The following is a 121,020-nucleotide window of genomic DNA, read 5'->3' as shown; positions in this document are numbered from 1 at the left end:
TTGCTTGGACCGCCCAAAACCGGATTGGGTTGGCCCAAAAGCAGTGGTTCCTAATGATACTCGTCCGATTCTCGATTCCAATTTCCTGGAATTGATAAATACCGAATCGGTGATACATAATATTTATAATTCTATAATTTTTTCAAAAACAATGAAAAATCCTAAATCCCTAGTCTGACACTTGCTCATCTTGTCTCAAACTCCCACTTTCATATCGGTCTCTATTTTCTTTCGTCTCAAACCCTCGGTGTCTCAATCTCACCTCGGTCTTTTCGTCTCGTCTCCATCTTCATTTCTTGACTCTCACCAACTCACGGCTACGCCTATAGCTGCCTCTATCGCTTACGATTGCTCCATTTGCTATAAGTTCAAATCCCTAATCTTCAATCTACTCACCAAATCTCTAATTTTCAATCTTCATTTGGTTAAACAAGCTTGGTGGGACAAGTTCTATGGACCCACCCGCAAACCGAACTGGGACCATGCTCACCCCTATGCTACCCGACTCATATTCCTAACAAATTTCACATTTAATATAATTTAGGAAAATCCATAGCCAAAATGAGGTAATTGAGTGCGAGAGAGAACAAAGAGAGAGTCACAAAGGTGGGTTGGGTCTAAGTAAGTTATAAACATATTTACGACACATTCAACACTCATATTATGTTTTCAACCAAAAAAAAAAAAATACTCATATTATATTTAAAAATATTTATGACCCGGATATGGGTGAGGACACCGCAATCACGGCGAGGTTGAGGAGACCTTCGCTGGCCGGGAGAACAGTAAGAAAAAACAAAGGAGAAAAAGTTCATAAAAATTACAAAAAACAATAATATACTATAAAAATTATCCAAATCAACATAGATCGTACCACGTAAAACGATCGTCATCCACGTCGGTGATTTTTTGGCTAATACGACTCAATTGGCAATAAGTAAAAAGATTTAGAACTGAATTGACAAAATTAAAAAATTTAGGACTGTATTGACAAATGTACAATAAGTTAGGACTTTGGACAATATTCCCCCCATTTATTGTAATGCAAATCTAAAGATTAATACCAACACATATGCGACCCAACTCATATTCATATAAACTTCATATTTAATACAATGTACATGTTCACTAGAAATGTTAAAACTTGTTACCAAAGTGAAATTGAGCTCTAAAACTTTTAAAAAGTACAATCAAGTCCTAAAATTTAACAAATTGGTACAATCGAGTCCTTCCATTAACTTCGTCCAATTCGGTTAATGAAAAATACTTAGCGCCGACGTAGCCGAAACAATAACGATAAGTCCAAAACAATGTCATTTTGGTCCAAATTTATTTTTTCAATTTAAATAAAATAAAATAAATTTTTTAGAAAAAGGGAAAAACTAGCAAAACCAAAGAAAGGCCCCGCTGGCCCTCACTGCTGCCGTCCCCCACCATCACTGGAAGGACCGGTTTCTAGTGATGGTGTACTAAGGGTTGGCCGGGATTACCGTCAACCCCGGCCAATGGCAAGCGAGGGCTTGTAGGCCCTTGCCCAGCCCCTCCCCAACTAGCGGTGGCCCTTGGCTAGGTTTGGGCGATGGCTAGCGACCCTTGCCTACCATCGGGCGGGGTAGCCGGCCGCCGAGGCCCAACCGATCCTCGCCTCACCATTGCCAACCCTTTCGACTTTGGCGGCAAGGGCTAGTAAGAGCCTTCACTAGTTTTACCTTTTTTATTTAATTAATTTAATTAATATTTATATTAAAAATCAAATCTGGACCAAAAGATGCCGATTTGGACTTATTGTTCTTATTTCGGCTATGTCAGCGCCAAGTAAGAGAAAGAAAAAAAAATGCAATATTGGCATTTTCCATTAGTTGAATAGGACGGAGTTAACGGATTGCACAGATTTGTCAAGTTTTAGGACTTGTTTGTGCTTTTTGAAAGTTTTAGGACTTAATTGCACTTTCATAACAAGTTTTAAAATTTCTAATGAACATATCCCTTAATACATTTTAGGAAAACTCATAACCAAACTAAGATGAGTGAACGCGTGATTGGTTGAGGGTGAGATGACATAAAGAGAGAGTCATAAAGGTGCATTGGGTCTAAATAAGTCAGTAAACTCATTTCGGCACATTTAGCATCCACATTATGTTTAAACCTATTTATGACCGAAATATGGATGAGGCCATTGCGGTGAGGGCGAGGTCAAGCAAGGGCAAGGCGACCTTTGCTGTTTGACCTTGCCTAGAGGCCAGCGAGGGCCAGGCAACCCTTATTGGCCGTGAGAATAGTAAAGAAAAAACAAAGGAGGAAAGGAGAAACATTAATAAAATTTTCAAAATAAATACATAAAAGATTATTAAAAATTATCCACATCAACGTCGATCATGCGACATAGGATGATGTTCACGTCATCGATTTCCCGGCTAATAGGACTCAATTGGCAAATATGAAAAATTTTAAGACCGTATTGACAAAATTAAAAGGCTTAGGACAGAATAGGCAAAAAGTACAATAGGTTTTGGACTTTTTGGACAATATTCCTCATTTATTTATTGCAATGCAAATCTAGCGACTAATGCCAACACATATGCGACCCACTCATTTTCCTAAAAACTTTCATATTTAATACAACTTAGGAAAACCCATATCCAAATTGAGGTGAGTGAGTGTGAGATCGAGAGAGCAAAAGCACACGAAGAGAGAGTTATAAAGGTGAGTTAGGTCTAACTAAGCTATGAACCCATTTATAATAGGTATAACATTCATAATAGGTTTAAACCTATTTATAACCCATATATGGGTGAGGCCATCGCGGTCGCGAGGCAACCCTCGTTGATTGCGAGCACCGTAAAGAAAAAACAATGGAAAAAGGATGACAGGAGAAAAAATTAATAATAATTTCAAAAAAAATATTAACATATTATTAAAAATTATTCACATCAACGACGGCTGTACCACGTAGGACGGTCGGCATCGACGTCGATAAATTTTTGGCTAATAGGACTCAATTAGTAACATGTGAAACGGTTTAAGACTGAATTGATAAAATTAAAAGGTTTATGACTGAATTGACAAAAATACAATATGTTTAGGACTTTTTGGATAATATTTCTCCTATTTATTGCAATGCAATTCTAGTGACTAACGCCAACGCATATGTGACCCGACTCATATTCCTAAAAACTTTCATATTTAATACAATTGAGGACAATCCATCGAGATCGAGTGACGGCGAGAGGACACAAAGAAATAGTCACTGGTTGGGCTTGAGTAAGTTATAAACCATTTATGACACATTTAACGTTCGTATTAGTTTTAAACCCATTTATGACCCGGATATGGGCGATGCCATCGCAGCCATCAGCCAGGGCGAGGCAACCCTCGCCCGGCGGCTCGGCCAGCAAGGACCCAGTGGCCACAAGAACAGTAAAGAAAAAACAAAGGAAAAAAAAGAGAGAAAAAATTAATAAAATATTTAATAAAATATAATTAAAAATTATCCATGTTAACGTCGATCGTACCACATAGGATGATCGACATCCACGTAAATGATTTTCCGGCTAATGCGACTCAATTGACAACAAGTAAAATGGTTTAGGACTGAATTGACAAAAGTAAAAGATTTATGAATGAATTGACAAAAGTGCAATAGGTTTAAAAATTTTTGGACAATATTCATCTATTTATTGCAATGCAAATCTAGTGACTCGGACCAATCCATATATGATCCAACTCATATTCCTAAAAACTTTCATATTTAATACAACTTAGGAAAACTCATACCCAAATTGAGGTAAGTAAGGGCGAGAGAGAACGAAGTGGAAGTTATTGAGTTGGGTTGGATCCGAATAAGTTGTAAACCTATTTGTAATCCATTGAACACTCATAATATGTTTAAACCCATTTAGTGAATATAATTAACCCATATAACAACTCAATCCATCACATATTGATTAAAAAATGGATTTTGAACCCATATCTAGACATGTGAGACTTCATGTGGTGTGGAATATCTATCCGGGTTTATGTACGAGTCGTGTTTGGGTTTCCCTATCTCGCTGTAATGCCAAATCAGGTAAAAAAAAATAAAAGATGAAGATGGTCCATTGACACAACTTGGGGACATTAAGCACGAGTATCGCAAGTGTTGAAACATGTCTAATCATATCGTGGTCGAAAAATGACGCATCAACACGTTTAACTTAAACATGCCTAGTCGCATCTGTTCGGATTTAAATAGACAAATCCTTATAGGATCACCGATATTGTTGTTTTTGATTGGAGAATTGACGGGAAAGCAAATGTTTTCGTCTTCTTTTACAGTAGTGCAATTTTGTTTTGCTGATTAAGAATTGCATTATGTTTCTGATCAGATCAGGTGTTACTATTCGAGGGAGAGAGAGAGAGAGAGAGAGCAGCCCAAGCCCAGTTTTTTCATGCATACAAAGAGGAGGACATCTTTAGGCCCATAAAAGCAACTTCCCACGAACTCATTTCTGAATTTGAACCATACTTGGCATTCCTTTCAGTGATCACATTGCAGCCTTGAAATCATCAAGATCTTGCATATGGCCTTACCCTATCGCTAATGTGTTGGCAGATCCAACAGCACTCATTAAAAAAAAAAAATTCGGACTTGTTGTTTCATTTAATCTTATCAGCGCAAAAGTTCGTTTACGTGTAGGGGCACTAATTGATCGTCACGTGCGCAAATAGGTTCGATTTCAGGCACTTTAAGAAACTCTCGAATGGACCCAAGCTATATGGATCTCACGTGATCAACAACTATGATAGATCCGGTCCAAGCCCGAAAAAAATAAAAAAAGAAAATTGCCCACTCACTTCATGCTTCTCTGTCAACACTCAGTTCAAGGGGAGAATTTTCCTAGAAATGGAAAATTTCCGAGTTGTTTCCTCGGAGACTGATTAGTCCTCTTCAGAGAAATGGGTCGAACCCTCTGAAGAACCAGGACAGCAGGCAGACACTGTCAAAAAGGTCACCTTTGTTTCCAAGTTCGGAAACAGGTCGCCTTCTTCTGGAAGCAATTTTACTCATACCTACGTGTCAAACACCTTGCAAATTTAAAGACTCCAGCTTTTGTTTTTTTTTTTGGCTAAGTATAGGTTGTTTAGTGCCCGTTTATTTCGCAGAAAATAAATGATTTAAAAAATATTTCCTAAAAATGAATGAATTTTTCATCAGAATTTCCCTCGTTGCGCTAAATATAAATTAATCATAATTGATTGAATCGGGTAGGTTTATTCTATTTAGCATTCTCTTGTCTATTTTCAGAGCACCTCATCACTACACGAATCATTTTACCGGCTCGAATGAGTGAGCACGTAGGAGCTCCTTCGTGATTGATGCCTCGACTCGTTAGGTTACGCGATTTAATCATCATCGACCTAGGATTCACCTACTCTTTCAATGAGTTTCGGTGTTGGTCCAGTCTAACCAAGTCTCATTTGATATCCCATCTCGGTCATTCCCAAGACAAAACATTCACATTCAATCAGAATCTGTACACATTATTATTTGACTCCCACTCAATCTAGGGTTTTGTGGTCCTTTTAATGAAAAGTTTGACATTTCATCCTACTTCAATCATGATGAACGTGTTGGTCAAGCAGATCTTCCAAGTTTGTGTTCTCTGTCGAAAATCTGACACGAAGCTCAACTAATTCGTGCTATATTCTTGTATTCATAGAGGGGTTTCACTTACTTGTCATAGGGTGCGTAGACTTGGAAAATTTTTATTAAATCTCCCAAATGAAGGTGTGTTGTAGCTTCGTGGTAGCATCCGAACTGTCGCATTTGGTCAACTCTACAGATAAGCTTTTGCAGCTAACGTCACGAATTTTATGCCTGCATTTTTTTTTTACCTTCGAGCATCCATTCTTGGACAGAAAACGAGGAAAGGGTGATGGATGATCATTTCTCGACGCGATGTTCTTATTGGGGACTTGAAAACTAAAGATAACCCATTAAAAGTAAACGTCACCATCGCCATTATTGAAGGACACAGGCAAAGTTGGTAGCTGGAAATCCGCAGTAGACCAGTACACGGTGTATCTTCGCAGAAAAGAACCGAGTCCAAGGCTGGCGGTTGGTAATAGAAAAGACCAGAGGAAAAGGAAGAGACCGACTGGCGTCACAGCTGAGATAGGTTAGGAGTGAGGACTTTCAAGGCCAGAGAGACGTGCGGCACAACGATTTTAGGAGATCTCGTGCTCCAAAAAGAGTGCCTCTTTGCCCTGAACCTGCGTCTGGTTTTTCTTGGATGCTTCCCATTTTCATACTTTGGTCTGTTGAAGAGGTGTGCAGTGTACTTTTCCATACGTTCCCATGAATTGATCATGGAAATGTTGCATCTGGATTTCTGAAATCTTAAGGTGGATTAACAACGCGTGGTTTCGAGTAAAACAAGGGTCTGTAGGGGGGTTTTGCTAGTTTGAGAGAGAGAGAGAGAGAGAGAGAGAGAGAGTTGAGTTGACTAAATGAAATCATGGAAAGTACCAATTTAGTTAATTTTAACCAAACGAGGTTCAAAAGTTTCACAGAGGTTTCATTGGCAACCTAATGGACTTAACAACCTATTACAATTAACGAAATACCGAGGGCACCAGTGTTGAAGGTATGGTTCATACTCCCTATCGATAGGAAAGTATATGATTCATGCTCTTTTTTGCTTGTAATTGAGTCTATAATTTATCATTAATAGTTTGGGCTTGTGTCCATAAATAGCTACCGTTATATATTCTCTTTTCCGTCCATAATTGAATGATGCAACGAGAAATGCGAGGCGCTAATTATAATGGAATCATCTATCGGATGTAATCCTAGTTAAAAGATGAAATATGATAAAAATATCGTGTCTTGATTTTATCTTTCTCGCTACGCTTTACTTCGTTGTGATTGTGCACCGAATCTTAATAACAAGCACAGGAACTCGACAAAAGTAACTTTTGGATGGGCGTGTTTTCGTCCAATGAATCATGATTTTGATTAGAGGGTCATAAAGATCAAAGACCACCGATATTTATATTCAGTTAAATTTGCATGTAAATAATGTCCATAACTTGTTTTTTCAATTACGTTAAATTCGCATCGGATATATATGATTGGAGGAAGTTTTCCCTAACTAGGAATAAGAGAAAATATATCACTTTTTCCAATTACATTTACTCACTGCTAAAAATGTTGTCAAATAAAGTTCAGGACGATTAATTACGTGAGCACTCTTTAAAGATGGCTGCATAATATTAGCGATCCCGACATATTTAATACCATGTTTCATAGTAAATAATACAACAGATTTGCATTTGCACATGGACAGGTATGCAAAAGATTGTCCATCAATGCCAACTTGCTTTGTGAGGGATTTATTAATAAGGGAACTTATTTGCATATAAACTATATTTAAAATGTTTCTTGGGTAGTTGTTCTTAAGGCTTCCTACATCAATTTTTCAAATCTAAGTTTCCAAAGCTATTCAAGAACATCAATACGAGGTCTTCGAATACTGAACATGGGACAAACAAAAGTATTTTATGCAATGATTATGTCATTAATTATGCTATTGATGTCGAGAAGTGAGCCATTAAAAGAATCACATTTTTTATCCTCCCCCTCATGCATGATGGGGTATGGAGAAAAGATAAATGCAAATTGCGCTCCATCTAATCATTGCAACATTTCCCATTCACTAGTGATGGCATTTCCCAACCATGAGGAAGCCCTTAATTACTTCTTAATTAGCTAACACAATCCCATTCCCTGCTTCTACACAACGTGTTTCCTTTTTCCTTTTTAGATGTTAAAAACGAGATATTCATCACCTTAATCAATCTTAGGATATTCAAATATGAAACTAAGCTTTCACATAAGAACTTAAATTTTTAGAACGGTCAATAGCTATTCCACGAATGAAATATAACACCATAGTAGGAAGTCCTGAGTTTAAATATTTACCTCTTATTTGCGGCGGAATCACCAAAAAAAGTGTTAAACCTATTTTAATTGTGCCAATTAAATCATAATTTTTTTTTATCAATTGAGTCCAACTTTTGCATTTGTGGCGATTCAGTCCATCCGGCTAATTTTTAGCCGAAAATCATTGTCGTGGATGATTTGTATAATATTTTAATAATTTTTTTGATTTTTTTTCTTTATTTTTCTTTTCTTTTCTTTCTATAGAGGAAGAAGGAAAGGAAGAAAAAAGGAAAAAATAAATAAAAATTGAAAAATATTAAAATATTATTTAAAATCGTTGAAGGCAGCGTTGGCTGCACCAAGTCAACGATTTTCGGCCGAATGGAGTAAATAGGCATAAATGCAAAAGGTTCAAGAGTCAATTGACAAAAAATTGTTTAACTGAATTAACACAATTGCAATAGGTTTAAGATTTTTTTGGTAAATTTCCCTCTAATTTGCCTCTATATGTATGTGCATACATACGTACGTATGTACGTCGTCGTGTTTGTATGTATGTGTATCCATACTTTAATGTTGGGCATCATGCAGAGTATTTGTACATTTATAAAATTAAACAAAGTTCATATCTAAAAGCTTAAATTTTTAGGATAGTTGATAGCGGTCCCGCTTTTTCCAATTGGAAACCAATACACAAAGCGGTCGATCTCATGTGTTGTTGTTATCAATTATCATTATTAATCCATTTCTTTAACTCAAGAGTGTAAGGTTGTGTGTAAGTGTTTCATTTAGATGTATGGGGTTGCCAACATCCGACTACAATAAATGAGGATATATATATGTGAATACCGGTGAAGACACAAGACTATCGGACTGAAGTTCACGCAAAACACGTATGATTATAGAGCCAAGGGCTCCCGTTGCCTAACATGTCAATCCCCCCTACAAGGGCCCAAGGAGATGTGATCACTTGAGCATTGACCACGTGCTATGAGAATCCAATTGCCAGTTAAATAACTTCAATATTTTATGCCACTATAATTTAAACGTTAGATTAATCTTAACGTAATTATAATTAGGGTGAAATCGGCCACTTTGCGGTAAAATTTACAACAATCAAGAATATGGCCCAGTGGACTTTCTCAAGTCAATGCCCAGGCCCCAGCACAAAGTTAGGCGATAACCTGTTCACTCCGTCCAATGACCGCGTTTGTCAGAGTTAATTTTGCTATCGCTTTCCCAGAATTATTATTTCCAATTAGTTATTTTATGGGTGACAACAAACATTATTGTGGTACGTATTCCAACAGAACAGCTGGAGTGTTTAAAGCGTAGGAATATTAGCATTTAAAGTCAGCCAAAGTCATGGCAAAAATCTTCATAATCTGCTTATAGACGGAAAACAACAATAAAGAAATTGAGACGAGTCAAACGAAATCCGCTTGAGAACCAATCTAGTTTTACAAAATCTATTTCTAGAATAGGACCCTATTAGGAAAGATACACATATACATTAGGTACCCCCAACTGCAAGATTTTTTGCAGTGTCCATACTAAGCTAATTCGTTTGACCATACCTACAAAATGATAGGACTTTCACATGAATTATTTTACTTCAAGTTGCCACAACAAGAAGATAACGCTCATATAAGAATTTTCCTTGCATGGTACGTGCAAATTACATAAATTGTATATGCCACATCATATAGTACCCTCCATATATACAATTTGAATCTCTAATTTAATCGAGTTCCCAAGGGGTAAAATTGGATTTCTAGTAAGGCTTTGAAGGCAAAATAGGCAGCTGACTAATTTTCATTAATTGGGGCCTTCAGTATTTCGAAAATGCTGAAAGCTCACCAGCATTGAGCTTTCGGTCTTCCCAAAGGCGGCTTTCACCCTCAAAGTCCTTTTAGAATGGTTGCCGAACACTCCAAATTTTCCTTAAAGGGCTTTCAAAATGCTAAATCAAACGCACCCAATACCCTCCGTATATATAATTGAAAATCAAATTTCATCGGTCTCCTCAAGGCCTCGGCTATAGCAAGAGAACTAGTCAATCGGTGCACTGCTACTTCAAAATTGCATTTGAAGCAAGACGGTGATTCAATTACAATGCAACTTCCTCTTCAAGCTCCTCCAGCCTTTTGGAAGGAAAAAAAACCAAAAAGGAACTGAGAAAATTCAATCACGAGGAACGAAACTTCCTCATCAAGACGGACCAACTTCGCATACACTCACTAAAGAATAAGCCCCCCTCCCCCGTAATCCTTTTACTAATTTTTTATTGTCGGTCAACACAACCTTTCTATTATTCTAAGCATATGTACTCAACCCTTCACAAACATCTCTCTCTCTCTCTCTCTCTCTCTAAAAGCCCATTTCACGTGCATTTCTTTTGCACCACCCTCATGCAAAAAGCCTATAAATACCACCCATGTCTCTTCATCTTTGGACACAAATTGAGCAGCTACACAAGAAAACCATCGTTCCATTGTTCTTTCCCGTTCCATTCGAGGAAAACCCTAATCTTAGCCAAATTTCGAGCTACCCCATTATGGCTAGTGATGAAAGAAACGTCAAAATCTCGAAAGTCGGCGTAATTGGGGCCGGTGTGAGCGGTTTAGCTGCCGCGAAACAACTGGCCCCTCATGAGCCGATCGTTTTCGAGGCCACGGACTCGATCGGAGGTGTTTGGAAACATTGCTCTTATAGTTCGACTAAACTTCAGTCGCTTCGTTGCGATTACGAGTTCTCTGACTTCCCGTGGCCCGATAGAAATAATTCAAGCTTCCCTTCTCATGCCGAGATCGTGGACTACTTGGAAGCTTATGCCAAACACTTTGATGTGTTGAGGTGTGTGAGGTTTAACTCCAAGGTGGTGGAAGTTCGCTTCATCGGTGACCAGAAGATCACCGATAATGGGGGCGCGTATGGGAGTTTGTTGCCGGGTCAATCGGTTTGGGAGGTTGCCGTGCAAACCGGTTCAGACACTATTCAGGTATACCAACCTCATATACAATATACGAGCCTTAGTTCTCTTTATCTCCTTCTAGGGTTTCATGAAAGGCAAAATAAACACCAGACATGTCAGTTGACTTTGTATTGCATGATGTTGTGTCATTATAAACGGTCGAAAAATGCACCTTTGTTGTCTTAGACACTAGTTACAAACTAGCCTCCACTATCCTTTTCATCCACAACTTAGGTTTTTTGGTTTATTCTTCCATGTATTTTCATGAATCAAGAAATTCCTCAACCATTTCAGCAGGGATTCTAGGAAAAATCCCTAGAGATAATCAACCCAAGAAACTTCCTATTTTTAACAAGTATTGCGCACAGCGAATTTGCTTAAGAAGGTTTAAACTCTAGGGAAACCAGTCGATCTACGATCTATATTCCCACAAAAAAAAAAAAAAAAAGGCTACATATACTCTTCTTGGTGTTCTCATGTTCTTTGCTTCGACATAATCTAGCAAAGGTCTTAGTTATCAATCGACTCATCATGAAGGATTATGATAAGGCAATATGTCTGATAATTCGAAATCGCCGATACAGTGGTATGCTTTTGAGTTTCTGGTGATGTGCATCGGGAAATATGGGGACATACCCAAGATACCGGTCTTCCCAAAAGGTAAAGGGCCAGATGTGTTCCAAGGCCAAGTCATGCACTCCATGGATTACTCGAAGCTGGACCAGGAAGCTGCCACTCAACTTCTCCGAGGAAAGAAGGTTGTGGTCGTTGGCTACAAAAAGTCCGCCATCGATCTGGCCATGGAGTGTGCCGAGGCCAACCAAGGTATATACACACATACGTACATATCCATATACCCATCATTTGATGTTCTAACATCATCATATTTTCATTTTCTTCTTTTGTGGATCGCACTCGAAAAATAATTAGAAACCGATGAGCGAAATTCTTGAGAAAATTCAAGAAAGACGTGTCGGGTTCAGACTGAAGTTACCTTGAAGCATTCTTTTATCTCGACATTTTAAACACTAGGTTATGTCTCGATTGTGAATAAAAATAGCCTTACAAAGCCTTCTTCTATAAAAAGTGCAAAGTAAAATAAACATAAACCATCCGAAAAAGAATGTTCCCGCAGCCGGCACCTAATTATATTTTTCCATTTTCGCCATTAAATTTAGGCTTCTTTGATTTGTATTTCTTTTTTTTTCAAAAGTAGCGGGCATGACAAGATGGAAAATGCATGGAATGGACGCTTCAACATGCGCACGTATATCATATCACCAAAAGAAAGTCAAACGCGGGTCGTTGGTCCCGAATCGGGTCAAACGGAACCGCATGAACTAATCATGAATTGTCTTCTACTTGTCCACGTTGACTGCAAAAGACGACCAAAAAAAAAAAAAGAAAGGAAAATCGATAATTAAATTGTCAAATTTTCGTTTTTCTTTCTCGACCACACGAGTGGAAACCCGAACAGTCAGCCTTGACTTTCCACTTTTAGAAGGCGGGAGATGACAAGGACGTGTCCCCACTAGAACAGCATAAATCACACGGTCCTCTGCTGCTCTTTTGATCCTTTCCTTCTGCCCCTTTCGATTTTGCCAGACCATGTCTGGTCTTTTGCACGTGGAAGATTTGTCGGAATGGTCCCCGGGGTCTATCGGGTCGACCGGTGATCGTGACCAACTGGGCCAACCCGACTATGATCACGAGACTCGTTGATCCGGTTCGACCGGGTTTCGAAAGCTCTGATGCTTTTAAGAGATTCTCGATTTATTTCTTTGATTCTCTGAGATTGTTTTCTCCTCATTGAACTCTGGAACATTGCAGTTTCTCCCACTCGAACCCGATCCGACCGGAATGTTTTCTCATTGGCTTATGCATAATCTTTTTGTTGGACGTGTGAATGTTGACTTTCTCTGGTTTTTTGTTTGGACTGGAAAAAGGACCGGAAGGGCAACCGTGCACGATGATAGTGAGGACACGGCATTGGATAGTGCCGCATTACTGGGTCTGGGGTTTGCCGTTCTTCCTGTTCTACTCCACGAGATTCTCTCAGTTCCTCCATGAGAGGCCCAGCCAATCTCTCCTCAAGGCCCTCCTTTGCATCCTCTTTACCCCTTTGGTGAGTTCAAAGTCCCTTTCTTTTCCTAGTTTATTTCCAACTGAAGTTCAATTCTCGCCGGACATTTTCGATATAGATGCATATCGCTTCGTACTGCTATAGGCTGAGCATTATTGACAATCTCTGTGTGTGTGTGTGTTTTTTTTTGTGATGTGTAACAGAGGCGTGGAGTTTCCAAGTTCATCGAGTCCTATCTGCTGTGGAAAATGCCCTTGGAGAAGTACGGCCTGAAGCCGGAACACCCCTTTGAGGAAGACTACGCCTCCTGCCAAATGGCGATCGTGCCCGAGAATTTCTTCGGCGAAGCAGAGAAGGGCAAGATCGTGTTCAAGAGGCCGTCCAAGTGGTGGTTCTGGGAAGGAGGGGTCGAGTTCGATGACAAGACACGGGTCGAGGCCGACTTGGTGGTGCTGGCCACCGGTTTCGAGGGCAAGCAGAAGATCAAATCCATCTTGCCCGAGCCCTTCCGCAGCGTGGTGGAGTTCCCTTCCGGCATCATGCCCTTGTACAGGTATAATTCACGCGCCCTCTCTCAGATTAGAGCGCTAGCGTTGTCGACACACACACACACACACACACACACACACACACACACACGGGGGAAATTCATTAACCAATGCTGTTGCCGCCTTCTCGGGCAGGGGGATGATCCATCCGCTGATCCCGAACATGGCGTTCGTGGGGTACCTGGAGAGCGTGTCGAACCTGCACTCGGCGGAGCTGGGGTGCAAGTGGCTGAGCCGGCTGGCGGAGGGGGAGTTCAAGGTGCCGAGCGTGGAGGGGATGCTGGAGCAGACGGGGAGGGAGGTGGAGGTGAGCAAGAGGACGACCAGGTTCTACCGGAGGCACTGCATCTCCACCTACAGCATCAACCACGACGACGACATCTGCGAGGAGATGGGATGGAGGGCTTGGAGGAAGAACAACTGGTTCTTCGAGGCGTTCAGCCCCTACACCAGCCAGGACTACGAAAAGGAGAAATAGAAAATACCAAATAATAATAATAATAATTGGCGTTGCTGGTGTGGATACATATAGCGAAATTGAATTCATAGAAAATAGACGAGAAAATAATAAAGTATGTTGACACGAAATAGTGGTAAGCGTTGCTTACCAGAAAATTCAGTTCTTGTACCAAATATTTTCTAATTCCAATTACATTATTCTCAATTTCCTTTTCTCTCACTCTCTCTCTCCGAGAAAAGCAAAAAAAAAAAAAAAAAAAACCAATTGGAGATGCGGGGTATCGAACCCCGTACCTCTCGCATGCAAAGCGAGCGCTCTACCGTTTGAGCTACATCCCCACGCACGACTCGACGTCGTGAAGAATTTCACATAAAGCGTTGTTGTCCTTTGCCTCTTCCACCGGTCTTTTGGCCAAAGCTACTAAAGCGATCGACTCATATTTTGGACAGGTATTATCTAACGGTCCGCTGTCGGAACAGCGGACCCTCTTGTCTTTATTTGTTTATATTTTTTATTTATTTAATCCACCTGAATGGCCATTTAATATGGAAAATAACACGCCAAAAAGGTTGCACGCGTCATTTGCTCTTTATTCCCTAGGGCGCACCAAGGGGCAGTTGCTTTGTTAACGTCTTCTTCCTACTCCTCCTCCATCGTGGCCTTGAGGACAACGCTAACGTGTAAGGCTCGAGCGACCTGATACTTTTTAAGGTACCGCGAAAAGGTTGCGGAATTCCAACTCCGAGCACGCCTTAGCCTTTATAGCGAATTGAACAGCCTGTCGAGCTCTCGCTCTCTGAGCTTCGTCCCGCGTAAAGCGCGCGATGCTTAGGTCGATCGTCTCACGGCTCGAGGTTTTCGCCAGTTGAGCGTTTCGCGAGTCGAGGTTTTCGCCGGTCGACCGTTCCATGACTGAGAGGAATTGTCTAAAAATTTCTAAATCTATTGCATTTTTATTAATTCGGTCCTAGATCTTTGTATTTTGTCAATTGAATGGTAAACATTTTCACGTTTGGCAATTAAGTCCAAATGGTTAATTTTTGTCGCAATTTTGCTAAAGTGGACGTTGAGCCTCGCTTGTGGCGAGCGAGGGCGACCCTTGCCCGGGCGAGGCCAACTCACCAAGCCATGGTCGATGGCCGCCACCGGCAAAAGAAAAAAGAAAGGGACAAAAAAGGAAAGAAAAAAAAAATTAGAAGAATAATATAAAAATTAAAAATTAAAATTAAAATATTATGAAAAATTATCTACATTTGCGCGAGCCATGCCAAGTGAGACGATCGGCGTCCACGTTATTAATTTTTTGTCAAACTTGGCTAGTTAGACTCAACTGGTAAAGTGTGAAAATGTTTCGGACTCAATTGGCAAAATCGAAAAGTTTAAGACTAAATTTGAAAGCAATAGATGTAGGATTGGGACAATTTTCCTCCTCTTCCTCCTTCTTCGAGGCCTATAGGACCACGCCAACATGTAAACCTCATGAAACACGATACTTTAAGGTACTGCAAGAATATTACGAAATTTCGAGCACGTTGAGCCTTTACAGCGTACGGTCCGTCGAGCTTGCTCTCCGAGGTTCGTCCCGCATAGATCGCACCATGCTTAGGTCGATCGTTTCACGACTCGAGGTTTTTCGCCGATTGCAAAGTCCCACGGGCTTTTTCGAAGTTTGTGTCATGCAAAGCCCATTTCTTTGTTGAACGCCCTAATTCACCACCGACTATATATAGTCGCATAGAATGTCAATATTTAGGAATTTTCATTTTTGAGACCGATGTGGCCAATTCAAGCTCTTTTTTGAAACAATGGTCACTTCAACCCTTACTTGGAACAAATGTCCACTTTAGGAATAAGGGCATGAAGTGGCCATTTTTTCAAATAATGACATGAAGTGGTCATATCAATCTCAAAAAAGGGCCTAAGTCATTGCTTGGTCAGGGGCACTTTCATTATTTTTTTCTATTTTGTAAAAAAAAAAAAAAAAAAAAACCTCCCCAGCCTATGGCCATCGTCCCACCAGCCTCCCAAGTAGCACCGATACTAATACGCAACATGACACGACACGACATGCCAACACATTATTATAAAAAAAAAATAGAGAATTCCGTCATGTTGGAACACGTTATATATTAAATATGTATATATATATATGATAAATTATGATTTTTATGATTCTTTCAATTAAATTGAGAATTAATTGAGAATTACCTGGTAGAAAGAGCCAAGAGGTGCATCACACGTTTTCAAACGGATCTCAAGTAATTGTGCGTGCAAGTTATAAACATTCAGAAAAAAGGCAACCATTTGTCAACAGTTGATGCATAGACATGGCAAGATACATGGGAAGAGTATATACACAACCATCCTCTTTTTCGTGCCACTTGTTCATCTTCCATGTCCTCTCTGGAATGTAGCAGAACAATTACAACCCGAACCCTCTTCCTTCGACCAAATCACGTTCCCTGAAGCTCCCTCAGGGGCTGCTATGGTGAGCCAATCTGGCTCCTCTCCTAATCTACGCCGCAAGTCATTGGATCTTCGGGGTTTAGTCAAAGATTCAGTGTGCAGGGAAGCTCTGAGGTCGACCAGTTAAAACTACGGCTAGAGAGGAAGTCACCGGACGCAGAGGGATACAGAGACTCGCTGAAACCATCACAGCCACTGAAACCCGCTGAAGGTTCTTCTGAAGATGGGTTCCGAGGCGAAGCAGACTGTGCCTGCAGATCCTAACGAATCCCTGAAGGTTCTTACAAAACTCCGAGAAGCACCGTGGTACTTCAGCGATGTTCGGGGACCTTTCGAGACCAACGTAGGAAGCAAGAGAAGGGGCTGCGCATCTGATATCGAAGGATGCACCTCGATTTTCTTATGATGGAAGATAGCTAAGCCGCTTGTCCTTTGAATCACGGGAGACCATTAAATCCATCCCGAAGCAGAAAGAGCTACCCAGACTTTCACTAGACAGAAGGGAGAGTTCAATCCTGAGCTCTAACTGTAATTCATAAAACCAATCTTCTGAGGAGTGTGTCGAAGGGTGGCGGCAGCAGCTCAGAATGAGAAGTTGGTTGATCCGATGCGGAATGACGGAAGCCAACAAAGATGGCATTCAAGTCACAGCCAAAGTGAAAGAGAAGAAGAGATAAACAGGGGATTCATGAGTCCCACATTGGTGGTGAGGCAAAAAGAAAAATATGAAGTCTCTTTAAGAAGCCGGGTCTCCTCGTGATTCAAATGCTTGCAAGATGAAGGAAAGAGTCCCACATCGGTCATACAGTGAGGATAGCATGTATGATGATTTTTTAAAATGCCGAGGACGAGACTTAGATACCTACTTTTATTGCTTGTCTCGCTTATTTAACCACAGAATGGATAATTTGTTTTGACGGAAAGCCCTCCATCCATTGAGCGTTTCAAAGTTGGTTTTTTATTTTCAAGTAGACGTCGGACACGCGAGCCAAAGGCGTGTCTCCGGCGTTGAATACGTTCGGATTCCCGGCATGCACACCCTTTGTGTGTGTGTCGGTGCTTCGTGCGAAGCACCGGCCTCTCATATTTTCATTGTTTTTACTTCTAGTTTTGTAAATTGTAATTAAATTTACCTAAAGATTAGGTTAAATTTGTACGATCAGACAAAAATATTAAGCCGACGTCGACCGGTTAGGCGATGAGATCAGATTTTTATTTGAGATAATCATGATTTATTCAGTTCTTTTTTAAAATTATCGTGCCACTTCAAATTTTTATTTAAAATAATTTATACTTTTAATATCTTTATTTTAAGGGTATTTCGAGATTTTATTCGAATATGTCTTTCATATTCTAACGTGTCTTTAAGATTAATCAAAGTAAAACTGGGGTCGGTAACCACAAGTTGCCCATTGGATGGTATCGGGGAACTTCGTACAAAAAGATCAAAGCATTCAGTAAAAGCTGGACGCCGTTCTCACCGTCATCACGTGACACCAGAACCCAACCTGGTGCTCATCCAACGGTTCAGAGTAGACACTGCATTCAACATCTTCTCTAGCGCATGTATGATCAGAAGAATGAGTTTCGAGAAATATATATAAAACCGATTCGTTTGCATCACTTTTTTGTTGCCCATGAAAATATTAGGCATAAGATATTGTCGATAATAATAACATTTTTAGCTAATCAATTATTTCAAGCGATACACGCGATTACTTTTAGGAATGAATTTTCGAAATTATTCATTTTTTATGAAAAAACGGAATCATAATTATAAAAAAAATCGACTAGGCGTGCCATTACTCCAAGAAACACAAGAACATGATAGATAATCTCCGGCCACATATACTCTTAGTCTCGTCGGATGTTTGACATAACCTACTAAACCCCCATTAGAGATACATCATCAAATGATGAGACGATGCGGTTCGAGAAATGCGTGACCTTGAGCCCAATCTTTGCTGGATCCAACGACTTTCGGCTCAATCACCTAGAAGCCATTCCTTTCGGACCGCTCTCACACTAGCTTGTTTGGTATGCAATTATGCATATAAACCGAGTCATGAATGAAAGTTCAGTCCGATGTATCGGAGTCGATGAGACATGGATTTCTACGAAGGACAATAACAGGGATGATCCCTGCTCCCTACACAGACGCAAGTGAGATCGAGAAATATATCGATTTCCTCGTCAAATAACCATATGTTGAAATAGAGCTCGACTCTCCAAAGAAGAAATTTATTCATTTTCGGGAACAAAATTAGAGCATGAGAGAATTAGAATCATTTGCGTTACCAAACAAATTCCCAAACCGTCTCTTACATTATAAGAATCGAATAAACTATGATTAAAAGAACTTATTCATTTATCCACTTACAGCCTGTCCCATTTCCTAATATGACATCTTTCGTGGAGAGATTACGATACATTGTATCTGGATGGAATTACACCAATTAATTAAATCTTGCTATAATTAAATGGATTTATTTCCTTAATTATGAAATCCTCATCCCCCTTTGCGCCAAACCACATTGAAAGCCGTTGCCTTCTTTGGCGCACAAAGAACAGAAAAAACCAACAAATACAAAAAGGACAGAGACAACTCTCTCTCTCTCTCTCTGCGCAGAAATCTCTGCGACTCCCAATCCACCGTATAAATTCGGTAGCCCGACATTCATTCGCCAATTTCGCTTCGGGATTTGATCCGCATTCAATCCGTTCTGGGTGTCTGTGCCTCTCTCTCTCTCTCTCTCTGTTCGTCTGCGTTCTTTTCGTTCTTTGGGGGGTGAGAGAGCTCGCTTCTGGGGAAGGAGATCCAGCTCCCGAGGCTCCGTTATGGCGTTCCAGCTTCTCCGCTCATGATCTCTCCTCGTCCTCCTACCCAGGTACTTCGATTACGCGCGTTTTGGGTCCCTTTCTTTGATTCGGTTTGGGGGCATTTGATGCGATTGCTCCTCCTCGGCGCAATCGGGTGTCTTTGCTTCGCACTGCGTACTCGAGGGTTTCAATCGGTTCCGACTGCCTGTTTTTCGTGAATTTTCTCGGATTTGGTTCCTTAGTTTATGCCTGCGTTCGCGAAACGAAGGAATGGCGCGTTGATTTCTGTACGCTGATCTCTCGCTTGCGAAAGAATCTTGTTGGCTTGTGGCGTACGTGTTGAAAGGTGTATTCGTAGTTTAAAACTGATTGTGATCAGATGGTTAAAGCTGACATTTTGAACGATTCGATGGATGGGGAAGGGAATTCACGTTTTCTTCAATGTAATGCCGCCCGATTGTCTTGCAAATGTGACGATTTGGTTATAGTGGGTTTGATCAAAAGCCGAGATGAAGAATTAGATCTAAAAGTGGAGGTACGTATGGAGAGGAGAAACAGCTTGTTTCAAATTCAGTAGGTTTTGTTTTTTCGTTCTTTTTTCCTTTCTGTTTTCTGAGTTTTGAGATCTTGACATTGATAGCTCTGGTTTCATTAAATCTATCCTCCATGTGAGTTTTGCCGGCCACATGATCCATTCTACTTGACTACATTATCAATCATGAGAGAAGGAGAGACGGATTGGTACTTGTTTTTTTTATTTTTTTTACATTTTTGGTCGAAAGGATTGCTACTTGTTAGATGAGAGGGTTTTTATGGTAAGATGAGGAAGGAAATACAAGACTAGACTGGACCTCGAACTTTCTCTAACAACATATAGACACATGATTTATAGATTTCTCGGAAGGTGATTCTCCAATAGTTTGGGCCTGATGGATTGGTTCTTAGGGCCATCTTCAGATATATTGTTGGTAGACATTTCCGCTATAGGGCGACCGGGAAAAATGGAACACTTTCGAGGAAAATAAAACAAAATCCTTATCCGATAGGTATTTTATTCAATTTTTGTTGTGTGCTCATTTGTTGTGCCTTATTGTCATATCTAATTCCAGATAACTATTCAAAATCTTATTTTACCTTTGTCAGACAATTCTCTGTTTTTTGTGGAGGATTATGAATGATTTCCTTTCAGAAACTTCATTTTTACTTATCTCAAACAATCGTGCAGTGGGAGAAGATGCTGTGAGATTAGTGATCTGAAGGTGGACACTGTGAATTCATTCCAATATTTTTCTTTTGCTGTTGCTTCAGAGTTTCTATGATGGATGATAACGGTGGTGCCAAGTTGACTGGGATCAGGCAGATTGTCAGACTTAAGGAACTCCTCCACAAGTGGCAGTCTGTCACGCTAAGCTCAAAGGCAGACAACCCTGATCCTGAAGAAGGCCAAGGGAACATCTCACCTTTGATTAATAAGAGGATTGCCAATTTGCAGTGTTGTGACTCGGATGAAGACAGCTGCCCTAGCCCTGAACCACCAGCAGATGTTCCAAAAGGATATTTGGCAGTTTACGTTGGACAGGAGCTTCGGAGGTTCATCATTCCTACTAGCTATCTTAGTCATCCGCTTTTCAAGGTGTTGCTGGAAAAGGTCGAGGAGGAATTCGGTTTTGATCACAGTGGCGGGCTCACAATCCCATGCGAAATTGAGACCTTCAAGTTTCTACTGAAATACCTGGAGAATCATCAAAATGCAGAACCTGACCCTGATGAAAGCTCCGGTAATTTTCTTGTTACAATTTCACGAGATGAACTCACTTTCCTGTGTTTGAGAGTAATGAACAATCTTTGAATAATCCTGATGACATGTAACAGTAGATCCCCATTGAACAAGCCACAAAGCATACCGAACTTTTTAATTTAAAAGTGCCTATACAAGAGTTTGGTTCTGCCCAATCAAGCTAGCTTTAGAGTGGCAACATGGACTAAATGGCTTTTGCACCTATTCCTCATGCATATAACGAAAAGACTCACAATCATCCTTTTTCTGTTGCACTTCCTTATGTTTTCTCGACATTGCACTGCTCTGTCAGTCGGTGCATCTTTACAAAGGGGTTTACTGAACTTGAGGTTCCTTATTGGTTATGCAGCTGAAAATTCAGAAACTGCTGAAGAGTGACGACAGCGCTGTCGGTAGATTGCTCAGATCCTAGGACAGACTGTGGTGCCGAGCAAGGTCTCTCGTAACGCAGACATCTTGTTTTTCCATTTTTAACAAATTTCTCTTCTGGAAAATATGAGGAACTGTAGGAACTCTTTAGTTTAGCTTTTTTAAAGTGTGCTGGCGGAGTTCAATGGTAGAGTTCATAACAGATCTTTTGCATCTGTATGTTCTCTCTGGTACTTGCATGAGACCTCTTTTCTAATGTCAAATTGACCTCATTCACAAAGAACGATGAAATCAACTGACACCCTGTATATGAGATTGAAACTTCTTACATATGCTCACATTGCTTTCCAGCTACACCTTCACAATCTATAGTGCAAGGCGTGTTATTTTCTGTTATGTACCCTGTTTCTGTTGCTTTGCGATCTCTCCGCTAAATTGGTCTGACGCGAAAGCTTAGAAAATGGGCAAGCGGTGTTCCATGTGCTTTTCTGAGAAATGATCCCTGTACGCAGAATGGTTGATCATCAGCACCGCCTGACAGATAAGACAACCTATATTTTAAGCAGACAGTTTCCTTGTTTTGAAATGGAAGTACTTCAGATTCCTGAACACGGCAGACTTCATGTGCCTTGTGATAGTTACTTGGGATCACATCCTAGGAATGTTCGTTTTTTTAATGGTTTGTTGGTCGGTCGTGTCTCCCTTTTAAGTATTAAAAAGAACTCCTCTCCAAGAACTATCCTGTCCACTCCTTTTCTTTTCTTTTCTTTTTCTTTTAATCACACTTTTCTTTTCTTTTCTTTTCAACAATTCCATTTTAGCTCTTTTTCTTTTTCTTTTCAATTTCATTTTATTTTCCTTGCCCATTCTTACCCTTTTCTTTTTTATTTTTCCTCTTTTCAAATTCGTGCTATTTATGCAATTTTATCAAATATGTTGATGACAGTAAGCTCAAATAAATTTATAATACGATAAAAAGAAAAAAGTTTGGATGCATAGTTAAGAGTGTTGAAACATATGTCAAAGCTCGCGAGAAAATTTATTAGTATGTAGTTTTATTAGTTTAGCATATGTTACTCGAGAAACTCAAAAAATTAATATGATTATGGACTTAAATAGCCACCATTCTAAATTAAACCTCTTTCCCAATTAACTTGAGGTTAAAAAAAAATGGAAAAAGATAAAGGAAAAATAGGATCCCGACTAAAATTTGAATAAGTTAGATGGACTACATGATCGGATCAATCAGACTAAGCTAAAGCCCTCATTTCTCATTCGACGAGCTTCCTCCATGATTCAAAAACACAAATTCTTCTATTTCGCCGTACCGAAATCATGAAGACAGAGTAGAGAAAATATATCAACTGGGTGAAGCGAGGACTTGCGTATCTGAGGCGCTTGCGGCTTCTCTTCGCTGCGAGAGTTATGACACCGAAGCATGCATGCCGCTGGCTTGAGAGAGTCGACGGAGAAGACGCCGCAAGAGCGCTGGCATGTTCCAAACACTGAGCGCAAGTTCAAGAAAGGTGAAGTTACGCCATGAAAATTCTTCACCTAAGTTTGGACTGCAATTAGAGAGAGAGAGAGATGGGACTTCATATCGTCTTCGCAAATAAGATATCAGATTCTAAAGATAGGAAGATCATTTTGTATTAGATTAGTTTCCCAACAATAATGCTCCTCTTTGTTTACAAAAAGCTTTGCAATCATACTTTTTTAAGTTTTTAACTCTCCACGCACTTCGGACATCTCCATGTAAAAAGTTGATGATTAATTTCAGTGTCTAGTAAGCACGGCATCAAGTACGTAAACCACATGTTGTGATTCACTAAACTTTCACGCAAATTCCTGAGAAATTTTGTTCGAAAAGTCCTAAACCTATTGCATTTCTACCACTTCAGTCCTAAACATTTTTAATTTTGTCAATTGAGTCTTAAACCTTTTCTCTTTTTTTTCCAGTTGAGTCCTATTGGCCGGAATTCACTAACGCGGACGTTGGCCGTCCGGATTATGACCTTTTTGGGATAATTTTTCCTATATTTCTTGACGTTTCCAATAATTCGTCTGCCAATTATTCAGATTCCACAAGGTCCTTGACACTACCAAGGAAAATTTAGGTAGTTTAATTGGCCATCGATCAATACCTTAACCACTAATTGTGACCATTGACCTTCCGGCAACCACAACTTTGCAAAAAAAACAAAAAACAAAAATGCACGTGGCCACAAGCCAGAAATTCTTTGTAGCCTTATTACCAACCATCACATGATTGATCAATCTTAAAATTTTGTATAGTCAAATTTTGGGGATTCACGAACATGCAAGGAGTGATCACCTCAAGGGAACATAGTACGTGACACTGTTCTTCCATGAGTGGGGCACGTCTTATTTATTGCAAGAAAAATCCAAATTCGGATTACGCAAACAAACCAATTTCCTCATAGTAACATGGGCCTAGCCGAAACCTGGGCCCACCGGGGGCCGAACAGGATCCGATCTCGTGATCCGACGCCACGTGGCGGACGATTAGCGGCAGGTGGTTCTTAAATGAGTAGCGCCGCGAAAAGCGGGTGTCCTCTTGTTCTTGGTCGCGTCGTTTTGGTCGACGGCCAAGGATTGAGCAAAATCTTGCGTCCCTTCCCACCTGGTTGGGCTGAGGTTGCAAGATTGAAATATTGTATGGATACCACTTAATGAAGTAATGCGACGAACGAAATGAATCGCAGGGTCGCAAAATCAGTGGAAATTTCGACTTTGATCCGGCAACATCGGTTTTTTTTTTGTATTCAGATTCTTAAAATATATGATAAATTTCATCTTATCAAAATCTTTGCTCGATCCGTACCATGTCACAAATAAGTCGATCGATGAAACAACAGTGCTAATCGGTTTCATGGTACGAGTTCGATCTCTCACATCCATCAAATGCAAACAAGATTGCGGACGGGTCCCCTCGAATGTCGACTTAGTTTTTATCTTGTTGGTACACATTTGTGAGGTGCTAGACTGAAGTATTGCTTACTAAAACTCGTTACGTAAAGCGTCGGTTCATGAAATAACCTACTAACCTTGTGGACCAAATAAGAGATAGACTCAGCGAAGTTTGGTCGAGCTAAAACTCAAGTATCGGGTCAGTTTCTTGAGACCCTGTTTTGATCTACCGTCTTGCAGACGGTTCTTATTCTCTTCATACGTAATTCATCTGTGATCAAGTAAGCACGTACCGTGTGCCTCGACACAAGTGTGTGCATTGAGGCGGTTTCTATTAACAAAATATGAGATAATTAGAGGGGAAGAACACATAAAATGTCATTGAAAATCCAAACGCATAGTTCATATTTGAACATGACTGCAGCAACGTCCCTCCGTGAGGAATCTCTCTCCTCCATATTTAAGATTAGAATAGAATAAACGAAGTTATTACAGCTTATAAATGGCCTCCAATCTCTTGACCAAATCGAATGTTATCCCTTTCGACATCGCCATGCATGCATCTTCGTCTCCCTCAGTAAGCGTAGAACTCGACCAACTCATCCAGCGGTTCGGGCCGCGACTCGGCGTTCTCGAGCATCCACAGCAAGTGCTCGAACAGGACCACCTCGCACGCGATGCTGAGGGACGAGTCTTCGCCGGGGGAGGGGGAGGGGAGGGGGAGGGAGGGGGAGGAGTCAGGTGATGGCACGCCGTTGCTGGAACGTGCGGCGAGCTCGCGGAACAGAGGGTGGCGGGCGACAGCGGAGCCCACGAGGTAGCGCCGCCGCGACTGGCCGACGTAGACGGGGCAGAGGTCTGTGGAGGAGGACGACAAAGACGAAGAGTCGCCGTTGTCCGATGAAGCGAATGCGGGCGCTGAGTTAATGGCGTGGCGTCTGTTTTGGTGGCCAAAGGAGTTGAGCTTCTTGAGGACCGACTTAAGTTTGGCAAGCTTCTCGCCACCTCTTCCCATGGCTGTTTTAGAGAGAGAGAGAGAGAGAGAGAGAGAGAGAGAGATTGGGGGATGAGAAAATGGAAGGAAGGTTCCTCTTTTATAGGAGAAAATTGAGGACGATTACGATTGCTGGAGGTTACACAATTCAGTGGGTGTGGTAGCGGCGCCACAAAAGGGAAAATTAAGAAAGAAGTCTATAATTGTACTACTTTAGTCCTAAATTTTTTTTCTTTTTTTCTTACCAATTCAGTCCTAAACCTTTTGCGATTATGTCAATTCAGTCTATCCGGCGAATTTTGGCCAGCCGGCACTAATGTAGATGCCGGCCAATAGGTGACATAATATTTTAAGTTTTTTTTTTTAACTTTTTCCTTTTTTTTTTCTTTTCTTTTTTTCAACCTTCCCTCTCCTTCCTCAAGCCGGTCACCGAGGTCCGGCAAGGGTCGACCTCGCCATGGTGGGGCGAGGTTTGGCCTCGGCAACCCGTAGCAAGGCCCGCATCCATTCATCGTTGGCCGGCGAAAATTCGCCACAAAGACTAAATTGGTACAATTGCAAAAAGATTTAGGACTTCCGATAAAAAAAAAATTTAGTAATGAACTGGCCAACAAAAAAAAAAGTTGAGGACTGAATTTGGTACAGCTGCAATAAATTCAAGACTTTCTTGACAATTTTTTAGGCCACACTCATAAAGGATATGTTATTTTCAAAAGTGAATATTGTATATGAAATTGTTTGGACTTGATTATATAAAGTATCATATATACATACAAGCCTCTAACATATATTTGCCCCTACCTTATCTTACTTATTGTTCATTTATTGGGATAAGTGCACTGAAAATTTTAAAACTTGTCACGAAGGTGCAATTGAGTCCTAAAATTTATTTTAAAAAATGTAATTAAGTCTAAAAACTTGTCAAATTGGTGCATCAAATCCTTTCGTTAACTCCATCCAACTTGATTTCCTTCTCTTTTTTTTTTTATCTAATCGAAGAAGTATTTAGATTAAAAAATTATGATTGAATCAAGCCGAAGTCGTTTTAATCTTATTCTTCTCATTCTAGCCACATAAGAGAGGGAAAAAAAATGGTCACATTAGCATTTTCCTATAGCCAAATTGGACGTAGTTAACGGAATGATTTGACTACTAATTTGACAAATTTTAAGACTTGATTGCACTTTTTGTAATTTTTAGGACTTAAGTGCTCTTATTGTAAGTTTTAGAACTTAATTATATTTATTTTTTCAATTTTTTTTTTTCATGTTTATATAGCACGAAACTAGGAGCTTGATAGTCATCCCGAAAATAAGTACAACCATCACTAGCATGTGCATAATGTGCGCACGAATTGCAATTGTTTATTTCGTAAACAAAGGCGCTCCGAAATACTCATTTCTACCTTCCGAGCAAAATTAGAGGTGGCGAAGCCAAGCTCGGCTAGCCGGTGACCTTCCATGACCTTGAGACGGCGGAGGCAACCATCGGGGCAGAAGCGGAAACCAGCTCGGCACGTGCTTTCGCGGGCTTAAAACGGTCAATACATCGCTCGGGTTAGCAAGCTTGAATCATGCCGACCAAGTCTATCTCGAAAAATCTCTGCAAGCAATGGCTCGACACAGACATATGCCATGCCGAAATTAAATGGCCTTCCTTTTTGCTTTTTATTTATTATTTCTAGTTAAGGGCTGAAAAATAAAATATAGTATGCCCCATACTATTTTATTTTGTTTTACGCCGCATAACTCTTCCTACAAAAAAAAAAAAAAAGAAAAACTCCAAATATTTGATATATTTCTCTTTAAATGAGATATCAATTCCAATGACGGTTTAATTAGATATCTTACAGCTAGAATCCCTCTTTTTTCCAACCATTAAAAGAACCTGCAGGATTATTAACAGTACCTTTTTTTTTTTTTGACAATCTGAATAAATTTCAAAAATCGATTTCATCGTCCCATAACAACAAGACAAGTGTCTTTTTGATTGGTACCGCACTGGCCCTTTGGTTAGACTATTTGTATCTATATGCATTAAGAAGAGAATACCATATTGCGCTATCTACAACCCCCTCTTTAAGACGTAGCATTTAATTATATCTGTTTAGTAAATTCATTCAAAGGAAAGAAATCGACAAAGGAATCTTTGGTACGATGTTCAACAGTTCCCAAACAATTGTCATAGGCTTTGTCTTGTCATCATATGGCTAGTGCCCAATATGTTTCAGAGCAAACATTATGAAACATATGATATTAGTCAATAATCAATTAATTGACGTTCTGTTTGTCGGCGAAATTACGCCGATTCGAGGGAGAATTTCTATTTCTTATTAGACAGCTACTGGGCAACAAACCCATGTGATTAAGGGACACAATAATTTTGATTTTGGGCCTAGGTCGTCTCATTGGGTACTTGACACGTGTCGCACCGCAGCTCAGTAGCTTAGTATGTAGTAGATCAACTTAAAGAAAATTATCGAAAAAGCCGTAAACCTTTAGCACTCCATGTGTACTTCAACTAGGGCAAACTTACTTTAAGAGATGTCACAATTCGATTAGAGATCTAAAATTTTCGGTCTGAAAGTATAAAGCGGGATGGAAGACGTTTAAGAAAAGGAATTGAGTAGCTTATCCGAATCCATTTGATCCATCAATGGTTGATCTTCTAGCTGAAAGACCTAAAGGAGAGGCATCTCGTAGTCCTTTATGACCACAGAGTTTGATCAATTCCAAAGTGTAATCGACTTCTGGCTCACCTGGCCCCCAACTTAAGAATCCAAAGGTTGCCTTTGGATGTTGTTGTGACGCTCTGGTTACGAAGGTTACCGGGGTCTAGTCCTTATCATTTTAAATTTTTCAATTCAGTCTTAAACATTTTTACCTTTTGCCGATTCGGTTATATTAGATGGAAATCGCTAACATGGACGTCGGCCATCCTACGTGGCACCGCTAGCGCTAACGTAAATAATTTTTAATAAATTTTTTATATTCGACGGTGCCATGTTTTTTCGGCCCATTTTTCTAATTGATAAGAATGATTAAAATTAGGAAAATATGTTTCGAATAGAGAGCCTTCAATAAAGGGAGAGAGAACTAAAGGGCCAGAAACTTTTGGGCTCTACTTGCTCTTGAGAATGAACAATGTTTAAGCCTGAAACCAAGCCCAATAAGTCCCTTTTCCTACTTTTTCTCTTTATTTCCATATTTTTTTTCGGGGTCGAATCTTTATTTTTATATCGACAGAGTTAGAAAACTACGTCAAAAATTTCTTTATTTCGCGAAAGATAAATAATTTTTAAAAAAATAATTTTTAAAATAATTATTTATACTACGTGAAATAACTGGCGAATCGAATGTATTTTAACTATTGACAACAATTTTATGTCTAAATATTCCAGAAAACGATGGGTTCATTTTTGTGAGCTACATAAACTATGATTTTTAGAAAAATATTTTCAAAATTATTCACGTCGAGCGAAACAAACCTAGCCAATCTAATAACTCTAGCGATTTCCCAACATTTCATCAAATCCGAACCGTTTTGAAAACGAAAGTTTTCGAAACGAGCGGACAGGTCGAAAAAGGAAACAGGTTTCTCGCGTGGGAAAACCTCTCCATAATCAAATGGGGATGGTCTCCCCAAAAAGTTTGAAACTTTCCTCGGGTTTTCGCAAAGAGTCCTCATCTTTTCAATTTTACCACAGAAAGGCCCTCGTCTTTTGAGTTTGTTTCGATTTCGGCCAGCCATAGTCGCTATTCTTTTGGCCGGGAGACGCGAATCCAACGTGTCATTTGGAATGGGATTTTCAGCAGAAGAAACGGCTCCATTTTGCACTTCAGGACGTGCACGACAATACTTTTGAAGTAGAATTTCTATTTTAAAAATGCTTCGGAAGCAGAAATCCGTTTAATTAAGCAATTTCATATTTATACTTTCGGAGCTTTTTTTTTTTTTTTTGCTCCGGAAGTAGTTTTAAAGTCACTTTTTTTTAAGCCACTTGAAAAAACTAAAATAATTTGTTTCTCTCCAAAAATGGAAAAATCGATTGAAGTAAAAAAATTAACTTATGCTCATAAGTAAAAAAAAAAATTAATTTCTGATCAAAAATTAATTTGTTGAGCAGAAATGATGGCCAAAAGTTCCTAAACCCTGTCGTTTCTTTTTTTAGTAACATCATCGGCTGAACTTTGCGGTCTTTACAAAAGAAAAGATGGGCATCGTCTCTTCCATTGAGATGACATTTCAGGTGACGTGAGGAATGAAAAATGACAGGTTACTACACTGGACATATGTAGTAACATATGTAGTAAGCAGATTTAAACTGTAAATGGCCTTTCTCTCGAGATCGCACGGTGTATTTGAATCGGGGATACGTCGCTAACAAGTCGGTTTAAACACACTGTGCGAAGCCCAAGTCGATGACACAAGAGTCAAAGCTCCGATGATTTATTCCAGGCACGGGACATTACTATACGACCTTACCTGACAGTAGCCATCCAAATATGATGTGGAGTCTACCTTCCTCACTACCACCTTCCTAAGTTGAGAGAAAATATTTTTCTTCCCTTCATCCCAGAGAATAATCCTGAATTTTACATCCCAGAGTTCAGATGAAGCAATTTAAGGACTTTACTCGGGTCCAAAGCTGTCTTTCCTTCTTCTTCTTCTTCTTTTTTGTTGGTATCTTAGGCCCCCACCCGGAGCAATCCATTGATGAAGAGTGGTCCTTGGATCCTTACCTAATAAGGTCCATGTAGTTATGGTTGAACTTGAAAGGTCCAGCTTTTTTCAGCCGCTCGGTATAGCCATTACCGAACTGTAATTGTGCGGCGTCGCAGTTTCATAAAAAAAAACTGTTGCATTTGTGTGTTTCGGTAAATATCTGCTTTGAACTTACGGCAATTTGATCCCGGGCGGAACATTTTCCTTAACAGTTGCTGCGAAACACTTAGGAAACTGTCCGAATTGTGGGAATACTTGCTGAATAGCCGAACACCTTGCGAATGTTGTTTCATCTTTTCATGCTACATGAAACGACCTCGCTTTAGGGACCACGTTTCGAATTATCTTTGATTTCTTTTATGGGAGTCTTATCACGAGAATTTGCGATATAGACGAATTAACGGTCCCATAAATCCTCATTATCCACGTTGATAAAACTCTTAAGGAAGCTCTGCTCTTTAATAATTAATCAGACTGGGATGACATCTGGGGCAATCATCAAGTAAAACAGTTGCATGGCACATGGTTGTGGCATGCGGGACACATGACAGATTGGAAATTTGTCCTGTCCAAATCAATCCAATAACTCGCTGCCATGGTCACAGCACAAGTAGGTCCAATCTTTCCGCAGATGTCAGAAAAGATGACGGATTACATGGCTGGAGACACGTTGGAAAACTTTGAATAATGTGATGAGGTGGGCTCACAAATTGAATGGGTGATGAGAAGGGAAGTTAGAGGACATGAAGAAGCAGCAGCAGCAGCAGAAGAGAAAGGTACAGAAGCACAGCACATCAGGATTACAGTTGGCATCTTTCCTTCGGCAACCAACAATTTTCATTCTTACTTCCATCCCATGAGCTCACCCCCAGAGCTCCAACCACCATCCATTCCAATGTCTGTAGGTGCCAATTTGACCCCTTCTCTTCGTCTTCAGCTATCAGCGAGAGCTGCTCCTGTATTGTAACGTAGCTGGGGAATCTGCCGTTAAGAACACTACTGGAATCAGGGGAAACAGAGGGTTAAAACAAAACATTGCTTGTCCCTGCCCATCAAGTGGCTTGGGTTGGATTGGGACAGGCAGACTAAGGTCAGTGGTCTGAAACGTTCAAGAATGCTTGTAGCAAGTAGGGAAGTAATTAGATATAGAACCGTGATCTTGATTTTAAACTTCTCTCAGTTGGTGGTGTCTCGGCAGAACTGGAACTGCATAAACCAACCCTGCATACTCGATCCGTCTCAACTCAGTTCGAGTTTTGAACTAGTGACCATTCTGTGCCAAAAGAATAAGAAACCTGATCTATTTGCTTGGATTGTGCGCATCTCCGAGCATTTTTAAACGTGAGATTCGTTACAAGTTCGGCGAAAAGATTGTTGTGATGATGTGCCTGTGGGCCATGAGAAAGCAGCCGAAGCACAAGGCTTGTCTTTATCTCGCATTTTAGTCGCACAGTTGCCGACATTGGTGCCCATCTTTTACCTGATCTCACGAAGGATTAAAGACCAAATCACATGAAGGTCGGACGAGAACGTGTGCCATTCATCATACAATCAAAAGCTGTCTCCACATTTTGTTGGTTGAAGCATAGTTTGAAGTTGTGGGACTGATCCACAACAGCTCGCATGTCGCTAGCAGTTATATCAAGTTGGATTGTTAGGTACGCATGACCGTCTTGAACAAACAGATCACCGGACCATGCCGGACAGACAGTGTTAGGTGAACAATGAAGGATGAAACATGGAGTGGAATCGACAAGGTGAAAAGAAAATGAACCTTCCACTGAATTGCTTGGTTCAAAACCCGAAATGCAAACATTCTCAGAATGAAAACAAAGAGAAAAAAAAAGGAGCAACAAAAAGGGAAATGAAAGAGCTTGCTCTTGGCAATCACAAATTCAAACAATTGGAAAATGTTTATTCCTTGAAAACTCCAAAAGTCCGATGCTTCCGCCTTCCGATAACAATCTGCCGTCTCTTTGTTTACTCGACAGCGGGGGGAACCGACTGAGCCTGCGAGACAGAGCAACAACACGGCATGAGTTGATTGCGAGAAAATACTCCATATGCCGAGGAAGGAGGCACCAATTGAATGAAGAATGCGGAACCGGATCAGGTTCAAGCAGGAACTTACCAGCGGGCGATATTTGAGGGCATAGAACATTTCGAGGTAGCGGCGGCTCTCACGCCTATCAAGGTTAGACACATGCTTCCAGAAGCCATACACAGCAGTCAGGTTCAACAGCCTCTCAGAGTATATTTTCCATGTATACCTTATCAATAGCCAAAGAAGTGAATTAGATTAGAAAGATTGATTCCCGAAATATGAACATCATTTAAATTTGGTAATCCATGTTTTATATGCTTACTTCTCTTCAATTCTCTGCATGGCACCCTTTGAGATTTCGTCCCAGTAGCTCTGGTCGATCTTGCACTTCTCGAAGAACTCTACAAGCAGCTCAGCCGCCTGGTCACCATGGTAAGGATCAATGTGGAAGCCCGATTTGCCATGCACAATGATCTCAGCCGGCCCACCATTGCAAGTGGCAAAGGTCGGCAATCCACAAGTCATGGCCTCAACCACAGTCAACCCGAAAGCTTCATAAATAGCCGGTTGAACAAAGACTCCCTTCGTGTCGCAGATGAAGCGGTAGAGCTCTCCATTCCTCACCCGATTCATCTGGGAGGAAATCCACCTGAACTGGCCATTCAGCTTGTACTTCTCGATGAGGTCATACATTTTCTTCATCTCGGCCTGCTCTTCCAAGTCCTTTGAATCCTTCCTCCTGTCGCCTCCGACCACGACCAAGTTGGCCAGTTCCCTCAACTTGGAGTTCTTGCCATACCACTCGACAAGCCCTGACAAGTTCTTGACACGGTCCAGCCTCGCCATGGTGAAAATAATGGGCTTTTTCTTATCTTTCAACACGCATCTGTTTAACGTAAGAGACAATGTTATTTAACAAAAGTGAACTTCAATTCCCAAGAATGCCATAACATATGCCAGGACAAGGTTTAAGTTGGGTACGAAGGAAGGACCAAAACACTCACAAGTGTTCCTTGTTCTCAACATTGCTGAAGAGGAGTTCCTCGATCTCAGGGTGGAACGACTTCAACCGACGCTTCTCGTCAGTGTAGTTGAAATAGATGCTCATGTCGGCCCCTGGTGAGACAATGTTGAACTTCGGGTCGAAGACGTCAATCCCGTGGACAACTCGGTAGAGTCCAGGAAGAGTGAAGTTCATGTGACTCTCATACTGCCCCACTGTATCCTTGCTGAATGAGAGACAAGGAAATATTAGGACTCTTGAGGAAACTTCAAGAGATCGAATTTGAGATGAACAATCGAGTTGAATCACCTTCCAGCAATTTCTTGGAAGGTGCTGGTGATGATGAAGTCAGTGTGGTTCATGGCGATGAGATCGGCAGTGAACTGGCAAGAGAAGTGGTACTTCTCCTCGAATTTCTTCCAGTATATGTCTGACTCTGGGTACTTTGTCTTCTCAAGGGCATGAGCTATGGTACACTGTAGAAAGAAGTAAAAGATTAGAAATTTAGCATCAGTTGCTACAAGAAACAAGATCATGTAAACGAGAACAAACCTGTGTAACACCTAATTTATGGGCCAACAAGGAAGCAACAATGTTTCCATCGCTGTAGTTTCCGATGATCAGATCGGGCTTGCCCTGCAACTCTCCAGCGAGTTCATTCGCGACATCCTGATGAAAATTACCAAACAGAAACCATTAGAGTCTCAAACCAGAAACTAACTAAATTCAACAGGTAAGATGACCGGAAGTATATGATTGAATTGGTCAATACCTCAGTGTATCTTTCCAAATAGGGCCACACCTCGAACCGGGAAATCCACTTGCGGACGACCCCCTTCTCGTTCCTGAAGGGGACGCGAAGAATGTGGGAGTGCTCAGTCCCGAAAACTTTCTCGAGGCGCTGGCCGCAGGTGGTTCCAACCGCATCTGGGAGAAGCCGAGTGATCTAGGAAGCCAGTCGACACAATAAGCATCCAAAGCTGGATAATTCATCTAAGCACTGCATTAAAGTCGCAACATAAAGCTCGTGAAACTTACAATGAGAATCCGAGGAGTAATATCCAGTCCTTGTTGCTTAATGCGCATAAGCATTTCTTCCTCTAGGGCACGAACTTGATCAAGGATGTAAACAACCTAAACAGACAGAATTATTGCAAATGAACAAGGTAAGAGGAAAATTACAACACGTGTATTTCCTCGAAATCAAGAGATGCTAACTCGAAATAACACAAGTACCTGGCCACCGGTATCTGGATAACCTAGGACATTGTCCTGAGCAAAGTACCCATGGGGAGACATGATCACGACGTTGAAGACCATCGGAATCCTATCCAAGAACTTCTCAAGAGTGCACGGGTCGGGAGCCTCAAGGAGATCCAACAGGAGCTGGATCATCACGAGGACGCGCTGAGCCGTGTCACCCCACCCCCGCTCCAGCCCGATCTCCTGGAACTTGTGCTCGAACTGGGAGTACGGGGTCTCGGGTTTGAGGGCGGTCAGATACTCCTCCGCCTTCCTCAGGACATGTTGGAGTGAAAACACATTCTGGATCCTGGCATTCACCATCATGTTCTGCAGAATCACCCAATTTTTCATGAGCCATAAACAGATCGCAAATGTTTTTCCAATGCGCAACACATTCAGCACTCTAAATTGGCATCCAGTCCTCAGAAATCTCACTTTGTAAACTTGAAATTCATTTTTAGGATGCCGAATGAATGAGAATCATCGACAGTTTTACATACCTTCCCCTTGTAGCAGTGGACTTGGAGGAATTCAAGCAGAGGGTGCAAGCTTTCCTTGTCATGGAAGAGCTTGGCGGAGAGATGGCGATTGAGAAACTCGACGCCATTGCCGATAGATTTGGAAAGAGTTGGCCGCGGAAAAGAGGCAGTGAATGGCTCAAAGTCAAGCTCAAGCACGAAGTTACCATTCAAGCTGAAACACAAGACAAATAACTCTCCTTAACACCCAAAAAAAAAGAAATGTCCCAGAATTCTGTGATCACCAAGAAAAAGAAGGGAAAAGCAAATAGACAATGAAGATTCTGACCTTCCATCAACAAGCTCTTCTTTGAAGTGCAGATACTCAGCAACCTCCAATTGCTCAAGAACAAGCGCATGGACGTTCACACGGATGTATTCCCACACACCTGGCCTTGGACGAACAGCCAGAGCAACCCATGGAGGCGACACTATTGCTTCCTAAACCCGAAATTTTACAGAAAAAGAAATTCCTTAAGAATTCAAACCGACGAAGGTCAAAGAAAAGCAAAATCAACCCACTATAACCATAGAGGAGTAGATTTCAAGAGCGTAAAGAGCCGAAAAACATTGGCATCGAGAAGATCATGACACCTGAGTGGATTTGAGGACTTCACCGAAAGCCCCATCAAGAAGCTTTGCTCTGCTCTCCTCAGAGATCGCCTCAAACTCAGCAAAAATTTCGTGGCGCTGCAAGATGCCCTTGCCCTTGGCTTCAACCCTTTAACATGAAAAACAAAAAGGATCAAAACATTTTCTGAAGCTCACTTTCACCAACTTCATGGCTAAAACCCCCCATCAAGATGTTCTGCTTGAAGATGAATCCTAGAACATATTGCTTTTACCTTGACAGGAAGGCCACAATATCGTTGCGGTGAGCAGAGAGGGTCTCATCCAAACGCTCGCGAAGGCTGTGGCTTCGAGTCAACACACGGTCGGCCATGGCTAAATTCTTCTCTCAGAAAAAAAAAAACTGCACAAACGCACCAAAGTGAAACACGCTGTCTGTTAGAAGCGTAACCCGAGTTCCATTAATAAAGGGGTTTTGGATAATCTCAAGAATGAGAGAGAAGAAAAGTCAGATCCTTGGAAAAATCGATCTTCTCTAGAGTGGCCAGGTTTTTCAAACCTTACCAACTCCAGACGTACGAAATATAAAATTTCTGAATGTTGTTGAACAAATAGGTCTGCTGATGCACGAATAGGTGATGGTCTCAGTGGAATACTACCGGGGGCAAAACTTTCTTGCATTATTAATTGTTTAGGACCCTTGAAAGAAGCTTGAAAGCCAGAAAGATCTGGAGATCACAAGCTTTGAAGCTTGTAGCCCTTGCCTCTAACTTGGCAACTACATGAAATAAGCAGATCTAGCCGAGCCCCTGTATTTTATGTTCATAAGGCACAAGGATTATCTTCTCTCTTACGCAAGAAAATGTTTTCGACGGAGAGATAGAGAGAGGAAACTGCCTGGAAAGTCCAAGAATTTGCGCAGAGTTTCATGTTTTGACCGAGAAGAATTCTGTCGCACCAGCACAACACGAAAAAGAAAACGAAAAAGGGCAGTTCAAAATGAGTTTTGCTTGTGTAACGCGAATGATTTGCAGGGTTTTTGGGACTAAGACGACGCGAAACAGAGACCCTCGACGGACAAGTCAGAGAAGCATGAACACTCGAAATGCGATGACCCTCGAAGAACTTGCTAACCGAGAAGAAGAAGAAAAGGAAGAAGAAGAAGAAGAAGAAGACGAAGAAGAAGACGAACAGATCACCAACTTCACAACAGAGAAAGCGATCGAAAGAAAGAGAAAATACCCGGAAACAAAAAGGGTAGTGAACGCAACAGAGAACGCAGAGGAGTGCTTTGGTCGAGCCGAACTCGTACATATTTATAGGAAAACAGCGCGACAATAAATAAAGAAACTAACGAGAAAATTGAGGTAGGAAATAAATAAATAAATAAAAAGAGGAATTCGGAAATTAAGACAAGGAACAGAGGTCTACCTTCCTCCCTTAACCCCTGAACCCCTGCCCAAGAAAACACTTCATGTCCGAACGTAGTCCCAAAGAACAATTCATGTCCAAATGGAGATTTGGATAAGAGAGAGAGAGAGAGAGAGAGAGAGAGATCACATTAGAAGAGAGAAGGGAGATTTCATGTGGGAAGAGAAAAGGGCGCTTCAATCTTATGTGATCTTACCGACAAGTTATAGAAAGATCGCTTCTTTATCGAAGATCATTCTTTGGAAATCACCGGTCGAATTTGCCTTTTACGATCGATCAAATTATATTTCATATCAAATATGGAATAAAAGTCTCGACGGGTGATATTAAATTCAAAATATCCTCTCTTTTTTATCTTGTGTCGTTTTCGTATCGCAATATCATAAAACGCCGGCCGTCAAAAGATCTCGATTAATTCACGGGCGTTACTCCTAAAATTAATGAGATATTTGTATGCTCGGGAGGGCAAATGATTCTGTACTTTCGCTAAAGTGGGAAATTTTCTTGCCGTGTCCGCCCAGCCCTAACACCGTTCTCGGTCGTCAAGCAACCTAACGATAGAAAGAATATATAAAATAAAAATAAAAAGGTGCTAAATGGCCTGCTTAATCTCAGCCCTTGATTGGTGTTTCTTGGTAGGGACAGGGTGCGGCACACACTAACGGTGGGCCCCTCCCTCTTTTGCCCCCTGGTGGGGTTCAACGGTCGTGAAAGCCCGGGAGAAGACTTTTGACGTTATCCTCCATCGGATTTGCCTTGTAATTTCCGTTGAATTAAATCGAGCACGTTAAAGAAAATTTTCACTACCCTTTTCTTTTCCTTTTTAAAAACAAAATTCCCATTTTATCCTTCTTGGATTAAAAATAAAGATAAAGGGGGAGTCGCTACGGATCTTTCGAGAATATGCTCTGCGCACGCGATGCAAACCGCAAGAGGAAATTAAATTATCCACTAACCTAGTATTTTTCAGAAGTTTCGGCTTGGTCGGGGCATGGCTTAAGGAGGCAGAGCGAACGTCGTTTAGCAAAACTAGATATCCCATGTGAGGAAGCTTCGATTCGCATGGTTACGCTAATTTTGGCCTCTAAGGAGTGAGTAGAAACTTCGTCATCAAGCAAAAGAAAACACCGATCCAAAACGCGCGATCATGCGCGACCGGAGCGTCGCGAACAAATCCATCATGAACTCGCTCAGCAGGTCAAAAGCGACCCATTTTTTTCTCCCCGCCTAATTTGGTCGTGGAGCACGTGTCCAGACACTTGCGTTCGCTCGAAATATTCCAAGATCGGCGAGCTCAGGCGACAGAGAATTTTTTACCTTCGAACGCGCGCCGGAAGAGGGAGGAGATCCGAAACGAGGAGGAGATCTTCGAGAGGCGCCGCCGGACGAAACGCAGGGAAACGGGGCTTAAACGCAAAGAACGGAAGGGGAAACGGAGGAAATGAACGGAGGATGGAGAAAATGGGGAATGAGGAAGGCCCTTTTATAACCCAAAAGCAAAGAGGCTCGCCTCCGTCCTCCCACCGTCTTCGAGATCTCGAGAGAGAGAGCGCAACATGTTTGATTGTTTATGCTTGGGCTTTGGAGAAACAAAGGCTCCGCATTAATTTCATAAATGATTATTAAAAGCAAAATTTCACCATCATTACTGCCTTCACCTTCCTGTAGTTTCAGCGTTCCCATCAGAAAACCACCTCTTCACTTTTCCAAATTAAATAATCTCATTAATTCGCCGTCGTCCATTTCTTTGGATAACGACACAAATGGTACTTGAATTTTAACTCGATATGCGATGTGATCCCTAAACTTTTAATTTGATCAATATGGTCCCCGAACGTTAGCTCGTTGTGCAATATGATTCATGAATTTTTAATTTGATCGGTATGGTCTATGAACTTTTGGAACATGTCCAACTTAGTCCATGAATTATATGAAGATATTCAATGTAGTCATTTCATTAATTCAAACTCGGGGACGACATTAGATACTTTCTTATAGTTCAAGGTGACTAAGTTGAACATGTTCCAAAAATTCGGGGACCACGTTGGACGAATTGAAAGTTCAAGGGTCGCGTTGCATCTTTGGCCAAAATTCAAGGACCATTTGCGTCATTTAACCTTTCCTTATCCGAGACATCATCTCCGATGCGTACAATTAGTAAGAAATATTTCAATTTTAAAATATTAATCACACAATTCGCAAAAAAAAAAAATAAACAATAAACTCCCTTTGAAATACTACTTTACGAATATCAATTAACAAATATCACGAGACGCCTTTTTGGAAAAAAAAAAAATTCCCGAAGAACGACCCGATTTTGGTATTTTTAACAAGTGCTGGTTTTTCTTGGGTTTGAGTGGTGTGGTCATTTCTTGAGGAGCACTTTGATGTTTCTGTGGATGCTCTCCTCTCTTGTTTGACTCCAAGGGATCGTTCCACCTTTTGATTGGCTTTATTTTAGCGGCCGGCTCTCGATCACCACCTTCCTCGGATGTTCTTCACTTGTCTAGTCTCTCATGTCATCCACCGGAAAAAAAAGGTGATGGAGGAGAGTAATTACTTGCGCATGCCCTAACCAAACGTCGATTCCACAGTGCTTCGACCGAATCGGAAAGGTGAATTCGGTTTGGTGCATGCCAATCGACCTCGGCAACCGATGTAATTCTCCGATTCTTATGAGTAGTTTGAAATATGGAAGAAGGCAAAAGCTGAGAAAATGTTACGGGAATTTATTTTGAGGCGAATGAAAGGGAGTAGCAAAATTAATTATCGGTTGTCTCTCCAGAGGGTTGTGCTTTTTTTGAGGGAATGTTAGATGGTTATCGTGCACAACTTTGGGTTGTGATTATTATCGGCTATTCAACAACTTGTGGGTAAATCGGGAGAGGGGACGAAGCGGTGATAGTGACGGGTCACGATATAATTTCTTCCCCAATCATGTGAGCTTAAAAGCGAGGCTTTATCATATGGCGATGAAAAGTAATAAATCCAAAAAGAACGATATAATTGATGTATGTGTGTGGAGTAGCGTTAAGATATTTGTCATTGGAGCAGTCGTATAATATCATGTTGCTCGAAATCTTTGAAGGCGAGCCGGTTTTCCATGCACGAAAATGCCAAAGAGTCGATACTACTGCATTTTTTATGACCAAAATTAGCTATTGTTCTATATTGTTCTATTGCGAATAATTTGTACATCTTCCTCAAAGCTTCGAAAACGCCCAAGTTAAAATGACAAATCACGAACAAATTTTCGGAGTGAAATTAAACTCTAAAGGCCGGAGGCTGACCTGGAATTTCGACTATATCCAATTCTAGCACGAGCTGAGATCTCAGCTCGTGACGGGGGGTTGTGCGCGTGCATGCCGCGTCATCCGGAAAACGACGAGGTGTCAGATTCTGATTGGATAATTTTTTTCCCCCCTCATTCGTGTGGGGCCGCCATGCCTTGTGGGCGAAACAAGAACAAACCCCACTCCACCTAATGTGGCATCATTCGATTGGAGCTACTCGAACCCGAGACGTCAATTGGATGAGATTGGTTGGTGGGAGAGCTCCAAGCCCAACCAATGGGAATGATGTCACACGTGTCTCGTGGTCCCCGAGGTGGGCCCCAAAAGTGCAAGCGAAGCAAGCTCCTAGTCCTGAGAAAATATTGTATGCAGATCTGGTAAGTCTGACGTGGTCCAGCTCACCACTCCTTGCGTGACACTTGGTGATTGGGCCCCACTTGCCAAAAACGCCTTTTTTTCTCTTTCTGTCTTACCCCGCCTCTCCTCCGCCCGACTCCGAAGACTGGCGCACTGCTCGGGATGAGCGGCTGAAGGCTCATGCATCGCCGTCGTCAGCGTCGTTCGGGCAGATCAGATTGGCTCGGTTAGCGATGCCGGCAAGGGAGGACTGCTCGAGTCCTTGATGAAGTTGAGGGCGACGACAAGGGGAGGGACGAGGACTCTCAAGTTTGCAGGTGCCATGGCCTCTCGCGCTCGAGCTTTAGCTTTGGGTTCGCCAGCCACCGGCAAAGCTGTCTCGGCCATGGCTGCTCGAGCTCGACTCGCGGCCATCGCAGCCATGGCCGCTCGAGCTCGACTCGCGGCCATCACAGCCATGGCTGCTCCAGCTCGGCTTCGGGCATCTTCGTGAGGCGCACGAAGGGATAGGGATAAATCGGCGGCGAGCCCGTTGCCGGAGACTCCGAATCATGCTTTCCGCCGCAGCCGGTAATGGCGATGGCTCGAGCTCGAGGTCGGAGAAGGGAAAAGGGATCAGGCGGAAGAGAGAGGAGGTAGGAGGTCGGAGAGGTCACGCGGAGGAGAGACGGGGGAGAGAGAGGAAAGTTTCTTTGTCTGAAAAGTGGGCCCGTGCAACACGCGTCGCACGATGGATGGAGTGGGTATTTGCTGATGTGGTTCCCCGACGGTACCTAATATTTTCTCGTCAGTCCTGGTCGCGGGATCTGATTGGCCGCGACGTCGTCCTCTGACGTGGCATCACCGACGATTTTTTTTATTATGTTGAGTCATAATATACTAATTCTAGTTTAGAAGCTTATCCACCATGGATTAAATTGAAACAAGCTTTAAAATAATTCGCGTGCTAAGGTGCACGAGATCCGACGGGGAAGGGCAGCTGGTTGCAAATCCATTGGCCGTGTTGGACCGTGGTTTTAGTGGGTCAGACACTGGTTTACGAATCTCCGATTCAATTTCACTTGGTCAAGACCACTTGATTAGGAGATTAAATTAACACCAGTGGGACTTGATTTCTTGAAAAACGAGTAGGAGACAAGAGGATGGTTTACCAACTTAACGCATAACGATAAACATGTGGCGATGCGACATGCATGCGTATAATTTATTTGGAGGAACGTCAAGACATTTTGGTTTCCGTCATCCAGCACGTCCTTATGCTTTGATACTGAATCTGCGGTTGATTTTTAGAGTTTGGAAGATCTTTACTCTTACCGGTGGGTCTTTGACTTTCCATGTAGGCACGCTGCATACCTTTTCTCACCTAATTTTCCGGGGGGAGCCGCTCGTCGATACTCGCTAGGCTCCGATTCTTCCATTGCCTTGCTCGTCGGCCTCTGGTTGGCGCTTGTCGGATCTAGTAACCCCCCCACCCTCTATTTTTTTTCTCGTCTTTTTCATGAATCGTGCTTCATTATAAAGACGCTTTACGAAAATGTACCATAAAACCAATTATCCAAATTCTATCTACTTTTCGACCCAAAAAAAAAAAATTCTATCTGCGAAGTCATTCCCTCAAAGCTCTTTTAAATGCAACATATGTATAGATTTTTTTTTTGGGCCAGGTCGAGTTATAAGATGAATTCGCCCAAGCAAAGATTTTATGTTACACACCAATAGCACACGAACAAGGTTCGACGTAGAATCAACCGTGGATATTCTATTGGCACATAAGAAAACAAGAGAGGAAGCAGTGGATATTCTTAAAACAATACCTTGAACTGGTGGAGGTTTCTAAGTGCACATCACCAAAGACAATCTCAAACTATGTACCTAGAGAGAGTTAACCGAGATAAGCTCGAAAACGACGGGGTTCGGGCGGGATTACTTCGAAACGATCGTCGCGACTAACAATGCGATTCGAAGAACATCCGGCAAAGCAGATTACAAAATTAAAAAAAAAAAAAAATTGTGAATGCAGAAAGCTACATAAACAAACTGCATTTGCAGGTTTTTCCCGTGGGGGAAAACTTGAACCAGAAGACAATAAGTGGCCTCGGTTGGAAAGTTAGGTCAGATTTCGGAATTGCAGAATTGCAGTAATGCCTCAAAAGTCCGTACAGTTTTTGCTACTGTAGTCAGGATATATAATGGATAAGGTCTTTTTGTACGAATGGATAAGTTGCCCCGTCGATCTTACGTGTAAAGTACGGGAAAAATCAGCAAAAAAGTCATGAACCCGTTATAATTGTGATAATTCATTAATTTTAATCGGAAATTACTGACATGAATAACGACTGTACTGCATAGCGCCATGTTAAAATGAACAATTTTTAATAACATTTTAATATTTTTTTTTAAATTTTCTTTTATTTTCGTTTCTTTTTCCTTTAAAGTGGCCGGTGAGATCCTTTAAAGTTGCCGGTGAGGTTCATGGCCCTCGCCTAAATCTGAGCAAGACCATCGCAACCTTGACCATGGGCTACGACTGCAATGATTTGGGCGAGTCTGGTCTCACCCCGGCTCTCACTCTTGGATGAATTGAATTGTCACAGATATAAAAAGTTTAAGACTTAATTGTCAAAAAAAAAAATTATGTAATAGGGGCTCCGTTTGTTTCACGGAAAATATTTTTCCGGAAAATATTTTCCTCAATTTCCGGTGTTTGGGGGGCGGAAAATGAGCGGTCAACGGAAAACATTTTCCGGTCAACAAAAAAAACCTTCTAAAACTAAGGAAAATGATTTCCTCATTTTGAGAAGAGGAAAACATTTTCCACACTTTTCATTCCTCCTCTCTTTCAACTATTTTTTCTTTTTAATTATTTTTTTGCTTTCTTTTCGTTTTTTATTTATTTTTTTAAAATTCGAAAATTTTATTTTTTATTTTTCTGATAAAATTTATTTTTTTATTTTTTCATCTTTTTTTTTTAGTATTCCTTCTTCTCCCTCGGTTGGTTGCTGGCCACGACCGCAGCCGATGGCTTCGGCCTCAAGCAAGGAAAGCTATTGCGAGGAACAGAGCCATGACGTCCGTCCCGAACTCCTTTTGCTCCACCCGAAGCTCGGCGGTGGACTCGACGCGCAGGACAACGGCGGCCTTCCTGGTCCTAAGGCTCACCGCCCCGACGTAGTTGACGTCGACGAGTGGGTCGGCAAGGCATTCGACGGCCGATTCGGGTCGCCGCCGAGGGTGGCCTCTAGGAGGCTTTGCGAGACCTCCGCGGCGCAATCAACGGGGACCACCTCCGTCCCCGATGAACGCCGATAGCATCGCGGGCCGGGGCGGCACCCGAGCTCCGAGCACCGTCGCCTCATGCTTTCTTTGCGCAACGCCTCTCTCCTTCGGGGTTTCTCTCTCTATCTCTAGAAACGCGAGCTAAGAGAGAGGGGACTTCAAAAGAAGTGAGCGCCAGAGTTTGTTTTGAAGAAAAAAATAAGACGAATTTTCCTTATCAAACGGCGAAAAATATTTTCTAGAACTTTTTCAAGTTTTTGCCAAACATCAGAAAAGGAAGTCACTTTCCTGGAAAATGACTTCCCGGAAAACATTCTCCGAGAAGGTCATATTTTCCGCGAAACAAACGGAGCATAGGTTTATGATTTTTTTTTTCCTTTGATAATTTTCCGGTAAAATGTTCATTGCGAATTGCCAAAGCTCCACATAAATGGAGAAAGGTTATGAAGTTCTAGGTGACGGGTGGGAGCCCAGTAATCAATTCCCGATGGGCATGCCCTAACTTGCTTTTTCCATGAAAACGATCTACTTTTGGTGGGTGCATCCACTTTAATGCAACAAACACCTAAGTTCGATTTGAGGTGTTCACACGAAAACAACGTGGTTAATGCGAGACAATTGATTTCGAGGGGCATCAACCATGAACAATTGCTGGCGAGTGCTTCCTTCTGTAAATACTTATACGTAGATGTGCGGGATCCGTTAAAATATCACGATTCATTTCATAAATGGAGTTTATATATTCTTTATATACACGTGTTCTCTATTTTCTATCAGGTTAAGTTTTTAGTTTGGATTTTCTAACATGGTATCCGAGCCTGATTATTCGACAGTATTGGTCGTACTTTCTGACAAGGTCCATGCAATGTTACTATTTAGGGCATTCTGGATCGGCGACTTTCTATGGTTTATCCATTAGGCCGACTCTATGAATTCTCACAAAGTCATAACCACATCCACAAATTCGAGCTATCTAGGGAAAAGGCAAGTGTGCCGTCGTTTTCCCCTCACGAAAGATTTCATTTACGTATGAAATATAAGAAGAAAGCAGGCCGCTGAAGTTAGGACAATGATGTATTTGGTAGGCCCTTTGTATTTACTGGCTAAAGCAAGCGAAGGGGGGAGTTTGGTCCGCCTAACTCCTCCGAACCTAAAGTCAAGACGTGAAAATGGGTGAGTGAAAAAGACTTCTCCTCCCCCTAGGTTGGAATTGCAGATCGGGTCTTGAGTTCTCTTTGTTTTTCTGTGTCTTTTTCATGCGTAACATGATTTCCCGATATGCGTTATCACGTTGTTAGGGCATATACTCGTTTATCTAAATATATGATAAGTGCATTGGAAGTCCTAAAACTTATCACGAAAGTGTAATTGAATCATAAAACATTCGGAAGGTGCAGTGAACTCTTACAAATTGTCACAAAAATATAATCAAGTCCTAAAACTTTCAAAAGGTGCAACCGAGTCCTCAAATTTGTCAAGAAACTGAAATTGAATCTTAAAACTTCCAAAAAGTGCAACCAATGGAAGGACTTGATTTCACCAATTTGACATATCTAATGACTTGGTTGCATATTTTGAAGGATTTATGACTCAATTACACTTTCCGACAAGTTTTACTACTTAATTGGACTTTTTGAAAGTTTTATGACCCGGTCGTTCTTTCGTGACGAGTTTTATGACCCACTTCCAAAAAGTGCAACCAATAGAAGGACTTGATTTCATCAATTTGATATATCCGATGACTTGATTGCACATTTTGAAGGCTTTATGACTCAATTACATTTTCTGACAAGTTTTACTACTTAATTGGACTTTTTGAAAGTTTTATGACCCAGCCGTTCTTTCGTGACGAGTTTTACGACTTCCAACGCACTTATCCCTGTTAATTTTTGTTTGCACATGTACTCGCCAATGGTATAAATCTTTCCACGAGCAAGATGGCTGTCAAGACATGGAAGATTCCCTAATTACCTAACTCTATCGATAAAATTTACGTGTATGTTCCTCTTGAGGTTACATGTAGGCCGTATTGGTGAGAGCTCCCATTCTGGCGGAAACCTAGTCGTTCTCGAGCTAATTCCAAAGTCATGATAGGTAGATAAACTGACCATTCTATCTTCATTAATGCAATTGATAGTAGCGAGAGTACATAACGCACGTGTGTTCTTCTTGTGAAGTTTAATGCTAGCTCCAAAGTTAGGTTAATTAGACCTGTCTTTCTGTCTCATAATCTCACTTGAATAATCCTATCTTAGAAACGAAGATATCATTCCTCACTTGATATTGGAAATTATGGCCAGCGATCGCCCTCAAATATATTATTAATTTTTTTTTTCCGAAAAGATGTTCAGACAAGAATCGTACGGACATTTGGTGGCCACCAAAGATGAAGTGCTTGGGGAACCCCACAATGGCACCTACACCTATTATTTCATTCATATTAATTTTGCATGCATTCCAATATAACTAGTGGACCCTATACACGTGGAAAATGAACTTATACGGCAGCTCGAGAATTGTGATGACTGAGAGAAATATGTAATGTTCTTTACTTCGTCAAATTAAGAGTGTATGAGTCTATTTATAGGTTTTATAAGAAGACTAGCAAAAGTAGCGAAACATCAATTACAACCAATTAGGACCAACAAAGAGAAATATATAAAATCTCCTAAATGTATCTCTCACATTCGTATCCAACTTAAGATGAATTGAAAAATGTTGACTTGAGTTTGGAGAAAAGATCTGCAGAACACCAGGTGGATGTGTCTTGGTGAAGACATCGACAGTTTGTTCAAGAAATAGAATAGAAACAAGTCAAACAAGGCCATGAAGAACATGATACCGAATGAAATGGTAGTCTATTTCAATATGCTCCGATGCGTTCATGAAAGGCATCATTATATGCTATTTGGATAGCGGTTTGACCGTCTCAATGAATGATTGTTTAGCCATAATGACACACTCCCATGTTAGTAACCATCGCAACCATAGTAACTCTAATGTCGTATCGACAAGAGCTCAATATTCCGCTTATGTACTAGAGCAAACAGCAATAGTCTGTTTCTTGCTACGCCATGAGATAAATGAGTTGCCCAAAAAGAAACAAGATCTGTAGTGCGGGGACGATCTCAAGGGTTGCCAATCTGGTTAGTATCGTAGTAAGTCGTCAACCCATGATAGAATGAGCAAAAAAAGTGAAGACCATGATATAATGTACATTTGACATAGCGAAGAATTAGAAGGACCGCAACAAAATGAGATATACGGGGTGCGGTCATGTACCGACTAACAATTTCAACAGCATAGGTAATGTTAATCAGAGAAAGAGTCTAGAATTCGAAAGAAGAGTCTCATCTTTGGCATCACATTTGACATTGATGTCAAGAGAAGTTGGAGTGATCTTGTTGTCAGAGAGTCCAATTCAAGAAATAAGATCAGTATCATATTTTCCTTGTGAAAGATAAGAACTAGAGTAATCTCAATTAACCTCAAAGCCCATAAAGTAGCTAAGTCGTCTAACATCTTTCATTCTAAACCGTTAATTGATATATTGCTAGTAATAACCATATCGTCCACATATAAGAGCATCATAATATATCCACGAAATGTGTATCGAACAAAAAGAACATGGGCGTAAAAACTAGATTTTAAGCCATTCCATGATTAAGCTAAACTTGGAATACTATGCCCGAGGAGCCTAATTTAGGCCATAATGCTCAACATAATCGACACAATTTGTTAGAAGAATGAGCATATCCTAGAGGAGGCATCATTTAAACTTCCTTAGTGAGATCGCCATTCAGGAAAGCATTTTTCACATCCATGTGGAACATAGACCAGCGCTCAACCGCGACAACAAAAAAAAAAAAAAAAATGGATAGAAGTAAGAGTTCAACATAAGCAAAAGTCTCTTCATAGTCAATTCCATATTCCCGAGTTAAACCTTTTGCCACTTGCTTATGTTTGTAATGATCGGTGGTATCATCTGTCTTTATTTTTATCTTATATACTCGTTTACAGGCTATAGTGGACTTGCCATGAGATAAATCAACCAAATCTCGCATATGAGATTTGCCTAAGGTCTGCAACTCATCTATTATCGTTTGCTACCAGAGAGGATTAATACTAGCTTTTCTATACAGACGAGGTTGGGAAAGAGAAATAACAGTAAAGTAACGATGGTAATTACGAAGTCAACTCGAAGGTTGACTTACTCTCATGGAGTGATGGACAGAAGATGATGGAATGTTGGTCGATAGAGAATCCATGAATGGAGTAAATTCGTGCTTGATTTTGTAAATCATGACCCGCGATTATCACTTTCAAACATTATTAATCTTCAAAAAGTTCATCCTACAAGCATTGTAAGAACATTTGGTGAACTCGTTATTGGCACCTATTATTTCAACAATTTAAGTTTTTAGAATAATTACCGTATATCTTAAACCGTTACGTGCAATTTCATCCAATTTCAATAGTAAGATTTGGGGCAAGTTATTACTTAATATTGAGTTGATATTTATAATTGAGCACAAAGAGAGTGGTTTATTCCATCTTAGCAAGCGTGCTGCTATGATCATATGTGGCTACATTGATAATCGACGATGCACCACATTATCGGTGACAACATATTTAGTAACACACGGCACTTATGATCTCCGATTGCTGTCGGTCCCCAACCTAATTCGAAGCGGACATGGTCTTATACAAGTTAGCTTCGATCTGTCTCATAAGAGGATCCTAATTTCCCAAATTGCATTGTATATTAGGCAAATCAACCTTGAAGCGTGGTTGAGAATGTTCTTAATTTAATGTTTCTTAGAGAATTTCGGCTGGGCATGACCGGTTTTGTGCGTACTGTTGACGCAAGACGTCTTTCAGACATCATTAGCTTTATAATTCCAAATAAAATTCTGCTTCAGTGGACGATAAAGTGTTTTTGACTTCTCATTTAGGCATAAAATAACCCGTCAAGAAAAATTAGTGGGTCTTACTTTAATATTTTTTCTAACTCTTTTTTTTCCCAGATTGGTGGCTTTTCAGATTGGTTACTAGATAACGTTTGTTCTACTCAAAGGGCCACCTAAGAAATTATCTGTATATGAAGTATCACTACAGAAGAGAGGGTGGGTGGTTCACTTTGTATTGGCGGATTGGATCATGACATAATGACAATGTTGAGGAAAATTGTTAGATTGTGCATGAGCATAGACCTCTTGCCATGCCTTCTCCTAACAATGAGGACTGTGGAATTGATGGGCAAACCTACGTGTACCTGTCCTAGTTAGATTTAATTCGAGCCAAATTGAAATTATATATATAGTTGCTTTTCCTCTTAATCCTATTGTATGAGTGTCAATTCAATCATAAACTTTTAAATTTTGTCGATTTTGTCCTAAAATTTCTTGCTAAATCTCAATGTAGTCCTTCCGCCTGGAAATTCTTGATATGGGTATCATCGGCCGTCCTATATGGCACATTGCCATGTTAGTGATTTCCGGTGAAAATTGGCCGAAATGGCTACGTTGGGATTTTATGGAAAGGTTTAGGATTCAATTAGCAAAATTGAAAAGTTCGTGACCGAATTGGAATCTATTTAAGATTGAGTGGACATCTGAGATCAATTGATTGTTATTTTGAAATTCATCGCTATTTTAAAGTATTTGAAACAACAACTTTTGATGAAGTACGGAAATTTTTTGACGGGCCCAACCTTGTCCGATCGACGACGACGACGACGACACCGGGTTCAAATTTAACAAGTAACTCAACGATTGCTACTGAGCTCACAACCTCGATTCCAGAGTTGTAACGGTCAATTTTACATCATATATTGGGCTTCTTAAAAAACGATCTGTTTATTCCAATCTTGCCACTGACTACAATTCACTACTGCATTATGCACGCATGCCCATGTTGTCGGGCCCCACTATCTTGTCTTAGTGAATGGTATATTTCGTTTTCCGACAAAAAAAAAAAAAAAGAAGGTCTAGAGGGAATGGTTGTAGGTAAGATGAAACAAACGATCAAACCTCGCTCTCTTCGTTCTTACCAAACCTTCACGTGGGTGGGGGTGGAAATTGGCGTCCTAGAGCTCCGATTGAACCAATCCTTTTAATTAGGGTGGGACTTTAGATGGGACATGGACACTGTGTAAGCTAAGCCTAAAGCGAATGCAAATTTAGCTAAATGAGAGGAATACGCATGATTTCGAGTGGGAACTTGAAAGCTTTTTCGCTCATGTAATCACATCAATCTCTCCACATCAAGTGTCCGAGATTCTTCGATTGGCAAGGATTTTCTGAAGGATGAAGGTTCAAACGACACAAATAATCTCTGAACTTTAACCCAATATATAACGTCGTTCTTGAACTTTTAATTTACTCAACACGATCTCTCAATGTTGTCATTTCATTAATTTTAAGTTCAATGACAATAGTGAACACCTTCATAAAGTTTATGGGATCAGAGATTTGAGTTAAAGTTTAGGGATCGGAACGTACAAATTTGAAAATTTGTAATCGTACTGTGTATTAAATTAAAGTTGAGAGATCAACCGCATCATTATTATGCCAAGGATTAACAGGGTGAGTGGGTCAAGTGGGGGGACAGCCCTGCGGGTCGAGGTCTTGCGTTTTCATTCCTCGTCTGCATCAAAGCACACATCCTGATAGATTCTCCCCTCATGTCTCTTGACTTTTATCCTTTTTACCGGTCATTTTAGGCGTGTAATAATCTGTCGGAAAACTTTGGCTGCTTTCGCTTTTGCGACTTTTGCCCCTCGCGAACTCACTGAGCCGCTCGTTTTCCAGGGCGGAGTCCACCGCCACATTGGTTGGTTTTGGGATCCGAATCCGAGGCAGGATTTGACGTGATTTGACCCGATTGGCTGTTCTAATGTCTCTCGTTTTCACAAGCATTGTCAACTCCATTTAATTTACGGCAACGGCCGTAAGAAAAGAGAAAAAACGAAAACTCCCATCTTGTTTGGTGGACCCAAATTCATGAAAAAAAAAATTTAACATCACGAAAAAGTAGTAAATTGACATATTTATGATAAATTTCTTCAAATTAATTTTTTGATCACAAAAAATTTTAAATTAATATACTTGTGATGAAGTTTTTTCAAAATAATTTTTTGATCACGAAAAATTCCGTATTGGCAAACATATAATAAATTTGCTCTTCATTAGGTTTTGTTAAATGTTGCGGTCAATTTACTAAGTTGGATAGCATATGGCAGTTGACGGGTGTACTAATTTAGAATTTTCACCCTTCATTTGTCACAAGCACACCAATTTAGAATTATTTGTGATATTGACTAAATAGATATTGACGGAGATTAAATTTGTCACAACCGTACTAGTTTGAAAATTTTTGTGATCGAAAAATTAGTTTGAGATAAATTTGTTAGAAATGTACCAATTTATGATTTTTCGTGATACTAACTCAAAACAAAGAAAGTGAAGCAACCCTCCTTAAACTTTTTTAATATGCATGCCTCGACAAATTCGGGAATAATTTCAAGGGTTAGGCCATTTTCAGCTAATAGATTTCAGAAAAATTGAAAAGACACATGCATTCAGGGCCCGTCCATGTCTACTGACTATGCTTCTAAGCAAAGATCTCCTTTTGGTCCCCTCTCGAATTTCGAAAAAGAAAAATTTGTTCGTTGACAATTCTTTTAAAAGCCGCGGGCGGGAAAAATGTATTTACTTTTAATTCACAGTAAAACTACACGATATTGACAAAAGAATTTGTCAAGATACTTTGTAAAACGCATGTGATGTGCGTAATGTGCGCCGATTCTAATGTGGTAAAAAATGTTAGGTCTACCAAGAAGAGTCTATAAAACTTATATTACATGCTGACTTATATCGTATGTACATGGCAAGCATTTCAATAAATAGTATGTCACTTCATAAGCATACGAGTTTTCGTAATCAATATTTAGATACCATGTCACCTCGAATATCGCAAATTATATTTCATGTCACTCCCATTAATCTAATTATACGCAGACATGATGCCGACGCCCACCAAACATTCCAACAGAAGGATTAACTTGAATAAAAGTAAATGTGTGGCATGACGATTCGATTGCACAAAATTGAAGTTGATCGAACGTTTCGCAACCGTTCAAAAAAAACACTCGGTTTCTATAAAAGCGGAAAAGAAGTCGACATGCTTTTTACCATATAAAACTAAGTGGAGTGTGCATCTGAAAATAAGATGGAGTTGGGCCACATTTGCCATCGGGCTTAATGCCTAATGACTCGACATAGTAGGCCCATCTTCAATAGACACATGGCGCCCTCCTTCGTGACAAACGAATTTTCATTTGGTATCTACACGGTGTAGATTCTAGAGATTTTTAATGTGATTTGGCTAACCGAACCGAAACAAACCGAACCGAACCGCACCCAATCGAAATAACCAAACTGGAGAAAAAGAATGTCTATTTTTCAATTATCTAAACCAAAAATCTAACCGAAGTGAAATGCATGAAATTTTCGGTTCGGTTGAGTTCAGTTAGCGGTACGGTTCGATTTTGACGCCTCTATTTACACTTGGCTAATCAAAGCCTTCACAAGGACGAAATCGAGTTGACCTCTAGTCAATTCGAATTTTGAGCGGGATATACCAAAGAAGATTATCCAAAAGTGTATGGTATGCTTCTTAGCATAATAAATCTTAAAGATCCATTCATTCTTACACACTGAGAACATCAATTATTGAGTCCCAAAGTATTGTCCGAAGCATATTGTATCCAAAGATCGAGATGCCAAGGTTTTAACACATACAAAAGGGTACATGGAAGGCCTATTTCCTATTTGTAGGCTTTACAAGATGACTATATGCAGTAACTACATAATCAATTATAATAAATTAAAATGATATCCGAAATATTATAGATACTCAGAATATCATAATATATAGTATTCATAATATTATAGATACTCAGAACATCATAATGTATCTAACATGATCTAAACATATTTAACATCCCTTCAAACTCAAGGTGAAGTAGAAGAAGTCATCTGGAGTTTGGATGAAAGATCCGAAAGCCCCCAAGTAGATATGCCTTTGTGAAGATATAAGTAGTTTGATCAGAAGATGATGTGGAAACAAGTGAGATAATGCCACGAGTCACATGATATCGTATGAAATGACAGTCAATTTCAATGTGCTTGGTACGCTCATGAAAAATATCATTATAGGCTATTTAAATAGCACTCCGGTTGTATTTGTAAATGACTATTTTACCATTATGATGGGACTCTCATGTCTTCTAATAACCATTGTAACCATAATAATTCTGTTGTTGTGTTAGCAATAGCACGATATTCCACTTCGATGCTATATCGAGTGATGACGGTTTACTTTTTGCTCGGCCATGATTTGAGTGAGGTACCAATAAAGAAGTAGTAACCTATAGTGAAGCAACGATCAAGAAGGTTACCAACCCAATCAACATCCGAATAACCTTTCAACTTTAAAGTAGAGTCGGTAGAAAAATGAAGACCATGAAATAAGGACCCTCAACATATCGAACAATAGGAAGGACAACAGCAAAGTGAGTCGTACTCGGTGCGGTCATAAATTGTAACATTTTTAAAAAATACTATATGAAAAGTCATTTTCCGGAAAAATAACAATATTTTCCGGTGTTTGGTTAAAACTTGAAAATGAACTGGAAAATATTTTTTGTCTTTCCATAAGGAAAATTGAACCTCATTTTTTCGTCGTTGGTTGGCCGAAAATTGACGAAGTGGACATCGCCCGTCCTACGCAATACGTCCGTCGATGTCATGATCAATTTTTGGAAATATTTATGAAAAATCAATTTTTTATTTTTCTTCTTTTCTTTGTTTTCTTTCTTTTTCTTTTTCTTTTTCCTTCTTCCTTAGCGATAACTAGCTAGCGATAGCCACAAATGAGCCTCGAGGTTGCCGACCCACGAATGTAGAAAAGGACAAGAATGAACAAAGAAAAGAAAAAATAAAAAAAATTAGAATTAAAATTTTAAAAAACTTTTAAAAAATCTATTATTTTTATTTTTATTTTTATTTTGGCCTTGATGGATTCGTGCACGAGCGCTGAGGACCTTGGGCTCGACCTCGATAGTACTAGGCATGGCATCCCGAGCATGGGCACGGGTGTCTTGGGCCTAGCCTTAATGGACCCTTACATGGCCTAGATGGACTCAGGCCAGGGTTCCAATGTCCTAGGCCTGACCTTAATGGACCCGGGCACGGGCACCGGGGATCTAACCTCACTATAAAGGGTCCGAGAACGAGTGTTGGGGTTTTCGTGCTCAAGCGCAAAGTTTTTGGTCCAAGCCTGAAAGGTGACTTTCGATTTTTTAAAGAGGAAATCGTTTTCCTGAATGTAATTTTTGATGAGAAAATATTTTCCGTTTGACTCAATTTTAATGCCGAAAAATGAACAAAATGTTTTTCCAAAGAAATGTTCTCCGCGCGACCCAGGAGGGCCTACTTCATCCGCGAGCGCACGAGGGATTCGATTTGGGTGCCCCCACATCAAACGCGGGGTCCGGCCCGTGACCCGTCCCGGCGCAGCGATCGATCGAATCGAATGGCTCCAATTCAAAATAAGGGCAACAAATTCTCTTTCTTCCTATATAAAACAACAATAATAATTTCCTTCAGGTGCGCGTGAGCGCGCACGACGCGCCCCGAACTCGAAAAAAAAAAAAATAACAGAAACCGAAATAAATAAAAATGGAAGCAAAAATAGCCGTTATTCCGTAACTCATTTCTCTCTCTCTCTCCCTCCCAGACTCTTATCTCTCGTTCGCGACGCACTCAGTCCCGTTCGCTAACTACACTCCGCTGGAAACTCTCTCTTCGTCCGATCTCCGATCGTGCTTTCGTCGTGATTTGAAGAGCCGATTCGGCGGCCGGAACCATCGCCGGTGAGTGATCGGTCCTCATTTGCATTTTTTCGTCGTGAATCCGTCGGGACCGTTGCGTCGCGTTTCCATTTCCGTCGCGTTTTCAGGTGGTTTTTTGTTGTTGCATGCTGATGATGATTGGAGAATGTAGACGCAGACCGCAGTGATCGATCGTTTCTCTCTTTTTATTTTCCCTTTTTTTTTTGCCCTTTTCGATTGGTTGAGATAAACCGAGGAGACAGCTGCTTTATTGCTGTTTGTCTTCGATTCCTCTGGATTAGCAGGCTTGGTTTGAGGTGAATCTGCTGAAAACTTGAGGAATGTGAGGAAGACTTTCTGTTCTTCTAACGTGTCGATGGATTTAGACCTATAATCGCTGCCGAGAGTTGTGACGAGGTCTGTGGTTTTTTGGTACTAGGTGTGCCTGGTTACTTCTTCGGATAGTTGTTTGAATGTCAAATGGGGAGGCGTTGGCTATGGTGATTGATCTATCCTGTGTCGAATTCGGAGCATTCTGCCAAATTTGGCATTGTTTGTGCTTCCGGTTGAAGTGGTTTTAGTGCTAACAACATGCTTGGTATAGTAAAAATGTAATTTCAACTATTCCCTGGACTGAATAGAACGAAGAGCCTACGAAGGGGATGTCGGTTACTGTAAAATTATTGTTATTCGCTATCCGGTAGAAGAAACAAATACTGCACGAGAACCTTGATTAATATAAAACGGTCTTTTCAGAGTCTGACTTCACTTACTATACTCCATGACTGCCCTTTTAGAACATAGAATTTGCCGTAAAAGCGACACTTATGGTGAACCACTGGCGATTCTTATTTCCTGTGACACAAATGCCTTTGTTACCATAGAGTTTGAGCTGTCCATTAGCCTAACCGATTTTCAGTTTTTCAGTGTGGATTGCAGTGGGCGATATGATTGACAGGCTACCAGCTACACCATCCTCTAAGATGCGAAGAGCCCCTTCATCTACACCTGGGGTCCCACGTCAAGAGGAGAAGATATTTGTCACTGTGCGTCTAAGGCCTTTAAGTCGGAGAGAACAAGCATTGTATGACCTGATTGCATGGGAATGCACTGATGACAACACTATCGTTTACAAGAATCCCAATCAAGAACGTGGTGCAGCTTCCTATGTATTTGGTACTGTTGAAGTGTCTATTTACGTTTGTGGAGTATACATTGCCAAAATTTAGTTATTAAGACCTTTCTTGTTAAGGAATTACCATAATTGCGAAAGAGAGTTATATTTCCAGGTAGAAATGTTGATTAATATACCAATGTGATATGAGACAATCTGGGAATTATCTGATTTCTGATCCTGATGCTGGTTTACAATGCAGATAAGGTATTTGGTCCCACAAGTTCGACTTACATGGTGTATGAAGAAGGGACCAAAGATGTTGCCCTCTCAGTTCTCAAAGGAATTAATTGTAAGGAACTAGTTAGTAGTTAATACATTGACATGAAAATCTCATGCAAATTGTTTTGTTTCTAGAACTAGACATTTCCCCATTGTTGCAGCAACTATTTTTGCTTACGGGCAAACCAGTAGTGGGAAAACATACACCATGAGAGGAATCACTGAGAATGCTATCAAGGACATCTATGAGCACATCAAAGAGGTACTTCTCATTGTAACAACAGAAATTTTTTTAGTGATTTTCCTCCAGAAGAAATATTTTCCTGCCTAGCAGGAGGCTAACTTACTCTGAAATCAAACTTTCAGAACCCGGAGAGAGATTTTGTTCTGAAGGTTTCAGCATTGGAGATATACAATGAAACTGTTGCTGACCTTCTGAATCATGATTCTGGTCCTCTTCGGCTCCTTGATGATCCTGAGGTGCACAAATATTTCTCTCATGTCAGCAAGGAACCTTCTCAAAACAATATATTGCATTAGTACCTATGTCTCAGTCATAATTTGCTTCTCTGTCCTTCTCTTTGTTTTGCAATACAGAAAGGGACCATTGTGGAAAAATTAGTTGAAGTAGTTGTTAAGGACAGTCAACACTTGCAGCACTTGATCAGTCTTTGTGAAGGTAAGCAGCTTTTCTAAAGTCAAGGCCACTTTGAATTCACGGAGGAGAGAAAAGTGTCGAACCCTTATGCCCCTATCATTTTGATAAAGATCTATCAAACAAATTATTCATCTATTTGTACTTTTTCATCCCCATATATAATCAATTATTTTGAGCCTACATATGCACTGCATGATATTGTGCATTGGACAATGTTGATGATTCTCTTTTTCAATTGGCTCAATGTATTGATGCATTATTTTCCTCAGCCCAAAGGCAAATTGGAGAAACTTCTCTAAATGATAAAAGCTCGAGATCTCATCAGATAATTAGGCTGGTATGAGTTCATACATTTGTGATTTCATCTTAATTTATCAGCTGTTCAAGATCATATTGCCCGAAAGACTTTTACTGCTATAGATTTCCACTTCTTGAATAGACTTCTTTCTCTCACACTAGTTGTAATCATGGATTCTACCTGCTACAGACACTGGCAAATTCATTCTTTTTGAACTGCTGGAGAAATCTTAGCCTGAATTGAACTTTCCACGTAGCACTTACTTTCTTCTTGTCGTGGTTTTTTAATTGGATTCAGATGGTTGAGAGCAGTCTCAGAGAGAACTCAGAGTGTGTGAAGTCATTCATTGCAAGTTTGGTATGTCTTATCCGCTTCAGTAATTATGTTTTTCTGATATGACAGAAAATTAGTTGAACAGACAAGAGCTTATTTACTTTCAGAATCTTGTGGACCTTGCTGGAAGTGAGCGTGCATGTCAAACAAATGCAGGTGGCACAAGGCTTAAGGAAGGCAGTCATATCAACCGCAGTTTGCTTACATTGACTAACGTCATTAGAAAGCTAAGGTAGATGATAAAAGCTTGATATCGTACATCATCATTCATCAAAGCACTCCAAAGCTACAGTTTGGCATTTTATTCGTAGATTTACCGTTTTCTTCTTTTCAGTAACTGTCGGTGGTGAAACCTAAAAGTAATGGCTGTCTTAGGGAACTTGTTACTTTGAAGTACCAGTTACTGTGATAGTAACTATATTTCATCCCCCCCTTTTTAATTGAAGAGGTAACTCTAGTTCGCTTGTCAATGCTTAAACTTAATTAAGCTAAAAAATGAGGAAAAGTCAATTTATACCCTCTTGAGCACTAGGTGCATGTTACATGACCAAACTAATGGTTAAAATGCCACTTAAATGGCTGTTCCAGAATCCAGCTATTAAAAGCATCGTGTTGGATTTTTAATTTGAGGATGACTATTAACTTGCTAACCTCCCTAGAAATGAATCACAGTATTGGACAGTGAAAGTAATAATGCATGTGGTTCCAACTAAGTCCTATCTTCTGAGAGGTGCAAAGGGCGGTTTCACTCTGCTTGTGAAGATGGAAGTGGGAAATTGTACCAGCTGTCTATTTTCTTGGGAAAAAACAATCCTGGAATAAAATTATACTAGATCATAATCTAGATAGATGTGGTGATGTGATGTTCTCATATTCAAATCATTTTTGCAGTCCGCCATTGTGCCAAAGTAACTCTGATTGGACTTTATCTCTCACTAATATATCCATGCAGTGTTGGAAGAAGGAGCGGCCATATACCATACAGAGATTCTAAGCTTACAAGAATACTGCAGCCCTCCCTCGGTGGAAATGCTCGAACAGCAATAATTTGTACCATGAGTCCAGCTCTGAGTCACATAGAGCAGTCAAAAAACACGCTTTCTTTTGCAACAAGTGCTAAGGAAGTCACCAACACAGCCCAAGTAAACATGGTAAGACAAATAGCGTGGAAGATCATTCAAGATCTGTCAGTTTCTTCTGAGATTTTTCCTTTGCTGGACTTTCTGTTCCAGTGTAGAGTTAAGAACGCAATATTCATCATCACTGCTCCTGTGAAAGTATGTCACTGTTTTGGTAGAAATAGTATAAAGGGTAGTCATTTTGCAGGTAGTAAGGTTATACAAGCTTTTTACACCCTTTAACTTGATGGACCGATAGAAAACCTGCAACTTCAGGATTTCTTGATAACCCAAGAGATAACAGATTTTACACTCTGAGATATGTCCATCAACCTGTTTGGACATTTTTTTTTGCTGAAAACTTCACAAAGAATGCTCAACTGGACCTCTCATCACACGACACTTACTCATTCTGTAGGAGTTCAATGAAGCTTGCCAAGGAGAGTAAAAACATTTTGTGTGACATGTATAGTCAGATTACTTGCGTGATTGGGGGTTAGGTCCTTTCTCTGCTGCTAATAGGCAAATTTTTTTATTCAGTTTATATCTGAGAAAAAGTTGGTGAAGCGTCTTCAGAAGGAAGTGGCCAGACTTGAAGCAGAGCTCAGGAGTCCAGATCTTTCGTCCTCTTCACGTTTAACAACCCTACTAAGGGAGAAGGAGATGAAAATCCAGGAGGTAGGTGCTTTCATACAAGTATGATGCAAAACTTCTCATGCTAACGATGCAGCTGCGTGGTGAGCAAAAAGCAAACTTCGCTTTCAAACAATGTGCATGACTTTCTTCCTAGTAGCTGGTTTTATGCTCATACCACCAAAGTTGGAACAGAAATTAAGTTTACCTGAACCGATTTTTAATATGCAGATGGAGAGGGAAATGAGAGAGCTCAAGCGCCAGAGAGATCTAGCACAGTCCCAGCTTGAAGTAGAAAGAACACAGCACAAGGAACTCAAGGTACTCCGCTGACTATAAACGTACAGAATCTTGTTCTGCAATCAGGAATCGTTAAAAAGTGAACCATAATCAGACAGTAAGAATTAGTGGAGGAACATCATAACAGAGGTGTAAGTGGGGAAAAACTCCTCTATAAATTGGACTTATTTATGGGACCACATGACTGTGACTTAAACTGTATTAAGCAAAGCCCTTCTTTCCATCTCTTGCTGATTCAGGGCCTCAATCAAGATGGACCTTCAAGTCAGGTAGTAAGGTGTCTTTCTTTTCCGGTGGAGATGGAAGCAAGGCCTGGAAGTTCTACTCCTGTAACTCGACCACGAAATGCATTTGGGGGGCATTCAACACTGAGGCAGTCAGTTACCTCAACTGACCCTTCCATGCTCGTGCATGAAATTCGAAAAATAGAAGAGCGCCAAAGGCAGCTTGGGGAGGAGGCTAACCGAGCAATTGAGATACTCCACAAAGAGATCGCGTCCCACAGATTAGGAAGTCAAGAGGCTGCAGAAAACATAGCAAAGCTACTTTCTGAAATCAAAGACATGAAAGTAGTCAACTCTATTCCCGAAGGTATCAAGATCGGAGAGACAGCCAATCTTCAGGAAGAGATCCTTCGATTAAACTCTCAAGAGAACAGCATCGCATTGCTGGAAAGGAAGCTGGAATGTGTTCAGGAATCAATAGACAAGCTTGTTTCATCTTTTCAGGCTAGTGCTGAGTCCCCAGATGACAAGACCCAATTGAAGAAGAAGAGATCTCATCCTTTCTCCTTGAGCAACAGTCCAAACATACAACAAATTATTAGGTCACCATGTTCACCAATGTCCTCCTCTAGGAAGGTGATGGATTTTGAGACTGAGAACAAGGCTCCCGACGGAAATGTTTATGTTCCTAGCAGCGAAAAAAATAATGGAAGTAAGAAATATGTCTCGTCAAGGGAGGGAACTCCAACCCTGGGAAAATCAGGATCAGTTAATGTGAAGAAAATGCAGAAAATGTTCAAAAATGCTGCTGAGGAGAACATCCGGAGCATTAAAGCTTATGTCACTGAATTAAAAGAGAGGGTGGCCAAGCTTCAGTATCAAAAGCAGCTTCTAGTTTGTCAGGTGAGCTACATTTAGATATAGAGTTTTGTTATTTCAAAGCTGATTATACAATATTTCCCGTAGTTCACATTGAGCATAAGGAACTTTGAGAAGTTATGTCTGACAGCAAACAGTTAGTATCAGACAGAGTTATAGTATCTGAATGTCTGTTTAATTATATTTTCAATGAACAGTTGTAGAGTGAATTGCATTTTTGTCCTTCTATCTTGGTGTATATGTTATGCTTGCACCTGCGTCTGTGTGAGCTGCATTGTGATTTGGGCAATGCTAATTGAGGTAGGCAAATGAATGACAATGACACAAAAAGGCATGAGGAGGTGCGTCAGCAAGACTAGCTTTTCTACTGTGATGTCTTTTTTGTTTCTTTTCTTTTACTTTCTTTTTGGAAGGCAATTAATACAGATTTTAGCAGGCAGATTATTCGTGTAGTTTATCTTTACGGCATATGAACAATTCTTTTTTAATGGAAGGTGTTGGAATTGGAAACAAATGGGACAACTATGGATGGGGCGGATATAGTAGAGCAGTCTCCCCAGCCATGGCCTTTGATATTCGAGGAGCAGAGAAAGCAGATCATCATGTTTTGGCATTTGTGCCATGTTTCGATCGTGCACCGCACACAATTCTATTTGCTCTTTAGAGGAGACCCGTCAGATCAGATATACTTGGAGGTTGAGCTCAGAAGGTTGACATGGTTGGAGCAACATTTAGCAGAGCTTGGCAATGCGAGCCCGGCCTTGTTGGGTGATGAACCAGCCGGTTCTGTTACGTCAAGGTACGTTTTCAAGTATCTGAATCAGTCCTTCTAAATGCATATGATACAGCATTAACTTCTTTTTACCGAAAAATTATAACGATACTCCGAAAGAAAGTACTACATACCAAGCTAAGGGACTTGCATTAGCAAATCTGTTGCACAAATGCCAATAGTCACAACATGTTATGGCATGATATGTCTAGTCGCTGAACACGTATCTCGGGTTATATTCTTGTTACACAGCATAAAGGCTCTTAAGCAGGAGAGGGAGTACTTGGCAAAGAGGGTCAGCTCGAAGCTGAGTGCGGAGGAGAGAGACATGCTGTACGTGAAATGGGAAATCCCGCCGGTGGGAAAGCAGAGGAGGCTGCAGCTGGTGAACCGGTTGTGGACGGACCCTTACAACCTGCAGCACGTGGAGGAGAGCGCAGAGATCGTCGCGAAGCTCGTCGGGTTCTGCGAGTCGGGTGAGCACGTCAGCAAGGAGATGTTCCAGCTGAACTTCGTCTCCCCGAATGACAAGAAGTCGTGGTTGGGCTGGAACTTGATATCAAACCTCTTGCATCTATAAGCCAACCATTCATGTAGGGATGATGATTGCAGGAGATCGTTTGAGGTTTGTTCCATGAGGTGAAGATCGAGCTCGTGTTTAGAGAAGCCCAAAAGCGTGCCAACGCTTAAGGATTAGCGGCAAGAATTTGTAAATTTCTGATGCTGCTCCTAGTTGGTTAACTGATCTTTTGATTTCTGATGTTAGCCTTAACGAGATTACCTGACACTGTAAAACTGATGTTTTGATAACTGATGTGGAACGGGGCATTTGCCTCCTGAAAATGATGATGTCATAAATGTAGGGAGCTATTGTTTCGATTTTTTGATCAAGTTCTTTTTCTATAAAAAAATTAAAAGGGTAATTCAAGACTGAAATAATTTTGGTCACAAGATGGTGAAATGACTTGGTATCAACGTGGCAGGTACCACGTTGGCTGCGTAATAGATATATAAATTAGGCAAAAATTTGAATAAGGACTTAAAATATATCTTCATTTTCTTAGATAAGCACCTGAAGTGCTCAAATTATTTTAAAGAAGAGCCCGATCAAATGACATTTTTTTTCCTTTTTTTTTGTTTTTCTCTTTACTTTTCTTTTTTTTTTTCTTATTCTTTTCCCCTCCCCCTCCCCCTTAGGCCATCGCCGGCCTCGGGCTCGGGCGGCCCTCACTTGGGCGACACTTGGTCGGGCAAGGGCAACCCTCACCAAGCAAGGGCAACCCTCGCCCGACGCTTGGCCCGGCGTTCCTCGCCGGTGTCGGTCGAGGGTGGCCCTCGCCTGGGCGAGAGGTAGGCGGAGGATTGGTTGATGTTTTTTCTTGTGTTTCTTCGTGATTCACAATCTAGGTTGGCGTTTTTCTCGGGTTGTTATCTCGAGCCTTTTTTTGTCTGTTATTGAAACGTAGGCCATGTCACTTTTGCTTTGCTTTGTTTTACAAGTGTAGTCTAGAACTTTTGTTCCGAAGAATGTGTGTTTTGGTTTCACCAGTTACTGTATTTATCTTTGTCATTATCGGTCTAGGGAAGGAAGTGAGCTTTGTTGAAAAGTAAGGGCCTGCATGGCAATCATTCTGATATGAAAAAGTGATTCCGATTAAAATAACTTTTTCCGATTTTGTTCCCTGGATGAGTTTTAGAAAATTAGAACGCGTTTGGTAACTATCTAAAATTTCTGTTTCTAGAATATAAAAGCGTTTGATAACCGCACAAAATTTCCGTTTCCTAGAATAATTACTTTTCCCAATTTTTGTCATTTAAATCAAATAATTACATAGTTACTTTGTGAAATTTCATCCTACATTTCGAATTAATCGAAAATTAATCCATATTGATTCTTGTATATGACATATTGCATATTAAAATATATAAATTAATATCAAGAACCATCACAAGTCATTTTCGTCATTTATTGTGGGTTTCATCGAACACTTTTAAGCGAGCAGACAACCGACGCGAGCGATTCCTTCATTTTTACAAGAAAAATGTACTGCACTACCTTGCATTGCGTGCATTTTTTGTTCTAGAAAATTAAATCTCAGTTTTAATTCATTGAAAACTTAAGAACAAGAGCTTGCTAAGTGTTCACGATAGTTATTTTTGTCTTTTTTTTCAAAATTTTCTAAAACTAGACTAAGTCTAAAGTATATAAACCTAGGCAAATCACAACCAACGAAATTAAGTGTGCAATCAATGAATCATGACATTGATAAATCACATCATAAAATCCTACTAAAACCTTAAGGGCTTAAAGAAATGTGCTTCGAGTTTAATTGCAATGGTGTTTATGATTTTTCTAAAAAAAATAAAATCTATCAAATCTAGGCCAAAATTTATGAAAATGAGGTCAAACTAGCCTAATATAAACTTCTTCTATTTTTAGGGATTTTCTAAAAAAGATCTTATATTTTATAATTTTTTTCATTTATTATCTTATTATTTTTCTTTGAAAATGAGACCTCATTCTGTTTTAAGTGGAGGAAAAATTGAGAGAACCGAAAAGGAAAAGTGAGAAATATGGGACTTTATTCTGTTTTGTGATTCTCAAAAGTCATTCTTTTTTCCGGAATCAACTTTTTTTTTTCTTGTTTTTGTTCTAAAACTATTTCCAAGAACATAATCAAAATCAGAATCATTTACGTTATCAAATAGGATTTTCATCCTTTTTTTTTTTTTTTATTTTGGGGAACATAATTATAGAACTAGAATAGTTACCATGCGGGTCCTAAATTACTAGGATTTCGTGTACCATTCATAAAAAAAATTGGCTTGGGTCTTGCGAGGGTCGCCCTTGCCCAACCAAGTGCCACCCAGGTGGGGGGAGTTGTCGCCCGATGCAATCCCAAGCGAGGGTCACCCAACACCGATCAAGGTGAGGGCTATCCAACGTAAGGTTGGCGTTGGCCGGAGGGGGAGGGGAAAAGACCTGTCGGAGGGGGGAGAGGAAAAGAAGAAGGGAAAAAAAAAAAGAACAAAGAAAGGAAAAGGTACATGGAAAAATAGAAAAGTGCAAAAAATGCAAAAAATTAAAAGATCGAAATGCCCTTTAGTCGGGTCATACTTTGACTTGAGATCATTATTTGAAATAGGTCCATTTTAAACCTTTATTTGAGAAAATGAAGATAATTTAAACCATTATTTGAAATTTTCCCAATAAACTATATTAGTCTGGAGAGAAATTTACTCTTACTTAAGATTAGAATGGGAAAAAGAATAACAAAGATGTCTTTATAATCTTCAATTTATTAAAATATAGACCATTAACCTTATTGGTGATGACCGAAAATTTTACTCGAGAATAAATTGGAACAAAGGATAACGAGGGCCGTTTACAATCCTTAATTTACTAAACAAAAATAATTAATTTAAACCAAAACTAATTTAAGTTTATTCTGCTCATCATGCTCAAGGTTTTCTAAAATTTTCGGACAAGAAAAATATTGAAAAGAGAAAAGCGGGGGACAAACACGTCAAATCACACCACGTAAACTGAAGGAGACCCTAAACCCTTCGCCCTTTCCTCTGCGTTCAGTCTCTCTGGTGAGCGACGACGAAGACGACGAACGACTGAATCGATTCGAAGATTCCTTCCAAGTAACGGTTCCGGTCTGATTGAAGAGTTCGCAATCGACAGTGATTCGTGGTGGGCGCGTTGGTGAGAGGATATGGGGAAGGAACAGGTCTCGTACACGGTGGAGCAGCTCGTCGCTCTCAATCCCTACAACCCGGACATCCTTCCGGATCTCGAGAATCACATCAACGAGCAGGTATGCCGTCGATGATCGTCTTGCGATTTTGCTGGTGTGTTTTGTGTGGCGGTGGTCGATTGGGTTGAACTTCTTTGTGAAATAAAAGGCGTGAGAGTTGGTAAAGGCTTGGGCTTTGTGGAGGTTAGATGGAATTGGAACGACGGTGTTAGGAAAATCCATTGGATTCTACGTAGTGTTGGAAATTGCGCCGCGGGAAGCTGTTGTTTTGAGTTGCAGAGAACACTAGTGAATGCTGATTGGTGTTGCATTTGGCAGGTTTCTTCGCAAACCTACAGCTTGGATGCAAATCTCTGCCTCCTTCGCCTTTATCAGGTAATGCCAAGGTTACTACCATGATAAGTGCTGATTCTTTTTTCCAGGGAGAATTCATGCTCATGGTGCTGTGATTTTAGCTTTGAACTTTTAGGCCAATGATTTGATTAGCTATCTTGTCCTGATTTGCTTCTTGTAGTTTTATATCGTTATTGGACATCTGATGTTGGCCTATCTTTGCAGTTTGAACCTGAGAAGATGAGCTCCCAAATCGTTGCTCGCATCTTATTGAAGGTTCAACTTGCTAAGACATTGATACATTCTTGTATTATGCTTTGCAATGCCATTCATGTCCAATGATCTCTCTGTTTGTTTGCATATATGAATCAGGCGCTCATGGCAATGCCAGCTCCAGATTTCAGCCTTTGTCTCTTTTTGATTCCAGAGCGAGTGGTATTGATTTTCTTTTCCTTTTCCTCATGGTGTAATTGATCTTTGGGACTATGTCAATTGATTGTAGGGTCAGATGGTTTGCAGTGATAAATTTATCTTAAAAGCTCGTTTCTCTTTATGTTGGAAGGGTTTCACTTTTCCTGAATCTTCCCTTGGCAAAGTTTTATTCTGTTCTTAGTCTGGATTACCCTACTGTATCCTAGGGCGGTATAGTGAATCATTCCTCTTTTTATGTCTTGTTGATTTATCAGCAAATGGAAGAACCATTCAAGACTTTGATTGTCCTCTCACATTATTTGGAGGTACGTCTATAATTAGTTTGTTTTCTCATGAATTCCATGAGAGGTCGACTTTTACTCAATGCTTATCTCCTTATTCACAGACAGGAAGATTCCGTCAGTTCTGGGAGGAGGCAGCTAAGAGTCGTCATCTAGTGGAAGTTGTGCCAGGTAATTGACTTGAGGTGCCGCATTCGAGTGTTGTGTTCTCTATATAGCGGTCAACTTCCTTTGTTTATGACTGTTACTATTACTGTCTTTGTCTATGTTCTTGTTCAGGCATTGTAATTGATTATTGATAGAATTAGAGAACCTAAATGGGCAAGAGTCATACATAGTGCATATTTGATGATTTCACTATGCATGCTGAAATCATGGAACAGAAATGAATTATACCATCTATGGCATTCGTCTGCTGCAATTTGGCTGAGGATACTAGCACTGTCTTGGGTAAAAGTCTCAGCTCTCCGTTAAGAAGCAGGAATAGTATTTGCAAAGAGATGACTTATATATTAATAGAAGAAATACATCTAATTCATAGCCTAGACAAGTTATCACAATTTTCTTTTACGGTTGGTTTAGGCATCTGTCTCTGGTATGACTGTCCATAACTTTGGTATTGGCTTTATGCGAAGGTTTGTTCATGCTCGGAACTATTTCATGTGGCCAATACTCCTAGTGATCTGAGAGTATCTCTTGTCTAGAATTTAATTATGTAATTGAGCTTTTCATATATTTCTGTGTAGAAATTCAGACCACATCTGCAGTCAGAAACTAAAGTGATGGCAGATTTGGATCTTTTCTTGGTTAGAAGACATTGCTTTTTTCCTTTTGCATTTTTCTTTTCTTCTAGCTTTCATATTGATTCTTGGCTATTAGAAGCTCCTTAGTTTTTGCTTCTGTGGGCTTTGTTGCCAGTGGACTTTCTGCTCTACCATGCCGGGAGAACTTGTATTTTGTTTGCTGGTTTGATCAATTACTTTCTTCATTTCCTATCAATTTCACAATGCACAAATAGATTACAAATCTTTAATGCAGGTTTTGAACAAGCAATCCAAGCCTATGCTGTTCATGTATTGTCATTGACTTACCAAAAGGTTCCCAGAACAGTGCTCGCAGAGGTACTTGTCTGCTGTGTAGCTTTACTACCCCTCTAAATTATTAAGTCGTGGGAAGTAGGTCGAGCCACTTAATAGCAGCATACATTTAGCGAAGCTCATGATTTGGTGCATTACATTGCAGGCTATCAACATAGAAGGTCTATCGCTAGACAAGTTCCTCGAGCACCATGTTGCCAACTCTGGCTGGGCCTTGGAGAAGGGACAGGGCAAAGGTCAACTGATCCTCATACCCCAGAACGAGTTCAATCACCCTGAACTGAAGAAAAATGCCGCAGAGAGCATTCCATTAGAGCACATCACCCGCATCTTCCCCATCCTCAGTTGATTCATCCGATTGAAAGCTGGAATTTTTTGTGCTTGCAGAAGGTTTGACGTGAATCTGTGCCCAGGCTTCACGTACTCATTTCTGCCCTGAAATATTAAATTTTGGAGATGTGCAACTTTTTTTTTTCCCTGGCTATGCTTACGGTGTATTTTTTTTTGGATGACTTTTTCAGAGAAGTGACAGGCAAGATACTTTCTTGTGCTTTGTGAGTACGAAGTTTGTGCCCTAATCTCTAAGACGAGAAAGCCTGTCCGTATATCGGCGGGTTAACCCATTGGGCCCGCCGAGGCCGGGCCCTGCTTCTACGGAAATGGATTTAGTTGGGCGGGCTGGGAAAATGGGCCTCATAAAGATCTGTCGTCTGACCCAATCTGACTTAGTTTGCCCAAAGCATATTCAGGAAAGGGCCAATGTTCTTCATGTGTTGAATGATAGTTTCTCTCTTTAGCTGGACGCCCTTGAGCTCGGTGCCTTGAATCCCAGCTTGATCCAAGTATTTTGGACGTCGGGTTTTCCATGAGTCCTACGAGCCCGCTTTAGCTAGTCGTCAGCATACCTGATCATGGCTCTATGACGAAGTTCCAACCATTAGATCATATGAACCCCATGAGAAATCCGACGCAGTTTAGTGTGTGCTGATTTGGGAGAGGCTCAAAATGGCCTGGGTACACGCAAGACTTGCTTGTCAAAGCCGGGCCCAAACTTGGCCCGGGACTGATAATTAGCTTCACTAGTCCGAATTAACCGGTAAAAAGCAGCAATTCTTTTGTGGATGGACGGAGGATACCAGTCAAGGTGCCAGCCGTCTACGGTCTATCCTAGCGTGCTCGGCCGATGGTTTGCCTTTGTTCTGAAACTACTAAATTTGCGACCTCTATTCTGGATCCTCAAAGCCGTTGTGGGAGTGTCACGGGTTCTCACTTATCTAGAAAATGGAACATCAAAAGCAGCCCTGCTATCACGGGGTGAGCTGTTAAAATGGATTTAGTCGGAGGATTGCAGGATACCCGTGAGACTCGTCTAAATGACGTTCTCTGCAAGGTCCACGATTGCCCTCCCTTTAGTGGCCTTGGGTTTATTTTGAATCCGTTTAAACTGTCGCCCCTCATTCCCACTTTGTTGTGGTGATTGAAGAAACAAGGCTTTCTACGGTCTGATTCCAACAGGTTCATCTGCCATCGGCGACGAGAACTGAGTAATGTAACAAAGGTAACGCCTTCTTATACCCTCAGTACGAACAAAAGCATCAGCTTTAGGTATCCATAACTCAGTGCCATTCGTCAGGTAGACGCATGAGTGTTGACCTCAATAGTTAGCTTACAGTGTAAGAGCGGCGATTCGCTAATGCAGATGACCATCAGTACTCTAGATCGAGACATTATGGCTCGTAATAGTTTTGGCCAACTTCACGGTAGACCAAATAGTAAGATTAGCTCAGCTAATTTTTTTTCCTTCAACCCTATATCTTTGCATCAGACTTGAGACACATCCAGGGATTGACTAGTCAACTGGTAAAAACGCAACTGGAGTTTCTCAGCGATTGCATGATCGATCCCGATGGTGGCTATAATAATCGGACATGTTAATGAAGAGGGACTGCTATTGACATGCATATACCTCAAACCAGAGGAGTATTTACAACCGTCAAGGCTTTCTAGTACCTCTTGACGGATATAATTTTGCAAAGCAAGGCACGCGTAGCTGCAAGTAGGCTCATCAAGGAATAAAGAATCAATTATCTGCGGCTTAAAAGAAGCCGAGCTCACAGAGTGAAAGCAGATAGATATTTACAAGCTCGACCTACTGAGTCCCTGGATGAAATTGTTAAGTAGACGAAAATGAAGAGCTCCAGAAAGAATTCTAACCGTTGCTATTTACTCTTTTGTACTAATCAATCAGGTCACTCAACCAGGACTAACGAAAATACTGAAGCCGATCCGTTTTTTTCTCCCTCCAAGTCCTCGTGTTAGGTATACAGTCCTATATCATCCATTTGATGCATTACCTCTGTAATAGATCGGAACAAGTTCAAAAAACGGGAACACGAGAAGAACCTTGAGGGAATCGGCTGGGCTTCAGTGGCAGAGTGCCTCCCCGTTGGTTACCCATTGTACAAAGCCATCTGGAAATTCCTCCAACACATCAGAAGTATGGGAGGAGTTACGATACGATAGCTCAGTTGCAGCATGCTCCCTTCCCTGGAGAGAGAAGTAATACCTATGCTTACTCAGAACAAAGTCGAATAGTTTCTCGTTATGGAATGGCACGATGAATTTTTAAAAGCAATGGTCACTGGCTCAAAAAGGGTTCTCTTCCCAGACAATAGGATTAGAATGAAATAAAACAAAAAACATCCCTTGTCTGAAAGGACAAGCAGATTTTAAGAGAAAAGCAAATCCTCCCTTACCCTTTTCAACCAGACATTACTGATAACTCCTGGTCACACATATTGCATGCTAAAGAGGTTCCAAGGACCATCACAGTTGATTGGCAAGAATAAGTACTTGACAAGACACCGACCAAACAATATCACCTACTGTTTGGATTGGTTCGATAGAATCAGCATTGGAACAATTTTAAGGTGAAAAGAGTCCAACCAAACACTAGCATTTCCAAAGAATATAGAACTTCTGTTTACCAAATGATCATATCTTTAACAGGTACAGCATATGCTCCAAGCGCATCCATGCCCCTACATGCTGTCCGTTGATCAGACCATTTCGCAACATTTCAATTATTAGATTTACTGTCAAGCTCCATTGACATGATTGGGGTTGCTCCAAATAAAAACATCACAATTAACTCTAGATGGCTCTTGGTGCTACCATGCTGGTAGTTTCAACTCTCAGGGGAATTGAAATAATTAGGTCAACCGGAGCATACTACGAGCCATTAATTGAGCCATTACACTAGACAAGAACATACCAATTTTATCGTATGGATAATTCAACACAATCTATACAATAAAAAAGAATGAACTGAACCCCATAAAGTTATCTAAAATGATATTTTCTTGTTCCAGAAGGTTCACAACTATTACAAAGTGCCAGTAAACTATTTTACATTGAAGTTGTGAGCTTTAATTTGAAAACTCACAATTCGACCCCCAATTTTTGTAAGAACAAACCATTCTCATCTGTCTTCAAGGCATAATAAATGAGGCAAAAGAGGCCGATATATAAAAAATATAAGGATCATTGTAATCTCAGTAGACTTTCAACGATTGGACGGGCACAGTGTAACAAGAGCCACTCATTGGAGGGCTGAGGAAATTTTCCATTTCAGATGAAGATCACATCCCTGAGCACATCTATCAACTCTACATTGTAGTAAAGACCATATCTGGACAAAAGATTAGCTAAACATATGCCCATTATTCTAAGCTAAGGTACATAAAGCAGGTTGAGTCCTGCAAGCAGAAGTCATTTGTGCCCTACTACTGGAATGCTTCAGAATTGAAATTCGCATTTAAATGGTGTCTCACCGGTACGAGTCAACACGAGTTGATTTCTGTAAAGTTGTTGCTAGAATCTTGAGGAAGGGCACTGACCTTCATGCTGGAATCACTTGTAGATGGGGTCGCCCCAATTCCATACATGACATTCTCAGATGACAATCCGGCAACAGGAGAGCTTGTGAGAATTGATGACCTATATAGATAACTTTGTTAACAAACAGTTCTTCCATACTGGATCTATATACTCAGATCACATCCAACTTAAAAAGTAAACTGACCAAGAGTCGTAGATGGTCATCTGTAATAACAAGAGTGCATATACATCCTTACATTCGGCGTGTAGGAGTAAATATTTATGTAGCTACACTGTCTGATGCCAAGAACAACGAAATAGAAATAACTCTTCAAAAGACAACAGAAGTTAGCGAAAGAGAGATGTGTAAGAAGTCCTTGCTGTGAAATTTTAACATATTGACAATTTGTGACACTACTTTGGCACAAGCACATAGGCTGCTGTCGCTAATATCATGTGGCTAATATCATCCAAAATAACCCTTTCTTAGGTGAGGAACTTGTCAAGAATCCACTGATCAATTAATCTTTTTCACACTTACAAGTTAGTGTCCTAACATTTCAACCTTGAATCTCCAAGAACATGAAATTACCTTTCGTAAGGCTCCTCCTCACATGAGTTTCCTGATGATGAGAGCCAATCTAGATCAAGGAAGTTGGAGAAATTCGTTGCATCTCCATACTCAGAGTAGTAGATATGATTGTTTTCTCGCTGTACATCTCCAAATAGCTGTGTCCGAGGCATTGAAGGAGTGTACCTAAACAAAGATGCATTTAAGTATGGATAAAGGTTCTGCCACTTGTCATTTGGCAACTAGCACAGAATCACACATGAAGTGCAAGCCACAATAGCCATGTGGAAGTGGGACAGTTAATGTGTGAACACATCAAGATAGTAGGGAGGATCATTATGACACATAAAGCTTCTAATTCCATTTAGATCATGTAGACACGCATCTATATAGCAATACAAGGGACTACTTGCATAAACTATCTTTTCTAAAATCCATTATGTCCAATGTTAAGTACAACGAGAATGTGCCATAGTAGTCTATTTGGTTGGAATACTCAGCTCTCAACCGAGACCCAGGTTTGAGTCCCAGTAAAAGAATTTCATTTTATCTATTTAAAAAAAAAAAGTTAACTAAGGCTCATTTGTTTAACAGAAAATGAATAACTTGGAAAATATTTTTCTACAAATGATCGCTCGTATTGCTTACAAAAATGAATTAACTAAATATATTTTTATTGTCCATGAAAATATTTAGATACAAATTATTCAACATCAACATCACCTTTATCCCAAACTAGTTGGGGTCGGCGATTTAGATATAAATTATTGTAAAATGAAAAATATTTTCCATTTGATCAATTACAAAATCATTTTTAGGAAAATATTTTCCAAATCATTCGTTCCCAAATAAACAAACGAAGTCTAAAGCATAAGACCTAAGAAAGGGCCTTCTTTGTTAGTTTTCTAATTTTGTATCTGAAACCAAATGAAAACCTCGACAAGAGAGATTCACTAAAGCAGCTCCCCACCTCATCATTTTTAATGTCCCAGCATCAATCCCAAAATAAAACGTCACAAATGTAGTGCTCTTGAAAAAGCCCAGGTGAAAAATCCTCAAAGAACTACCCTAGGGCACAGATAAAAAGATGGAAACAATCTTCAGATGCCCTAACTTGACACAATAGATGAAGTCAAACAGATGGCATATGGCAATGCACTATGTTGTACCATAGATTTTGTATAATCCACCAGAGAACACCCCTTACTTCACAACACAACTCCGTCAATCAAAACGAATTCATTCTAGCATCCACAGCCAGCAGAATACAAATTCAAATTGACTTCTCCTTAGCTGTTGTGCATAAGTCGTATCCTAAGCAACTGAACAATTTAGATGGAAATGTAAGACGTGCGAGGAAAAGATGAAATAGCCAAACCTCGTAAAAGTTATTTCACTCTCTGAGGTTGAAATGTCAGGTGACGACTCGCTGAGTGCTCTCCTAGCTTCCTCTGATCGATCAGGTAAAACTGAACCACAAATCTTTTCCGGCTCGATCTTCGTAGTTGACATTAACGGGCTTGTTTCTCGAAGAATATTTCCATCTGACATGCATCTCTTGAAAATTGACCTAGAAACATTATAGTCCTTAACAATCAAATCAAACTCATAATCATCGTTATCAAATTACCTGATAACAAAAGTCAGAACTGTGAGAACAATTATCCACCAAATTTAACTGAAAATACATCACAGACTTCCTCAACCCCCTCTATTTACCCATTCTCTCACAATGACAATTAGATTCCAGTAAGCATTTATTTTCCTCAAGAACCAGAGCTGGTGCATAGAAATTAAGCCCATTATTTGATCTATCCCCCCCCCCAAAACCCCCCGCTGCTGCCGCCGCCAACAAACCCCCCCTAAAAATAATAATAATAATAATAATAATACATAAAGAGAACAAGAAGCAAAGGGAGAGAAGGTCCAAATTTTGGCAGTTCAATTCTAAAGAGAGAATATGCAACCAAATCGACCCAGTTAACAACTATAATATAGCAGAAGATAAAACTAGAATAATATAGACAATCCCCTACCCAGATTAAAGTTGCAAATTCTAGAAAAGTAGTAATTATTTTCACCACTGCCGCCACTGTCGCTACTAGTGTTACTATAAAAGTATCACTGGTCGCTCTACTCCAGCTATAGAGAGTCAGTTAATTTGATATTACTGAATTGATAATAGCATGGGACAATCTAGAAAATATGTAGACAACGGATATTTCAATTCTAAATAATTGTTGAAAATAAAGCTCTAAGAATTGTACAAGGGTTAATACAATACATGTAACTTAACCCACAGCAGAAGAAAAGCCTTTCAATCATACCATTATCCGAAATAGTAAACCAACTAATTGCATCACCCACATCCTATGTGATCAACTATACAGCAAAATGATCTTATCCCATGCTTTAACTGCCATGATGCAACACCACATTATTTGTCTAATAGTTCTAACGCAATAAAATGCCAAGGTGCCACAAACATGGAATTTTGTGGAACTAAGATTCTTTAACTTCTAATAGGGAATCCGTTAGCAAGACACATGCCCCACTCGTATTATCTACGCGTGAACTACATGGCTGTAAAACATTACATTTTAGTAACTTTAGATATTTCTCCTCGTGATGAAAAATAGTAAGTCATTACCAAAGCACTATGTCTAGTGCAATATAGATTCATGAATTTAAGATATGTAGCTATCTGATCTACAACGCTTAAGAACCCCAAAAAAAAAAAAAACAGATTCAAAATCCCAGTAATACACATTGCACTAAAGCTGCCAACTATAAGCTCAGTTGTGTTAGGCCAGCAAAACACAAGTACCTTTCATCTTTGTCGACATCCGCCTCTCCATTCCTCCCAGAACCAGAGGGCTGGTCAGAATCCAGCTCCCAGACTGCAGGCTTATCAATATCTGGCTGGAAATTCCCCAAAAATCTGGCAAAATTGTTGAGATATAAACTTAAGACAAAACATCCCACCGATTGAATTTCTTCCGGAAGACCAAAAAATCATTTATGTGCATAAATAATGGTAAAAAAGGAAGCTACATTAAGTACACCCACAACCTAAGTATAACTGACAACGACACGTGACACACGACACAACTTGCCGACACGTCATTTCTCAAAAAATAAAGAATTCCAATATGTTGGGACACATTGCATATTAAATACATAATTTTATGTATGCATGATAAATTATCTCATATATATAAATATTAGTGATGAGTTTTTTTTTTTTTTTCTTCTTCTTCTTCTTCTTCAGTTAGGGATTCATGATCAGATTTTTTTTTTTCTCTAGCTGGGTATATTAATCATGGGGTGGCTGAGTATATAACTTAAATATATATTATTGATAAATTTACTTTTTATCCCTAATTTATTGAAAATATTTAAAATTGATCCCGTGCATATTGAAATGGCTTGTCGTGATGTTGGGACTCCCGTGTTGTTAGCATGTTTGGAGCACCGACCACATGTCAATCGCATGTCCGAGAGTGTCGGGAGAGTGTCAGAGAGCGGCGGAATGTTTGAGAGTGTAGGACACGACACAAAGGCCTCCGAAGAGTGTCGGTGCTTCCTAGCCCACAACATATCAAACTTACTATTGAGAACAATCTTAAAAGTAAATTATCATTGAGCCCAGGAACAGCGCCAAGGCATCAATAGTAGGGGCAGCTGCCCCCACACCTTAACTTTCACATTTTTTATAGTTCTGATACGTTCTTCCAGACAAATATTGAACGTCTTTGTGAGTTGTTTATGTTTAGCCCCACTAAATTTCAACCCAGTAACATTGACCCATAAAAACTCATATCATGCTTCGAGTTTGTGTCTAGAATTTGGAATTTTTCTGAGAGTTTAGGCGGATTTCTGAAGTGTGATGCATTTCCTAGAGACAAATATAGTACATTAATCTTAATTAATGTGAAATCAATTTTCATAACGTTCTAGCTCCATCCCTGCTTGAGGTATGAGGAATCCAGGTTTTGACAAGGAAAGCATAATTCAATTGGCATACCATACTAAAAACGATCATCCTTGTAATGCAGTAGCATTAGAGATTAAAAGTCTAACCAAACTCATCCAGGCTGTTAATAGAGCAAAAAGAAAGCGAAATACTCATGTTAAAAGAAGCTTACACATCTATTGCATCCTGTTTCATAGCATCCATGTAAGCATTGTTGTAATATCGTTGCAAAGTTCTGAAGAACTCTTGCGATTGAGTGGCTGCTTTCCACTGACCCCGTCTCTCAGAGAATATCTGCATAGCCAAAGTTGGACAAGTAAACTTCACAAACATTTCACAGATGAAAGCAGCAGCAATTACCCAGTGCTAAAAGCTAAATCCTTCACAAATTTTAAGTAAAACATTCTGAATAGTTGAAATTTCTGGAATAATTTGTAACCAAAGAATACTAGGATGAAAGTTGAAGAAAAACGAGTAGAGAGCATTCAATACCATAAACATGACTTAATGAAAACCCTGAGCGACCATGAATTACCACAATACATAAAATGGCAGTTGTCTCTGTTCCCCTTGAATTCAAGAATTTCACGATAAGGCTATCTAAAAAGTTTTAAAATGTTTAAACTTTAGTGTTAGCAATTTTAAAGGGAACAAAAAAGGATTCTGATGGAGAAAAGGCAAAGACAATTCATATTTGCTTGAGTTCATTGTTAATTTAAGATGTCCATGGGTTATTTCTCCACCTCCCTTACACAAGTGAGCGATGGCCTAATGCATATAACTTAGTTTCGTTCATCTCAGCATTGGACTAAGTTCCAGAATCAAAAGAATGATAAAGGGCATTTGAAAGGGAAATTCCTCTAAAAATCTCAGCAATGCCTGAATACAGTCAAGCAGACATTATGCATACAAATCCTCGGATGAACCACCTTATTAAGGTTTGAACCATATGCTAGGGAAGCAACTTTTAGATTATTGTACCTTGTTATGAGCCGCTGAGCCACCATATTGATGAGCTAGTGTGTCCCCCATGCTCTCGTAGAACCCCATCAATTCATCAGCTAAAGGAGCACCAAGGTCTATTTTGGGGCAGTCTATACCTCCAAGGGCATGAAGTTGGTGACCTAGAGCAGTCAATCCGTATGCATATTGCGCAACATTTGTTCGATCCAGACAATCGATGCAATTGGTTCTTAGTACCCCTCTTTGGAACATAGGAGGCTTTCCAGAATGATCTCCATTTATTAAGTTGTCACCTTCACTAGGTTTTCTCTCTAAAAGATCTCCCAAGTCATTTTCATTCTCACCAAGATCCCTTGAAGTCAAGCCGCCATTATTAACTTTCCTGCATCATATTTGCACCAATTACATGCCAAGAGGAAATCAGAACTGCTGGAAAAACACAACAGAGAATGACACTGAAGATGCATCTTACCCATCCATGGATTATTAGATTTACATGGAATAAGTAATGAGGAATTAACAAATTTAGCACATAAGGTGACGAACACCCAAACAGAAAAATCATGCTTGCATATTCATTGTGATATCATAAAATGACATGATGAGAAAACTCCGCAAGGCATGTCTATGTTTTGGCAAAGGAATAGGTCTTTAGTGAGAGGTTAAAAGTTCCAGAACCAAGCAAAGAAAAGGAGTGCAAAGCAACATCCTTCATCTCTATATATCTCCCAAGAGAGCCAGAAATATAGAAGATCGCATCTCAAATAATAAGGTATTAGATGAGAAACACTAATTCACAAAAATACTACTAAGTAAAAGCTTTGGCATTAAAAAAAAAAAAAAGTTGATGCCAAAGTTTCACAGTATGACTGTCTTCATGATGGTTTCAGTAATATCATTCACATATTTAAGCAACTTCGACGGTTCCTTCACTTACTCTAAAGAAGACCGTTTTAGACAATCATCAGGTCTCCAGGCTGGGGATACTTGACAATAGAAGAAACCTGTTAACGTTAATGCATAAGTGGCCACTCTGCCCAAAAGTAACAGTGCATTTGTAGCTTTGCTGTGACGAAACAGGAGAAGAAAAACAACTTTAGAATAGATCAGATTTCACAAGAAAGAACATTAATATAAGAAAGTGGCCACGACTCAAGCTTATAAAATGTTCACCTCCGAGATTGCTTGTGTAGGTCCCAGTGAAGAAACCTCAGACAATTTTCCTCAGGCAAGTCTTTATTAATAAAATCAATTGCATTGGCAAACTCTGCACGAAGAATGGATTCTCGAGGCTTCTTCTCTTCCGTCTGTCAGCAATGGGAATTAATAGGGAGTTGTATGAAGGGAAAATGATTGAGTCAAAGCACTCCATTTGTTATATAAACAAAAGTAAAAGGCAAGCTACTTGACCATATTTAAGTCCCCCACTTTCCAATACTGACAGCATGTTTAGAAAGAATAAAAGGAAGAGAGTACACACACATGATGGCATGTCAAAAAAAAGAATGAAACAACGACAACATTAAGAAGTATCATCGACAAAAATTAAACCCTTTATACACAGAAACGGGCACAGTTACCTTAATCAGGTTTAAAATAATTATAGGATTTCCATATCTGCTGACAAGATTTTCAAAATGAAGTCGGGTGGCTTCATAAGTCTGGTCCTTCTTTGACACTGAATGCAGGAAAAGTAAACATAAATATACAGTATATAAGCATCATCACTTAAACCAAATTACGTACAAGAGCGTACCTATTATATCTGGTTTAAGGTTCAAACGGGAAGTTTCCTGTGACCAGAAAAGAGGGATTGACCCACGATTCTGGACAATAGAAGTTATTTGCACGGGAAGGCCTTCAGGGACACCCTCATACACTATCTGTTCTGTCTCCACATCGTTAGCTACTTTGCCCTTTTCATTTACCCCTCGTTTCAGGTACCTAATGAGTTAAGTAGAAGGAGCACTTAGAGAGATAAAATAGATGCCAGATCCCACACATTCTGGCGAAAAGTTATTCGCTATGAGGAGGAAAGGGTGCCAAATTTGGCTGAAGGTATCTTAAAGAATTTGGAACAAAAATCGAAATAGCATCAGTATATAGTTCCCACCTCATGCCAGCATAATGTCGTGAACGTCTTGCAATAAGAGTCAATGTGAAGTCTCTTCCTGCAACAGAAAGTGTAGCCTAGAATCAAAATACCACGATTCATCAGTATGATTTGAATAAGAAAATGAAATAACAATATTTTAAAAGCATGGAAAAGGTAGAGGGTGCCAACAATTGCAACCAAAGTCTACACAATAATTGTAAAACCAGCATCTTTTAACCGTGTTGGTACAAATGAAAGTCAAAAAAGAAGACCAATAATGGCGCTTTTAAACAACAAAAGAAAAATTTTGAATGACAACACTTGGAAAGCTCATCAATTCTTAGAATAAAATATCATCTTAACAATATTTATTCCTCACCTGTTTAAAGAAACCATACACTAGAGCAACCGTCCACATCGTGTTTTTGAGGTGATTCCGAATTTCCCGAGTTAAGAATTCGTTCCAGACGAACATGGTCTCGTAGAGAACGTGCCCAGCCTCATTATCACAAAAGTTCTTTTGTAGGCTACGCATAACATGGAATGAGTAGCTAAAAAAGAAGTCCTTTGTGAGGTCAATTGTGCATAGGAGCCTCTTGTATCTAATACATGAAAGGAAGAAACACAAACAGAAAATTAGGTGGCCAAAGTTTCCAGAAGAAGACATTATAGTAGCAGAGGAGATGGTAGTTTGAACAATAGCAGCAGCTGAAGTGCAACAAAACATTGAACAATAGCAGCAGCCGAAGTGCAACAAAACAGCACATTTCACCCACAGCACCACCTGTCGAGCCTCCGGCAACCAAGTTCAGGTAGAAGATAGAATAATGCAGGCGTATCTACTTGTATATATATGTAGCAAACATAGCATAAACATTGCATACACTTCATAACAGAAATTTAAGGAAATTCTCTTTTCAATTGCCGTCAAAAGAACCATGAGATCTACACGTGCACACAGCGCAGAAATTGACCTGTCTTCATCCCTCGAATTAGGTAAATTGGAACGAACAGTGGAATTTGGAAGGGGAATCATCTCGCTCTTCGAGATGGCATACACAGTATGACCACAGATGGCACCTATCTCTCTTCGCTTTGTTATAAGCAGCATGTAGTACGGTCCTAAGAATTTAATGAACCCTGTAACAAGATGACAATGAGTTGTCTTGTGATAATTATAGACTAAGAGTAATGCAGCTATAACAAGAAAGATTTCACATACCAACTATCCCGTAGCAAGTCGTCACAAATTTCAATCCTCCAGTAGATATGTTACCCTCGTGTATTCTCCTTAACAGGTCAGAACATTCAAGCTCAGTATAAGTGGTAGAATCTTCTAGAATGTTTAGCTCGGATGGATCCAGTCTATCAATCTTAAGGACTCTCCAATATGTCCTACTCTTGTCCCTCCCTATCATGTAGAACATCTGTAGCATTAAAAATTCCAGAAATAGTAAGTTAGCTGCCCAACTTCCAGATCAGAATTGAGGGGGTAAATGAGCATATCAGTTCACAGAAGCTAAGTAGCGCCGGAAACAAGTATTTGAACACTGTTTGATACTTGCAAATAGAAAAACCAAAGAGCTATTCCTAGTTTTGCAGAAAATTATTCCTAGTCAGGGCTAAAGCAACAGAGTATGCATTCCACATGCAATCATGTAATGCATCTGAATTGGATGAATTCACATGCAAGCACGTACATCAGCATCACAATACTTCAAGAAGCTGCTTATAATAATGGAGACTGAATTGCCATTGTCAAGAGCAAAATGCTATCCAAATCGCAATTCTCATGATGACAGAGGAAAAGGGAGGGGGGGGAATCACTGATTTAATTCAGGTTCTTCCTGACAACCTTGTATCTCAACTCCCATGAAGCAATCAGGAGAAGCTAAGAATGAATGTATTTTCAACTTAATGAGCTCAATCATATTCCTCGTTAGTGTCCTGTTAAATAACTGAAGCCGATAGCATCCCATTAACCCATTGCTATATCAACTAAACAACTTTGAAACGAAGTTCATTCAATTTCCTCAAAGCTTATTAACTAATCTAACCAACTTAACACCCGCCTCCCTCAACTAAAGGCTGACCCAATCAATATAACCATCAGCAACTCAAACTAAACTGAGCTGAAACGAACTGACACGATTAAGAACAAGTCACTGTGAACGACAACTACCGAGGAAACATCACAAAAGCTAAGAACATAACGTCAAACTGAGAAGATCTCAGTTAAAAGCAAATTAGCTGAACCACACGCGAGAAGATAAATTACCGATCGAGTCTCGTAGAGCCTGAATTTCTGCATACAGGCTTCGTGAGAGCGAAAAGAGCTCTCAATCTCGGCACACAGAGCCATTCTTCGCAAACACCTCTCCCTGACCTCCGTTCAGGTCCTTCCCCGAGCCACAGGCTCAGGGAAATTATCAGAAAAGCATGCACCAGACGCGGAATCGAGGACCTCGCCCTTTTCACCCTACAACCAATCCACACAACGAAGAACAACAACGGAAACGACAGCTATCGCTACTCCCCATGCACAACACCGAGCTCGGCTGCTTCAGGTAGAGCATCTTCCAATCAAGCTCCGTAATCAACCAATCTCCAATTCACCTCCGACCTCGAGACGCCGCCGCCGCCGCCGCTACTCCTCCGCTTCCATTCACCGACGCGCGGAACGAGGGCGAACCGCCGGAAAGCCTCGCGCCAGACCGCAGGCGATCCTCCTGACTCGAGAGCGCAATGGCCGAGATCGGAGAACGCCCGATTCCTCTTTCCACCAGCAGATTCCGCGTTGGAGAGAAGATCGAGCCTCGAGATCGATCGAGAGAGAGAGAGAGAGAAGAGGCTCGGGAAGGAGAGGACGGAGATGGGAGGTTCGAGAAAAGAGGCGAGTGTCCAAAGGAGAGAGAAAGAAGAGAGAGAGAGAGAGGGGGAGGGAGTTATGATTGATGATGATGGTGGTGATGATGGTGTCTGGTCCTGGCTTTTATACCGGAGAGATGGTGCGGCAGCGATCAGGTCAGATCTCACAACGAGCGAGCGAACGAAAGCCACAACTTCGGTGGATCGCTCCCACCCGCATGTGATACGTATTATGGCAAATTTCAATAATTAAATGAAAATGGATTTTCGGCAAATTGTTGTTGTTTTTTTTTTTTTTGGGCGGATTTTTCTGATTTTATGCTGACGATGATCATGTTTTTTCTCCTTTTCATTTTTTAAATTGGTTAGAGGTGGTCATCCTTTTGAGGAGTACAACGTATGGATCGTTTGTTAAGGAACTTGTTTCGTGCACTAAATTGGGTCTAGGGCTCTTTAAGGATGAGGATTTAAGGTTTTCTTTAATGCTTTGGCCTTTAGGGATGAGGATTGGGGGTTTTTTTCGGTGCTTTAGCATGTGCTTGGTAAATTCCCATTGTCGCTGGACTTTGATTTTCATCTATCATGCGATACCGAGCTTTCGATCTTTTCAATTACTTTACTTTTGTCGAAATCTGATCAATAAAAATGCCGACATGATAGCCACTCTGATCCGACATGATGTTATGTCTACCTCGACGGAAGAAGCGAATGTCGATCTAGAAAAAAAAATAACAATATCGAGTGCAATAAACGGAAAGGGAAACAAAAAACCAACTCAATGTGGTCCTAAGGCTAGCAATCACGAGTTTATCCAAGCCAATGGGTTCGAAGGGTATTTGTCATCGTATTTAGAGGAGATTATTTAGTTATAAAGCCTAGCTTGGCCGGTCCGGAGACCGCCTACCGCGAATCGACAAATTCACATACATGAGACCAATCTAGGGAGGCACGGCTCGGTGAATTCGTCAATCTCGGGCCTTTAACCTATGCATATGCTCTGTTGCATGTAGTAGTTTGCACTCGGTTGCGGGATTTGAAGATGTGGCCTTTAATTCCCAAGCTGGAAGTGCCCTTTGACACCCCCAATCAACTATGTCAATTCTCAAAGATTATTTCAACCTAGAAATTGAAAAAGTTGGCAAATCGACGCCATCTCTTGTAGTCGGATCGCGATAGGATGACTGTTTCGTGAATAAACACATGTTGTTTGCGTATGATCAGATCGGGCCGACGGATGCATATCATCGTGCTCGAATGACCATGGACAAAAACCGTTGCACCGTTTGGACTCACTATAGCGTAGAGTGTGTTTCATGCCCACACGACTCATTTGCTTGTTAGCTTACACACCACGCCGTGCAAGTCTCGTTCAAACCATCACTGCAAGCCATAAATGAACGATGGAGAAACGATTCCAAAACACATAAGCCCAAACGGGCCAAACCCCATCTTTTCCCCCATTTCACATCCGCGAAGTTGACTTTGACCCAAAATGAGTAAATTCAAGAACAGACGTCAATGCACTTCGAGCTCCAAAAAAGTTACTAGATAAAAATAGAAAATCGAATAATAAATGCCAGGAATAATCACACAACAGATTTAATTTAGTTGTGCAACAACGTCTCTGAATTTTTCATCTATTCACTGTGCTCCTTAATATTGGCCCAATATGATCCCTCGACTTATAATTCGTTCAATGTGATTCTTAAATTCTTAGTAATTATTTAATTTAGTCTCTAAACTATAAGAAAAATATCCGATATTATCCTTCAATTGATTTAAGTTCAGGAAAAATATTATATAATATCGTATATTTCGGGATTAAAATGAACATATACCAAAAAAGTTCATGGATCATATTGCACGTTGGGTTAAAATTTATGGACCATATTGAATAAACTAAAATTAAGAGACCATGTTACATATGAGATCAAAGGTTAAGCACCACGTATTTCATTCAGGACTTGCTAGCGTGACGACCACATCTGGCGTGAAATTGGGCTTGGCATCTAAACGAAAGAGGGGGAACCCGGCTACCGCAGAACAACCTGAACTCCTTGTGCGAATCGGTGGTGTCAAATCGGATCGGCCACGACCTGGAGAAACCTCGTCCGACAGGTGATGATGTCGACGATGACGCCATGCGGAGGGTGGGCGCGTTGGATCGAGTGGTCGAATCAAGACCGGCTCCGATTTTTGCTGTTTAGGACAGTTATGGGCTTTAAATAATGAATGTTAATAATAGGAGTTATGCCGCGTTTTCACATCGAGAGCCGTATTTATGTGACCGAGTCGATTTTTATCTCCTTTCTGTTTTGCGTACCGGTAATGGAAAGATGGAAGTTGTGCTGTAATTGAAGTTATTAATTGTGCACCTAATTCTTAGGTGGAAAAGAAGAATAAAAAAGATAATACAAAGATTCCGATAATGTAACATACAATCGATAAACAATCTGCCATGTTGAATCCTTAGAATGATGTAACAATGAAAAATATTTTATGCGACGGAAGTTGATCATGTGTCTTGACCTTTATTATTGTGGCTGGCCATTTGGCTTTTTGTGTTGATTATCTGCCCTATTTGTTGCTATAAATAAACAACACGACAGGGTCGTATTCCTAAACCCTATATCAATTATGAGAAATAGGGGTGGGATTAAGATGATTGTTTAACACCTTTGTAAGTTTGCTTAGAAAAAACTAGGGAAAATTGTCTGATTAGTCATAAATTAGTGTACGAATATAAATTGAGTGCCAAACCTTTCAATTTCGCCAATTGAGTTATAAAAAATTGTGCAAAATTTCAATGTGGTCCTTCCGGTTGATTATCATAAAAAATCGCCAACGTGGCACTCCAACCAGCAATTTCCAGTCAATCGAAAGGATTACATTGGAATTTCACTCAAATGGTCAGACTATATTGGTTAAATTGAAAAGTTTACGTCTAAATCGACATGCATGCAATAAATTCAAGATCGATTGAGTAATTTTCCCGAAAAAAAGATAAAGTTGCCTCTAAAAAGTTCAAGTTTGTCCTCAAATTCTCGTGATTTTACTCACAAGATGGATTGCCATGCAACGAATTTGTTATGCCCAAGTGTCGTGAACGGTGGAAGTTATGATTTGAATATTCAATTGCGGCCCCCATCATACAAAGGGGAATTTTAATGTTGCACCCTAAATGGGATGCACTGGGGATGTGAATAGCATATACCATATGCTCGAATTTTATTCCTTTTTTTTTTCCACCATCGTTAATGATTGTTGTTATTTGGTTATTTAAATAAAGTGGCAACCGGGTACGCGTCGCGAGCCTATGGAAATAAATATAAAAAAAGAGAAAATCAAAATGATTTTGTCCTTATTTTACAAATGTGCACGTGAAAATCGTTGTTGGTCGGACGTGAGCACGGGCGCAGGAGGTTGCCGTACAATGACTTTTCTAACGGATTTCGGATGAGTTTCTCGCTTTCTTGTCCGACTTTTGTTCTCACACGACGTGTTCGGCCAGTGATCTGAGATCGTCGTTTCGAAACCGTCTTCCCCTTTCTTGTGGGGTCGAGAGAGTTTCCTATTGATCCATGGCGGCGAAAGGACGTGGTAAATCCTACTATTCAAGTATACCGACATCGAAGTTCCACTCATGTAGTCTTTTTTCGAAACGAGTGCCTTAGAGATCTCGAAACCTTCGAAAAGTGCAATCAAATCTTAAAATATATCGAGAATTGGTACAGTCAAAATGTATCGACATGTTGTTTTTCTTTGGGATAACTATATTGTAAAAGTGCAATCAAGTCCTAAAATTTATCGAATTGGTGCGATCGGGTCTTAAAACTTATCGAATTGGAGCGATCAAGTCCTTCAAGACTTTGTCTAATTTTGTTAACGGGGAAATTTGCATAAGAAGTCGGGTCTTTTTATCTTCCTCTCTACCTAGGTTTTCTATGCGTCCGAAGATTTTATATGATTTTTTTTAATGATTTGTAAGGGATTGACAATGTAATTCTGTTGAGCCTTGAGATTTTGTCGGATTGTGTGTTGGGAACGAATTCGAGAGCCGAGGAAGCTTCCTATTTCCCTTTTGATTCCTCTCGGGTTCCAATCAGCCATACCCGTCATCTTCAGCTCTGTACAATTTTATGCGAGGAAAGAACGGGCCCACAGGTTTATGGTAGGCTCATGTTTTAGTCAAGGATGTTTATTTGTAGGTCCGTACGTTATGTCCAAATTGAAATTTTAGTTAGATTTTTTTGGGTCATAAATCTTAGTTTATATTAAACATAGTCCAATGTAAGTCCGGGTCAAGTGGGTGGACTTGGCGGGTCGGATCAGCCCTAAAAAAATCATTGACTCTATTTTTTTTGGGGGGGTCTAGCATTGACTCTGTTCAAATGCTCAAATTAGTCAAATTGGGCGAGGATTTGATACGACAAATATCATAGTTCACATGACAGCCCTTAGTGCTAAGGGCGATTGATTTCGGTATCATGGTTGGTTCCTAGTTTTTGAAATCGGGAACATGCCCTATTTGTTAAGATTAGGCGCACAAACACAATATAGTAAGAGTAAGAGAGAAAGAGAAATTAAAATACAAAGTTCGCAAATAGAAAATAGTATAATTAATAGGGGTGGTCGGTTTTCGGTTTGGTCTAGTTCCCCTCGAGAACTAGGAATCGGATTAGTGGTCTCGATTCCCAACTTCTGAAATCGGGGATCGGATCGACGGTTCCAAGAACTGGACCAACCGGTCCGGTTTTGAGGCGAACCAATGGAACCAATGCAAAAATAGAGAAATCCATCGGAAACGCAGGACTATTACTATCGGTTCTTTCTCACTTGTGAGTTCATTCAATAAAGTCTTATCCATCAGAAAGAACGTTAAAGAGTAGAATTGCTAGTAAAAATTAACATCTTTCAATCAAGTTAAGGCAATCTAATCCAATCCTATATCGTTGGAATTGGGAACCGAACCTTTCGTATATTTGTTTCAATTTTAAGGAGCGGGAATCGGACCACCAATCCCATTCAATTCTATCTAGCAATTTCTATCATATTTTTATTACAACTCTCAATTACAAGAAAAATAGATTATATTAACAATAGATATTCATGGGTCAAAACCCAAATTATCAATAAAATAAAGGCTTAAACGAGGGCCTCGTCTCCTTAAGACCCTGCCGGGGTGACCCTTGGACCCAAACTATTGTTTTCTATTTTCATAAAAGAATAAAATGAAAGGGGTAAATTAGTTCAAAATTGGTTTGATTTCGTGTGCTACCACGGAACTTGGAATTTGCAAAGTTCCCTGTTCTAGGTAGAACCGGCCGATTCAAGGCATAGAATTGGGAATTGAACAAGTCAAGGCAATTTCATGTTTTTAGAACCGAGAACAAGACTAATCCCCTTGTGAAGCTGCTGATTCGAGGTAGGTTAGGTTATTTCCCATAGTGAGCCAGCTTGATTACTCACCCCTAATTAGTGCCTGTAGCAATGTGTATAAAGCCTAATCCTATACACATTTCTCTACCATAATTCCCTATCTTACCCTACTTAAAATTGAATTTGCGCCAATATCCACCCATTGAGGCAAAAGAATCTTTTATTATCTCATGCGTCTGTCCAAAAGATATGTGCTTTGTAGCAATGAAACCCTTCGCAGTTTTCTCACTTGCAAATTCTTTTATGAAAACTCCAAATAAATGCACGAAGTATCTTCATTTTCTTAAATAAAGGCTTGAAATACATTATTTTCTCAAATAAAGGCTTATGATCATATTTCAAATAAGAGGTTGAAGTGGTCATGTTAATCTCAAAAAAGGCATTACTTCCTTGGCTGGTCATGGGCATTTTCATCATTTATTTATTTTTACTTTTTCTTTCGCTTTTCCTTTTTATGGTTTTCTCTTTCCTTTTCGTGGTGGTCGATGTTAGGTGATGGCCGTCCACCGGCGATTCTTGGAGAGGACAAGGCTAGGCCTCCCTTAAAAGCCACAAGCGAGGGTCGGTCTTGCCTTGGCGACACTCGCCAGAGATAGGCAATGCCGGCCCTCGCTTAGAACCTGATTTTTCGCTAATTTTGTCTAATTTGACTAATGAAAAATATTCATGTGATATTTTTAATAATTAATCTCTCCTACGCGATGCCCTACATGACGCTAAGGTTAACTAAAACACTAAAATGATGTGGTTTTGATTTGAATCCTAGTTTTTACACAAAATATTAATTACATTAGGTTAAAAAGTCCAAAAGAAATTCCACAGGAAAAAAATTTAAAAAAGAAAAAGGATAAAACTTAAAAAATAAAATAAAAAACTGAGGCAAGAGGGCTAGACCCTCCTATTGGGACCGTCGCTCCATTGCTCATAAGGCGTCGCCACATGCCAAAGGCAGTTCCCTGTTTGTAATTTTTTTCTTTTAAACTTATGGTACTTTTATTTTTTAATTTAATTTAACTAAAAATTAGGTTATATTTTTTTTTTTGGATAAAAATACTTTTGATTGGTCAAAATATATGGCTTGTCAATGAAATTCAAACCCTTATTTAAAATAAACGTGGTGACTTTCAAATGAGGCTTTGCTCGAAATTTTCTCGACTCTTATCGGAGGTCCCCTAACAGGAAGTCCCGTGTGGACATGTCTCAAGCAAGCGCAACGACGCCGTGTCAGAGTCCGAGGATCTTCCCCATGTCGGTCGAGGCTCACAGATTACGAGTGGATTGAAGACCCCATAAGTCAATTTCTTCGATCTTACCCGTACGGGCACAATCATCGCTATCTCCAGAATTTTCGTCGTGTTTATCAATCTGGCGTCGTGTTCGTCGCGCGAAGGTCGTTACCGAGGTGACCCGTTAAGAAAGGTAGCTTCTTTTTCCCACCCATGAGAAAACCCTAATCTGTAAGCAGAATTATCCGGCCCTTTTTGGTTGTTGTCGTTTGAATTGGGGAGGAGCTCGTGTTTTTTAAGGTTTTTTCATTTGGGCGATTGGCTAGTGCGTTGGATTGATTACATGGTGGTCCCAAATACGTAGAAATTGGAAGTCTTTTTGCTGTTTTGGTTGATGTTTTTACTAGTTTGATTTTCATGTGTGGGGGATGCTTGTTGATGTTTGCGTTACTTTGGTTGGATAGGTATGGTGTAATTTCTGCTGCTTGTTCCATGCGAGGATTTTGATGCCGCTTTCTGTTTTGGCGTTTCTTCTGATGTTCTAGGTCAAGTTGAGACTTATTTCATTGCAAGGCATGGTATTTTGGATTGTGCTCTTCAATATGTTGGGGTACTTAGCTACCTCGAGCTTCATATTCTCTCTGTAGTAAGTCTGTTAAATTCTGTGTATCTTTTGCAGGACAAGTTACCGTTTTTATAGCTGAGTTCGGGTTTGATACGCTTTGTGGTACTTAATTATATGTGGGTTAGTCCATGGCAACTTCTAAAGGGAGAGTTTCGTATTCTTCGTTGTCTAAGATAGACAAAAAGGAGAACGATGGGTTTACATATGATGATGAATATTCTGATTCTGGGTGGATTGTTTCGGAGGGGGGAAATGTCGGTCTGACGGCCTCGAAAGACTCCAAACGGGATGGACTATACCCGTTTATTCCTGGATCGGAAGATGGTTATGAAGAGGAATGTGATTCTGGTGATGAAGTGAGTAACCCGACTCAGGCTCATGCTCCACCGGAGGTGAACTTGAAAAATGTGGTGGCCGGTATAATTGCAATTTTGACTGGGTCTAATAAAGGTCCAAGTCTTCCTTCAGGGCAGCAATTGTCGAGCTCCAATGTCTCATTCTTGGGGTCGAGTAAAAATGGAGATACATACTTGCACTCCTCGGTTTACATCCCAAGTGCTCCACCACTACTTGAATTTGATGGAAAGAGTCACAGTGCATATAAAGATGTGTTGGAAGCGGAACCTCCTGACTGGCTTCCTGATAGTTCTACGACTGTTTGCATGCAGTGCACTGCTCCTTTCACAGCGCTTACTAGAGGACGGCATCATTGTCGGTTCTGTGGTGGGATTTTCTGCCGTTTATGTACCAAGGGAAGGTGCTTGTTGCCCGTCAAGTTCAGGGAGCGGAATCCACAGAGAGTTTGTGATGCATGCTATGACAGGCTCGACCCATTGCAGGGAATCCTTATTCACTCCATTAGCAATGCAGTCCAAGTAGCTAAGCATGACGTCGTGGATTGGACCTGCATGAGAGGATGGCTGAATCTTCCTGTTGGTTTGAAAATGGAGCATGAAATATACAAAGCTTCTAATACATTAAGAAGTTACTGTCAGGTAGATTGTACTAATAATGGACACTCGTTCTGCTATGCTTCTATTGAAATATATTTTTCTTCCATCCCATTGGCCTCATTCTTATGAAAGACAAATTGGTTCTTTTCCGTGGACAGTTGTGGATTATTATTGTCTGTTACTTTCATGCCCTTGTTAATCATGAAACTAGGCACTAAAGCCTTTAACCTTTTGCGTGATGATGAGGGCAGGTTGCTCTTTCAAACCCAGAGAAGTCCATACCCTTGGCAGTTTTACAAGGTGCAAAAGGCCTGGCCATAGTGACTGTAGCTAAAGCTGGTGTGCTGGTTACATATAAAATTGGCACTGGTTTGGTCGTTGCTCGAAGAGTGGATGGAACTTGGTCTGCCCCATCGGCAATACTCTCTGTTGGTTTAGGATGGGGTGCTCAGGTGACCTGGATTCTCACATTTCCTGTGCTTTTATAAATTTTGATTTCTATTCCTTCATTCTGAATAAATAGATATGTGCTGTTCAGCTTTTTATGCTAATCTTGGCGAATTTGATTATGATGTGCGTCTTATGATTTTCTGATTTCTCGTGTTATTCCATCATTCATTGATGCACTCTAGATTGGGGGCGAGCTCATGGATTTCATCATTGTACTCCATGATTACAAGGCTGTGAAGACATTTTGTAGTCGCATGCACTTTTCTCTCGGTGCCGGTTGCAGCGCTGCAGCAGGTCCTGTAGGGAGAGTGTTGGAAGCAGATCTTCGAGCTGGTGAAAGGGGTTCTGGCATGTGTTACACATACAGTTGCAGTAAAGGTATGGTTTCTGGTTTTATACCTTCAGATGCTCTATTATGATGATTCCGGTGGATATGTTCATATATTAAAATGCCGGAAACCAATTTATTGACCGTCTAGAACTTGCTATGCTGTCAAATCGAGATTGGAACCGTGAGTTACAAAGCTCATTTTCTAAATGGCGAATCGTAAGATTCAGTAAAAACTTTTAGAGCAACGTGAAAAGAAGGATATTTTACCGAACCCGGGCTATTAGTTGTGAAAATGTAGAAAGAAAATTAATAAGACACACACATTATTTTGAAGAAACATCATGCTACCGTATCGACGAAACACAAATGACATATGTAAGAAATTCAAGCAAATGATGACTCTATCAATAAAATTGTAACACGTAACATTCACAACATTAAATATGTATAAAGTATAATGCCAAAATTTTTGGAGCCCAACAATTACAATTCTAGGAGTCTTAAAAAAATTGTAGTGAATTGTAGTGAATTGTATTGGATCATCCTCAAATTGCAAGGTTCGCTTGCAATTTTGATGCATCTCAGATTCATAGCTAGGATCAGATTGTCTTGTGAATGAATTGAATCGAGTCACACCATTTGGATTGTGAATGGTACGATTTTTAACAACACTGCTTACTCCTATCTCCTTAATATCACAATGTCGCATGACGTCGGGCTGAGCTGATCTAATGTAGAGTTGTTTGATTCTTATGGTGGAGGGAACTCAGAATAAGGCTTAAAACGCCTTTATAATTGTGGATGCTGTATGTCTAAAACTATGTTTAGGGCCATGTTTCATGAGTAGCCTTGTGCTGATTGCTTTTCTGTTTTACTGCTCGATATGGTAGGACTACGCATGGAACTTTATGTCGTATCTTTTGACCTTATTTTGAGAGCCATGAGTGTTGTAGCATATAGGAGGCCTAACTTGTAGATGCTAATATGCAATGAAGTTGCTGAGAAATTGAAGAGCCTATGTCGAAGTTATCTTACAGGGTGAACTTCTTTTTTTTCCCCCTCGCACCATGAGTTCTTGTTGGGATTTCCTTACAATTTGCTGCTTCATATTCGGATTGAAGTTTTTGAAACTGTAGTAACTTTGAGGCAGAGAAGCTGGCCAGGGAAGTCTGATGAATATTGACTTTTAACTTACCATCTCCTCTTCCCTATATGAAAAGCTGACGATCGACTGTACCTCGATGTAGGTGCATTTGTGGGAGTGTCACTGGAGGGTAACATGGTCGCCACGAGGATGGATGCTAATCTGCGCTTTTACGGCGATCCGTATCTCACCACATCCGATATACTGCTTGGGACGGTGGATAGACCGAAGGCTGGCGAGCCTTTATATGCTGCGCTGGAAGATCTTTTCTCAACAATCCGTGGTCCTGCTGCACATAGATCATTGCCCTATACTCACATGTATGCATGATCGCCGATTCTGCTCTATCTTTTTCCTCTACAAGTAGGTGGCCACTGTAAATACAAAGTTGAAGACCTGTAAATAACAATGATGGGGTACAGTTTAGTACGACGACATGAATGAATAAATGAACTGTGGAGGTCTCAGTGTCAAGAAGGCCTTTTATTCTTTTCCATGTTTAAGATTGTTTTATGCACTGTAAAACTAGCAGCAATTAAGATTGTTTTCCAAGTTTAAGATTGTTTTATGCCTTGTGTGGGCCTCGGAGAAGCTCGGAGTCTCGTGTTTGATCTCGAACCGATTCTTAAAGCTAGTGTCTCCGGTTTCGGCAATTCTTAAATGGTCGACATGGGATAAGCGTAGATGAGAATTGATGGTTTTGGCAATCGCGATGGCGGTGGGGTGATATTTGTTTTTGTTTAGGGATTATTCGTACGTTCACTGTTGGTGTAAAATTATCCTTATACATTCATCGTCGAATCAATGATATGTATGTTTCGAGTTAGTTTTGCAATCATATTTTTTCAGCCTGTCAATGATATGTATGTTTCGAGTTAGTTTTGCAATCATATTTTTTCAGCCTGTCAATCATGCCATGGTAAATGTGTAAACAGTTTCTAACAATAATGGACCTATGAAAAATCCTAGATCACACTTCTTGAAATTTTTATGACTCGATTGCATTTTGGTGACAAGTTTTAAAATGTGACTGCACCTCTTGAAAGTTTTACGACTCTTAAGATTTGATTGTATTTTGGTGATAACTTTTACAACTCGATTGCACTTTTTGAAAGCTTTAGAATTCAATCGCACTTGCACGACAATTTTTAGGTCTTTCAGTACATTTGCTTTGTAATTCCATTTATATAAGTAGTAAGGAATTATTTTCTTTTCTTTGGCACAATCTTTTCATACTTGGATTTTAATTTAGGCCTATCTACTTTGGAAATTACAGGAGGAGAGGGAGAGAGACAGAGATCTAGATCTTCGAAGGTTCTTCAATCAAAGGAGTAGTACATAATCTTATCTCAATCTACGATTTGTTATCTTAAGAAATCTGTGATTTGGCCACGATCTAGCGCAATATCCGGAATAAAATCAGTCTATATATATTTTGCACATGTTCAAAATTCAAACCTTCTTACCTCGCAGCCATTTAAATTCCTTTCTCGAAATAATTCAAACCCTTACTATTGGTTTTTTACACACGCATACCGAATTTTTTTTTACGCAATTTGCAACCTAAATATACTTTTATTAAAAAAAAAAAACCTCAAACGCTTAATGGAATATTCTTAGAGAGCTTATATTCTAAGTAGTGCGGATATCGAAGCGCGATATGACACAACAAGACACTCTCACATGCTATTTAAAAAAAAAAATAGATAATTCGACATGTTGGGGCACATTGTATATTAAATATATGAATTATCATGTATATATAAAAATATCAGCGGTGAATTTTTTTTTCTTCTCATTATATTTGGGATTTATGATTAGATTTTTTTTTTTAGCTGGCCGAGTATATTAATTTTAGGGTGATTGGGTATGTGACTAAATATAGATATTTTCGATAAATTTACATTTTGACTCATAATTAATTGAAAAATTTAAAACTAATTCAGTGCACGTCGAAATGGCGTGCCACTGGTGTTTTTAGTGCGCCGATCTTATGTCGATCGCATGATAGAGAGTGTCGGAGTGAGTCAAATACTATACGGAAGCTCTCCTTCGAGAGAGTTTTGATGCTTCCTAGCCTATGTTTATGGCAGATGGGAAATGACCGTTGCTAGCAAAACGGTAATTTCAAATGTAACATCCACGCGATCACATTCCGTAAGTTTTTTGATTCCGAATATAAATTACATTTTCGCATAAAATAAAATTAAGTGCACTCATATGAACCCACGAAGTTGAGACGGCGAAGCGTTTTCGCTGTGAGCTTCCTGGGCTGTGCGGCTGTGACCCGTCATCGCTCGAACGAAGAACCAATGGCGACGGAGGAAGTTGCCGTCGAGATCGTCGACGTCGACCGGTACGACGTGTCGGCGTCGCGCTTCGCCCAGATCGCCGCCGGGGGGAACACCAAGTTCAGCGCCATCTCCGTCGAGCAGTACACCGAGGACAGAGAGCTCTACGAAGCGATCGTCGCTTCTCTCCCCCAAACCGGGCCCAAAAGCCTCAACGAGGACGAGGACGGCGACGATGTGCGAGTCCTGGACTCCTTTCCCACCGGGACTCGGCCATCGTCTTCGCGAAAGCGAAAGAAGCCCTACGGTGGCTCCTCGGTCACCGAACCAGGTGAGGCGTCGATTTCCAAGCCCGATCCTTCGTTTGTCTGTGAAATTTGCGTCGAGACGAGGGCGAGTGGTGACCTGTTTCGGATTAAGGGCTGTAGTCACGCATATTGCAACGATTGCGTCACTAAATACGTGGCTTCAAAGCTTCAGGACAACGTGACGCGCATAGACTGCCCTGTCTCGGGCTGCGCCGGGGTGCTGGAGCCGGAGTATTGTAGGTCGATACTCCCTCCCGAGGTGTTCGATCGTTGGGGCAATGCGTTGTGCGAGGCTCTGATTCCGGAGGCGGAGAGGTTTTATTGCCCGTTTAGGGATTGCTCGGCGTTGTTGATCCATGACGGAGACGCGGAGGTGAGGGAATCGGAGTGTCCGAATTGCCGGAGATCATTCTGTGCACAGTGTAGAGTGCCGTGGCATGCAGGGGTGGAGTGTCACGTGTTTCAGGGGTTGAACGAGGGGGAGAGAGGGAGGGAGGACATAATGTTGATGAAGCTGGCGGAGGAGAAGCATTGGAGGAGGTGCCCCAAGTGCAGTTTCTATGTTCAGAAGATTGATGGTTGCCCTTTTGTGAAGTGCAGGTTGGTTTGCTTATGGCTCTTCCTTATACTTTCCTAAATAAACAGTTCATGTAAAATCTGGAGAAGAAGTATGAATTTACCGCATGTTAGACCCTTTGACCCGATATATCTTGATGCTTGCTTACACATGTGGCGCATCTCTCATGGGGCTCGCTAAACTGGTGAGTCTGAGATTTTACGTACCCGATGCATTCAACAATGTCTGGTGAACGCACTGTCTGTGGCCTCTTGATGAATGAGTGTTGTTTACTTGTTCTTTGGCTTTTCCTATGTACCTTTTCGTGTCGTGTTTACTTGTCCCTTTCATTGGTTTTGGCATACCTGTGCAAATCCATCTTAGTTATGTTTGATCAACTTGGTTTGATATGCCATAGTCACTAATTGCTCGTATGTTTCTTCTCACTCCTATTGGTTTTCCCATCTGCATCTGTCGAGTACCGTTTTAACTGTAAAATGCTTTTGATGAGGAGATGAGGTTCCTCGGAGGATCTTTGCAACGAGAAATCACACTTTTGACTCTGTTAGGAGATGTGATGGATGACTGCAACTAATGTAAACTTGAGACTTGTAATAAATCAGCCATGCAACAGCTTGAGTAGCTTACACGAACTTTTCTCTCTTTTTTGATAACACTTGAGTGATCGTGGCTAAGCAAACATACTGATCTTATTATTCTCTATCTCCTCTATTCTCGGTTTCTTCATTAGTGCTATAGGATATGCCTGGAGCTTCAATACAACCTTACTAGCATTTGTATGAATTCTCAGTTCATGCTACAGCGTAGGACTTGTCGGCTTTTCTGTGTCTGTCATTTTGAGAGAGATTCGTCCTTAGCCACAGCAATATACACAGGTTAAATGGAAAGACTACAAGAGTAATGGTTAATGGATTGGTGAAATGACAATAAGTCAATCTACCATATGGATATGCATTGTGCGATGCCACATCTGCTTCATTAACCATCAATTTCTCTTAAAATGGCAAGCTATATGCATTGGTGAAATGACAATAAGTCAATCTACCATATGGATATGCATTGTGCCATGCCACATCTGCCTCATTAACCGTCAATTTCTCTTAAAATGGCAAGCTATAATGCATATGACAGATGTCATCAGTTTTTTCGTGAAAGCAAAGTTAATTCCAAGATCCTTCTTTTAAATTTCTTCAAATTTGCATTTGTTACACAGACACACTCAAAGATTGGTGAATCTAGATGTTGTTGAAGGTCGAGTTGCTTTAGGTGGTGATGGTGAGCCCCGATGGAGTCATTAGCTTATTTTTTTAATGGATGTCTGCCGTCTACTTTTGCAAGCTCTCTCTTGTTTGTTTACTCTTGTTGAATGTGAACAAAATGCTGATGTTGCTGAAACTACTACTACCAAATTCTTTTGCTATGCTTACACTGTCATATTATAAATTTCTCCTGCTACTGTGTAGGGTAAGTTTACCGAGGTGTTATCTTCTGTTTGTAGTGTCTAACACCTAAGCTCAGGCTTTGTTTTTCCTTGTCATTGATATTCGTGTAGCTCTATTTGCCCCTTGTAATGTGCGCATCGTATTTGGTTATCTTTTTCAACATCTCTCTGTAGTCTGTTCAATTCGGGAGTGCTGTGATTTTCAAGTTTTCTTGAGCCTGTTTGTTGTCTTGTGATCTCCTACCGTTGCTTGTTCAATCCCTGTGAAAAATTGAGACTGTCAGTGTATGATGCTTTGAAACTGGACCCAGGCAAACTCAATGTCTCAGTTCTGTTGTTGGAATTGTAACAGGTGCGGAGTTGAATTCTGCTACCGATGTGGATCCCAGGCAGTAAGATCGCATTACTGTCCAAAATGTCGGGGTTGAACCCTCTCGGCCCGATGTAAATAATCTCTCCTTTAAAGTCACATTACTGTACGAACTGTCGGGGTTTAATCCTTTTGGCCCCATGTGCATACTCTCTTCTTTAGGCTATTGCAGCACAGCGGTAATAACATGAAACAATGTAGTATTTTTTTTCTTTTTGTGGTCGAAACAATGTAGTATTTAGCTACTGCGTTTTGGTTCCTTTGTTGAGCTGAATCTTGCACTTCAACTTATACAATGCACTTGGAGATTTTGATCTTTTGGCCAAATGACTATCTTAAGGTTGACGAATGGATCCTCTTTTAGTCATCAAGAACATGGCAGCAATGTTAGGCATCCTAAGGTGATTTATTGACTTTTGCATGTTCGATGATGCAGCAAGCGGATATTTAAACTCGTGACCAATTCTCGCATGAATTGCTAAAGATCTAATAAGTCCAACGATCGAATAAGTCCAACATCGATTCCTTCGGGCAAAGCGGGATCCATTAATGCCAAATGTGTGTTTTTCAAATCATCGATCTTCGAAAAAAAAAAAAAAAGTCATTGACCGAGGGTAAAAATTCCAAAAAAAAAAAAAAAATCCGAAGTCCTCTCAGTTTTTCAAATAAGGGCCCAAATTGAATATTGTTTCAAATAATGATTTGAAGTGACATAATATGTTTCAAAATAAGGGTTTGAAATAGTCATATAGTTTTAAAAAAGGGCCTGGCATAAATGGCATTTTTGTCATTTGTCATTTTGATTTTTTTTGTTTATTTTTTCTCTACTTTCCCTCTTTTTGGTTTTTAAAAATGAAAAAAATTTATAAAAATGAGAAAACAACCACACGGGCGAGAGGGCCGGCCCTCCCACCTATGGTAGTCGCCCCACCACCGGCGAGGGGTCGGCGGGGGTAGCGAAGGCCGGGGCCTCCATGAGGGCGGGCGACCCCGCCGACCATGGGTGAGGGACAAATCGGGGGAGGGTTGGAACTTGGGTGTGGGTCGTTAGCCCTTGCCCGGATCCGGGAGAGGGCTCAACCCTCTCCTTGTTTTGGCGAGGGCCACCGGGCCTCGCCTGCGGTTGGCGGGGTTGCTGGCCTTCGCCACCCCCTTCCCCCCTAGTGGTGGGGGCGACAACAAGTTTATATGTTTTTTTTAAAATAATTTTTTGTTAAATTTTAAAGAAATAGAAAAAATAAAAATTTAATAAAAAGAAAAAAAAATCAAATATAGAAAACGATCGAAATGACCTTGAAATCATGCCATTTTTTAAAATTTCATGGCTACTTCAAGCGTGTGTTTGAAACAACACTCACTTCAGATCTTTGTTTGAAAAAATGAGGGCACTTCAAGCCCTTATTTGAAACAAAGTTCACTTTGGCCTTTATTTGAAAAAATGAGAAGATTTCGGACTTTTTTTTTTTTAATTTTCCTACAAAGGGAGAGAGAGATAGAGATAGAGATGATAGAGATAGAGAGAGATCTTTGAAGGTCCTTAAATCAAGGAGGATGGAATCTTTTATTTTAATCAAAGTTTTGCTAGTTTTCCTTTTTTTTTTTTTGGTCAGAAGTTTTACTATCTTAATTTTTTTTTTTTTGGGTCGGAAGAAGTTTTGCTATCTTAAGAAATCTGTTATTTGGTCACGACATAGCCCAATATACGAATAAAATCAGTAAATAAAAATATTTTCAACCTTGATATTACCTAAAAAAAAAAATAATCATCTTAAAAAAGTCCTTTGCTTGCTATTAAAATGGAGGATAAGCGTGTTCGTGCGGTTATATTTCCTTTAGATCTTATAGAAGGAAACTGAATCAGTGGAAGCGAATTGATAATTTAATATTGACATAAGAGGGTGAGATATCCACGAAAAGCGTGAAAATATTTCACACAGAATCAAGAAGAATTTTAATTTCCATCATGGACCGTGTTGTTTCCGTATTTTGTTTACTTGTTCGGAATTCAAATCTCCTTATCTTCCAACGACTTAAAATTATATTTCTATTGAGATAATCCAAATGCTTAGCATGTATTTATTTTGAAATATATGCCGACTTATCACGCGATTTTCAATTTCAAATGTCTAATATGACGCGTATTAAAGAAAACATCTCAATCGCTTAATGGAAGATTTCGAAAGAAGATAAATAAACCGTTTCATGGCAAAACAGATAATTTAAAATCGGACATCCTATCTATCAATCAGATCCCATAATGGGATTACTTCCTGATTTGAATTAAATTCTCCTCCTTTAAAGTAATTTTAAGTTCATTCAAATCACTCAGTCTCTTCTGTCGGTTTGTTTGCGGGCAAAACCCCAAACCCCAGAAAACGAAACGACGCTCCCTCTTGCGTTTTGGGGCTTCCGCGACTTGACACGTCTCGAGCTCGGAACGAAAAACCAATGGCGACGGAAGAAGTCGCCGTCGAGGGTGGAGACGTCGACCGGCGCGACGTGTCGGCGTCGGAGGAAGAAGTCTCCGTCGTGGGCGGCGACGTCGAATGGCACGACGTGTCGGCGTCGCGCCTCTCTCCGAGCTCGACCGTGCCCAACGCCACGCCCAACGCCATCTCCGTCGACATCGTCGACGTCGACAGGTACGACGTGCCGGCACCGTGCTTCGCTCCGGTCGCCGCCGGGGGCAACACCAAGTCCAACGCCATCTCCGTCGAGGAGTACATGGAGGACAGAGACCTCCATGAAGCGATCGTCGCTTCTCTTCTCCAAACCGGGTGCCAAAGCCTCAACAAGGACGACGACGTGCGAGTCCTGGACTCGGTTCCCGCCGGAACTCGGTCATCGTCTTCGCGAAAGCGAAAGAAGCCATATAGTGGCTCCTCGGTCACCGAACCTGGTGAGGCGTCGAATTCCAAGCCCGATCCTTCATTTATCTGTGAAATTTGCGTCGAGACGAGGACCAACAGCGACCTGTTTCGTATTAAGGGTTGTAGTCATGCGTATTGCAAGGATTGCGTTACTAGATACATAGCTTCAAAGCTTCACGACAACGTGACGCGCATAGGCTGCCCTGTCTCGGGCTGTGGCGGTGTCCTGGAGCCGGGTTGTTGCAGGTCCATACTCCCTCCGGAGGTGTTCGACCGTTGGGGCAATGCATTGTGCGAGGCCCTGATTTTGGAGGCGGAGAAATTTTACTGCCCGTTTAAGGATTGCTCGGCATTGTTGATCAAAGATGGAGGCGAGGCGGTCGTGAGGGAATCGGAGTGTCCGAATTGCCGGCGGTTGTTCTGTGCGCAGTGTAGAGTGCCATGGCACGCGGACGTGGATTGTCAGGAGTTTCAGGGGTTAAAGGAGGGGGAGAGAGAGAGGGAGGACATAATGTTGATGAAGCTGGCTCAGAACAAGCGCTGGAGGAGGTGCCCTAATTGCAGTTTCTACGTTGAGAAGATTGCTGGTTGCGGGGCTGTGATGTGCAGGTCGGTTTGCTTTTGGCTCTTCCTTGTATATCCTTAAATTAGATATATTCCCCTGACCAAAAACAGTTCATGTGAAATCTGGAAAAGTCGTATGATTTGCCACACGTTAGACCCTTTGACCTAGTTTTTCTTGAGGCTTACTTATACCCGCGGCTCGCCGAACTGAAGAGCCCGAGATTTCACATACCTGATGCATAACATTGTCTTGTGAACACACTGTCTGTGGCCACTTGGTGAATGATCGTTGTTTACTTGTTCTTTGGCTTTTCCTAGATTCAATTTGTGGCTTGTGTGGCTTGGTGTGTTCTACTTGTCCTTAATTGGTTTTGGCATGCCTGTGACAAATCCATCTTTGTTAATGTTTGATCAACGATGGTTTGATTTGCCATGGTCATTAATTGCCCTCATGTTCTGTTCTCACTCCAATTTGCTTTTCACCTCTGCATCTGTTGATTTCCTAATGAAAGAAGCTAGCTTTTTGGTGAGGAGATGAGGGCATGCCTGTGACAAATCCATCTTTGTTAATGTCGATTGTGAAAATTGCCAATGTTGCTGAAACTGCTGCTTCCAGATCCTTTTACTATGCTTACATATAAATTTCTCAGCCTACTGTGATTCTGTGGTTCTCTGTATGGTAAATTTTACCGTGGTTGTTATCTTCTGTTTGTTGTGTCTAACACCTAAGAGCTGGCTTTCAGTTTCCTTGTCAATGATTTTCTCGTAGCTTTATTTGCCCCTTGAAGCGTGTGTGCATCATATTTGGTGATCAATACTCTCTGTCAATAAGGGAAACTGTCCATGCATGATGGCTGAAAATGAAACCATGCAAACTCAAATGTCTTCGTTCTGTTCTCGGAATTGTAACAGGTGCGGAAAATACTTCTCCTACTACTGATGTGGAGCCCGAGCGAAAGAGCGACATTACTGTACAAAGAGCCGGCATCGAGCCCTCTCGGCAGGATGTACATAATCTCTTCTTTAGGCCATTGCAGCAAAGGCGGTATTTTCATCCTGCAAATCGATTGAACGCGAAACAATTTCTGGAGTAGTTAGCTACTAGATTTTGGTTCCTTTGTTGAGCTGAATCTTTGCACTTTTAACTTATACAACGTGCTTGGAGATTTTGATCTTTTAGCCGGATGACTATTTCTCTGATGCAGATTAGTTGGGGCATAAGGATGACGAGTGCATCCTCTTGTAGTCATCAAGAACATGGCAACAATGTTGGCCTAATTCCGTAAAAAAACCGTCAATTTTAGGTCAAGTCTCAAATCAGAAAAAATCCCAAATTTTAGATTTAGTCCCAAATCTACCCCCAAACTTTTTTTTTGGCTAAGAAAAAGCCCTACATCTTAAGTCCAGTACCAAATCTACCAAGAACTTTTCATTTTGTCTAAGATAAAAATCATCAATTTTTACTCTCATCCGAAATCTGATCCCTCGATCCAAAAATCTCTCGATTAGCCGTTCTAACGGTTCAATTTTGGAGAATTTCAACAATTTTTATTGAGGTAGATTTATTATCCATGTCAAAATGCCACGTCGGTCTGTTCCTATTGCTCCATTACTTTGTGATGTGGCTTTTTTTTATCGACGCAGGAAATGCCACATACCAACTGGACCACGAGTCAGATTTGAGAATAGATTGAAACTTTGTTATTTTTTCATTAAAAGTCCTTAAGCATATAATCTTTCTATTTTAATCTAGGTTTTGCTGTCTTAAGATATCTGTTATTTGGTCACGATGTAGCGCAATATTCGAATAGAATGAGGAAATAAAACAAAAAAAAGATTTCAAACAACTTAAGAGAAAAACCGGTTTCTAAATTCCGCACCCATTTTGTGGCATTAATATTTTCTTTAGATCTTACATAAGGAAACTAAATTAGCGGATGTGAATCGATATCAAAGTAAAAGTGCGACGAATCAAGAAAAAGCGTGAAAATACATAGAATCAAGAAATGTCTAGATCTAATTCCCATCATGGAACGCAAAGTTTCTATGCCTATTCGCTTTCGGAATACGAACGTCCTTATCTTTTTCTTTTTTTTTTTGTCGGAACAAACATCCTTATCTTGCAACGACTTAGGTCATTTTTATCAAAATAATTCAAATGCTTAGCACTTGTTTATTCTTAAATACATGCCGACTTTTTACGCAATTTTCAACCTCAAATACTTAATATACTGCTCATTAAAAAATTCCTCAAAGAATGGGAGGAATTTCATGGAGAAACATTAATTTAAAATCGAACATCGTATCATTGCGTTTTGGGGCTTCCGCGACTTGACACATCTCGAGCTCGGAACGAAAAACCAATGGCGACGGAAGAAGTCGCCGTCGAGGGTGGAGACGTCGACCGGCGCGACGTGTCGGCGTCGACGGAAGAAGTTTCCGTCGAGGGGGGCGGCGTCGACCGGCACGACGTGTTTGTGTCGCGCCTCACTCCGACCGCCAGAGGGCCCACCGCCAGGCCCAACGCCATCTCCGTCGAGATCGTCGACGTCGACAGGTACGAAGCGTCGGGGCCGCGCCTCGCTTCGATCGCCGCCGGGGGCAGCACCAAGTCCAACGCCATCTCCGTCGAGCAATACACCGAGGACAGAGACCTCCACGAAGCGATCGCGGCTTCTCTTCTACAAACCGGGTCCCAAAGCCTCGACAAGGACGACGACGTGCGAGTCCTGGACTCGTTTCCCGCCGGAACTCGGTCATCGTCTTCGCGGAAGCGAAAGAAGACGTACAGTTGCTCCTCGGTCACCGAAGCAGGTCAGACGTCGAATTCCAAGCCCGTTCCTTCGTTCATCTGTGAAATCTGCGTCGAGCCATTGGCGAAAAGCGACCTGTTTCGAATCAAGGGCTGTAGTCACGCGTATTGCAACGATTGCGTGGCTAAATACGTAGCTTCGAAGCTTCAAGACAACGTGACGCGCATAGGCTGCCCTGTCTCGGGCTGCGGCGGCGTTCTGGAGCCGGGGTATTGCAGCTCGATACTCCCTCCGGAGGTGTTCGATCGTTGGGGCAGCGCGCTCTGCGAGGCTCTGATTATGGAGGCGGAGAAGTTTTACTGCCCGTTCAAGGATTGCTCGGCATTGTTGATCAAAGACGGAGGGGCGATCGTGAGGGCATCGGAGTGTCCGAATTGCCGGAGATTGTTCTGTGCGCAGTGCAGAGTGCCGTGGCACGCGGAGGTGGAGTGCGGGGAGTTTCAGAAGTTGAAGGAGGGGGAGAGAGATAGGGAGGACATAATGTTGATGAAGCTGGCTGAGAAGCAGCAATGGAGGAGGTGCCCGAACTGCAGTTTCTATGTTCATAAGATTTCTGGTTGCTCGACGGTGAGATGCAGGTGGGTTTCCTTCTGGCTCTTCGTAATATTTTCCCTAATCAAACGGTTCATGTGAAATCTGGAAAATTCGTATGAATTTGCCGCATGTTTAGACCCTTCGATCCAGTTTTATCTTGAAGCTTACTTGTACCTGTGGCCTCTTGATGAATAATTGTTGTTTACTTGTCCTTCATTTGGTTTTTGGCATGCCCTTGCAAATCCGTCTTAGTTATGGTTGATCACTCATTGCTCTGATGTTTTTCTCTCACTCCAATGGCTTTTCCCCTCTGCATCTGTTGATTTCCTTACGAAAAAAGCTAGCTTTTTTATGAGGAGATGAGGTTCCTCGGAGGATCTTTGCAGCGAGGGATTACACTTTTGACTCTGTTAGGAAATGATGGATGATTGCAACTTTTATTAACTTGATGATTCATGTAAATTAGCCATGCCCATGCTCAACTAGTTAACTGCTTACATGGTTTTTTTTCTGTTTCTTCTCTGATAAAAAGTTGAGTGATGGTGGCTAATCAAAGATACAGATCTTACGATTTTTATCTCCTTGATTCTCGGTTTCTTCATGAGTGGTACAGTGTATGCCTGGAACTTATTTAAGAAGACAGTTACCTTTTACTAGCATTTGATTAACTTCTCAGTTCGTGCGACAGCAGTTAATCTCCGATACCGCATGGATATGCATTACGCTATGCGTCACACACACTTGCTTAATTCACCATCAAATTCTCTAAGCCCTATGCATTCCGCAGATGCATCAGTAGATGAACTCTGATTGCATTTGAGTCTCCCTGTGAAAGTAGAGTTAATTCACAAGAATTACCCTTCTTTTCTATTTCTTCAAACTCGTATACTATATATATATGGACACACTTTAAGAGAGGGCAAAGGTTGCTATATCTAGACGTTGTTTGAGGTCGAATTGCTTTAGGTGGTGGTGGGGAGTCTTGATCGAGTTATTAGCTTATTGTTTATAGATGTTGGCCGTTTACTTTGCAAGCTCTCTCATGTTTGTTTACTCTTGTTGCTTGTGAAAATTGCCAATGTTGCTGAAACTACTGTTTCCAGATTCTTTTACCATGCTTACACTTCAATTTCTCCGCCAACTGTGATTACGTGGTTCTTTGTATGGTAAGTTTACCGCAGTGTTATCTTCTGTTTGTAGTGTCTAACACCAAAGTGCTGGCTTCGAGTTTCCTCATCAATGATTTTCTTGTAGCTATATATTTGCCCAATGCGTGCATCATATTTGGTCATCTTTTTTGGGCAATTTTTCTGTCGTCTGTTCAATTGGGAACTGCAATATATTTCAAGTTTTCAAGAGCCGTTGACTTGTGATCATCTACTTTTTTTTTTTTTTACTTCCTTTCAATACCTGTGAACAAGGGAGAACTGTCAAATGTATGATGGCTGAAACTGAAGCCATGCAAACTCAAATGTCTTCCTTCTGTTGTTGGAAATGTAACAGGTGCGGATACTTATTCTGCTACCAATGTGGAGCCAAGGCCATGGGCCATGACTGCTGTAGAAGAATAAGGCGGCATTGAATCCTCTCGGCAGGATGTACATAATCTCTTCTTTAGGCTCTATTGCGGCTCGACGGTACATACATCATGGGATGCGATTTAATACGAGACTATATCTGAAGCATTTAGCTGCTAGATTTTGGTTCCTTTGTTGAGCTTTGTCCTGCATTTTGTAACTTGTAGAACGTGCCTGGAGATTTTGATCTTTTAGCCAGATGACTATCCATCTGATTCAGATCAGTTAGGGCATAAGGTTGACGGATGGATCCTTTCGGTGGTCGTCGAACACGGCAACTCCGTTAGGCATACTAAGGCGATTTATTGAATTTGACATATTAGATGACATGGCAAGATACTATTGGGTATTTAAATTAAGCTGGGAAAATGTTTTTCTTTTTTTTTTTCAAAAGAAGAAAACATTTTTTTTTTCATTTTTCTCCATCAACTTCTTTACATTCCTTTTCCGTTTCAGTAATTTAAAAACAATTCCAAATTTTTAAATTCTCCTTTTTTTATCTTTTCTTTTTCTCGTCGATCTTGGGCGAGCTGACCTCGCCAGTGACTAGGGAGCTTGAGTCTCGCCAGCCTCGAGCTCGGTGCTGGTGAGGCTCATGATCACTAGCCTTGCCGCTAGCGAGTTTGAGCCTTATTGGATTTGTCGAGTTGGCACCTCGAGGAGAAAGAAAAAAAAAATTTTGGTCAAAAAATAAAATGTCATTAAAAGTTTGAAATTTTTGGTGAGTTTCTTAGGATAATTAATTTCTTGCTAAATGATGAAAATTATTTTCGTTATCCAAATTTTTGTTTTAGGATAATTAATTTCATGCCAAACAATGGAAGTTGTTTTTTTTTATTTTATTTTTAAGTCTCAGCCAAAAGTTTAACGAAAAGTTATTTCAACATTTTGAAAAGTTGCCATCATAACAATCAAATACCTGATTTGGACCCCAAAAAAAAAAAAAAATCAAATACCTGATTTAAGTTAAATTTTCCGCATTTAAAACTACTTAAGTTCATTCCCACTCACTCCAGTCTTGTGAACCCAGAAAGCGAAACGATACTCCTTTTCCCGTTTTGTGCTTCCTGGACTGACACACCGTCGACCGGTACGACGTATTGGCGTCGCGCTTCGCTCCGACCGCCACTGGGGCCAACACCAAGTCCAACGCCATGTCCGTAGAGCAGTACGTCGAGGACAGAGACCTCTATGAAGCGATCATCGCTTCTCTTCTCGAAACCAGGTCACAACCCCTCAACGAGGACGGCGACGGCGCTGTGCGAGTCCGGGACCCGGTTCCCATCGAAACCCGGTCTTCGTCTTCCCGAAAGCGTAAGAGGAAGCCCTACAGGAGCTCATCGGTGACCGAAACAGGTCAGCCCTCGAATTCCAAGCCCAACCCTTCGTTTATCTGTGAAATTTGCGCCGCGGCGAGGACGAATAAGCACCTGTTTCGTATTACGGGTTGTAGTCACGCATGTTGCAACGATTGCGTCACTAAATACGTAACTTTGAAGCTTCACGACAACGTGACGCGCATAGACTGCCCTGTCTCGGGCTGTGGCAGTGTTCTGGAGCCGGGTTATTGTAGCTTGATACTCCCTCCTGAGGTGTTCGATCGTTGGGGAAATGCATTGTGCGAGGCTCTGATTTTGGAGGCGGAGAAATTTTACTGCCCGTTTAAGGATTGCTCGGCATTGTTGATCAAAGATGGAGGCGCGGCGGTCGTGAGGGAATCGGAGTGTCCGAATTGCCGGAGATTGTTCTGTGCGCAGTGTAGAGTGCCATGGCATGCGGGGTTAGAGTGTCAGGAGTTTCAGGGGTTGAATGAGGGAGAGAAAGGGAGAGAGGACATAATGATTCAGCTGGCTCCATCTTCGTCCTTGCGAAAGCCAAAGTGCAAGACGAAGCCCTACAGTGTGTCATTGGCCACCGAAACAGATCAGCCGTTGAATTCTGAGAAAGGGAGGGAGGACATAATGATTCGGCTGGCTCCATCATTGTCCTCGCAAAAGCCAAAGCGCAAGAAGAAGCCGTACAGTGGGTCATTGGTCACCGAAATAGATCAGCCGTTAAATTCCAAGCCAGATGCTTCAATTATCTGTGAAATTTGCATCGAGCCAAGGACAAACAGCGACCTGTTTCATATTAAGGGTTGTAATCACACGTATTGCGTTGATTGTGTTACTAAATACGTAGCTTCAAAGCTTCAGGACAATGTGACGCACATAGATTGCCCTGTCTCGGGATGTGGCGGCCTTCTGGAGCCGGAGTATTGTAGGTCGATACTCTCTCCGGAGTTGTTCGATCGTTGGGGCAATGCATTGTGCGAAGCTCTGATTTTGGAGGGGGAGAGGTTTTACTGCCCGTTTAAGGATTGCTCAGCATTGTTGATCAATGATGGAGGCGTGGTCGTGAGGGAATCAGAGTGTCCGAATTGCCGGAGATTATTTTGTGCAGAGTGTAGAGTGCCATGGCATGCAGGGGTGGAGTGTCAGGAGTTTCAGGAAATGAAGGAGGGGGAGAGAGGGAGGGAGGACATAATGTTGATGAAGCTGGCTGAGAAGAAACATTGGAGGAGGTGCCCTAAGTGCAGGTTCTTTGTTCAGAAAATTTCTGGTTGCGCTTTTGTGAAGTGCAGGTAGGTTGGTTTGCTTTTGGCTCTTATATTTCCGTAATTAAAACATATCCCCCTAACCAAGCAGTTCATGTAAAATCTGGAAAAGTTGTATGAATTTGCCACATGTTAGACCCTTTGACCCAGTTTATCTTGATGCTTACTTATGCCTGTGGCGCGTTTCACGTGGGGCTCGCTAAACTTAAGAGTCTGAGATTTCACATACCCAATGCAGTTAACAGTGTCTTGTGAACTCACTGTCTGTGGCCAATTGATGAATAATTGTTGTTTACTTGTTCTTCGGCTTTTCCCATGTGCCCTACTCTTTTTTATTTTTTTTGGGTTTGTGTGGCTTGGTGTACTTATCCTTCACCGTTTTGGCATGCCTGTGCAAATCCATCTTTGTTATGTTTGATCAACGTGGTTAGATTTGCCATGGTCACTCATTGCTATAATGTTTTTTCTCACTCCATTTGGTTTTCCCCTCTGCACCTTTTGATTTCCTACTGAAAGAAACTTTTGATGAGGAGACGACGTTCCTTGGAGGATCTTTGCAACGATGAATTACACTTTTGACTCTGCTAGGAAGTGTGATGGATGACTGCTGCTAATATAAACTTGATATTTCAAATACATTAGCCATGCACATCTTCAAGTAGTTAACTGCTTACCTGAATTTCTCTTTTTCTTTTTGATAAAATCTTTAGTAATTGTGGCTAACAACCGTACAGATTTTATGAATCTCATTTCCTTGATTCTCGGTTAATTCATAGTATGTGCTTGGAACTTAAATAAGGAGATGGTTAGCATTTGTGTAAATTCTCAGTTTATGCTACACCATAGGACTTCTTGGCTTTTCTATGTTTGTCACTTTGAGAGAGAGAGATTCCTCCTTTGCCCCAGTTATGTAGACAGGTTAAATGAAACTCTCTTTCAAAAAAAAAAAAAAGAAGAAGAAGAAGAAGAAGATAATAACATTAATGATGGTTAATGGATTGGTGAAATATACTAGGTTTGCTCCAAGGGAACAACGATAATAAGTTTATCTGATACCATATGGATTTGCATTATGTTATGTGTCACATTTGCTCCATTCACCATCAAAATTCTTCAAGCCATATGCATACCACATATGTCATCAGTTGATGAACACTGATTGCATTTGAATTAGCAGTCTTTCCATGAAAGGTAATTCACAAGAATTACCCCTCTTTTCGATCTGTTCAAACTTGTATTTGTTTAATGGACACACTTGAAAAAGGGCAAAGGTTGCTAATCTCAAGACTTCATTCAAGGCCGCATTGCTTTAGGTGGTGGTGGTGAGTCCCAATCAAGTTAGTGGCTTATTGTTTATAGATGTCTGCTGTCTACTTTGCAATCTCTCTTACGTTTTTTTACTCTTGTTGATTGGGAAAATTGCCTATGTTGCTAAAACTAGTGCTTCCAGATTCCTTTACTATGCTTGCACTTAAATTTCTGCGCTTACTGTGATTCTGTGGTTCTCTGTATGGTAAATTTACAATGGTGTTATCCTCTGTTTGTAGTGTCTAGGTGCTGGCTTTGAGTTTCCTTGTCAATGATTTTCGCGTAGCTTTATTTGCCCCTTGTAATGTGCATATCATATTAGGTTATCTTTGACCAAAAAAAGAAATATTGGGTTATCTTTTTTGGCATTGCTCTGTTGTCTATTCAATTGGGGAGTGCAATATTTTGCGAGTTTTCAAGAGCCATTGACTTGTGATCACCTACCAGTTTTCTTGTTTCAATCCTGGTGAACAAGGAAACTGTCGATGTATGAGGCGCCGAAACTGAAACAATGCAAACTCAATGTCTTCCTTCTGTTCTTGGAATCGTAACAGGTGCAGAGTTGAATTTTGCTACCGATGTGGAGCCCAGGCAAAAGAATCGCATTATTGTACTAAATGTCGGGGTTGAATCCACTCGGCACGATGTGCACGATCTCTTCTTTATGCTGTTGCAGTACGACGGTATATACATCCTGTTGCAGGAGCATCTTGCTCCATGGGACAATTATCAAGCTCAACTCATGTTCTAGACCAATCCTTACTCTTGCAAGCAAGTGCTAATTTCGTTGAATCAATGGGTCCATGTCTAAAGCTGTTGATTCAGCTTGCTAGACTAGTTGTCGATTTCATCTTTGCCAATCGGCTCCCAAGATGTTTAGACTCCTAATTAACTACCTAGCAGCCGGAAGTAGTTCTGATCCGTTTCCATGGTTGTTTGTGGATTTTCTAAGGTGGCTATTCATCTTCCAATGGTAGCGGACGAATTTGGGGTGTCCAATATTAGATTCATGCATGGTCTTAGTCAAATGCATTTACTCCTAGTTTTTGTGAATATTTATTCTGAAGTCAGTGTCAAGGGTCTTAATAATGTACAAGATACAAGGCTTGAATTTAAATGCATGCGAGATTTTCCTCAAGTGGATGAATTTTTATTTCGGTTCTCTGTCCAAATAACTTTGGTAGGGAACCAGAAAGTCCTTTATTGGGTTTCTATTACGATTTGCTGGTGAACTTCTAATATCACGAAGTCCTTTATTCTTGGCGGATGGCTTAGGGCACGCATGATAACCATTCTATTTCTCTGTTTCTATTTCAAATCTGTTTTTACAATGAATTTCTGTTCGAGGAACATAAATTTGATGTTGTTGTCAAAGGTTTTTTTTGTTTAAAAACTCATCCATAAACTAGAAATGGAATAATCTATTTTTAGTTAGAAATTGATTCCAGAAATAAAATGATTATCATGTGTGCTCTTAGTCTTTATCCTTAGGTGGTGAGCTTCATTTATCTTGAAGCCCTTTATTCTTAGTTGACGATTTAACAAGAAGTCATTTATTTTTGGCTAATAATGTTTTTTTTTTAGATCTTGGTGGTGAGCTTCATTTATCCCGAGGGTTATCATTGGTTGGTGATCATTACGTGTCAAAATTCCTATTGTCATTCAAAATTCATCCCATCACGCATCACGGATCGATATCAATATAAGAGTGCGGGTGATATCAATATAAGAGTGCGGGTAATAAAAAAAAATGAAAAATATCGAGAGTCATGCAAAATATTGATCTCATCACGAATTGCATTGTATCCATATTTTCTACGCATTCTAAATTTAAATCTTTTTATCTTGCATCCATTTAGATTCCTTTTCTCTTAATAATTCGAACCCTTACATTTTCATAAACGCATGTCCACTTTTCACGTAATTTCAACTTCAAATGCTTAATATATTACTTACAAATAAAAGAAAGCCGCTAGGCTGATCATTCCCGCAAAATGGTGATGGGACGGTCAATGGTCAGCCGCACAATTGTTTTGTGGAAACGGGAAGACATCATCGTCTCATTTCAGCATTTTGACCCCATATTTATTTTCTTTACTTTTATATATTTTTTTTATTGCGAGCTGAATTTGAGAGATAAAATCATAAGGCGGCCCACGCAATCAATCTTCTTGAATATGAAAAAAAGAAAAAAATAGATTGGATGCTCAAATAGAAATATTTAGAAGCGTAAAAATATTATCACTTACAGAAAGGAAAATACTAATGTCATCATATAGATCTACTAATTTAAAAGATGAATCAACACTTGAAACATTGGCTGCGTAACTAATAACGAATGTGCAATTAAATGGCTGCTCATTCCTTTTGCTCAAAATAAATTGCTCTAGAAGGACTCTACGTGACCTAAAATTAAGATCGATGATATCGATTACGCATAAAACAAATAAAGTAAAGCGAAAATCAAAATAAGAATGATGAATTAGCAAAGAAAAAAATATACCCTGTTGATTCAAATCTAATAAATGAAGATGTGCAGGAACCTAAAACATTACAAAGTCAATTTTAGGATCACATGAGTCAAAGCTAAAATAAAAAGAAAAATGATTTCGATTGATTTTTAAAGAAATTTTACCTAATATAGCTCCAATGTTTAGTTCGTTGAGAATATTCACGTGGCCACTCGATACCTGTCATGCTGTCCATTTATCATTTCACACGGATAAAAAGTCAATGTATAGTAAGGTATTGTTTTTCAAAGTGAAACAATAACAAGTACCAACAATAATTGAAAACCCTTGATTCTTTGTCCATTGCAAATCAAAATCTGTAGAAATTTTTTTGTATGTAAGATTTATAGAAACTGTCCACAATTTCTTAGAGATTTTGGAATATATATATATTTTTATTTTCCAAGGGAGGTAAAAGTAAAAAGAAATCTGTTAGACAAGCAGAACCTTCCAAAAATCTCTTCCTACCCAAGCCCACCGCCTCTCGGATGCAGCGAATATTCCCCACATCCTCGTCTCCCCACGCTTGTCCCCACGCTCACTCTAAGCGCGTGCGCACACAATGCTATCCGAATCCCGCAAGCTCGGCGCGTGTCCGTCGTCCCATCCGGAACCAGCGGCTCAAACAGCGGTTCGAAGATGCATTGCATCCTTCTTTCGATTTTCAAGGGGGATTTCGTTTTGCCCAAGCAAGGGAAAAAGAAGCGAGAGCCGCCTCGAGTCGCGTGACCCGAGCCGAGCTAACTCGCCGCTCGACTCGCTATTTAAATCGCCCCTCCTCACTCGCTCGTCTCAGGAACACCCTAAGTCACTGTCTTTCTCTGTCCTCTGCTTCTCGTCTTCTCTCTCGTCATTTCCAATCCCTCGTCGCGCGGCGCTTGATCATGGGTACGATCTCTTGTCTCCCTTCGTTCGATCGATCGATCGATCGATCGCGAGTTTCTTCTCTTTCTTTATTCGGTTTCGTTCGATGCTGATGTGTTTTGTTTGGATCTGTCTTGGCAGGGAGGGTTAAGAACGGAAACAACGGTCAGTGAGCTCGATCGCGATTCCACTGTGTGCCTTGGAGCTTGATCGGGAGATCTCCGTTTCTGTGGCTAATTTAGGGTTGATTTGGTTGTGTCTTGTTCAGGTTTGGGAAGGATCGTTCGCTTGGTCGCGAGGGTCGTTCTCCAGAGGGACGAAATGCGATGTGAAGAATCTAGCAAATTAGGTAGTTGTTAAACTACACACCTATGCAAGGCGTAGATGCTTTCATCACTGGCATCTTCGGTTGCATCGACTGCGATGAAAACCTCATACTTTCTTGCAATCGAAGAAGCATAGATTAAAGAACATTTCTCCATAGTTATAACTTATTCGATTACAGAATCCTACGATAATTATGTTCCTATTTTTTGGAGTTATTAAGGATTTTTTTTTTAATTTTTTGCAATTTGGAAATAATACCCACATAATTTTTTTATTTGGCCAAGAATAATATCTATTATTTAAAAAAGCTGCAGCTTATTGTCAGAATACTTTTAAATAAGATCTTGTGATAACCTTGTTTGACAATTTCCTTAACTTAAATTAAATTTTCTTTATTTATGATAATTTAAGTTCATTCAACTCACTCAGTCTTATGAACCCAGAAGACGACACGACGCCCCGTTCTCTTCCTGAGCACACCGGACTGACACATCGCGGGAGGGCGAACGGAAAATCAACGGCGACGGAAGAAGTAGCCGCCGTCGAGGAGGGCGTCGACGTCGAACGGCACGACGTGTCGGCGTCACATTTCGCTCCGATCGCCACCGGGGGCAACTCCAAGTCCCGCGCCAACTCCGTCGAGCAGTCCACCGAGGACAGAGACCTCCGTGACGCGGTCGTCGCTTCTCTCCCCCAAACCAGGTCCGAAAGCCTCAACGAGGACTGCGACGGCGGTGACGATGTGCGAAAAGATAAGAAGAAGCCCTACAGTGGCTCGTCCGTGACCGAAACAGGTCAGCCCTCGAATTCCAAGCCCAACCCTTCGTTTATCTGTGAAATTTGCGCCGCGGCGAGGACGAAAAAGGACCTGTTTCGTGTCACGGGTTGTGATCACGCATGTTGCAACGATTGCGTCACTAAATACGTAACTTTGAAGCTTCACGACAACGTGACGCGCATAGACTGCCCTGTCTCGGGCTGTGGCAGTGTTCTGGAGCCGGATTATTGTAGCTCGATACTCCCTCCTGAGGTGTTCGACCGTTGGGGAAATGCATTGTGCGAGGCTCTGATTTTGGAGGCCGAGAGGTTTTATTGCCCATTCAAGGATTGCTCGGCATTGATCATCAATGACGGAGATGCGGTCGTGAGGGATTCGGAGTGTCCGAATTGCTGGAGATTATTCTGTGCACAGTGTAGAGTGCCATGGCATGCAGGGTTAGAGTGTAAGGAGTTTCAGGGGTTGAACGTGGGGGAGAGAGTGAGGGAGGACGAGCCTGACCCTACATTTGTCTGTGAAATTTGCGTCGAGCCGAGGACAAACAGCGACCTGTTTTGTATTAAGGGTTGTAGTCACTCGTATTGCCATGATTGTGTTACTAAATACGTAGCTTCAAAGCTTCAGGACAATGTGACGCACATAGATTGCCTTGTCTCGGGATGTGGCGGCCTTCTGGAGCCGGAGTATTGTAGGTCGATACTCCCTCCGGAGTTGTTCGATCGTTGGGGCAATGCATTGTGCGAAGCTCTGATTTTGGAGGGGGAGAGGTTTTACTGCCCGTTTAAGGATTGCTCAGCATTGTTGATCAATGACGGAGGCATGGTCATGAGGGAATCGGAGTGTCCGAATTGCCGGAGATTATTCTGTGTGCAGTGTAGAGTGCCGTGGCATGCAGGGGTGGAGTGCGGGGAGTTTCAGAAGTTGAAGGAGGGGGAGAGAGGGAGGGAGGACATAATGTTGATGGAGCTGGCTGAGAAGCAGCAGTGGAGGAGGTGCCCTAAGTGCAGTTTCTATGTTCAGAAGAGTGATGGTTGCTCGTTTGTGAATTGCAGGTTGGTTGGTTTCCTTTTGGCTCTTCCTTATGTTTCATCAGTGCTATAGTATATGCCTGCAACTTAAATAAGAAGACAGTTACCTTACTAGCATTTGTTTAAGTTCTCATTTCATGTTGCAGCATAGGACTTGTTGGCTTTTCTATGTTTGTCATTTTGAGAGGGAGAGAGACAGAGAGAGAGGTTCCTCCTTAGCCACAGTTACATACACAGGATAAACAGAAGGTGTTTGTTCTTCAAAAAGAAAAAACTGCAAAGGTTAATGGGTTTGTGAAAGTTTACCAGGTTAACTCCATGTAAACGATGATGCTAAGTTAATCTGATACCGCATGGGTATGCATTATGTTATGCATCGCATTTGCTTCATTCACCATCAAGTTCTCTAAGCTATATACGCATACCCAGACGTCATCAGTAGATGAACACTGACTGCATTTGAATTAGCAGTTTTTCTGTCAAAGTAGAGTGAATTCAAAAGAATTACCCTTCTTTTCGATCTCTTCATACTTGTATATGTTGTATGGACAAACTTGAAGAAAAGGCAAAGGTTGCTAAAATCTCTAGATGTCGTTCAAGGTCGAATTGCTTTAGGTGGTGGTTGTGAGTCCCAAAGGTTGCTCTCTCATGTTTGTTTACTTTTGTGGATTGTGAAAATTGCCAATTTTGCTGAAACTACTGCTTCCAGATTCTTTTACTATGCCTTGCCCTCAAATTTCTCCACCTACTGTGATTCTGTGGTTCTCTGTTTGGTTAGTTTACCGTGGTGTTATCTTCTGTTTGTAGTGTCTAACACCTAAGAGCTGGCTTTGAGTTTCCTTGTTAATGATTTTCTTGTAGCGTTATGTGCAGCATGTGGTTGTCTTTTTTGGGCATTTCTATGTTGTCTGTTCAACTGGGGAGTCCAATATTTTTCTAGTTTTTCAAGAGCCACTGGCTTATGATCACCTACCGCTTCTTTTTTCCCCCCAATTCCTGTGCAATAAGGGAAACTGTCAATGGATGATGGCTGAAATTGAAACCATGCAAACTCAATGTCTTCCTTCTGCTCTTGGAATTTTAACAGGTGCGGAGTTGAGTTCTGCTACCGATGTGGAGCCCCGTCAAAAACGTCGCATTACTGTACAAAGTGTCTGCGTTGAATCCCCTCGGCATGATGTACGTGATCTTGTCTTTAGGCTATTGCGGCACGGCAGCATATACATGGTGCGATTTTAGCATCACAACTATTTCTGAAGTTAGTGCAGCTACAAGATTGTGGTTCCTCTGTTGAGCTAGAAGTTAGTTCAGCTACAAGATTGGGGTTCCTCTGTTGAGCTTCATCTTGCACTTTTAACTCATAGAATGGTGCTCAGGGATTTTGATCTTTTACAAATGACTATCCATCTGATGCCAGATTAGTTGGGGGCATAAGATTTGACGAATGGATCCTTTTCGGTCATCAAGAACATGGCAACAATGTTAGGCGTACTAAGTCCTTTTAGTTCAATTTTCCATATTAAGATGATCCGTTGATAGTGATTATGCGGTCGTCAAATCATATGATTAAACAGAGAGAGTACTCCGGTTTGAATTCGAACCTCAAGTACTGGAATTACATCGATACTGGCAGCAATGTCTTCTTCATGTATTTTATCTTGGGAAAATTTTATCAAGAAAGTTTTCAACCTTTCACATTTTTGCCAATTCAGTCCTTAACCTTTTAAATTTGCCGATTTAATCCTAAACGTTTTCGCCTTTTACCGCACTACAAAAAAACAAGGATTTAGCCACGAAAAATTAGCGATGAAAAAAATTCGTCACTAATTTGCGACGAAAATAGTGACGAAAACAAAATTCGTCGCTATTTGTGACAAAAATAGCGACGAAAATAGTGACGAAACTATATTCGTAGCTAATTGGCAACGAAAATAGCGACGAAAATATATTCGTCGCTAAATTGGCGACAAAAATAGAGACTAAAACAAATTCGTCGCTAAGTTGCGACGAAATTAGAGACGAACAACTTTTTCGTAGCTAAATTAGCGACGAAACGGTGATTCGTCGCTAATTTAGTGACGAAAAAGTGATTCGTCGGTAAACTAACTTCTATAATTTAGCGATGAAAAAGTAGTTCATCGCTAAATTAGCGACGAAAATCATTTCGTCGCAAAATTCGTTGCAAAATTTGCGACGAAAGTAATTTTTGTCGCTAAATTACAGATTTTTTTTTGTCGCTAAAGTCCACTAACATCTTTTCTTCATTAATTTATACAATTAATGACAAAATTTGCAATTCTCATCAGATTAACCACGTTTACTATAAAAAATTCAAGCAAATACTTGGGTAAGTGTTTTTGACATGATTATTTTTTTCAAGTTCAAAGAAATTGTCTTGTCACATACATAATTTAGTTTTTAGAATTTTGTGGTCTTAATTAAGAGTATTAAGCATTAGATATGATATTTTTAATATTTTATAAATCTTTAATTAGTATGCGTGTACAATGCAAAAAGATAGGGCTTGAATGTATAATAAGAACTTATCCAAACATCGAGGATTGGCCAATGATTTTCGTGGTGGGTTGAAACAATTTCTAGACTTTGCTCCCAATTACAAATCATTCTCAATTACATTATCATTATTGATCCTAATTACAAATCATTCTCTATTTTCAATTATCTTGATCGATTTCTATGTTGCTGTATAATAAGATAATGCTTGTACTTATTTCTATTTCTATGTCGATGATCAGCGGCGATACATTTTATTAAGCTTTAGATTGTGACATCTACTTTTGATGCATTCAAGAGGCTGATGTTGCTGTTTCTGTTCTTGGTGAGATGGAGCATGAATAATTTGTTAGTGAATGAGATCTTTTCCTGAGGCAAGATGAGGTCTTTTTCCGACAAAGATTATTCCGTCACTAATTTATCGAATTCTTTTGAATTCTATAGGATAGAATTCGTTGCTAATTTTAAGAAGCTTCAAATTGTTTCCATTTTTCATTGCTCATTTAGCAACGAAATTTCCAATAGGTTAGAATTCCAAATTCAAATTACTTTGAATTCTATTTTTTTTTCAAAAATAAGAATAGAAAGAAAATATTTAATAATAAATAGAATAAATAAAAATTCAATAAATTAAGAAATTGAAAATATATGAAAATAGAATATGAATAAAAATAAAAATAAATATTCAAATTAGCGATGAAAAAAAAGGTTCATCGCTAAATTAGCAACGAAAGAAAAATTCGTAGATAATAGAATATGAATAAAAGTAAAAAAGAATAGCAACAAATAAACTATTTCGAAACTATTTCGTCGCTAAATTAGTGACGAAAAAAAGGGTTCGTCTCTAAATTAGCGACAAAACAATTATTCGTCGCTAATTTAGCGACGAAACAATTATTCGTCGCTAATTGAGTATGAATAAAAAAAAAAAGAAAATATTCAAATTAGCAACGAATTAGTTTTTTCGTCGCTAAATTACCGACGAAAGAGTGATTTGTCGCTAATATAATATGAAAAAAAATGAAAAAGAAAATATTTAATTTAGCGATGAAAAAGTACTTCGTCGCTAATTTAGAGACAGAAAGTTTATTCGTCGCTAATGGAATATCAATAAAAATAAAAAAGAAAATATTTAATTTAGCGATGAATTCATTTTTTCGTCGCTAAATTAGCGACGAAAGAAAAATTTGTAGCTAATAAAATATGAATAAAAATAAAAAAGAATAGCGACGGATAAACTATTTCGTCGCTAAATTAGCGACGAAAAAAAGTGTTCGTCACTAAATTAGCGACAAAACAATTATTCGTCGCCAATTTAGCGACGGAAAATCGTGTTCGTCGCTAAATTAGCGATGAAGGAAATTATTCGTCGCTACATTAGCGACGAAAGACATATTCGTCGCTAATTGAATATAAATAAAAATAAAAAAGAAAATATTCGAATTAGTGACGAATTCGTTCTTTCGTCGCTAATATAATATGAAAAAAAAGAAAATATTCAATTTAGCGACGAAAAATCTAGTTCGTCGCTAAATTAGCGATGAAGGAAATTATTCGTCGCTAAATTAGCGACGAAAGACATATTCATCGCTAATTGAATATGAATAAAAATAAAAAAGAAAATATTCGAATTAGCGACGAATTCGTTCTTTCGTCGCTAATATAATATGAAAAAAAAAAGAAAATATTCAGTTTAGCGACGAAAAAGTTGTTCGTCACTAATTTAGCGACGGAAAATCTAGTTCGTCGCTAAATTAGCGATGAAGGAAATTATTCGTCGCTAAATTAGCGACGAAAGACATATTCGTCGCTAATTGAATATGAATAAAAATAAAAAAGAAAATATTCGAATTAGCGACGAATTCGTTCTTTCGTCGCTAATATAATATGAAAAAAAAGAAAATATTCAGTTTAGCGACGAAAAAGTTGTTCGTCACTAATTTAGCGACGGAAAATCTAGTTCGTCGCTAAATTAGCGATGAAGGAAATTATTCGTCGCTAAATTAGCGACGAAAGACATATTCGTCGCTAATTGAATATGAATAAAAATAAAAAAGAAAATATTCGAATTAGCGACGAATTCGTTCTTTTCGTCGCTAATATAATATGAAAAAAAAGAAAATATTCAGTTTAGCGACGAAAAAGTTGTTCGTCGCTAATTTAGCGACGGAAAATCTAGTTCGTCGCTAAATTAGTGATGAAGGAAATTATTCGTCGCTAAATTAGCGACGAAAGATATATTCGTCGCTAATTGAATATGAATAAAAATAAAAAAGAAAAAATTTGAATTAGCGACGAATTCGTTCTTTCGTCGTTAATATAATATGAAAAAAAAAGAAAATATTCAGTTTATCGACGAAAAAGTTGTTCGTCGCTAATTTAGTGACGGAAAATTTATTCGTCGCTAATAGAATATGAACAAAAATAAAAAGGAAAATATTCAAATTAGCGACGAATCCATTTATTTGTCGCTAATTTAGCGACGAAAGATGTTATTCGTCGCCAAATTAGTGACAAATAGACGTTTTCGTCGCTAATTTTGCGACGAATATACGTTTTCGTCGCTAATTAGCGATGAATTGTTAATTTCGTCGCTAATTAGCGATGAAAAGTAATTCGTCGCTAATTATGTCGCTAATTAGCAACAAAAGCCACCCACCAAATCTTCCACACTTTTCATTTTCCTGACTTCTTGCTAGGTTTCTTCATTCGAAAAACCCTCTTGCCCTCACCTCGCCCTCTCGTGGCCTTCGACTCGCTCTCCCGTCGCCCTATCGCTCTTCATTCACCCTCACGCCACCCTCTCGTCGCGAAAGTCGCTCCACTCGGCCAGCGACTTGCTCATCCATCCCCTCTTGTTGTTTGGCAGGCTCGATAGGACGTTGGACACGCAGATCGTTCTTGCCACTGTGAGCGTTCTGGCGGTCTCAAGGTAATGTGGCGTGGCATATCGTGGTTGGTTTTTGGAAAGCGTTAGGGTTCTAATGGATTGCGTTGAAACCGATTTGATGATGATGATGATGATGCAGGGCGATCCTGTCCCTTGTGATTGCTGTGCTGGCAATATACACTCTTTCTTTGTTTGTTGTGCTTGGTTTGTCAGGAAATTCTTCTTGACGGGATCGAATTGGACTTGAATTGCTTTGAATGATTGAAATAGTTGGTTCATTGATTTGTGGCTTCCCCCTCTAACGTATGATGTTGAAAGCACTATGGCCAACAATTTCAATTCCATGTTTTGCACTTGCCCCGTGATTGCCCCAACATACCTACGGCGAATGGAAGGGGAAGCAATGATCTTCTTTTTGCTATTTGGTGCTTGGTTATACCTATGTAAGCCCGAGGTTTTAGGGGTTGAATATGTCAAGAAGCTACGAATAAGCTTTAAGATGCAGAGGGAAAAGGGTTGAAATGATTTATGTTCATTGATATGTGCAGGTGGCACAAAATGTGTTTTCTGCAAGAGTGGAAAGATGAAGCAGGAAACAAACTTGGTTGACTGCAAAGTGTGCAAGGGAGCAGGTATCATTATAACTAAAGAATTCTTAGCCAAGATCATATGCGTGTCTGAGCATGTTGCTCGAGCTGATTCACATCTTTTATACGGTTGTTTGTCGCGTGTCCATATCCGTTGCGGGAATCGATTCCAATTTGCAGCTAGAACAAGCTCTTCGCAACCCTTTGCTCTCTATTCTTCTCCTCTACAAGCTAGAACAAGCTCTTCAGCTTGCCCTCTCGCTCAGCTCGCTTCAGCTCGGCTCAGCATCAGTTCATGGTAATAGTTTCATGTTTTTTGGGGATTCTTGTTCTTTTGGTCGATTTTTTTTTTTAACTTGGTAATTTTGAGGTGTTACGCTACTTTAGTATTGAGAAATTGGATAAATTGTGATGTTCCCTGTGAATAGAATCTGTATTGGCTGAATTTATTGGTTCTTTGCATCAAATTATCCAAGAATTCTTAGAGATTTAGACTAGAAGTGACATTT

At 40.4% G+C, this 121,020-nt stretch overlaps 11 protein-coding genes, 2 long non-coding RNA genes and 1 other non-coding gene across 22 annotated transcripts; 9 read left to right on the top strand and 5 right to left on the bottom strand.

Moving 5' to 3' along the window:
• The first annotated feature begins 10,408 nt into the window (after nucleotides 1–10,408).
• On the top strand, nucleotides 10,409–14,079 carry LOC115746757 (probable flavin-containing monooxygenase 1). The gene is made up of 5 exons (XM_048277707.1): nucleotides 10,409–10,925; nucleotides 11,483–11,723; nucleotides 12,845–13,023; nucleotides 13,185–13,534; nucleotides 13,665–14,079. Exons 1-5 carry the CDS (start codon nucleotides 10,482–10,484, stop codon nucleotides 14,005–14,007), a joined length of 1,557 nt encoding a protein of 518 aa, XP_048133664.1. The 5' UTR covers nucleotides 10,409–10,481; the 3' UTR covers nucleotides 14,008–14,079.
• A 175-nt stretch (nucleotides 14,080–14,254) lies between these two features.
• On the bottom strand, nucleotides 14,255–14,327 carry TRNAA-UGC. Its single transcript has one exon. It is a non-coding gene; the product is annotated as a tRNA-Ala (tRNA).
• Nucleotides 14,328–18,997: 4,670 nt separating this feature from the next.
• On the top strand, nucleotides 18,998–21,755 carry LOC115746758 (auxin-responsive protein SAUR65). 2 transcript variants are annotated; one of them, XM_030682669.2, is made up of 3 exons: nucleotides 18,998–19,343; nucleotides 20,501–21,053; nucleotides 21,423–21,755. In XM_030682669.2, exons 2-3 carry the CDS (start codon nucleotides 20,591–20,593, stop codon nucleotides 21,449–21,451), a joined length of 492 nt encoding a protein of 163 aa, XP_030538529.1. In that variant the 5' UTR covers nucleotides 18,998–19,343; nucleotides 20,501–20,590; the 3' UTR covers nucleotides 21,452–21,755. The 2 variants fall into 2 exon arrangements, with proteins under 2 accessions (XP_030538529.1, XP_030538528.1); XM_030682668.2 differs by having other exon boundaries at nucleotides 19,001–19,343; nucleotides 20,584–21,053.
• Nucleotides 21,756–24,751: 2,996 nt separating this feature from the next.
• LOC115746712 (auxin-responsive protein SAUR76-like) lies at nucleotides 24,752–25,432 on the bottom strand. Its single transcript, XM_030682600.2, has one exon. The coding sequence runs from the start codon at nucleotides 25,386–25,388 to the stop codon at nucleotides 24,948–24,950; it is 441 nt and encodes a 146-aa protein (XP_030538460.2). The 5' UTR covers nucleotides 25,389–25,432; the 3' UTR covers nucleotides 24,752–24,947.
• Nucleotides 25,433–31,850: 6,418 nt separating this feature from the next.
• LOC115746688 (sucrose synthase-like) lies at nucleotides 31,851–38,293 on the bottom strand. 2 transcript variants are annotated; one of them, XM_030682567.2, is made up of 14 exons: nucleotides 38,221–38,293; nucleotides 35,748–35,872; nucleotides 35,497–35,623; nucleotides 35,192–35,343; nucleotides 34,885–35,077; nucleotides 34,376–34,711; nucleotides 34,178–34,273; nucleotides 33,912–34,085; nucleotides 33,692–33,808; nucleotides 33,449–33,615; nucleotides 33,141–33,365; nucleotides 32,459–33,022; nucleotides 32,224–32,362; nucleotides 31,851–32,102 (listed from the first exon to the last, which is right to left on the bottom strand). In XM_030682567.2, the coding sequence occupies exons 2-14, from the start codon at nucleotides 35,843–35,845 to the stop codon at nucleotides 32,073–32,075; spliced, it is 2,418 nt and encodes an 805-aa protein (XP_030538427.1). In that variant the 5' UTR covers nucleotides 35,846–35,872; nucleotides 38,221–38,293; the 3' UTR covers nucleotides 31,851–32,072. The 2 variants fall into 2 exon arrangements, with proteins under 2 accessions (XP_030538427.1, XP_030538426.1); XM_030682566.2 differs by lacking the exon at nucleotides 38,221–38,293 and adding an exon at nucleotides 36,715–36,847.
• A 16,325-nt stretch (nucleotides 38,294–54,618) lies between these two features.
• Nucleotides 54,619–62,228, top strand: LOC115746667 (kinesin-like protein KIN-7B). 3 transcript variants are annotated; one of them, XM_030682536.2, is made up of 15 exons: nucleotides 54,619–54,768; nucleotides 55,685–55,902; nucleotides 56,103–56,192; nucleotides 56,284–56,384; nucleotides 56,489–56,602; nucleotides 56,720–56,801; nucleotides 57,050–57,117; nucleotides 57,376–57,435; nucleotides 57,519–57,643; nucleotides 58,364–58,562; nucleotides 59,070–59,207; nucleotides 59,394–59,483; nucleotides 59,702–60,589; nucleotides 61,060–61,364; nucleotides 61,590–62,228. In XM_030682536.2, exons 2-15 carry the CDS (start codon nucleotides 55,710–55,712, stop codon nucleotides 61,915–61,917), a joined length of 2,781 nt encoding a protein of 926 aa, XP_030538396.1. In that variant the 5' UTR covers nucleotides 54,619–54,768; nucleotides 55,685–55,709; the 3' UTR covers nucleotides 61,918–62,228. The 3 variants fall into 3 exon arrangements, with proteins under 3 accessions (XP_030538396.1, XP_030538395.1, XP_030538394.1); XM_030682535.2 differs by having other exon boundaries at nucleotides 55,646–55,902; XM_030682534.2 differs by having other exon boundaries at nucleotides 54,620–54,768; nucleotides 55,654–55,902.
• A 2,645-nt stretch (nucleotides 62,229–64,873) lies between these two features.
• LOC115746670 (eukaryotic translation initiation factor 3 subunit K) lies at nucleotides 64,874–68,019 on the top strand. The gene is made up of 8 exons (XM_030682539.2): nucleotides 64,874–65,161; nucleotides 65,420–65,476; nucleotides 65,660–65,710; nucleotides 65,807–65,869; nucleotides 66,121–66,171; nucleotides 66,252–66,318; nucleotides 67,186–67,268; nucleotides 67,390–68,019. The coding sequence occupies exons 1-8, from the start codon at nucleotides 65,060–65,062 to the stop codon at nucleotides 67,591–67,593; spliced, it is 678 nt and encodes a 225-aa protein (XP_030538399.1). The 5' UTR covers nucleotides 64,874–65,059; the 3' UTR covers nucleotides 67,594–68,019.
• Nucleotides 68,020–69,309: 1,290 nt separating this feature from the next.
• LOC115746669 (phosphoinositide phosphatase SAC3) lies at nucleotides 69,310–81,707 on the bottom strand. 2 transcript variants are annotated; one of them, XM_048278247.1, is made up of 16 exons: nucleotides 81,007–81,707; nucleotides 79,951–80,155; nucleotides 79,703–79,868; nucleotides 79,108–79,330; nucleotides 78,747–78,823; nucleotides 78,390–78,577; nucleotides 78,214–78,311; nucleotides 77,807–77,940; nucleotides 77,571–77,699; nucleotides 76,652–77,015; nucleotides 75,843–75,964; nucleotides 74,522–74,635; nucleotides 73,073–73,249; nucleotides 71,716–71,880; nucleotides 71,144–71,243; nucleotides 69,310–69,791 (listed from the first exon to the last, which is right to left on the bottom strand). In XM_048278247.1, exons 1-16 carry the CDS (start codon nucleotides 81,088–81,090, stop codon nucleotides 69,669–69,671), a joined length of 2,469 nt encoding a protein of 822 aa, XP_048134204.1. In that variant the 5' UTR covers nucleotides 81,091–81,707; the 3' UTR covers nucleotides 69,310–69,668. The 2 variants fall into 2 exon arrangements, with proteins under 2 accessions (XP_048134204.1, XP_030538397.1); XM_030682537.2 differs by having other exon boundaries at nucleotides 73,073–73,264; nucleotides 81,007–81,706.
• Nucleotides 81,708–88,280: 6,573 nt separating this feature from the next.
• LOC115746746 lies at nucleotides 88,281–92,337 on the top strand. 2 transcript variants are annotated; one of them, XM_030682646.2, is made up of 5 exons: nucleotides 88,281–88,454; nucleotides 88,941–89,881; nucleotides 90,091–90,291; nucleotides 90,472–90,667; nucleotides 91,868–92,337. In XM_030682646.2, the coding sequence occupies exons 2-5, from the start codon at nucleotides 89,015–89,017 to the stop codon at nucleotides 92,092–92,094; spliced, it is 1,491 nt and encodes a 496-aa protein (XP_030538506.1). In that variant the 5' UTR covers nucleotides 88,281–88,454; nucleotides 88,941–89,014; the 3' UTR covers nucleotides 92,095–92,337. The 2 variants fall into 2 exon arrangements, with proteins under 2 accessions (XP_030538506.1, XP_030538505.1); XM_030682645.2 differs by having other exon boundaries at nucleotides 88,281–88,492.
• LOC125314741 lies at nucleotides 90,503–90,879 on the bottom strand. The gene is made up of 2 exons (XR_007198174.1): nucleotides 90,762–90,879; nucleotides 90,503–90,688 (listed from the first exon to the last, which is right to left on the bottom strand). It is a non-coding gene; the product is annotated as an uncharacterized LOC125314741 (long non-coding RNA).
• Nucleotides 92,338–93,989: 1,652 nt separating the features above from the next.
• Nucleotides 93,990–96,927, top strand: LOC115746699 (E3 ubiquitin-protein ligase RSL1). The gene is made up of 2 exons (XM_030682587.2): nucleotides 93,990–94,963; nucleotides 96,734–96,927. The coding sequence occupies exons 1-2, from the start codon at nucleotides 94,077–94,079 to the stop codon at nucleotides 96,807–96,809; spliced, it is 963 nt and encodes a 320-aa protein (XP_030538447.1). The 5' UTR covers nucleotides 93,990–94,076; the 3' UTR covers nucleotides 96,810–96,927.
• Nucleotides 96,928–99,116: 2,189 nt separating this feature from the next.
• LOC125314590 (E3 ubiquitin-protein ligase RSL1-like) lies at nucleotides 99,117–101,223 on the top strand. Of its 2 annotated transcripts, none has more exons than XM_048277236.1 (2): nucleotides 99,117–100,230; nucleotides 101,098–101,223. In XM_048277236.1, exons 1-2 carry the CDS (start codon nucleotides 99,200–99,202, stop codon nucleotides 101,123–101,125), a joined length of 1,059 nt encoding a protein of 352 aa, XP_048133193.1. In that variant the 5' UTR covers nucleotides 99,117–99,199; the 3' UTR covers nucleotides 101,126–101,223. The 2 variants fall into 2 exon arrangements, with proteins under 2 accessions (XP_048133193.1, XP_048133194.1); XM_048277237.1 differs by lacking the exon at nucleotides 101,098–101,223 and adding an exon at nucleotides 100,802–100,866.
• On the top strand, nucleotides 99,132–115,715 carry LOC115746698. 2 transcript variants are annotated; one of them, XM_048277235.1, is made up of 4 exons: nucleotides 99,132–99,147; nucleotides 102,496–103,235; nucleotides 106,702–107,732; nucleotides 115,608–115,715. In XM_048277235.1, exons 2-4 carry the CDS (start codon nucleotides 102,549–102,551, stop codon nucleotides 115,681–115,683), a joined length of 1,794 nt encoding a protein of 597 aa, XP_048133192.1. In that variant the 5' UTR covers nucleotides 99,132–99,147; nucleotides 102,496–102,548; the 3' UTR covers nucleotides 115,684–115,715. The 2 variants fall into 2 exon arrangements, with proteins under 2 accessions (XP_048133192.1, XP_048133191.1); XM_048277234.1 differs by lacking the exon at nucleotides 115,608–115,715 and adding an exon at nucleotides 109,568–110,151.
• LOC115746700 lies at nucleotides 112,176–112,717 on the top strand. The gene is made up of 3 exons (XR_004016073.2): nucleotides 112,176–112,411; nucleotides 112,529–112,552; nucleotides 112,656–112,717. It is a non-coding gene; the product is annotated as an uncharacterized LOC115746700 (long non-coding RNA).
• Nucleotides 115,716–121,020: the final 5,305 nt, after the last annotated feature.

The sequence above is a fragment of the Rhodamnia argentea genome, chromosome 4, assembly GCF_020921035.1.
Source record: "Rhodamnia argentea isolate NSW1041297 chromosome 4, ASM2092103v1, whole genome shotgun sequence".
Lineage (NCBI taxonomy): Eukaryota > Viridiplantae > Streptophyta > Magnoliopsida > Myrtales > Myrtaceae > Rhodamnia > Rhodamnia argentea.
This window is presented reverse-complemented; position numbering and strand designations above follow the sequence as displayed.

Bases quoted from the DNA above. Each gene is read 5' to 3' on its own strand.
- LOC115746712 (XM_030682600.2), bottom strand. From the start codon at position 25,388: ATGGGAAGAGGTGGCGAGAAGCTTGCCAAACTTAAGTCGGTCCTCAAG.
- LOC115746698 (XM_048277235.1), top strand. From the start codon at position 102,549: ATGGCGACGGAAGAAGTCGCCGTCGAGGGTGGAGACGTCGACCGGCGC. The intron at 103,236-106,701 runs GTGTTCGATCGT...CTCCCTCCTGAG, and splicing joins GCTCGATACTCCCTCCGGAG to GTGTTCGATCGTTGGGGAAA. The intron at 107,733-115,607 runs GTAGGTTGGTTT...GAATTTTAACAG, and splicing joins TGCGCTTTTGTGAAGTGCAG to GTGCGGAGTTGAGTTCTGCT.
- LOC115746757 (XM_048277707.1), top strand. From the start codon at position 10,482: ATGGCTAGTGATGAAAGAAACGTCAAAATCTCGAAAGTCGGCGTAATT. The intron at 13,024-13,184 runs GTGAGTTCAAAG...GATGTGTAACAG, and splicing joins GCATCCTCTTTACCCCTTTG to AGGCGTGGAGTTTCCAAGTT. The intron at 13,535-13,664 runs GTATAATTCACG...CTTCTCGGGCAG, and splicing joins GGCATCATGCCCTTGTACAG to GGGGATGATCCATCCGCTGA.
- LOC125314590 (XM_048277236.1), top strand. From the start codon at position 99,200: ATGGCGACGGAAGAAGTCGCCGTCGAGGGTGGAGACGTCGACCGGCGC. The intron at 100,231-101,097 runs GTCGGTTTGCTT...GAATTGTAACAG, and splicing joins TGCGGGGCTGTGATGTGCAG to GTGCGGAAAATACTTCTCCT.
- LOC115746670 (XM_030682539.2), top strand. From the start codon at position 65,060: ATGGGGAAGGAACAGGTCTCGTACACGGTGGAGCAGCTCGTCGCTCTC. The intron at 65,477-65,659 runs GTAATGCCAAGG...CTATCTTTGCAG, and splicing joins GCCTCCTTCGCCTTTATCAG to TTTGAACCTGAGAAGATGAG. The intron at 66,172-66,251 runs GTACGTCTATAA...CCTTATTCACAG, and splicing joins TCCTCTCACATTATTTGGAG to ACAGGAAGATTCCGTCAGTT.
- LOC115746758 (XM_030682669.2), top strand. From the start codon at position 20,591: ATGATGGATGATAACGGTGGTGCCAAGTTGACTGGGATCAGGCAGATT. The intron at 21,054-21,422 runs GTAATTTTCTTG...TTGGTTATGCAG, and splicing joins TGACCCTGATGAAAGCTCCG to CTGAAAATTCAGAAACTGCT.
- LOC115746688 (XM_030682567.2), bottom strand. From the start codon at position 35,845: ATGGCCGACCGTGTGTTGACTCGAAGCCACAGCCTTCGCGAGCGTTTG. The intron at 35,344-35,496 runs GTGTCATGATCT...TTTCGGGTTTAG, and splicing joins AAGTCCTCAAATCCACTCAG to GAAGCAATAGTGTCGCCTCC. The intron at 32,363-32,458 runs GTAAGCATATAA...GCTATTGATAAG, and splicing joins ATGCAGAGAATTGAAGAGAA to GTATACATGGAAAATATACT.
- LOC115746669 (XM_030682537.2), bottom strand. From the start codon at position 81,090: ATGGCTCTGTGTGCCGAGATTGAGAGCTCTTTTCGCTCTCACGAAGCC. The intron at 78,578-78,746 runs GTGGGAACTATA...TTAACTCATTAG, and splicing joins CGACATTATGCTGGCATGAG to GTACCTGAAACGAGGGGTAA. The intron at 77,016-77,570 runs GTAAGTGAAGGA...AATATGATGCAG, and splicing joins CTAAAACGGTCTTCTTTAGA to GAAAGTTAATAATGGCGGCT.
- LOC115746667 (XM_030682535.2), top strand. From the start codon at position 55,674: ATGATTGACAGGCTACCAGCTACACCATCCTCTAAGATGCGAAGAGCC. The intron at 60,590-61,059 runs GTGAGCTACATT...TTTTAATGGAAG, and splicing joins AGCAGCTTCTAGTTTGTCAG to GTGTTGGAATTGGAAACAAA. The intron at 61,365-61,589 runs GTACGTTTTCAA...CTTGTTACACAG, and splicing joins GCCGGTTCTGTTACGTCAAG to CATAAAGGCTCTTAAGCAGG.
- LOC115746699 (XM_030682587.2), top strand. From the start codon at position 94,077: ATGGCGACGGAGGAAGTTGCCGTCGAGATCGTCGACGTCGACCGGTAC. The intron at 94,964-96,733 runs GTTGGTTTGCTT...GAATTGTAACAG, and splicing joins TGCCCTTTTGTGAAGTGCAG to GTGCGGAGTTGAATTCTGCT.
- LOC115746746 (XM_030682646.2), top strand. From the start codon at position 89,015: ATGGCAACTTCTAAAGGGAGAGTTTCGTATTCTTCGTTGTCTAAGATA. The intron at 90,292-90,471 runs GTGACCTGGATT...GATGCACTCTAG, and splicing joins GTTTAGGATGGGGTGCTCAG to ATTGGGGGCGAGCTCATGGA. The intron at 90,668-91,867 runs GTATGGTTTCTG...ACCTCGATGTAG, and splicing joins CACATACAGTTGCAGTAAAG to GTGCATTTGTGGGAGTGTCA.